General features: G+C 41.7%; 1 protein-coding gene and 1 non-coding gene across 2 annotated transcripts; both read left to right on the forward strand.

Annotated features, from left to right (window-relative positions):
- Nucleotides 1–55,610: 55,610 nt before the first annotated feature.
- On the forward strand, nucleotides 55,611–104,049 carry fbxo41 (F-box protein 41). Its single transcript, XM_060915966.1, has 12 exons — nucleotides 55,611–56,454; nucleotides 73,855–74,062; nucleotides 79,557–79,627; nucleotides 88,785–89,131; nucleotides 93,922–94,157; nucleotides 94,281–94,396; nucleotides 94,599–94,751; nucleotides 94,854–94,949; nucleotides 95,610–95,728; nucleotides 99,720–99,878; nucleotides 101,081–101,196; nucleotides 103,217–104,049. The coding sequence occupies exons 1-12, from the start codon at nucleotides 55,796–55,798 to the stop codon at nucleotides 103,277–103,279; spliced, it is 2,343 nt and encodes a 780-aa protein (XP_060771949.1). The 5' UTR covers nucleotides 55,611–55,795; the 3' UTR covers nucleotides 103,280–104,049.
- LOC132883924 (U1 spliceosomal RNA) lies at nucleotides 70,811–70,974 on the forward strand. The gene has a single exon (XR_009654423.1). It is a non-coding gene; the product is annotated as a U1 spliceosomal RNA (small nuclear RNA).
- Nucleotides 104,050–121,896: the final 17,847 nt, after the last annotated feature.

Below are 121,896 nucleotides of genomic sequence, written 5' to 3' on the forward strand. Positions count from 1 at the left end.
CACCTTCCGACCAGACTTCGGGTGGTATTCGGGCAGCAATCGAACCACACTCGTACGGCATTCGAAGTGCATTCTTAATGTTCTTACTGCATTCTAACAGCATTCTTGGTATTCCTATTGTGTTCCAACTACATTTGAACTGCATTCGAAAGCTAATACACCCGGAATGTGCAAGAATCATTCAAGGCGGGTTTGAAGCACATTCCAAGTATTCGAACGGCATTCTTACAAAGCTGTAAGAATGTTGGTCAGTTTGAAATTCCCGCCCGAATGTGCCATGAATTTTGAAAAGTTTTTCATTCCAGCTGGTTCTGCTTGATTCCTGATAATTCCGAATAAGTGTGACGGGGGCCTAAACTGCTGTGATGTTTGAAAGAGTGTTGGGGAGATCATGGGGCACAACACAAGTTGGGTACTTATTACTGTATATCGAAATCCTGCTGAGAAAATGGCAGGTTCTCCAAGAGAAACAGAGTCATGGCCCAGACTGAACCTGTCCACCACTGAAGCTCCACAGTGTTTGATGAAAAATAGCTAGCTCTTTTTTTCCTCACGTGCTTCACCTCTCAAGGCTCATCTTACAACCCCCCAAATAATGCCCAATATAATTACAGCTCACGTTAATTATTGTTCCGAGACGAGTGGCGCGATTACTTGAGTTCAGCTGTGCCACGGTAATTATCCGGAATGACATAGGTGCTTGGAAGATCAGTGCACGTGTAAATTGAGGAGAGGAAATTGCCAATGGAAATGGAGCAAGGACCCATACTTGATTCCCTTTGTGTAATGAAGAGAGTTGATCCATCTCTGTCTCATGAGGACGAATACAGAACTCTGTTTGTGCCCCACAGGGAAAGCATAAGCAGTCTATTCTTTACACCAATTATCAGTGTTTATTACTGAGAAGAAGTGTATCCATTCGAGACCCACTGGTCCTGTAATGTGGTTTAAAATAGCCACGGTGTGTTTTTACACAATTCTTTTATTACACTACGGCAATAAAAGAACTGTTATGGTTCCAGAATGAACATTCTGCTGTTTTGATTCTATATCCATTTTTGTTGTTGCTACAATAAACTGAATATTGAATTTCACTTAATTTGTGGTGAGAAAATCATTTTTGCTCTCTGTAGAACCAAGAAAAATGGTTCAAGAACTCTCAGTCAAAAGGTCATTTGGGAAAACCAGACTGGTTCTTTTGGAGATCTATTCTACAAAAAAGAACCTCTTCTGGTACCTGCATTTAAGAAGGTATCATTGACACAACCTTTTCACCACATATAAATCTCTTGGTTCACTTTCTTTTCATAATCTGGTCAGTGTGAAGGGTTCTTTCAGGGTTCTTTCAAGAGTTGAGTGTTCTTCAGCATTTTACAGTAATTGGAACCCTCCACAATAGAAGACTGTGGAAGATTCCTCAAGATTTTCTCTTGAGGAAAATCTAAAGAAATCTTATTGTGTTAGATTTATCCCTGTATTAATGATTCCTTATATCAGTGAACATACTTTTAAACAAACATCAACAGGTTCTAAAAGGATATAAGGCTTTTATACAAAACTGAAGTTCCTGCCAGGGTGGCACGGTGATGTAGTGGTTAAAACTGTCGCCTCACAGCAAGAAGGTTCTGAGTTCGAGCCCAGTGACTGACCAGGGCCTTTCTGTGTGGAGTTTGCATGTTCTCCCCGGGTCTGTGTGGGTTTCCTCCGGTTGGTCTGGTTTCCTCCACAGTCCAAAGACATGCAGTTAGGCTAACTGGCTACTCTAAATTGTCCATTGATCAAGCTTGGCTGTGCCAAGTTTAAATGCCCTAGACACACCAAAGATGGACTGTTAAAATGTTTGTGGTGCCTCTACAGCCCTTACCAGCTATGGAATGATGAAGAAGAAGAAGAAGTTCCTGCAGTGATTTGAAAAATATTGGGGTGTATAACAATGTTCTTAGAACTTTGGTAAGCCATCATTCTCAGGAAAAACTAAACTGAAAATTTTAGGTTTTGTTCAAGTATCACAACTTGAATTCTTCTTCTTCTTTTGGCTGCTCCCGATTAGAGGTTGCCACAGTGGATCTTTTGTCTCCATTGCTCCCTGTCTTCCACATCCTTCTCTACCACACCTGCCACTTTCATGTCCTCTCTCACCACATCCATGTATCTCCTCTTTGGTCTTCCTTGTTTTCGTTTGCCTGGCAGCTCCATCCTCAACATTCTCCTTCCAACATGCTCTGCATCTCTTCTCAGGATGTGCCCATACTATCTCAGTCTCCTCTCTCTTAGCTTAATTCCCAAGCTCTCCACATGTGCTGTCCCCCTGATGTGCTCATTCTTTATCCTGTCCAACCTTATCACTCCCATCGCAAACCTTAACATCCTCAACTCCACCGCCTCCAACTTTGCCTCCTGCCTCTTCGTTAAGGGTACGGTCTCCAGTCCATACGTCACAGCTGGTCTCACTACTGTCTTATACATCTTACCTTTCACTTTTGCTGGGACTTTCCTATCACAAATGACTCCCGAAATCCTTCTCCAACTGCTCCACCCTTCCTGCACTCTCTTTCTCACCTCACTATCGCAGCCCCCATTTTCCTGCACAGTTGACCCCAGGTACTTGAATTCACCAACTTTCTTTACGTCTACTCCTTGCATCTTCACTACACTCTCATACCCATTCTCATTGATGCACACATATTCTGTCTTGCTACTGTTCACCTTCATTCCTCTTTGTTCCAATGCATACCTCCATCTCTCCAAACCCAACTCAACCTCCTTGGGTTTGGAGAGATGGAGGTATGCATTGGAATGAAGAGGAATGAAGGTCAGCAGTATCAAGTATCACAACTTGAATATGTGGCAGAAATGTAGAAATATTTACAAATGTTCAAGGAAACAAAGGTCCTGGAACTGTAACGTTCATTAAAAAAAAAGATAAGCAACTAATAATTTCTGGACAAGTAACGTTCTAGGAAATTTTGTTTGTCTGAACTGAATCAATGAGGTTTTCTGTGAACTTGTGATTCTAAATCTCATTGCTATTCTGTTTGTCACTGTGATGCTATCTTATTGCATTTCTGATTCTGAATCGCATCACAATTCTGATTTCTGTTGCAATTTTGATTCTCATTGCAATTCAAGATCTTATTGCAATACTGATTCTGATTCTCGTTGCGATTTTTATTTTGATTCTAGTGCTCCTGGCTATTTTTTTTTCATGATGTCTGATTTTTGTCTGTCTCATCAAAATCAGACCAAAAATCTGACACTAAAGTCAAGTTTTAAAAAATTATCAAAATATTCTACAAAAATCTGTTTCAGATTAACTTTTGTTCATCGAGTTCCACAGCTTTTGCCACTGCAGAAAAGCTAACACACACACACACACACACACACACACACACACACACACACACACACACACACACACTCTTACACTATACATATAAAAAATAAATGCTGGACTATTCCTTTAACTCTTCCTCTGACATTATTTTATTTGTGGGCCCAAAAGCACTTCCATTTGCTATTTCTTTTATTTATTTATTTATTTATCTATTTTGTTTCTGACCTGCACCACATGGTGGCATTTACACCATATTAATAGCCCATCATTCTTATAAATGGCCCAAAGGTCAAACAAGTTTAACAGCGTTTGATGGTATTACCTCTGTCACAAAGATCATGTCTGTAACAGCATTATGTTGTATTACGAATCTCTGCTGTCCATTAACAGAGGAGTGCAGCCGTCACCGGATTTCTGATAATGGCCAACACGAGTGTGGAAGTGCTGCATGTGTCACCTTTACTCACAGCTCTCGTCTTTCCCGTCACACCACATGCCTTCATTATACTTGATGAATACGTCGAGGTCAAGCTGAGCCAAGTTGGGGTCACGAAGTGTAACGAGTTCAAACAGTTTAACAGGAGAGAGACTTAACAATGAACAGAACAGAAACATTAAAAGGCAAGGAGAAAAGGAAATGAACTATTTGCCTTTTTCAGAGCATAAAACTTGGCACAAAGATCTCCACTTGAAGATATTTCTGTTTAAAAATCCAATTTTAATACATCAGCTGCTAACTAGCTGGTATTCTTTTCTTTTTTTTATTTGTCACATGCACACTTCAAGCACAGTGAGAGTCATCCTCTGCATTTAACCATCTGAACCAGTGAACACACGCACCCAGTGGGCAGCCATACTACAGCACCCAGGGAGCAGTCAGGGGTCAGGTACCTTGCTCAAGGGCACTTCAGCCCAAGGACACCCCACATTAACCTAACTACATGTCTTTGGACTGTGGGGGAAACCGGAACACCCAGAGGAAACCCACACAGACACGGGGAGAACATGCAGACTCCACACAGAAAGGCCCCCGCTGGCCTTGAACCCAGAACCTTCTTGCTGTGAGGCGACAGTTTTAACCACTACACCACCATGCCGCCCATTGTTTGTTTTATTAGCAGATAAGTTTGTCAAAAAGACCTTCTCACTTTACTTTAGTAATATCACTTTTGTATCATTGCTATCTATTGTTTGGTTTATTAGCATGGAAATTTGCAATCTAACTAGCTGCTAGTCTTCAATTCATTTGTATGATAACTAACTAATACCCATTTTTGTTTATTAGCCATTTAACTAGCCTCTACTTGTTAATTTATCAGATAGTAAACTAACTTGCTGCTATTATTTGTTTTATTGTTAGCAAGGAAAAGTGCAATCTAACTAGCAGCTATCTATATAAATTTATTGTAATGTAATTTAACTAATTGCTCTTCTTTAGTTTTCTAGCATGGAAAGTCGCACTCTAACGAGCTGCTTCTCTTTAATTCATTTCCACAATCTGACGAGTTTTTATTATTTGGTTTAATCTTTGAGTTGCTAATGAATCAAAGAGGAAGAAGTTGAATCAAACTGGGAATATGGCTTGAAGAACTTACAAAATTATTTCAGCAGAAATAGCTTAATATTGTCATTTAATATCTAAATGTCTCATCTCATCTCATTATCTCTAGCCGCTTTATCCTGTTCTACAGGGTCACAGGCAAGCTGGAGCCTATCCCAGCTGACTATGGGCGAAAGGCGGGGTACACCCTGGACAAGTCGCCAGGTCATCACAGGGCTGACACATAGACACAGACAACCATTCACACTCACATTCACACCTACGGTCAATTTAGAGTCACCAGTTAACCTAACCTGCATGTCTTTGGACTGTGGGGGAAACCGGAGCACCTGGAGGAAACCCACGCAGACACGGGGAGAACATGCAAACTCCGCACAGAAAGGCCCTCACCAGCCACGGGGCTCGAACCCGGACCTTCTTGCTGTGAGGCGACAGCACTAACCACTACACCACCGTGCCGCCATATCTAAATGTATACCCTGAAAATATTTCCAAGCTAACTGGCCAAAGAATTAGATAGAACTAGACAGATTTGCGCCTTATGTTGTTCTTGAATTAAAGAGTAGCAGCTAGTTAGATTAGAACATTCCATGCTAATCAACCAAAGTTAGGAAAGTCAGTCTTTAATTCGTGAGCAACAAAACAATCCTCTAACTAGTAACTATTCATTGGTTTATTCACATGAAAAGTTGTTATCGATCCATCCATCCATTATTCTTTGATTCTTTAGCATGAGCTAACTAATTAAGATTTTTTGGTTTATTTTGCAATCTAACTCAGGGCTGCCAACTTTCAAAATTCCTTGGAGTGAGATTTTTTTTTTGGCGGGGGGGTGTCGATGGCAAAATTTTTCCGCACACCGTGCAGTAAGTGGGAATTTTGTATTCAGTTTGATATTCACTTGTCCCCCTGCATTCTGGTGTTTTGTTTGTGGGCCGTCCAGCTGGAGATGGACAATGGGGGGGGGGGGGGGGGGGGGGGGGGGTTGAGATTTTGGATTTAGTAGATGTTCCTGCATTCTGGTGGATTTTTGGAGTGGCCTGCTGTGCCATACTTACATTCTTACACACCCTGACTTGCCAGGCCTTCAGCTTGTGGCCAACAAAAGCACCAAGTTTTGGCTTAAAAGCCCCCACACTAGAAAACTACAGATGACCGCCAATGTTCCTGTAGCCCTATAGACCTGCTCTTCTGTCTGCCCTGTTTGTTGCTCTTCTGTCTGTTGTTCTGTCTGTCCTGTCTGCCTTTTCTGGCTTGGCTGGACTGTCAAAATAAAATATTCCACTTTTGTCCTGCCAGTGGTCTTACCCTTTGGGACATCTTACCTTTGAAAGAATTCAAATAGTCATGTTGGTTTAATAAATCTACGCAGTCACAACAACATGCCTTTTCCTGGAGGACAAGTTTCTTGTGTTTATTCTGAATCTTACCTGCTCTGAGTGGTAGGCAGGCCTACAGCAAAACGGTCACATTCTTTGATATTACAGGTGACCATGCTTTATTTACTTTAACTGAGCAATTACATACATCATAAATAATTAAAAATAAATACCCTGTAAATAAACAATAGGTATGGTGGCTAATGGCTCTTCTTGCATTTGTAATATTATCTCTTACTTGCTTTATTTTACAACATTTCCAGTATGGCTTCAAATAAAGTCATAAAGTATGATAACATACAGTAAACAAACTAACAATGCGCCTTAATAAATGTGTGCTAAGGAGGTGCTCTCCCGTGCTGTTTGTTGGGGAAGATAGAGGCTGTGGCACGGCAGTAGGCCTATAATGATTTATCATGCCTAGTACACAGCTCTCAATATGGCATTAAATATTCTCACAACACTTATAGGCTAAAACGATTAAGAAACTTTATATAAGTTCATAATTACGCCAGTAACGCCACACATTGGTGTGCATATGTACAAACCTGTCTGAGACACTCGTCTTCAACTTGGATACCTTCTTCTCCCTCCTCTTCCTCTAAATTGATGATAGGCAATTATCCAACTTCCGGCGAGTGCAGCATCATTAGATGCGCCACCTACCATAGGGGAGTGTGTACAGAAGGGAACACCTCTCTGCCTGTTTAGCCATGCGTAAGGCGTAATTGATCGATCGCAAGTGGTTGGCGCGACGCAATGGGTAGCCTAGATCAGATACATAAACTAGATTTTTTTTCTAGCGTGAGAAATCGGAGGTATGGCGTGTGAGCATGTGAAGACAATCAAATGCGTGTGTCTCACGCTCATTGCATGAGAGTTGGCAGCCCAGATCTAACTAGCTGCTACTCTTGAGCTAATTAGCATGCAGAGGTCGTACTTTGACAATTTGACTATATTTATTTGCCTGCTAATACACCAATCAAACAATTTGCTACTATTTAATTCATTAGCAATAAAAAAAAGCAATCTAACTAGTTGCTCTCCTTTTTTCCATCACTATTCTTTGGTGTATTAGCTTAAAAAGTTGCAATCTAACTAGCCACTATACTTTAGCTCATTAGCATAACAGTCCAAGTTTCAATCGTTTGTTTCCCATGGAATTTAGCAATCAAACCAGCCACCACGAGTTAATTAACAAAGAAAATTAAAATGAGTCATCTAACTAATTGCTATCTTTTTTCTTTAGCTATTATTTTGCTGTATTAGCATGGAAAGTTGCAATCAAACTATCCACTACTGTTTATTTCATTTGCATGATCTGAGTGTTTTGTTTTTTTTTGCATGATTAGTGTGGAAATTAGCAGTCAAACTAGTTGCTAGTCTTTTATTTATAAGCGTGACCAGACTAGATACTATTTTTGTAAGTTATTATCATGAACATTCAAATCTAACTAGCAGCTAAGGCCGAATATTAAAACAAAAATTCAGTCCAGTCCTCCTACAAAAGCTCAAATCCGTGAGCTGCACCACAGTCAATTTTCCGACCAGGATTTTTTGACTATTTTCTGCTTCCAGGTGTCGACTGCAGTATCACTGATGCTTGCACACACACACACACACACACACACACGCACACACACACTCCATCCAGAGAACAACAGCGGCCTTTGCCACCTGAACCTGAACCTTCACTATTTTTAGCTTACAAGTATCTCAACACAATTTTCATAAAAGCTTTATATATATATATATATATATATATATATATATATATATATATATATATATATATATATATATATATATATATATAACTTTTAAGTGATATGACAGACAGATTTTTGACGAGACCTCTCAGCTAGTGGCCAAATTAACATACCGCTCCTGTTAAATCTATTAACATGCAAATCAATGCGCTGGCTCAATAGCCTGTTGTCATACCTACTCTGAAAGCCCAAATAAGTTCCAGTGGAAAAAAAAAAAATCATGAGAGCCATACTTGATAAGACATACTCTGTTACTATGGCAACGTCTCTGGCTCATGCTAAGATTGCAGAGGTCTGTATTATTGCCGTGGCTCATACATTCATGCGATGTATCATTAATGGATTTCATAATGCTTCGCTTTATGTGCTTCTATTACAACAAATGTTCAGCACATAGCAAGATGCCTGGTGTTGAATTCCTGCACACTGAGTGTTGGATTTACTCCTGTAGGATCCATTTGTGTCCAGATTACATAAAACACTCTAGGTGTTTATTTAACACTTTGCTGTTTTCACTCCTGTGTGTAAAAATGTCCACACTGCACTATAATATTGTGTGTATAACTGTTGAATATCCCTGGTGAAAAGTTACAATTGTGTTGTGGGAAATTAAAGTGGCCATAAGTAACTTTTAGGGGTCAAAAATTTTAATATGTAGCAATTGATCAATGTTCAAAATGTCCCTATAAATACTAAACCCCATCTTAAAGGAGCATGTAGTGCACTGTATGTGTGTTTGTGTGTGTGTGTGGGGGGGGGGGGGGGGCAGTCTCTGAATACTTCCATTCCGCTTGTATTTCTGTATGTTCTACTAAAGATGTAGCTATGTTCATGGCAATTGAAAATTTTGGATTTTATGGAATCAAATAATTTATCTTTTAGTTTATTAGCATGAAAAACTGCACTCTAGCTACCACAACTCTGTAATTCATTATCAGAGGAAAATAGCAGTCTTGGCTAGTTACAATTAGCATAGAAACTTGCTGCACAACTGTTTGAATCTCAAAAAATTTGACATTTGTAGTCAGGTAGCAATTTTAGCATCTTAGTTTTCAAATGTATTTTTCAGATTAAGTTTTTATATTGAATACAATTTCTGCTGGATCTTTTATGCTAGTTATCCTATTTATACCATCTGGGCAGCACAGTGGTGCAGTGGTTAGCACTGTCATCTCATAGCAAGAAGGTTCTGGGTTCAAGCCAAGTGGCTGACGGGGGCCTTTCTGTGCAGAGTTTGCATGTTCTCCATGTCTGTGTGGGTTTCTCCGGGTGCTCCGATTTTCCCCACAGTCCAAAGACATGCAGTTAGGTTAAGATGGGGCAGCCATGGCCTGAGGTTGGGCTGAAATGTCCTTGAGCAAGGTACCTAACCCCCAACTGCTTCCTGGGTGCTGTAGCCTAGCTGCTCACTGCTCTAAGTATGTGTGTGTGTGTGTGTGTGTGTGTGTGTGTGTGTGTGTGTGTGTGTGTGTGTGTGTGCGCTCATTGCTCACTTGTGTGCGCATATGTGCGTTCACTGCTTCAGATGGGTTAAATGTAGAGGTAAAATTTCACTGTGTGCTGAAGTCTGTGCTTGAGTGTACGTGTGACAAATAAAGGCTGCTTGGCTTCTCTCTCTCTCTCTCTAACTACAATACATAATATATCGTAAATGTGCCAGATATAAATTGATGTTTAGTGTGAGTAGTATATAAAGTGTATGCCATTTTGACAGCCACAAATGCTACTTAAGTTTTGAACCAAAACCAAGTTACTTATGGCCACTTTAATGGGAACAAAATCCAAAAAAATTCAATAAGTATTGTGGTTGATTCGTGCTTCATTTATTTCAAATGTGGATGTATGATTTAGAAATAGTGCTAATTAACTCTTAATCATACTGAAAAGAAAAAAAATGAAAGTAATATTAAAAGTCATCCACAAATTTAATCTTTCAGTTGTTTAACTAGCTGGTGGTATTTAGTGATCTTGATGCAGAGTATGCACACATAAAAACAACTCATATAATAACAAATAAAAACACTCCCGTTTCTTTCTTTGCAGCTTTCTGAGCACCATTATCTTGAAATTAAAAAAGAAAAGAATGAATCCTCATAAATCAAGCTTGTAAGCTACTATTCTCAGATAAATTTCCCTTTTTACCTTCTCAGATTATCTACACTGTCAGTCATGCATATAGCAAAGATATGTCCTGTAAGTAGAGAGGTCTGTAAGTTCCTAAAAGTTACATACTGCTGCTTTAATCAGCATTTCATAAAAATAATGCACATGGATTTTATTATCATGATATCAAAAGTAAATTAAATTCAATATTTTGAATTATAGAAGCGGGTAAACTGCAGTTGAGTTCATATCAGTTCAGCTCCCTCTCTTAGTGTGTGTGTGTGTGTGTGTGTGTGTGTGTGGCTGCTTGTGACTTTTTTCATAGTCTTCACTGAGACATGCTTGAGACAAACAGAACTGCTGGTTGAAGCACAAAGTACTTTTTATTTGCATCTGGTTCGGCTCTTGTGTTCATTTTCTTCGAAAGACCACTTTTTGTTTTAAACTTTATTGAATTATTTCACAATGTAATGTGGATTATATAAAATCTACTGATTAAAATAAAAACATAGGAGTAGAATAAAGGGTTACAAAATTTGTTTCTGCTGGTAAATAAATCACAAGAAAATGACCTTCATGGTTTCACAAGTGGGTGGCACGGTGGTGTGGTGGTTAGTACTGTCACGTCACAGCAAGATGGTTCTGGGTTCAAGTCCAGCAGCTGATGAGGGCCTTTCTGTGCGGAGTTTGCATGTTCTCCCCGTGTCTGTGTGGGTTTCCTCCGGGTGCTCCGGTTTCCCCCACAGTCCAAAGACATGCAGGTTAGGCTAATTGTGGCTCTAAATTTGCCGTAGGTGTGAATGTGAGTGTGAATGGTTGTTTGTCTCTGTGTCAGCCCTGCGATGACCTGGCGACTTGTCCAGGGTGTACCCCACCTCTCACCCATAGTCAGCTGGGATAGGCTCCAGCTTGCCCGTGACCCTGAACAGTATAAGTGGTTACGGATAATGGACGGTTTCACAAGTGACTGATTATCAATGTTATTAATTCATTCATTCATTCTTAGGTTTTTTTGTTTGGTTGTTTTTTGTACATTTTTTTCCAGATGTCATGGTCTCTAATCATGACCTTGTCTTAATACTATGTGATTTAATTGACGTTTGTGAAATTTGTATCTGCAATGAAACAACAAAGCACTACTTGCACAATTTTGAATTTCAATTTTTCACTCAAACAATGGCAGAAACTTGTGTTTTCTTGATACCACTTTATTAGGAATGCCATACTATTACTGGATATCACCATGTGTTGAAAAAAACCCCATTCTGGTCCGTGTTGATGTGATTGCATCACATAATTGCTGCAGATTTGTCAGCTCTCCATTCCTGCTGTGAATCTCCTGTTGTAACGACATCCCAAAGCTGGCTTAGGAAGCCACTGATGTGCACATTGTCATGTTGATGGAACCAGTTTGGGACGACTTTTAGAAATGGCACAAAGTTATGCTAGAAGTAGCTATGAAACTCTGAAGGTAAATTGTGACAATAAATAGGTACACATGGTCAGGAACAAGATTCAGATTCAAACCATGAATTGTTGGTGTTACGGGGTACAGGATGTGACAAGAAAACATTCCCCACACCATTACAGCACCCCCACCAGCTTGATATCGTACAAGGCAGGTTGAGGACATGGATTCATGCTACTGACATCAACACTGACCCTACCATCGGCAGTAATCGAGATTCATCAGACTAGCCGATGTTTTATCCAGTGTTCTTTCCAAACTGTTCACTTTCTGTGCCCAGTGTAGCCTCAGATTCCTGATCTTGACTGACAGGATTTGGAGTGAAAGTTGGATTTTTTTTTTTTTTTTTGCTGTTGGTGTTGTGTGTTCCAAGATGCTTTTCTGCTCACTACAGTTGTAAAGAGTGGCTATTTGAGTTACCATAGCCATCCTGTCAGCTCAAACTGGTACGGCTGATCTCCTCCGAACTTTCTCATCAACATTCTGCCTGCAGGAATGTTTTTGATTGGATTAGTGCATGAATTAACAGGTGTACAATTATCCCAAATAAAGGAGATGATGAGTGTACAGATCGAGTGATGAATAATGAAAGAGTTTTCTAGAAAATTATTGACTATGTTAAGAAAAAGAGTGTTAAATGTAAATCTGTTGTGTACCACAAGTAACTTAACTCGTTCCAAAATTAAATTATTTATCAAATCCTATCAAATCTTAGCTTTTTAAATATATAAAGCCCACTAAAGCTTCTTTTAAATTTAAATGAAAGGGTTGTTTTGATGTAGATAAAATCAAAGATTCAAACAATTTGCATGTACCTCCAAGTAACAGGAATACATAATATGAATATAAACATCTGCTGCCCCCTATTGGTGGAGAAAAGAAGTGCAGGATTGAAATCCACTTGAAATGAGTTCCTAGGACTTTACATTTTGCTGCTTTAATTTTCTGACTTGTGAAAATTTTAAAGCATCACCTCTTTTTCATTTCTGATCCAATCACGTGATCGTTCACAAACTCATTCACAGCGTTTTTGTTTTCTTTCTATTTTGTTTTCTTGCTCATCCTCACTGTGTTCTTTCTCAGAAATCACGGCGTTGTAGAAATGTCACATATTATGATTGCTAAGCAAAAGGGAACTAATAATATCCAGACCAAGCGTTTGTGAATAAAGAGTGAGTGAAAAGCGCAGCACATCTCAAACAGACGCAATCAAAGTACAAAGGGATCTGAGAGGATAGTAATTATGCTATAGTATGGCTGTCAATTTGGCTACATCTGAATTATAAAGAATGTAGAGGGGCGTGTGTGTGTGTGTGTGTGTGTGTGTGTGTGTGTGTGTGTGTGTGTGTTCTAAATAGCTCATTCTGTACTTCTCAGAGAAATATGACTAACATTGTGACTAAAGGACTAGCAGTTGTAGAGCTCATTACCATAAAAGGAAAAATGTTGTAAATGTATAAACTAGTGTGTGCATTTCCCTCAAACATACCAAATGGTCTCAGCTGAAGTATTTTATTCTAATTCCACCACAGCAACTGGCCAAGGACTACAATTTATATTTACTCTGTTGGGTTCACGCTGTGTCAGGTTCTACAGAGAAGTTTCCAGAACTCCTGTATTATCCCAGATGGACAACCGAAGGACCATGAAGGGTTCTAGATCTGAGTTAGTGTGGAGCCATGCCAAGAGTGTAGAGAATGATAGATAGATAGATAGATAGATAGATAGATAGATAGATAGATAGATAGATAGATAGATAGATAGATAGATAGATAACCATTGTGGGTGAAATACTTTTGAATATTTTACTTTTTATTTTCTTCACACGTAGATGGTATAGATCAAGGGTTCTCAACCTTTTCTGCTTCGAGGCCCACCTATTCATACTTGTAATGAGTCGGGGCCCATTAAATAAAGATCTCCAGTTATTTTGGCTCCTCTATTTTATTAGACTCTAATAACTTACTGTAAAGTGTATTAATGGCATGTGACGTCACTCCCTGTTACAGATGGGAGCCCAGGAATTAAATCAATACAATAAAAACAATGTTTGAATTGTAGGTATTGTATTTAAAACTGTGTGGATGTGCCAGAAGCCAACATAAACCCATGCATGCAGGGCATTCTCAGTCAAAAGGGATTAATGATCCAAAAGTGGAGTCTGGTCCATTAACACAAGAACTTATTGCCATGTTTGTATACAGCAAATAAGCAAGTTATTAAAACCAAGAAGTACACTCAAAAGAAGTGGATATTGAAACCACTCAGTGGGATTAGATCCTTACATGCTAACAAAGAAGGATTTTTCCTATGAAAGAAAAATTTATGAGCTAAATTTGACATTAATAGAATAAATTTTGATCCTATTGTAGCCGGAACCAAATACAAAGACAATAGTTATGCATGCTATTAATTAACTTAATGTGAAGACAATTAACAGATAATCAACAGATTTAAATTATTTTTGAAAGATTGTGTTTATTTTTAGTCTTTTGTATTTGTAATTATTTGTATCTGTACATGCACAACCCCACCAGCTCTGCTGATCAACTTATCATGTTTAAATAAAGTTAATCGATTCATTCATTCATTATGAGTTGGGAAATTATCCATCCGTTGAGTGCCCCAATATCTCAAACTGCCTGGTGCTGCAGACATCGTTCTACACGAACACACAGATGGAAACCTGGAAGAGCATGGAGGAGTACAACTTCTTATATGTGGCTGGGTTAAAGATCTGGGGATCAGGACACTACAATATAAATCCTGTATCGTTTTTGACCAGGTGAATAGGAGTTTCTGGGCTTTTTGTCTGCATCTTTGTGATGGTTGCTAGGACACTACAAATTTTAGTATTGGGTGTAAACAAACCACAGCCACTCGATTCTCAACTCTCCCTGCTCTTCGCTTCCAGCAGGCATCACAGAGCCATATAATTTACCCACAAATCTATTTATTTATTCAGGTCACTTCTCTCTCTCTCTCTCTCTCTCTCTGTGCATGTGCATGTGCAGGTTAAATGTAGAGAGGAAAGTGACAAAATAAAGGCTTGTTCGTCTTAATTTACCCACAGATGTATTTATTCCACTTGGAAAGTGTTCGGCAAACCAGCTATCGGATTTGGGACACTATGATATGCTGAACTATTTAATATTTGGCTTCAAACTTGAAAAAAATTCATGGCCCACTAGATGGCACTTCATTAGTGGGCCATGGCCCAGTGGTTGAGAAACACTGGTATAGATGATATACAGTATAAAACCCCATTTCCAAAAAAGTTGAAACGCTGTGTAAAATATAAATAAAAACAGAATGAGATGATTTGCAAATCAATTTTGATAAATATATGCTCAATTTGGGGTGTCACGGTGGTGTAGTGGTTAGCATGATCGCCTCACAGCAAGAAGGTGCTGGGTTCAAGCCCAGCGGCTGACAAGGGCCTTTCTGTGTGGAGTTTGCATGTTCTCCCCGTGTCTGCGTGGGTTTCCTCCGGGTGCTCCGGTTTCCCCCACAGTCCAAAGACATGCAGGTTAGGCTAATTGGTGGCTCTAAATTAACTGTAGGTGTGAATGTGAGTGTGAATGGTTGTTTGTCTTTATGTGTCAGCCCTGCAATGACCTGGTGACTTATCCAGTGTGTACCCTGCCTCTCACCCATAGTCAGATGGGATAGGCTCCAGCTTGCCTGCAACCCTACACAGGATAAGCGGCTACAGATAATGGATGGATGCTCAATATGATGCCAACAAAATGTTTCAAAAAAGTTGAGATGGGGCATATTTACCACTGTGTTGCATCACTTCTTCTTTTAAAGGGCTGATGACACGAACATGACTCTATGCAATTTCTTAAATAAACTATACAACATGGCAAACATGTTAGATTTCTGTTATAATTACGTGAAAAGAAGCTGTTGTTACGCGAATATCCAACTTTTAATTGCACAGCGCAAGTAAACTGGGTCCGTGGCTCGCGGCCATGTTGTGACGTCAGCGGAAGAACACGCTGCGGTTCACTGGCTGTTCTACTCTGGTTCTACTCAATGGAAATGGCGCATGAAAACGCCGGTGAACTCTCTAGTGCTAGCTCTTCCTCTTCTGGGAGTCTAGAATTGTGTTGATCTCTTCCGAATAGAATCTATGATAGCCTACCCTCTTTACCCTTTGCCTCTCGTTGCTAGGTGGCAGTTACATGAAAGCCAGAAGCTTTCACAAGCAAATACATGACTGATATCACGCCGACTTTATGATTACATTTATGATTATCATGTAGAATCTATAGCTCTACGTACCTTTATCTTATGTCATTTTACAACACATGTTCTGACAGGAGGACTGTCTTTGGATCCGGCATAGCTACTAGTAGACCCCCTCCGGAATACTGGCAGTGTTGCCAGATTGGGAGGAATCCCGCCCAGTTGGGCGGTTTCAAGCGCATTTTGGTGGGTTTTGAACATATTTTGGGCTGGAAAACTTCAGCAGTATCTGGCAACAGATACTGCTGACGTTTTCCAGCCCAAAATATGTTCAAAACCCACCAAAATGCGCTTGAAACCGCTCAACTGGGCGGGAAACCTCCCAATCTGGCAACACTGTGTAGGCACTGCTGATGGTAGCAGCACACGTTTGTGCTGAACTGAACACCCAAGAGATTCTTTTAAGCTGGGAAGGGTGTCAAAACAATCCAAATCGAAGTGTTCAGAGCACAGGACGGATGTTGGTGAGGGCGCCCACTTGTCACGAGTGCGCCTGACTTGCTTCACCCACTTCGCATGCAGCTCGGGATCTCTGGGAAACTTGAATAAACTTACCCCATCCTTGTGGGTTTTGGAGCAAAAGCCGGCAACACAACGCGAAGGCATAATTACTTATATATATATATATATATATATATATATATATATATATATATATAAAAGGGGCGGCACGGTGGTGTAGTGGTTAGCGCTGTCGCCTCACAGCAAGAAGGTCCTGGGTTCAAACCTCATGGCCGACTGGGGTCTTTCTGTGTGGAGTTTGCATGTTCTCCCCGTGTCCGCGTGGGTTTCCTCCGGGTGCTCCGGTTTCCCCCACAGTCCAAAGACATGCAGGTTAGGTTAACTGGTGACTCTAAATTGAGCGTAGGTGTGAATGTGAGTGTGAATGGTTGTCTGTGTCTATGTGTCAGCCCTGTGATGACCTGGCGACTTGTCCAGGGTGTACCCCGCCTTTCGCCCGTAGTCAGCTGGGATAGACTCCAGCTTGCCTGCGACCCTGTAGAAGGATAAAGCGGCTAGAGATAATGAGATGAGATATATATATAAGTGCTGTCAAGTGATTAAAATATTTAATCGCGATTAATGTCGCGACTGTCATAGTTAACTCGCGATTAATCACAATTTAATCGCACATTTTTGTCACATGAAAAACCATTGTAATTCTCTTATCAGCATAAAAAAGTGAATGGGCTTACTCACCGTTCGAACTATGGGGGTACTCGGGGGATCCGAGATCCCCTGAAACAGACATGAGATCCCTTGAAAACATGATTTGGGAAATGTTGGGGGGGTCTCTAAAATATTGGCAAAATGATGTTTATTGACATAGCAATCGTGTGTAACGGGAAGCATTTGCATATCCGAAGTGAGCGCGTGATGGAGAGCCGCGCTCTGAGACAAGCGCAAGCACCCCTCAAGGGAAAAAAAAGGGACCCCCCGAAAATATCGGCATAGTTTGAACACTGGTTGTACCAATGTTTTTTTTTTTATTGCAGAGCATAACACATCTTGTCACAGCCACTGCAAAGTGGGGCTGGAGCCGCCGATGGGAAAACGAAACTTAAACCGAGCACCGTGGCTCTTCGGGGGAGGGCAGAGGACTCTGGCTGTGCGGGGCGTGGCATCATGTCACAGAGCGTTAATCTCGTGATAAAAAAATTATCGCCGTTAAAATTGAGTCAAGTTAACGCGTTAATAACGCGACATTTTTGACAGCACTAATATATATATATATATATATATATATATATATATATATATATATATATATATATATATAATGTATAATAATAATACTAATAATGACAAACTGAACACCTGTCGCATCAACAACAAACTGGTAAGTTAGGAGGAAGGTTCTTTCGCTGATGTCATATAGCTCCTCCTCCTCTTTCGTCTCCTGGGTGCTGCAGCCCCGTCAAATTTGCCCAAATAGCCACGTTTTTTATCATAACTTGTAAAATAGGCACCTTCATGAATTAATATATGGATCATCGGGAATTACTTTTTATGTTATAAAACATCGCCAAAGATGTCAAAAACGTGTCATCAGCACTTTAACACCACTCTGTAAAAGTTTGGGAACTGAGGAGACCAGTTGCTGTACTTCTGAAAGTGAAATGTTGTCCCATTCTTGCCTGATATACAATTTCAGCTGCTCAACTGTTTCAGAGTCTCCTTTGCCATATTTTTCATTTCAGCATACACCAAACGTTTTCAGTGGGAGACAGGTCTGGACTACAGGCAAGCCAGTTGAGTACCTGGACTCTTTTACAATTGTAATATGTGTAGTATGTCATCTGGATGTCAGCATGTTGCTCCAAAACTTGTATATATCTTTCAGCATTAATGATGCCTTCCCAGATGTGCAAGCTACCCATGCCATGTGCACTAATGCCCCCCATACCATCACATATATTGGGTTTTGACCTGTGTTCTGATAACAAGCCATGATGTCCCTGTCCTCTTTAGCCCAGAGGATGCAGTGTCCATGATTTCCAAAAAGAATTTCAGATTTTGATTTGTCAGATCACAGGACAGTTTTCCACTTTGCCTCAGTCCATTGTAAAAGAGCTCAGGCCCAGAGTACTCATTTCATGTTTTGTTGGTCAACTTAATTTTATTTATTAATATCCATCCATTCCTGTGTTTCAGGCCTGCGACACATTCCAAAAAAAGTTGGGATGGGGCAATTTAGGACTAGTAATGAGGTAAAAAAATTAAATAATGATGTGATTTGAAACAGGTGATGTCAACAGGTAATTGTAATCATGATTTGGTACAAAATCAGTATCCATGGAAGGCCTAGTCTTTGAGGAGCAAAGATGGGTGGAGGATCTCCAGTTTGTCAACAAATGCATGAGAAAATTATTGAAATGTTTAAAAACAATGTTTCTCAAAGAAAGATACAAAGGGATTTGGATATTTCACCTTCTGTGGTGCATAATATCATTAAACACTTCAAGGAATCTGGAGGAATTTCAGTGTGTAAAGGGCAAGGGCTCAAGCCTAAGCTGAACACCCATGATCTCCGATCCCTCAGACGGCACTGCATCAAATACCGTCATTCATCTATAGCTGATAGAACCACATGGGCTCATGATTACTTTGGAAATCCTTTATCAACCTCAACAATACAGAGTTACTGTACATCCACAAACACCAGTTAAAACTTTACTCTGTAAAAAGGAAGCCTTGTGTTAACTGTGTCCAGAAGCACCCTCAACTACTCTGGGCTCGGAGACATCTGGGATGGGACAAAACAACACCTGAAACACTTCATCACTTGGTGTCTTCAGTCTCTAAATATCTTTTCAGTGTTGTGAGAAGGAATGGAAACATTATAAAGTAGTAAATTCTTCATTGTCCGAACTTTTTTTTTTAATGTTCTGCAAGAATCAAAATGTGTTTATTTAAAAAAAAAATCTTGAAGTGAAACATCAATGTGCTGTTGTATCCACAGTTTAGTCCAGAAATATTTGGACAAAGAATGCCTCAAGGAGCCTGATATCCATCGGCTGCATTATTTATTTTTATTAGGTTGCAGTTTCAAATTCTCACCACAAGGTAGTGCTGTTGTTCATTATATTTGTCCCTGACTGTGTCTCTGCTTGAGGGACCTTGGACTACACATGAATCATTTCTTTTCAGCTGATTCTTGTGCACAGTTGAAATGATGCCAAAGTGCAAGAAAGTAGATTCCATTTCAGTCTGCAGAAGATGTAATTATTATAAAAGATTTTATATTAATTTGGATGATTGTATCTGAAGATCCTCATCCTAAATCCTGAGTGTTTAAGTTCCAGTATCATAACAGCGAGGTAAAGATGAATGCTGTGAGAATAAACACTGCTCATTTAACTCATTTTACTGTTTAATGTTTTAATTTCAGTAATATTCACCACTATATGAGAAACATTTGCTTTGTTCCAATTCTGATTGTTACTTTAACCCACACTCGCACACTCACACTGTCACTGTGTTTACATAAAAAGTTATAATACTCAACTTGCTAATAAATTTTAAGTGATTTATTGCAATTTTATAAATAACTATGATATATTTCCATTTCATTTCCATACACAGATAATAGTTATACTCTCAAGGCCACAATTATTCATTTAAAGAGCAGTTTGTAACCCATGGAGCCTTCTGCCTTATAAAGAAAAAAAAAGAGGTGGGGTTATGTATCTCTGTTTCAGCTGGGGGCGTAGCTTATTTTCTGGGCCAGAAAAAATCTAAACAGAACTAGAAATGAAGAAATTTGCCATAATGGATGGCATTACAAACTTATTTATGTAATTTATTTTGCTTAGTTGACTTTAATGTAACTCCGGTAATTTATCTGTGTTGTGTTACCTGTTTGTCAATAATTATTTGACAAAGTTAATAATTAATAAAGCTAATGAATGATAATAACATGAAATGAGTTAAAATACGGCGGCACGGTGGTGTAGTGGTTAGCGCTGTCGCCTCACAGCAAGAAGGTCCGGGTTCGAGCCCCGTGGCCGGCAAGAGCCTTTCTGTGCGGAGTTTGCATGTTCTCCCCGTGTCTGCGTGGGTTTCCTCCGGGTGCTCCGGTTTCCCCCACAGTCCAAAGACATGCAGGTTAGGTTAACTGGTGACTCTAAATTGACCGTAGGTGTGAATGTGAATGGTTGTCTGTGTCTATGTGTCAGCCCTATGATGACCTGGCGACTTGTCCAGGGTGTACCCTGCCTTTCGCCCATAGTCAGCTGGGATAGGCTCCAGCTTGCCTGCGACCCTGTAGAACAGGATAAAGTGGCTACAGATAATGAGATGAGTTAAAATATCTGCCAGGTTACTTTAGCCAGTAATCTTGAAACAAAAATAATAATAGCCTAGAATTTATAATAAAATGAGTAACATCAACACATATATAACATGACATTAATTACATTACATTAATGGTGAGTGATGTACACCATACCCAGAGCAGCGGGGTTCGGTGCCTTGCTCAGGGGCACTTCAGACATTTCTGCTGGTCCACGGAATCAAACTAGCAACCTTTTGGTCCCAAAGCTGCTTCTTTAACCATGGCTTCCCATACTTGTATTAAATTATTAGAATTATTAAAATGTAATTCTTAAAGTTGTTATTAAGTTATTAAATCAAAATTCCTATAACTTTATTAATAGGTAAATTCATACAAGTTAAATGAAAATGGACTTTTAAAAGTTTAAATAACTAATAAACGTTATAATAAATGCATTGATTGATTGATTGATTGATTGATTGATGCAAATTAAGGGACTTTGTTCGTGCGAATCGATTCCCCCGAGCCATATGAACCGACTCCTTTGTGATTCCTTGCCTCCTCCTCCTGTTCGTGCATCTCGGGGTTTCTCAGTGATGCTCGTGATTTCCGGTTTCTCCTCCTCTCTGCCTGATTGCTATCCCGTTACTCGTGTTGCGCTCATCCCCAAGAGTCGAGTCGAATAATCGAGTTATACGATCAGGATATGATTCTGTGCATCAAGGGTCTTTTTTTTCTGTCTCTCTCGCGAGGTTTTGTTGCAGGGTTGCCAGATTGATACTGTCTATTCACTCATAACCCAGTGACGTAATGAATCAAATCAAATCACAATAATCAGACATTTATAAAAGTGACTGAACCGAAGGAAAAAAAAAAAAAAGGTTGCCTAAAGAGGTGGATCGTGCAATCTGGCAACTCTGATGAGCTCTCGCGCGCCCCGCGCGTCATGCTGCAGAGAGCGCAGCGGCGTGACGTCAGCGCACCGACCGGAGCGCGCGAGCTCGGCTCCGCGGGAGGAAAATACCGGGGGATACACCGAGAGAGGTGAGGTGAGGAGAGATCTTTTCTCAACGTGTCTGACCTTTATTTTTCCCCCTGCTCTTGTTTTCCGACATGGCATGCTTGCTTGGATGGATGAGCTCGAGCGCGGTGGCTGTGCGTCCTTCTGGGCGCGCGCTTTCCGGTATATACCGGGCTATTATAGAGGAGCGCGAGCCGCACCGGAGGGGGGGGGGGAATGGTGCAAACCTGGCTAGCATCACATCACCATCACATCACATCACATCAGCAAGGGGCTGGAGGTTGGATATTATGATCATAATATGATAAACGGGTCCGGTTCCGGTTCCGGTTCCTTCTTGCTTGCAATCAGTGTGGATGTATGAAGCGATGGCTCGCGCTCTTGGACTTGACATAGAAAAAAAATCATGATGTGATTTTCATCTGAGTGGGATGGATGCTTCAGCCTCACACTGTAAGCATTGCAGTATTGATCGATTTGATCGACTTCGATATATTCAATCGATATATCGACTGGATCTGCTAAACGGATTGGGGGGGGATACAACAGGCTAATCAGTGTTCCATCTCATATCTTTCCCATTATAGTCTGTAAAAACAGTGCAGAATATAAGATTCTGACCTAGTAGTAAAGAGAAGCGTTGATCGAGAAATTAATTAAGATCCCATTTACATCTACATCATTTGTGCATCTTGTGCATCAGCAATATTGGGATTTTAAAATCTAATTTAAATGCACTCAAGACGCAGACTGTTTCAATCTCATCAGTTTTACCCTCAGGTCTAAATTCGTCTCTCCAGTTCCTGTGTAACAACCAAATCACGTCCTAATGTGTTGTTATAACATCTTTATCTTAACTGCTGAAGTGTCCGCCTTCAGGATATTAAAAAATCGCCATGTTTTGCACTGGACAACTAAAACAGTTTGTGTGTGTGTGTGTGTGTGTGTGTGTGTGTGTGTGTGTGTGTGTGTATAAAACTACAGGATTCTATAAATATCTTCACTGAATTTTCTAACAGAATGTGCACTCAGGTTATAGGATGAAGATCCGCTGTCGATAGACCTGTGATTAACCCTCTGGGGTATTTTCTGGCATTTTAATGATTTTTGCATGCTATGATTTTGTTGTCAATTTCAACAAATCTAAGCAGTATTTTCAAAGTCATATGGCTTTTTTTTGTATTCAGCACAAGTTCAGCTACAATAATATCTATGTACAGTGTATGTCATGATTGTACTTTAAAAAATAACAGATAAATGAAGATGTTGTAAAAAGCAGTTTTAGACCTGTGTTGGAATGTGTGGAAAAACATGACCTTACCCATTGTGACGAACCGTTTTGGTTACTTGAGGTGATTCTGTTCAGTCTTAGGAATGTATCAAGCATAAAAACTTAAACCTGCTTCACTGATTTGGACAGTTAATTGGCCATCAAAAAAATTAGGTCCTGTTGTTTTGGGATAAAGGGTTGGCAGTGGGAGGGGTATTCAATGAGAGGAGTAAAAATTTCCATTCCATTCAACGAGAAGAGTGAAAATCCCTCCCACTGCCAACTCTTAATCCCATCAGGTCAAGTCAATTTTTTTTCACACATTCCAACACAGTTCTAAAACTGCTTTTTGCAACATCATCTGGTATTTGGCTTTATTTTGGTATTTGACTTTATTCAGTGCGTCTTGAAATTAACTCTTGTACTATTTTACTCAGTTCAAAGCCACAACCAACTCTGTTACTCTGTTACACAATTACTCTGTAATTTTGCTCCCATTCCAACTCCAAATTTTACTCTCTAAACTCAAAATAGAGCAAAATTAACTATTTTTGAAGAAAATACTTTTAACTCTGGAAAAATTGCTCAGTCATTTTTCCTGTGTATGCACTACAGTGCATGCATATCAACCGATCTGCTCATCAGAAATAGAAGAAATATTTACACTTGAGTTGATCTTTGGCTGGATCGAATCAAAGTAAAAAAAAAAAAAAGGGGGCACCATTCATCATCAGTGTCGCGGTTCTCAAGATTGAACCGAATCGCTGTCCTGAATCATGAATTGAATCGCTGTCCTGAATCATCTGAAGTGCATAAAATCCGTGTGCCAACTCGCAACAAGTTTTATCTCCAAATAGCCGAAACTATATCTGACAGATTTTATCCTGTTTATGGTGGGCGTTCCTACCACAAAAGAAAAACCAATCGAAACCAAAAGAGTGAAAGTGATTATCATTCTGTTACCATGTGAATAGTCTTTCATGAATGTGTAAGTGGACGCTCAGCGCTTCGGCTCCGGTGTGACTGAGTAAGGTGACAAGTTTTATGTTTCATCTAATTTAGGTCATTTAAAAACTGTAATATTATTTGGCAGTGGGCACGTAGGAAAGTGTAAAGTATAAAGTTTTTGTCAATATGTTTTTCATGCTTGTATGATACAAACTCGCAAAGATATTTATCTCAATACATGACTTACTCATTCTAAACCTGTCGAGCTTCGCTGGCGAAGCTCTCGACCCCAAAGGGTTAAAGAAAGTTACAGTACTATGTTCTGCTCACATCATCGATCAGCGTAATTATGTCGGAAATGATCTTTCATGAATACAAACATCCTTCAAAGTGAGCTTGATTTATAATAACGATAGCTTTTCTGTTCGTTAGAATGTTATGATGACATTTCTGAGTCACTGTTACCCTATTTGGAGGTGTCGCAGGAGTTTGTCATGGACCCATTGGTTACTTTTAGATGAGTGTTGGAGCAGTGTCGCAGCATGTCACGGTATTGTTGCGTTTGAAGACCAACAATTTCAGAAGTGATGCAGGAAATTATTAAAGTGTGATGAGCTGATTTGCATATCACATGTTGTCCAGGGATCGGAGCTCAATCACAAATTTGGTTAAATAAGTGAATGTGGTTGTCAGCAATCGACCAGGTTTAAATGGGGTCTAATTGATCCCTTTAGTTGTAAAATAAATCCTATCGACTCCCTAAGTATGGCTTTAGTTTATGAATGTTAAAATTGTTAAAAAAAATCTATTCCTGACATTTCTACTGAAAGAGCACATTAGAGCTGAGTTCACATTGGTGTTTTGGTGCTTGGACCCCTAAATGTAATAACTTTGATCATTGGGACACGGTGTTGCAGTGGTTATCACTGTCACCTCACAGCAAGAAGGTTCTGGGTTCAAACCTCACGGCCGACTGGGGTCTTTCTGTGTGGAGTCTGCAGGTTCTCCTTGTGCCCGTGTGGGTTTCCTCAGGGTTCTCCAGTTTCGTCCCACAGTCCAAAGACATGCAGGTCAACTGGCTCCTCTAAATCCCCCACAGGTGTGAATGTGAGTGTGATGGTGGTTCGTCTCTGTGTTAGACTTGTGATAGATAGCGAACGCTCCAGGGTGAACCCCGCCTCTCACCTGAAGTCAGTTGGGATTGGCTCCGGCTTCCCTCATGACCCTGACAGATAAGTGCTATAGATCATGGATGGATAGGTGATAATGTGGGATGTCATATCAGAAAACAAAATCAGTGACCCCTGGCTATGCTGGGGGGCCCAAACCCCACTTTGAGAACCACTGAGGTATAAAGTTTATTTTTGCAACTGGATACAGATATAAATTCCACAGCTTACTATTAAATTGGAAAACTAAGAAACGCCTGGGCGGCATGGTGGTGTAGTGGTTAGCGCTGTCGCCTCACAGCAAGAAGGTCCGGGTTCGAGCCCCGTGGCCGGCGAGGGCCTTTCTGTGTGGAGTTTGCATGTTCTCCCCGTGTCCACGTGGGTTTCCTCCGGGTGCTCCGGTTTCCCCCACAGTCTAAAGACATGCAGGTTAGGTTAACTGGTGACTCTAAATTGACCGTAGGTGTGAATGTGAGTGTGAATGGTTGTCTGTGTCTATGTGTCAGCCCTGTGATGACCTGGCGACTTGTCCAGGGTGTAACCCGCCTTTCGCCCGTAGTCAGCTGGGATAGGCTCCAGCTTGCCTGCGACCCTGTAGAACAGGATAAAGCAGCTAGAGATAATGAGATGAATAAACGCCTCTTTTGTTCAGGAAGCACAGTGCTAAATATTCATCGCACATGACTCTATCTTGCCCATATTATTGTATTATACTGTTTATGATTCTCTCTCTCTCTCTCTCTCTCTCTCTCTCTCTCTCTCTCTCTCGGCTGATGGCTCTTGCCAGTCACTGTATAGTCAGACATCTTTTGTACTGAAACTCAGGATGTGCTGATATCTGATGTATTTGAGCTACCGAATAATGTAATACGTACACCTTATTACAGTAGCTCAGGAACTTCAAAACATACATGATTTCATCTTTATTTTTTTCTTTTCATTTTTAACAACAACAAAAAATGTCTGGCGGCAGAAGAGACAGTGTGTCTCAAGGGGACCTTTCTGGTAAAATAAAGGTCAAATAAATAAAAATAAATATAAAAAAATCACCAAATTTAACATACAGTCAGTAAGATGGACCATCCTGCTACTTTCTGGTCTCAGTGCAAAAAATCCATTCATCCATCCATTATCCATAACCGCTTATCCTGTACAGGGTTGTGGGCAAGCTGGAGCCTATCCCAGCTGACTATGGGTGAGAGGCGGGGTACACCCTGGACAAGTTGCCAGATCATCACAGGGCTGACACATAGAGACAAACAATAATTCACACTCACATTCACACCTACGGTCAATTTAGAGTCACCAGTTAACCTAACCTGCATGTCTTTGGACTGTGGGGAAAACCGGAGTACCCGGAGGAAACCCACGCGGACACGGGGAGAACATGCAAACTCCACACAGAAAAGCTCCCGTCGGCCGCTGGGCTTGAACCCAGAACCTTCTTGCTGTGAGGTGACAGTGCTAACCACTACACCACCGTGGCGCCTCAGCGCAAAATTACCCGCAGAAATTTTTTTTTGTAAAAATGAGATAAAGGACATTATTTTATTCATACTGTATTCAGAAATGTGTTCCATTTTCTTGACTAAACTGAGCAGAATATTTCTGCAGCATCCTCACATCCCTTGTATCTTTGCACTCTTGCTTACTTAATGTGCTTAGAAAACGATCCCATCCACAGACACGGATCAGATCCCGAGGCTTGACGGCGATGGGATAAATGTGTGACCAGATGAAACTGGAGATTTCACATGGATCGCTTTAAGTTGTCCTTTCAGCTATCTGGTTTCTTCTCCATTGCGCTGTAATGAGGGAGTCTGTTGGTTACAGCTCCATATTTGGTCATTTTCTGCGTCAGAATCTTTATTGATTTGAGGTTCAGGGCTTACTACACTGAGTATTTTGCATTTCATCTTCCACATATTCATTCAATATCTCTATCACACACAGCGTATCTCTTATATAACACACACACACACACACACACACACACACACACACACACACACACACACACACACACACACACACACACACAAGTGATCCCACTGACCATTACAGGGCCAATTTGACTAAAATGTTGTCCTAAAATATGTCTTGCTATCTATATTATGTTTACTATTGACCTCTTTTGATGTTGTTTAACCCTTTTCAGTCTGTAGACTCATATTATACAATGTCCATCGTTCTTGTTCACCGGTAAGACCCATGTGCCTATTTGCGTTCACTGAGTTGCCATGGTTTCACTGGTTGTGCCTCGTGAATGCTGTACAATTGCATGAACATAGCTAGCAACAGGAATTTGTAAAATCACCCATGTGACCATGAACCAGATTTCATTTCTCTTTTCTGCATCACTGATGACGGAATGGTTCCGGAGCTCTGAGTATGGCGTATAATTGTCTAGAACTAAAATAAAAACTAACAAACACACACAACCTTGATTTTTCTCAAAATAAAAAGAGAAACTAACCTTCCCACCATCCTTATCCTGCACTTTCATTGGTTGTCTCGATATGGCTTCTCTTCTGATTTGCATGGGCTCCGGTCAGGTTTTATCCCCCGCTGGCCGAAAGGCCCGAAGGGGGATTATGTCGTGGTGATTTCCATCCATCCATCCGTCCCGGGAAGGGTGCTCACCTTCTGAAATCAACTCCTCTCACAATTTTTGGAGGAATTTCACGAAACTTGGTAGGATTCTTTGTTATATGTCGCTACTACGCATATTGTAATTTCATTAAATACGGTCACATTTTACCAGAGTTACAGCCCTTGGTTAACAAAATTATTATACTTTGACAATTTCATGAGAGTGTGTTTTCCTTCTGAAATCAACTCCTCTCACAATTTTTGGACAAATTTCTCAAAGCTTGGCAAAAGGCCTTGTTATATGATGGTAATACACATATTTCGATTTAATTTCATTTGTGAAAATTTTATCAGAGTTTTGACCCTTGATTAAATAACTTTGACAATTTCATGAGGGTGTACGTTCTTCTGAAATCAACTCCTCTCACAATTTGTGGAGGAATTTCACCAAACTGGGCAAAAGGCTTTGCAGTTATACATATGTTGAAATTTCGTTTAATTTGGGCAAATTTTACCAGAGTTATACCCTTGATTATTAACAAACTTGTACTTTGGCAATTTCATCAACATGTGCTTGCTTTATGAAATCAACTTCTCTCACAATTTTTATCCCCCGTTGGCTGAAAGCCCCGAAGGGGGATCATTGTCATGGCGATGTCCGTTCGTCCCAGGAAGGGTACTCACCTTCTGAAATCAACTCCTCTCACAATTTTTGGAAGAATTTCATTCACTTGACAGGATTCTTTGTTATATGTCGGTAATACACATATTGCAATTTTGTTCAATTCATTTGCATTTTACCAGAGTTATGGCGTAGTTGCTAGCGGGGGATATTGTGCTCTCAGAGCATGTTTTTTTTTTTTTGTTGCATTGCTATTGCTCCACCCCATCTACAGAATATACTAGCTTGTTGAAAACGAACGAATTGTTGTGTCTTGTCATTGTTGGTATGAACGCACAGCAAGTTTAAATCCATATAGCAGATCGAATATGAAAGCTAATATGATTCAGAATATTTTTTAAGGATCTATACATTACAGATTTTTTGAAATTGTAAAAATATGGTTTAAGATGTGTTCTATGTAAGCATGTAACGATATATCGTGCAACAATCAATCGCAATACAAATTTATGATGATTCACATAGATGAAATAAAAAATTAATCACAAGTATTCCTTGCTGTAATTGCATTGTAAAACAGCGGAGGGCACAATAATGTACAATAGCGGGAACACGCGTGACTTCACTGTAGGTGGAAGTAACACAGCGCTAACACACACACAAACAGATCGAAAATGTGAAAGCGCTGTTGTGTGATTGTACAAATTGATTTAACAATAAATCCGCGCGCTCTTTTTACAGAATGCTGAAAGATAAAGAAAAGAGAAGCAAATGGAGGAAGTACAGATGTTCATAAAAGTTTATTAAGAAAAGGATTCTTTGTTTTGAACTTTTTAAATTTTAATATCATTAATATTTTTTGTTAACAGACTCGTATATTTTACTCCAACCTTTACAAATGTGGTAAATATTTCTTATTGGTGGTTAAGAAAATGAAACATTTTTTTAACTTAAATTTAACAAAATGAATATTTCAGTTGATAAAGAATAGGAAAGTAAATCTTGCGGGGGTTTTTTTTGGTCATGAAATTTTCATAATTAAATTTTTTTTTTTCAAACATATCATGGGAAAATCGATTTGTGTCCCTAATATCGTGAATCGAATCAAATCGAATCGTGAATCGGGTGAATCATTACATTCCTAGTGTACTGTATAGTGTAACTTGCTTTAATCTTCGTAACTTTGTACTGCAAAAATCTTCACTTTCATGTATTTCTTAAATTAAATACGCAAAATACAAAGAACACTGTCTGGTCCATTAGAGTAATTATTGGCACATATGATGAATTAACAACCGAATATTGCGCCTCATACAGGTTTCTGTTCTATGTTTGTTTCACCAGTTACAATACTGTAATCATGATTAACATCTCTCTCGGCTGTTACAGAGTCTGTGTTGGCACGCAGCTGTGTTCTGTGTTCACTCTGGAGTTTTTACTGGACTGTTAACATGAGCTGTAGATAATGAAAGGTAATTGGTTGAATGGAAAAGCCCTGAGATCAATAAGAGCCGGCATGATCGGGAGATTCGGGCGCCCCGTCCTCGGAGACACTGTTTTTAGCATCAGGCCATTAGAAGAGAGTGGAGAGAGAGGATCATGTTTAGGAGTGAAAAAGGTTCTGACACTTTGATGCTTTTGGGAAATTGGGATTTGACTTCTTGATGCCGATATAATTTGTCATGCACTTAAAAATAAAAAAACACAGAGTCGAAGCCAAGATGTCATTTTGTGCAGTTGAATCCTGTACACTGTATCGAATAATAACCAGTTTAATATGTTTTATTTTTTTAATGCTTTAGGATGATTTCTTTCTTACATCCCGAAATAGCTCGAAATAGCTCATATATTTTACTCCAACCTTTACAAATGTGGTAAATATTTCTTATTGGTGGTTAAGAAAATGAAACATTTTTTTTAACTTAAATTTAACAAAATGAATATTTCAGTTGATAAAGAATAGGAAAGTAAATCTTGCGGGTTTTTTTTTTTTGGTCAAGTGAAGTACAACCCCGATTCCAAAAAAGTTGGGACAAAATACAAATTGTAAATAAAAACGGAATGCAATAATTTAAAAATCTCAAAAACTGCTATTGTATTCACAATAGAACATAGACAACATCTCAAATGTCAAAAGTGAGACATTTTGAAATTTCATGCCAAATATTGGCTCATTTGAAATTTCATGACAGCAACACATCTCAAAAAAGTTGGGACAGGGGCAATAAGAGGCTGGAAAAGTTAAAGGTACAAAAAAGGAACAGCTGGAGGACCAAATTGCAACTCATTAGGTCAATTGGCAGTAGGTCATTAACATGACTGGGTATAAAAAGAGCATCTTGCGCTACGTTCACACTGCAAGGCTTAATGCTCAATTCCGATTTTTTTTTGTGAAATCCGATTTTTTTGTGAGGTCGTTCACATTAACAAATATATGCGACTTGTATGTGATCCTCAGTATGAACGAAAAGCGACCTAAAAGTGTTCCGCATGCGCATTGCAGGATACGACGACGTCACACGCAGTGAGCATGGCCAGTGTTTACGGAAGTAAAACCGCCCGGTTGCGGTATGACCCATCCAATTTAGCTTGAATAGCTGCATCCCCCCAAATGGAAATCAGCTCCCTAACCTCTGCGTCCTTCCATTGAGAAGATTCAGAACCTTCACAGCCCGAAGCGTCCCTCGCATTGATGTCATGCGCAGGGGCGCAGATACGTTTTTTGAACTGGGGGGGACAAAAAACTGGGGGGGACAAAGCTGCCAGCAAACCAACCCCAACCCCGATATGCCTGTCAAACTTGTTGTGGGTTACCATAGCAACCAAGCTCGAGCTCGCAACCTGTGCAGTCTGCGCAGCTCAACCAACCGAATATCAGTCTTTGTTTTGTTTTATGTGAATTGTTGCAACTATGTATACACTGCTGTGCACCTCAATAAACCGAATGGTAATTAGTCTTTTGATTTTTCCGTGAGGTTTGCCTTATGCAAAGAAAGGCAGCATAGACGTTTTTTCCTCCCTATAAGTGGGGGGGACCGAACGAGGTGAATTTAAATCTGGGTGGGACGAGTCCCCCCCCCCCATCTGCGCCCGTGATTATGCGCCATGTTGTTGTAACTGTTTTTCAGAGACCCGCCGCCTACTTCAGCGCAGAATAGTGACGTTTGTGGCTTGTTGATGACGTGTAAGTCGGATGAATGCGACCTGGCGGTTCAGACTGAAGTCGCATATGAAAAGAGCGGCTAGGAATCGGAATTAGGACCACATATCCAAACGGCCTGGGTCGGATTTGAAAAAATCGGATCCGTGTCGTTCATATTGTCAATAAAAGATTGGATACAGGTCACATATGGGCGAAAAGATCGGATTTGAGTCACTTCAGCCTGCAGTGTGAACGTAGCCTTGGAGTATCAGCGGCTCTCAGAAGTAAAGATGGGAAGAGGATCACCAATCCCCCTAATTCTGCGCCGACAAATAGTGGAGCAATATCAGAAAGGAGTTCGACAGTGTAAAATTGCAAAGAGTTTGAACATATCATCATCTACAGTGCATAATATCATCAAAAGATTCAGAGAATCTGGAAGAATCTCTGTGCGTAAGGGTCAAGGCCGGAAAATCATACTGGGTGCCCGTGATCTTCAGGCCCTTAGACGGCACTGCATCACATACAGGCATGCTTCTGTATTGGAAATCACAAAATGGGCTCAGGAATATTTCCAGAGAACATTATCTGTGAACACAATTCACCGTGCCATCCGCCGTTGCCAGCTAAAACTCTATAGTTCAAAGAAGAAGCCGTATCTAAACATGATCCAGAAGCGCAGACGTCTTCTCTGGGCCAAGGCTCATTTAAAATGGACTGTGGCAAAGTGGAAAACTGTTCTGTGGTCAGACGAATCAAAATTTGAAGTTCTTTATGGAAATCAGGGACACCGTGTCATTCAGACTAAAGAGGATAAGGACGACCCAAGTTGTTATCAGCGCTCAGTTCAGAAGCCTGCATCTCTGATGGTATGGGGTTGCATTAGTGCGTGTGGCATGGGCAGCTTACACATCTGGAAAGACACCATCAATGCTGAAAGGTATATCCAGGTTCTAGAGCAACATATGCTCCCATCCAGACGACGTCTCTTTCAGGGAAGACCTTGCATTTTCCAGCATGACAATGCCAAACCACATACTGCATCAATTACAGCATCATGGCTGCGTAGAAGAAGGGTCTGGGTACTGAACTGGCCAGCCAGCAGTCCAGATCTTTCACCCATAGAAAACATTTTGCGCATCATAAAACGGAAGATACGACAAAAAAGACCTAAGACAGTTGAGCAACTAGAATCCTACATTAGACAAGAATGGGTTAACATTCCTATCCCTAAACTTGAGCAACTTGTCTCCTCAGTCCCCAGACGTTTACAGACTGTTGTAAAGAGAAAAGGGGATGTCTCACAGTGGTAAACATGGCCTTGTCCCAACTTTTTTGAGATATGTTGTTGTCATGAAATTTAAAATCACCTAATTTTTCTCTTTAAATGATACATTTTCTCAGTTTAAACATTTGATATGTCATCTATGTTCTATTCTGAATAAAATATGGAATTTTGAAACTTTCACATCATTGCATTCCATTTTTATTTACAATTTGTACTTTGTCCCAACTTTTTTGGAATCGGGGTTGTATAGTTTGTGACATCACAATATAACACAGACAAAATAGTTTTGATTGTTGTTGGAATAGCTAATGTTTCGGAAGGTTAGGTAGTTTCTGGGTACTTTTAGTCATCCTTGAATAATTTGCTTATCGAATCTGATTGGTCCAAAGCAGTGAAGCATAGTTTATGACATCAGAATGTACGATTACTCTGACACTCTTAACTATTATGTTAATCACTACCATTAGGTATGTTAGCTAGCTAGATAGCTCTACGGCTAAAAATGTTCACGTTTCAGCTAGGGATGGCGAAAACTAAAAAAAATCTTGACCGACCACCGAGCCTCATTAGCCGGTTAAAGTCGGTTAACCTATGAGTTTAAAATTCTAGAATTGGAATTATTAGAATCTATTCTAAATCTAACCGCGAGCATCCGCACATTCAGTCCCAGTCGCTGCCCTCCACTCACATTACCTTTTCTACAGCGCGAAACATTTAGTCAAACGCGGCACTGATGTCGAGGGGTTTGTATTGGAGCGGAGGACAAATGGCTCCAGCTTAGAGACAGTTTCAGTTGGCCATGATGGCGTTGAAAATAAAGTCAAGTGCTAGAAGAAGTACAAAACATCCAGTGATGGGAATAACGGCGTTAAAATAAAGGCTGTTATAACGCCGGGTAATCTAATTAATTAGCTACAATCGTTATAACGCCGTTACCAATATCAACATGCCATTACTGCATGGTATTGAAGTTGCTCTGAAGCCGTCACCGACTTGGCTCACAGACATAAAAGCTGCGTTTGTCACTCCCCCTCCAGACACCGCTGTCATTTCATTCTCTCCCCTTCCCTCCAAAAGTCGGCATCTGTGCCTTTAGTTTGTGTGGAGAGATATGATCTGCAATAACATGCATTGTTGGCTACTGACCGAAACATACTTTCAGAATGCACTGGCCAAGGTAGGCTGTGTGTTGATATTGCATACTTCGAAGTGAGACACAGAGACCTCATACTGCAATTGTTTTCCAGCTACTGATATTACGGTTACATGGCTGCTAATTGTGCACAGCTATTGGGAATGGGATAGCTGGAGCTGAGCTGATTAGCCGCTAAGCTAATATACAGTGGTGCTTGAAATTTTGTGAACCCTTTAGAATTTTCTATATTTCTGCATAAATATGACCTAAAACATCATCAGATTTTCACACAAGTCCTCAAAGTAGATAAAGAGAAGCCAGTTAAACAAATGAGACAAAAATCTTATACTTGGTCATTTATTTATTGAGGAAAATGATCCAATATTACATATATGTGAGTGGCAAAAGTATGTGAACCTCGAGGATTAGCAGTTAATTTGAAGGTGAAATTAGAGTCAGGTGTTTTCAATCAGTGGGATGACAATCAGGTGTGAGTGGGCACCCTGTTTTATTTAAAGAACAGGGATCTATCAAAGTCTGATCTTCACAACACATGTTTGTGGAAGTGTATCATGGCACAAACAATGGAGACATCTGAGGACCTCAGAAAAAGCGTTGTTGATGCTCATCAGGCTGGAAAAGGTTACAAAACCATCTCTAAAGAGTTTGGACTCCACCAATCCACAGTCAGACAGATTGTGCACAAATGGAGGAAATCCAAGACCATTGTTACCCTCCCCAGGAGTGGTCGACCAACAAAGATCACTCCAAGAGCAAGGCGTGTAATAGTCGGCGAGGTCACAAAGGACCCCAGGGTAACTTCTAAGCAACTGAAGGCCTCTCTCACATTGGCTAATGTTCATGAGTCCACCATCAGGAGAACACTGAACAACAATGGTGTGCATGGCAAGGTTGCAAGGAGAAAGCCACTGCTCTCCAAAAAGAACATTGCTGCTTGTCTGCAGTTTGCTAAAGATCACATGGACAAGCCAGAAGTCTATTGGAAAAATGTTTTGTGGACGGATGAGACCAAAATAGAACTTTTTGGTTTCAATGAGAAGCTTTATGTTTGGAGAAAGGAAAACACTGCATTCCAGCATAAGAACCTTATCCCATCTGTGAAACATGGTGGTGGTAGTATCATGGTTTGGGCCTGTTTTGCTGCATCTGGGCCAGGATGGCTTGCCATCATTGATGGACCAATGAATTCTAAATTATACCAGCGAATTTGAAAGGAAAATGTCAGGACATCTGTCCATGAACTGAATCTCAAGAGAAGGTGGGTCATGCAGCAAGACAACGACCCTAAACACACAAGTCGTTCTACCAAAGAATGGTGAAAGAAGAATAAAGTTAATGTTTTGGAATGGCCAAGTCAAAGTCCTGACCTTAATCCAATCAAAATATTGTGGAAGGACCTGAAGCGAGCAGTTCATGTGAGGAAACCCACCAACATCCCAGAGTTGAAGCTGTTCTGTACGGAGGAATGGGCTAAAATTCCTCCAAGCCAGTGTGCAGGACTGATCAACAGTTATCGGAAACGTTTAGTTGCAGTTATTGTTGCACAAGGGGGTCACATCAGATACTGAAAGCAAAGGTTCACATACTTTTGCCACTCACAGATATGTAATATTGGATCATTTCCCTCAATAAATAAATGACCAAGTATAATATTTTTGTCTCATTTGTTTAACTGGGTTCTCTTTATCTACTTTTAGGACTTGTGTGAAAATCTGATGTTTTCAGTCATATTTATGCAGAAATATAGAAAATTCTAAAGGGTTCACAAACTTTCAAGCACCACTGTAGCAACTGTCTGATGCTAAGTAACATCAGTGAGTAACCAGGTTTTAGTTCAGATCTTGTGTATTATTATTACGTTGACATTAATATTCACCAGACTAATCAACCATTGACTTCATTCATGCGCCGTGTTCTTGTTTCTTTGATAGTCAAGAATTTCCTTGATGTTACGTACCTGGTTAACATCGTAGTAAAATGTAATCCAACACTGAGACTTTTCTTTCGCCGAGTGGCAGCTGTCTTCAACTGGGGCGGGACATGACTGAATGGGTGTTTCTGATTTGTCAGCTGTCGTCCTTACACCGCATGGCATGCCCCAAGCGTTTACAACACAGAATTCCAGGTTCTCCGCTCCAAAATCGGCAGCTTCAAAACGATTGATTTTTTTTAACCGACAACCAAAAAAAAAATTAACCGGTTGACGTTGATTCGGTCAACCATCGGTCAAATGGTCATCGCTTAACATCCCTAGTTTCAGCTTTTGTCCTTGAAAAAATTGCATATGGTATCATGACTGATTGGTCCAAAGCGATCAAACATATATGTGTGTCTGAGATCAGAATGTATCATTAGCGGAATTGACAAAACTATTTTGCTAAGTTAAAGAGATGGCAGGTTCTTTGGCTGAAAGTTCCCAGATACCGTGTTCATGCTGAATAAATTGCATAATAGTCGCTAACAGTAACATTTATCGAGCGAAGCTTGTCAGTTCCACGGCTGAAAGTTTGAGTTGTCATGCTCGAATTAATTTGCATCTCAAAGCAGTGACGCTTATTTTGTGACATCACAAATTGCACTGTAAGCATTGCTCACTGCATTCATGTGACAGAAAAAGCCACTGTTTATAAACAGAAAGACGCAAATTTAGTGTTAACGTGAGCAGATTTGAATAACGTCGCGGAGTTATAGCATGGATGCGTCTGAGTAATCAGACGATTAGCCTGTAATACCGTTAGCAATAATGTTAAAGTGTTAGCGCTGAAGCTTTCTTACTCAGTAGCTCATCAGGTTTGTGAGGCTCCATGTGAAGTCGACCTTCACGTCCCCTTTGATCTAATTAAACCGCACCCTTGCAGTACGTCCGAGTCCTTCATAACTGTTTACTGTCTGCACTCCATCTTGTCTCTTTATCCTTCTCTCCGTTTTCATGCTCATCTCATAAACCTGTCACCGTGACTCATCCGATTTGCAGATCCTCTCTTGTCTGCGCTACGCAGTCACATCCAGCATCCATAGCAACAGCAGGTGTCTGTCTGTCAGTCAGGTAAAAACAGCGACAGTTTTGCATCGCCGTCCTCGTTTCTGGTCCTAAGAGTCCTGAAGTGAATGTTAATGTGAGTTTTACATGAGACGTTTCTTACTCCACGTCTCTCACGTCCTGATCCATTTTTTGTGGAATTTTCTTCAGGCGTAACAACAACCAGGTGTTTCATGGAATAACTTTTTCGTGTAAAATTATTAGCAAAAGATAAATGAGTAATATTTTCAGAAATGAAGATATAGATTTGAATAGTATGAGAATAAAGTTACTGTAACGCGGCTGTGACAAACCAGACGCTCACGGATTATAAATGAACTCAAGGTTTTAATGAGAGAAGGGTAATCCAAAATCAGAGTACAAAAGCCAGGCCAGGTCAAAACCGGGAAATCCAAAACAGTAACAAGGGCTAGACAAATCGTAGTCAGTAAACAGGCAATAGTCGAAAAACCGGGAATCAAGAGATATGGGCAATCAAAACACAAGGCCGAGGCAAAACGGGAAAAAAACGGAAGGCTAAAAGGGAGAAACAGTCGATACAATAACGCTCAATAGGCTTACGAGAAGTGAAGACAATACTGTGCAAAGGACAAGACAGACAAAGGGGTATACATACAAACAAAAACAAAAGGGTACAGGTGATTGTGATCAGAACTCAGGTGATCCGGATTAGTTGACGGAGTGCACGTGGTAGTAACTGGTGTGTGAGGGTGATTATGGGAAATGGAGTCCTGAGGGTTGAGGCAGATGGAGGGTGAGCCCGGAAGCGTGACAGTTACAACGTTTAGAGAAAAAAAAGGCAATATTTCAAGAATTTTGAGAAATAAAATGGTAGGTGTAAAGGTGGTATGTGGAAGAATTTGTCAGAATTTCAGTTTAAAACCAAAATTATCAACAGAATATGAAGAAATAACAGCTATGAGGTTATATCAAAGATCTCTACAGATGGTGTTATAGAGATATCTCTGGAGGTTAACATGCTAACCAGCTCACCCCAAGACAGGACACACCGTCCATTTTGTAATACCACGTTGTACCTCAAGAGGCGATAGTGAGTCACTGTAACGTTCAGTCTGCCCTCAATCCAACATGAGAGGATGAAGACGTCGCTGTATGCTGAAGTCACCATGCTGTTCGACTCACTGAGGGGCAGAGTTAGCGTTGAGCCGTGAAAACACAAAAAATGCTGCAAAAACATGCAAAAAAACATCGAAAACTGAAAAGAGCTGTTTTGTGATTAACTGTACAAACAGATTCAATAAGAAATCAGAGCAATCTTTTTACAAACTACAGAAAGCTAAAGAAAAGAGAAGAGTTGCTGCTGAAATTCACAGAAACACCTGGGATCCAGGCACCGAAACATGGATTTGCGTTTAGCATTTAATGTCGGATATGTTGGATTTTTTGGAGAAGGAAAAAGAGAACAAAAACGGATCCTATCAGGAGAAACTGAGTCGTGATGCCAAGCAACGCTATTTGGACAAACGAACGGGATCCTACCTTTAGTAACTTTTGTAAATGTCAGTGTTTTCTTTGCTGTGATTTCAAAACCAGATTACTCAACAATGCTTTGCTTCACTGAGATGGTGGTTAGCACTGTTGCCTCACAACAAGAAGGTCCTGGGTTTGAACCCCATGGCTGATGGGGGGTTTTCTGTGTGGAGTTTGCTTGGTTTGTAGGTAAAATACCCAGCCACTGGGGTTGTACAAGCCAGTGCATACTTAGTGCTGGTCCCAAGCCCGAATAGATTCGGGAGGGTTGCATCAGGAAGGGCATCCGGCGTAAAACCTATGCCAAATCAAATTTGTGGAACAGATCCTCTGTGGCGACCCCTAATGGGAGCCGCCAAAAGTAGAAGAAGAAGCTTTGCGACACACAGAAATAACTCCTACCATTGGAAAGAATTAGTTCTGCTGTATGGATTGGAGACCGTACCCTTAATGAAGAGACAGGAGGCAAAGTCGGAGGTGGCGGAGTTGAGGATGTTAAGGTTTGCGATGGGAGTGACAATGTTGGACAGGATAAGGGACGAGCACATCAGGGGGACAGCACATGTGGAGAGCTTTGGAATGAAGCTAAGAGAGATGAGACTGAGACGGTATGGGCACATCCTGAGAAGAGATGCAGAGCATGTTGGAAGGAGAATGTTGAGGATGGAGCTGCCAGGCACACGAAAACGAGGAAGGCCAAAGAGGAGATACATGGATGTGGTGAGAGAGGACATGAAAGTGGCAGGCGTGGTAGAGAAGGATGCGGAAGACAGGGAGCAATGGAGACGAAAGATCCGCTGTGGCGACCCCTAATCGGGAGCAGCCAAAAGAAGAGGAAGAAGTATGTTGTGAAGTGATTAGGCTTATTATGACTGCTTAAACGGAGAAGGGGTGTGAAAATGGGTGAAGAAATTAATAAAGATGCTTTACAGAAATTTGATTTTGAACTTTCCAGAGTTTTTAAAGAAAATTTTGGCTTTAGGCATCTGATGCAATTTTTCCTGTTTATTTATTTATTTCCTTATTCTTTGCTCCAAACAATTGACCTGTTCTTAATCGTGATTCATGTCTTTCTCATCCTTGATTCCTGGGAAGAAGCAGGAAAATCATTGAAAGCCAAGAAAGACTGTAAGCCAATTTAATTCCCAGCATCCGATTGCATTTGCGCTGATGAGGTCTTGGAGGACTTTGAGGGAAGGATGAGGATTCATCATGCTACAGTAAGGTCCAATAAAAGACCAAACAGAAGGCAATTACAAGCAAAAGTCCTGTGCAATCTATGGGTTATGTGAAGACATGCGGTAAATGAGTGTATTAGCTAACGCATGGCTCTGAATCAGCATCTCGTTTATGTATTTGTATGGGAGAGGAAGTGTCTCTATGGTAACCGGACTTTAAGCTGGGTGCTGGCAGTGTCAGATGTGGCCTTGGTTTTTGAAAGAGTGAAAGAGAGTGTTCTCAGAAGTGAATTCTTCTCATGAGAGCTTTCCTCGGTGAGATATCAGCCTTTCGGACGGAGATCATGAAGCCAGGCATTGCGGGAAAGCTGAACATGGATCAGAGGCTCACAGCACGACCGGATTTTCCCCCTGAAGCTTCCATTACAAGCACAAGAAGTGACAGGTGCCATGTTTTGTAGGTGTGTGTTCTCTGTGACGTGAGCTGGGGTCTGTACAGTGTTCCGTTATTGACTATTTAAGCAGCTTGATTGATTTCTGACATACTGTTGGATATGCGTGTGTGTGTGTATGTGTGTGTGTGTGCTCCCAGTCCCATCAAGAAAACTGATTTGCTTCCTTCATTGGTATCGCCTGTATTCTACATTCTGAAGCCGACTTTGGAAGCCTTGAATAACCTTCAACCCTTTTCCGATTTCCTTTTCAGAAAAGGTTCCAAGTAGAACCACTTTATCAAAGTGACCAAAAAAAACCCCTGAAAAACAAAATTATGTAATAAGAATAGCACGTGCTATTCTTTTTTTTAATTGAAAATGATAACTTATCAGCACAATTAATATTTTTGGCATCTGATGAAAAAAATTGCATTGTGGTTCCCGGAGCATCAATCCCCCTATTTTGTCTCCACCTCTATCATTTCACTGGTTACTTCAACATCGTTTAGTTGTTTCATTTAGTTACACTCTAGTTGGTTTGTTTATACCCATCGTGTGTTTGTTCATGCTTTATGTCCATAGTTTTGTTTATTTCTGAGTCTAGATTCTTGTTTTGATCTTGGCATACTTGATTATGCAAATGATTATGCAAATACTTGATTATACTGGGCAATTCTTCAGCAGAGAGGCCAAAATTATGAAATTATTAAGACCACCTTAACTTGTCAGCTCAGTGATATTGCTGAAGTATGGAATCCAAGGTACTGAAAATCATATTTAAAACTCATCACCCCAATTATAGCAACGTCGCTTCAGAGAAATCTTGGTTTGAATTTTAAGAAATGAAAGTTCCTTTTTTTTCTGATATACAGTAATTCCGTTACAGACTTTTCTTTCCTCATAAAAGATTTTGCATTCAGAGTTAAACATAACCAATTTTTCTCTGCCTTTTTAGGGTTAAAAGATACCCCATACAGAGTGAAATTTTTATTTAATACCATTACCTTGAGTACTGCAATGAAAAAAGTTACCACATTTTGCTGTGAATGTAATTCCGTTCCCGAAGAACTACCCTAATTATGAATTATTCTTGTTTCATGACCCATACTATGGACTACATCCGATTTCTGGATTGCCCACAACAAGCACACTTGTGTGTGTGTGTGTGTGTGTCCTGCCTCATCTTACATCATATAAGTTTGTCAAACATTGGGTGTCAATAATTTTGTGATATAAGTTTTTACTGTTATTTTTAAAAATGCAATTCTAAGCATATTTTGATTGAAAAAAGATAAATATTCTGTGTCATGGCGGCACGGTGGTGTAGTCGTTAGCGCTGTCACCTCACGGCAAGAAGGTCCAGGTTCGAGCCCCATGGCCGGCGAGGGCCTTTCTGTGCGGAGTTTGCATGTTCTCCCCGTGTCCGCGTGGGTTTCCTCCGGGTGCTCCGGTTTCCCCCACAGTCCAAAGACATGCAGGTTAGGTTAACTGGTGACTCTAAATTGACCGTAGGTGTGAATGTGAGTGTGAATGGTTGTCTGTGTCTATGTGTCAGCCCTGTGATGACCTGGCGACTTGTCCAGGGTGTACCCCGCCTTTCGCCCGTAGTCAGCTGGGATAGGCTCCAGCTTGCCTGCGACCCTGTAGAACAGGATAAAGCGGCTAGAGATAATGAGATGAGATTCTGTGTCATTGTTTGAGCAGATAATGTTGAATGTTTCCTTATATTTACTTGTTTTTACAGAAGGTATAATAATTCTCAAGTTGACTGATTTGAATCAGCATTAGAATTGAATTCCAACAGTCTTTCCATTCCCAGTTGGCCATTGTGCTCTCAGTGTCAACATTTTGATATTTAATCAGTCACTGATGCTACTCCAGTTCGTCCCCCTGCTTTCCAGAGACTGCCCTTTTCCCTTATGACACCATCATTAGTCTGTGGACTTACACATCATTAATTAGATTTACTGATTACTGAAGGATCCTCCTCCTGTCCTCCTGTCTTACTGTTTTACTGGGTTAATTGAATCTGTAGCAGGGAATGTCATTCAAAGACTAATTGCTGCTCCAAATGCCACTGGATGCATCCCACAAGTCTCCACATTCCCCCTTCACATTCCACAAAATCGAGTCGTATATGAGCTGATAGCCGACGAGGCGCGTAGTGCCGAGTCAACTCTAAGCCATGTATGATGAGATTGAGTGAAATAACTGTTTTATTTATTAGCGCCGGCGAGTGGCCTAGTGGTTAGAGCGTCTGCCTCGAGATCGGGAGTTCTACTCACGGTTGGGTCATACCAAAGACCATCATAAAAAATGGTGTCTACTGCCATCTGGCAAGACACGCTGCAAGACAGATGCGAGTGGGGAGTCAAACTCTCGCAGGTACCAGAGGACTAGCCCCCCACTGTAACCCTAGCTATGTAATATAGGCGAGAGGCCGAGGGCTACGAAACGGAGATCGGCGCCACCAAACATGCCATCTATGGTGCAGGAAGGACTTTGACTTTTTGAACTGTTTTATTCTATCCACATTCACTGGATTTTGAGAAACAGAGCATTTTTATTTTTTGCAAATTCGATAAATAAAAAAGGGCAGCACGGTGGTGTAGTGGTTAGCGCTGTCACCTCACAGCAAGAAGGTCTGGGTTCGAGCCCCGTGGCCGGCGAGGGCCTTTCTGTGCGGAGTTTGCATGTTCTCCCCGTGTCCGCGTGGGTTTCCTCCGGGTGCTCCGGTTTCCCCCACAGTCCAAAGACATGCAGGTTAGGTTAACTGGTGGCTCTAAATTGACCGTAGGTGTGAATGTGAGTGTGAATGGTTGTCTGTGTCTATGTGTCAGCCCTGTGATGACCTGGCGACTTGTCCAGGGTGTACCCCGCCTTTCGCCCGTAGTCAGCTGGGATAGGCTCCAGCTTGCCTGCGACCCTGTAGGACAGGATAAAGCGGCTAGAGATAATGAGATGAGATGAGATAAATAAAAACTGTTTATAAAACGTCCGACAAAATCATTTCCACTTAGAATGTAAACAAACCAGCGAAATGTCAGTAGCAATTTGTGAAAAACGCAATAATAATAATTCTTGAAAAATAAAAATGTTCTTGCCATCAAATACTTCTATCCCATGTTGCATTTTTTTTTTTTTTTGTATTTTTGGGGTTTTGTTTTCAAACCGAGTTTTTATTTCATCCTCGGTTGGTTCTGCGACACGCTCCGCCATTTTGTTTTACTCTACTTGTGGTGTATGAGCTGATAGCCTAGTAGTAGAGGAGCCAATCAGAGCACGCGATTGCTCATATCCAGTGAATATGGATAGAATAAATGGATATGTAGCGTTACGTCATACAGTAATATTCAGGAGGGATATTGATTGGCAATAGGTAACGATTCACCCAAATCACAGTTTGATTCTATTCACAATATTGGATTCATGATTTGATTTTCATAGCTTATTAACTAAAACATTCCTTTTATTACAAATTAAAAAAAAGTTAATAACAAACAGGCCTTTTCTTAATAAAACTTTTTAAACATTTGTACTTCCTCCATTTGTTTCTCTTTTCTTTATCTTTCAGCAGTCTGTAAAAAGAGAGCTCTGATTTCTTTATCTGTTTGTTGTCAGTTGCACAACAGCTTTTTCCCATTTTACATCTGTTTTGTTATCAGCGTAAAATATAATAGCCTGTGTGTGTGTGTGTGTGTGTTTTCGCGACATCAGAGCTCTGTTACTTCTGCCTATGGTGAAGTCACCTGCATTTCAGCTACTGTGCATTACTGTGCCCTCTACTGACTAAACAACGCAATTATAACCAGAAAAAAAAACTAAAATATTACGCAGCCTGGTAATAACTGTATTTCACTTTTTTGTTTGTTTTATTGATTCAAATTGTCATAAATTTGTATTGCGAGTTATGATTGCACAATATATCATGACATGCCTAGATGTTGGGGTAGGCTGGTGCATTTCAGACTTCCATGTCCTTGGTGCTGCACGAGATGTTTTCAAACTGGCGTTATCTGAACTTTGTAGAGCTGAGGCTAACATGTCAACAATTAAAAATTTTGTTTAAAAAAACTGGGCAATTGGGGCTCTTCTATAATCAGTGAAGACAGTCTGCTATCGAGTTGAGGTATCAGCATTTGAACTTGAGCCAAAGAATTTATGAATTTTGACTCCTTGCTATGGCAATACTGGAGACTCGCTTTTCTGCATTTTCAGCGACAGCAAATTTCACAGTCAACAGGAAATGGGATGTGAAGTGGAATAGGAGAAGAATGATGTTTTAGTGTGAAGTTGTCCATCTCCTGAATGCTCTCGAGCATGTCGTATTGAATGGTCTATACCACTGGGGGGCAATTTGGGGCCCGCGGGCCAAATTTGGCCCGCGAAGCTTTTTTTTTGGCCCGTGCCCTTTGTGTCACTGCCAAAGTGGCGCTGTTGAGTTTCTGTTAGAAGAGGTTTGGCATTGGGGGGTGACGATGAAGAGCAGATATGGAGCGAATGGTGAGGGCTAGACAGTGGCATACTGACAAAAGAAAGTTTAAAAGTTCGTGGGAAACTCAGTATTTTTTTTTCGGAAATCAATTCTGAGGCTGTGTGCCTAATTTGTAGGCAGAAGGTATCAGTACTGAAAGAATACAACATTCGCCGACATTATGAAACAAAACACCAAGAGTTCGCTAAATTCCAAGGCGTTGAGAGGACGGGAAAAGCTAACCAGTTACTAGCGCAGCTTAAAACACAACGACGCACTCTGCTACAGCCGTCATCGGCTCAGGAAAATGCTACAAGAGCGAGCTACCTCATCACTGAAGAACTGGTAAAAGAGGGACATTTGTTTTCTTGTGGCGAATTCGTGAAAAGGTGCCTTACTGTGGCTGCACAGTGTGTTTGCCCCAGTCAGACACGGGCATTCTCACAGATAAGCTTGTCAAGAAACACCGTTACCCGGCGACTTGAGGACATGGCGAATGACATCCGTGAGCAAATTACTGCCAAGGCAAGTGGATTCACTGCTTTTTCCATTGCGTGTGATGAGAGTACCGACATATCCGACTCTTGTTCCGTGAAAAGACATAATTAAATGTCTTCAGAAATGTGAAGGGTGTACTCACATCTGTGAGATACTGTATACATACATGTACATTTGCTTTTTCACATCTTGTATACAATATGAGACATTTTAATTAGATTTAAGGTGGTAGTACATGTTACACGTTTGTGTTTGGCCCGCGGCCCACCATGGGGAAGAAATTGGGCACCCCTGGTCTATACCTATATCGTAGAAAAGGTTGTCGTCTTAGGATGAACCTTTTTGACAGATTCCATCAGTATGATGGCCACCAAAGGGACTTTAATCATGTGAATATGAAGAGAGATGGATTCATGGCATACTTAACCTCCCATCGAGCCATTGAGAGTAAACCATCATTTTATGGCTATTTTAATTCTCGAGAAAGTGCCAGGCCTTTATTACTGAAAAATTCCTCGCAGATGTCATTACAAACCAAACCTAACATCTACATAACATCTACAGCATAGTCCCTTAATTACGAACTCAAATTCAAGTCATGTAAAAAGATATCTGTGAGTGCAGACCATACACTCAACCCATAGACATAATGAGCAGTTGTGGTGCTGTACAAAGTAGGGAAAAATCAGAACTTGAGCTGAGGTTCTGAGAGTTCTGGGATATCCCGGACTCCCACGAAAGACTCTTGGGTAGAAACAGTAGGCAGGTGTAGGTGCAATAGGCTTATCAAGTCAGTCTCATGTAAAAAGGGATCAGTCTCATAAATTCATTAATCATTAATTCAAGTGTCTAATAGTTTATAGCTAAGCTGTTAAAATCAGTGGAATAATTTAGTGGTGATGTTGCTATAGTTTATTGAGTATTGTAGCTCTAATGTAATACGTTTACTCTAGAGCTATAACATTCATATAACAACTAAATGGGTGAAGGAAATTAGAATACTTGTTTGGCAGAGGTTGGCATTCAATGGATGTTGTAACAATAGACAGGACACAGTTTATTCCAAAGATACCATTTATTGAAATAGCTGACATGAATTAGCAAACTACAACCCCAATTCCAAAAAAGTTGGGACAAAGTACAAATTGTAAATAAAAACGGAATGCAATAATTTACAAATCTCAACAACTGATATTGTATTCACAATAGAACATAGACAACATATCAAATGTCGAAAGTGAGACATTTTGAAATTTCATGCCAAATATTGGCTCATTTGAAATTTCATGACAGCAACACATCTCAAAAAAGTTGGGACAGGGGCAATAAGAGGCTGGAAAAGTTAAAGGTACAAAAAAGGAACAGCTGGAGGACCAAATTGCAACTCATTAGGTCAATTGGCAATAGGTCATTAACATGACTGGGTATAAAAAGAGCATCTTGGAGTGGCAGCGGCTCTCAGAAGTAAAGATGGGAAGAGGATCACCAATCCCCCTAATTCTGCGCCGACAAATAGTGGAGCAATATCAGAAAGGAGTTTGACAGTGTAAAATTGCAAAGAGTTTGAACATATCATCATCTACAGTGCATAAATATCATCAAAAGATTCAGAGAATCTGGAAGAATCTCTGTGCGTAAGGGTCAAGGCCGGAAAACCATACTGGGTGCCCGTGATCTTCGGGCCCTTAGACGGCACTGCATCACATACAGGCATGTTTCTGTACTGGAAATCACAAAATGGGCTCAGGAATATTTCCAGAGAACATTATTTGTGAACACAATTCACCGTGCCATCTGCCGTTGCCAGCTAAAACTCTATAGTTCAAAGAAGAAGCCGTATCTAAACATGATCCAGAAGCGCAGACGTCTTCTCTGGGCCAAGGCTCATTTAAAATGGACTGTGGCAAAGTGGAAAACTGTTCTGTAGTCAGACGAATCAAAATTTGAAGTTCTTTATGGAAATCAGGGACGCCGTGTCATTTGGACTAAAGAGGAGAAGGACGACCCAAGTTGTTATCGGCGCTCAGTTCGGAAGCCTGCATCTCTGATGGTATGGGGTTGCATTAGTGCGTGTGGCATGGGCAGCTTACACATCTGGAAAGACACCATCAATGCTGAAAGGTATATCCAGGTTCTAGAGCAACATATGCTCCCATCCAGACGACGTCTCTTTCAGGGAAGACCTTGCATTTTCCGACATGACAATGCCAAACCACATACTGCATCAATTACAGCATCATGGCTGCGTAGAAGAAGGGTCCGGGTACTGAACTGGCCAGCCTGCAGTCCAGATCTTTCACCCATAGAAAACATTTGGCGCATCATAAAATGGAAGATACGACAAAAAAGACCTAAGACAGTTGAGCAACTAGAATCCTACATTAGATGAGAATGGGTTAACATTCCTATCCCTAAACTTGAGCAACTTGTCTCCTCAGTCCCCAGACGTTTACAGACTATTGTAAAGAGAAAAGGGGATGTCTCACAGTGGTAAACATGGCCTTGTCCCAACTTTTTTGAGATGTGTTGTTGTCGTGAAATTTAAAATCACCTAATTTTTCTCTTTAAATGATACATTTTCTCAGTTTAAACATTTGATATGTCATCTATGTTCTATTCTGAATAAAATATGGAATTTTGAAACTTCCACATCATTGCATTCCGTTTTTATTTACAATTTGTACTTTGTCCCAACTTTTTTGGAATCGGGGTTGTAATACTGATCAGATATAACAACAATAGCAACTAGGGCTGGGCGATATGGAGAAAAAAAAATCTCGATATATTTTTGCTATATCTCGATATACGATATATATCTCGATATCTATGCAGGAAAAACAACCCCCAAAAAACAGACACACCAAATTCAGCAAGGTGTTTTTTTTATTGAAGTGCAAACAGGTAGGCAGCCAAGTGCCTAGAGGTAGACAGGTACTAGTAACAAAGTGCTTGTGCACCATTTTTAACATGAATTATCAAACCAAGGAAGTAGTATATTGCCTTATTTTAATTACAAACATAAAACCTGAGGGTAGGCAGTTCTTATAAAGTGTGTCTTAAACATTTAAGATAACAAAAAAAAACCCCTCATTTCATAAATAATAATTTGACTTGCGCTCGTTTTTTTCGTATGGTACACCCCAGGGTAAAGCAGTGTGGAGTGTTGTCTGCTGTGGAGTCTTGGTAGAGGTGGTGGGTTTGGGCGCGACGGCTGTGACCCGCAGCCTGGCACACTCCTCGTACAAAAGTTTGTGGCGTACCTGTAAATGGTTGAACAGGTTCATGGTGCTCGACGCTTCGGTTGCCACCAATTCCTTGCATTCCCGGCAGTAGACCTCTTTCTGTTGTTTGTCCGACGGTTTAAAACCAAAATATCTCCATATAATGGAGCCATTTGTCCTTTTTTTTTGGTATGAGTTCTGCCGCCTCCTGGCTTTCTGTGGGCGCCACCATGTTGAATGAGCTAACACGCCGCCTACATGCGAGAGGAGGGGGTACAAATGCAAGAAGGAGGCGGGGCGGGCAGCACCATAGCACAGTGAAGGAAATTAAGCACAGTGGTGAAATCATATTAATTTAGAGCATTATCTCGATATATATGATATGCCAAAATCTTTTTCGTGTTCATAAAACATATCGATATATCGCAAATCTCGATATATCGCCCACCCCTAATAGCAACCAAGGAATACTTCAATATAAATGGTGATACAATGTATACAAATAAAAATCAGTAGTGTATATGATAATTAAAGCACTAATGGTGATCAGAAGTAATAAGCTGTATGCCAGTGTTACAGTGTAGGGGCGAGTGGGTGTTAAACTGATAGGGAAATCATGTGTGTGTGTGTGTGTGTGTGTGTGTGTGTGTGTGTGTGTGTGTGTGTATGGAATGCGCGAGCCTTGTGCCAGGCCCCGCCTAGAGGGAGATGGTCAGCAAGGAGAGCGCACAAAGGAATCTGTAGCTTAAACTAGTCCAGCTACGCCTTAAACCCAACTTCTGCTTTAGCTACTCCTGAAATCCCAATGTTGAGAAGTGTAGTACAACGGAGGGAGTTAAAAAGAGAGAGAGAGAGAGAGAGAGAGAGAGAACATGCACGATCTAACTAAATACAGATAGTAAACAAAGTAAATCAAACAACACGTGGTCTAAGACTGACTTTCATGTGAATCAAAATGCGTACATTTAAACCATGAATGAATTCAAATAAATAACACTCTTCACATTAACTAGCCACATCTAAGACTAACAATTGCCCAGATGCCAGCCTTACGTGAGATCACTCTTGCTTGGCAATTGAAAGTGCGCCTTCTGTTATCTGAAGACAGCGCGGAGCACAGGTCCAAGGAGAAAACAGTTCTGTTCCTTTCACTTTTACAGCTCGTCAGCTGAAGATCTTCGGTATCCCGTCGGTCGTCCGATGATCTGGAAGGAATCTTGTTTGTAGTTCGTCGACGTTGCGAAAGGGAAAAGGGATCCGGTCGCCATTTCTCTTTTGAAATACTGCGTGGGCTGCAGTAACTAACCGGTTCAGTTATTATTACAACTATGCGAAGATCAAATACATTGAACTTTGGCTAAAGGTCCGGTATCAATAGATTGTTCTTTGGTCTCTGTCCTTCTGTAGCACTGATGCATCGGCTTCTCTTTCACGCGTGGAATCCACCGCCAGAGAGAAAGAATTTTGATTTTGCCGCGGGTTTTAACCACAGTCTTGACGTCACTGTATTTGGTATCCCGTATCGTCTCTGTATCCAATACCATTATAGGAAGTCAGAAGAATGGGCGGAGATAGAATATGGTGTCGAGTACAGGGATTGGTGTGTTCATTGCTGTACAGTGAAAGGGAGAAGATTACTATGGCTACGGCGTGGCAGTCCATCCCTACACAGGATAAGGAGGGAAGTGATTGGTAAAGAAACTTCATTGGAAGGTGGAGCTTCAGACATGAAATACTTCAGGCATTTCAAGTTATAACTATAAGAGGTCATTTTTAGAAGCATGTTTTTGTTATATTTTGTGAAATTCTGTTTACATCCCAGGCAGCATGGTGGTGTATTGGTTAGCAGTCACTAATGTGCAAGTCACAAGTAAGTCTCAAGTCCTACCACTCAAGTCCGAGTCAAGTCACAAGTCAAGGCACTTTTGACCAAGTCGAGTCCAAGTCCAAGTCTCATTTTTTTCCAAGTCCCTAACAAGTCACCATTTATTCTACAGGCAATCAACACATTTTTATCACAAATGTATTACCTCTCCACACTGCAGTGTATGTCCTCCTTTGCCAGTCACCTTGGATAAAAATGTCTGCTAAATGTAATGTAATGTCAATGATTCATAAAGTCAGCACAAGTAACTACAGTACACCCATTCTTTTCCGTTTTAAAATGTTTTAGAGCTTGTGCCCCAAGACAATCAAAGAATCTCAGAGGAGACAATGATTAGTTAGTTAACGTTAGTAACGCATCCTAAATTTTCAGTGAGTTTAGTTTGAGTGAGTCAGTGTACATCTGAGGCTAAGGGTGTGAGAATGAGTGAAAGTATGACCATTTCCTTAAATTTTTTATTGGAAAATTAGTGAGAAATTAAAACAAAATTCTAAACAAAACTAGTACTGGTACTGTGTAACAAAAATCATTTTCTTTTCATTTCATTCATGTCATTTTTCACATAAAAATGCTTTTCATGTGCATTTTAAGACATGAAACTCAAAGTCCAAGCTAACAGATGATCTGTGTACTTTTAGAATCAAAGAATGGTTTTCCTTCTGAAGTTAGGCACTGTCCCAACATACAACATGACATGCCTTTAACACAATACAATGTGACTTGAGTACGTTTGTGTGTGTGTGAGAGAGACCAACTAACTGACAAAAAATTCCGGAAATATCTGTTCTCCACTACTGAGAGAGGGATGTTGCATCCAATGACCAAATCTGTTAGTATTGAATTTGTGATGGCTTTTTGTTGTGGGTGGGTAGCATTGTACTGTGTATCTTTTGCAGTAAGGAATCTAGAAATGGACGGCTGCTCTGTCTCACTTGGGATGATCTTGTTCTTCAGATATTCTGCAAATCTAAACAAGAAAAAAAAAATGTAAAATTAGTAGGCCTACTTGTTTTCTGTTTTTAATCATGTAGACATTAACATGTTTTTATCATTTTCAATATCAAAGTCTGAGTTCATTTAATCTGAACATATTTGTTTATACACAGTATAATGTTTAATACAAGCCAGCCAGGATGTTCCCTTAAGCAGTTTAGCTAGACCACAATGCATTCACTAAACACTCGCTAAAATACCGGTAGCCTCAGTAAACACAGAACGTTGTGACGATGTAGCCAGAATCAGAGTCCTCTAGGGCTCTGGCCAGAATGTGAGAATGAAGCCCTGGCAACATTCTAGAGAGCCGTATAATAACGTAGAATAAACAGTTGTTGTGAATTTCAGAATGTTCAGCGGAATCCTCCAGATCCAAGTTGCGTGTTTTTGGCGAATTTGGTTTCTCGCCAGAGACTAATAAATGCACTGGTAAAGCCACGTTATGTAGAGGCATTGTGTGCCCTGTGGGATAATGCTTCGCGTCGGAGTAAGCTACACTCCAATCTGTCGGGATGTACTGCGCTATAAAACGTCAGCTGAGCTTACATTTTACATAGCCCAAATGGCCCATTATTCACATTGCCTACATGACACCAGAGAGAGGAAGAGAATAGAATTGAATGTCTCTGATGACACGTAATCCCAGCACTAATAACACACATCGCACAGCGTCCACGACTTGGTGCAGTACGTAGCAAACAGTTAAACGCCTGGTTTAACTTGCATTGCTAGTCATCTCGTCTCAGTGGTTTAAATGCCTTTCATGACAAGCACTGACTTTCCCATTGCAAAGAGCGAACTTCTGTTTTACATACTTAGTTTGCAGCCTGGGTAACTGTTTATTTGATTCACGTTTTATCCTTTGCTGTCCGGTTCTTATCATAAGTCTGTGTCGTTCTGACCAGAGCCTTTATAACAATCTTGTAAACGTTCTCTGCTCTGACCAAATCACCACCTTCTGGCTATGCCTTCCCAATGTGTGTTAACTGGTAGCCTAGCCCACATAATTTAACACTAGACTGAACACAAAAGCAATCCAATAAAAAAATCTACTTCACTATTTTACATTCAGCAAAGCAAAACAAATCCTTGACAGCGTTAATATATTAACACATTCCACTTCTAGCCACCAACTAGCCTGTACAGATTCTTGCTAGCTGTAGCCTAGCTTTGTTACTTACTTTTCCTTATGCAGCCTCAGGTGACGAACGAAGTTTGATGTGGTTGACTGGCTGTCCGAAATTGTGGCTCCACATGTTCTGCACGTAGCAATGCGTTTGCCATCTGTATTGGAGTATTCTTTAAATCCAAAGGAAATTACACGGGGAATCATGTTTTTATCCGTCCGTTCATCATTCAGCGTCCTCGTTGCCCATCACCGTTTGGTTTTTCATTTGAACCAGTTGAAGTGCTTGAGTGACACCTAGTGCTAGTGGATTGAGCTGCCGTAGCCTAGGACAAGGAGCTACACCGCATTCAAATAATAACGAGTGTACTTGGATTCAAAATCGAGGGGGGGGGGGAAGAATATTTATACCTGATATGCCAAGTCACTGCAAGCTAAAACTGTCAAGTCCAAGTCAAGTCTCGAGTCAACAGCGTGCAAGTCCGAGTCGAGTTGCAAGTCATTCCTCATCTAGGGATTTCAAGTCTCAAGTCATCAAAATGGTGACTCGAGTCTGACTCGAGTCCAAGTCACATGACTCGAGTCCACATGTCTGGTTAGCACTGTTGCCTCACAGCAAGAAGGTCCGGGTTTGAGCCCAGTGGCCGACAGGGGCCTTTCTGTGTGGAGTTTGCATGTTCTCCCCGTGTCTGCATGGGCTTCCTCCAGGTGCTCCGGTTTCCCCCACAGTCCAAAGACATGCAGGTTAGGTTAATTGGTGGCTCTAAATTGACCGTAGGTGTGAATGTGAGTGTGAATGGTTGTTTGTGTCTCTGTGTCAGCCCTGCGATGACCTGGCGACTTGTCCAGGGTGTACCCCGCCTCTCACTCATAGTCAGCTGGGATAGGCTCCAGCTTGCCTGCGACCCTGTAGAACAGGATAAGCAGCTACAGATAATGGATGGATGGATGGATGGATGGATGGATGGATGGATGTTTACATCCTGAAAGCAATGAATAAGAAAAAGCTCTGACAGTACAAAGAAAAAAAATCTGTCATCTGTGGCAGTTGCAGGGCTATAAAAAGCTCATCCAATCATTTCATTTGGTTCAAATGAAATGATTAGAATGAGATGGCCTGCCTGCTTACCTGTACACACTCTGCCTGTGTACTAGTGTTGTCGTACTCGAGACTGGTCTCAAGACCACTTTCTGAAGTTCTCGGTCTCGTCTCAGGTCACCGCATTTTTACTTGGTCTTGTCTCAGTCTCAGATGTAGAGGACTCTGGATTTTCTTTCAAGACCAGTCAAGAGCACAACTGTGGGGATTTCACTAAATTGCCTGTGTATTTTCTGATTTACTTGTGAACGTTGTTACTGTGATTGGATGTAAAATGTCCTGTTTCAGATGTGACCAATAACGTGAATCATTGCTAATTTGCAAATTTTTCTTCCTGTTAACGACTGTCACTCCAACCCCCACTCCCCTCACACACACTTGTCTGGTCCTGGTCTTGACTCAGTCTCACCCTGCCTTGGTCTTGGTCTTGACTTGATCTCAACCCCTCAAAGTCTTGGTCTTGTCTTGATCTCGATACACTCTGGTCTCAGTTTAGGTGGTCTTGACTACAACAGTACTGAAGAAGAAGAAGCCTTTATTTGTCACATGCACAATTGAAGCACAGTGAAATTCATCCTCTGCATTTAACCCATCTGAAGCACTGAACGCACGCACACACACCCAGAGCAGTGGGCAGCCATGCTAACAGCACCCGGGGAGCAGTTGGGAGTTAGGTGCCTCGCTCAAGGGCACCTCAGCCCAAGGCCGTCCCATATTAACCTAACCTGCATGTCTTTGGACTGTGGGGGAAACCGGAGCACCCGGAGGAAACCCACGCGGACACGGGGAGAACATGCAAACTCCGCACAGAAAGGCCCTCGCCGGCCACGGGGCTCGAACCCGGACCTTCTTGCTGTGAGCCGACAGCGCTAACCACTACACCACCGTGCCGCCCATTATGAAAATGTTAAGTGTTTTCTTACATGTAAATAAAACATGAGGTAGTTGGAGATGACAATGTGCTACACTCCTCCCTTCACTGCTCGATCATGGACACGTCCTCCAGCAGTAATCAGGCGGTGCACATTCATGTGTTTTGGAGGAATGGTGTTTGAGGGCAGGCTGAAGGGAGGGGGTGGGACTTTTCAGTTTGCCGCTTGTGAAAACTACCTTACTCTTGCAGGTTTCTCTAAAATTACCTACCCTAGTTCACCTCGCTCACATAGATCATGGTTAGGGATGGGGTTTGTGTTCACACCTTTTCTTTCAATTTAATTTGTATGAAATTGATCAAAATCCAGAAACACACTGCCTTCATTTTTTCAAATCCCCGGGTACCACTGTTTATTAACAGTGTTGAACATGTGAACAGTGATAAATTAATGAAAATGCTGAGAAAATCAGACCTGAGGGAAACTACCCAATAATTACCGCTATTCCGACAAATCCTGCCTATTGCGCTCGGAATATCTCATCTCATCTCATTATCTCTAGCCGCTTTATCCTGTTCTACAGGGTCGCAGGCAAGCTGGAGCCTATCCCAGCTGACTACGGGTGAAAGGCGGGGTACACCCTGGACAAGTCGCCAGGTCATCACAGGCCTGACACATAGACACAGACAACCATTCACGCTCACATTCACACCTATGGTCAATTTAGAGTCACCAGTTAACCTAACCTGCATGTCTTTGGACTGTGGGGGAAACCGGAGCACCTGGAGGAAACCCACGCGGACACGGGGAGAACATGCAAACTCCGCACAGAAAGGCCCTTGCCGGCCACGGGGCTCGAACCCGGACCTTCTTGCTGTGAGCCGACAGCGCTAACCACTACACCACCGTGCCGCCGCTGCGCGAGGAATATCTAGTGCAGAAATTCCTACTCTGTGCCCTGACTGGATAATTGAGTTTCCACATTTGAGAAGGTGTTCACCTTCGCAGCAGTTGTTACTGGGTTAGAGTTTCCTCTTTTAAAATGTGTTAAAATGGCATTGTTATGTAATGGATGTTTTAACTGAAATCTCAGCCCTTGCAAGTTGTAAACTTTCATTTCATTTCATATCTACACAGAGATGATTCATGTTCTAATCCTACTATAGAACAATGTTCTTCCTGATGAAAATGTAACATATGTAATGATGTAACGATGTTTTTCTGTAAAACTGATTGCTCAGTCAGATAGAAATGAAAAAAAAAAGTCTCCGCATGTTTCTGGCATCTTGGAAATGTGTCAGCTGACACTGTTAAACTAAACAAATCTGACTCCTGATCACTTTTGTTGTGTTTTATATTATAATTGATCTGTGCTTATGTTATATGTTTCCCCCCAGGGTTGAATGCAGTGCCCGTAAAGAAAACATGTAAGAAAATACAGTGGAAAGCAACCAAGACACAAACCATAAGGGCGTTTCTTCAGCATTGTGCTGAGTCATAAATCAGAAGGTGGAATGTGTATAGATTTTTCATCATGTGGTTGAACTGCAGTATCCTACATGAACCTGAGATGAGTCGAGGTCTCTGGTGCCCAGCCTGTTCAGGGCGGCGCCCAGTGGCCTGAGCCTGGAATGGCCTCTCTGGACCTGCCGTACCGCTGCCCTCGTTGTGGGGAGCACAAACGTTTCCGGAGCCTGTCATCACTGCGTGCCCACCTGGAGTACAATCACACCTACGAGACGCTGTACGTGCTCTCCAAGTCCAACAGCGTGTGTGACGCCGCCGCACTGCTCCCTCTGGTGGCCGACAGCGCCCTGGCTGCTGAATCCCGCTTCCCCTGCTCGGGCGACGAGCTCGGGCTTGCCACGACCTCATCCGCCGGAGCCCGTTACCTTCCCAATGTGGAGTTCCCACTGGGTGAGATTCTGGTGAAGAAAGCCATGAGCTCAATGGACCCCAGTGCCATGGAAGCTGCTTACGAAGAGGGCTTGGCACGCCTCAGGGCGAGGGCCTTCGAAAGGCTCGAGCTGGATGAGAGACTGGAGAAGCTGTCTGAAGAAGTAGAGCAAAAGATCGCAGCACGTGTGGGGCGCCTGCAGTCTGAGCTGGAGAGGAAGAGCTCGGAACTGGAGAAGGCCAAGCTGGAGAGTGAAAGGCTCAGCCAGGAGAAGCAGGAGCTGGAGGACAAGGCCTCAGAGCTGTCACGCCAGGTGGACGTTTCAGTGGAGATGCTAGCCAGCCTTAAGCAAGACCTGGTCAACAAGGAGCAGGAGCTCACGCACAAACAGCAGTAAGTTACACGTTCTTGAGCTATTCCCTTGTGTTTGTGTAGCTTTTGTTTTTATGAGTGGGACAATTTGGATATTTGGATATATACAGCGATAATGGACCATTTGTTTTAATTAGCATTGTGCCCGTAATACATTATAAATACTCTGATTAAGAGTTGGGTGGCACGGTGGTGTAGTGGTTAGCGCTGTCGCCTCACAGCAAGAAGGTCCGGGTTTGAGCCCCGTGGCCGGCGAGGGCCTTTCTGTGTGGAGTTTGCATGTTCTCCCCGTGTCTGCGTGGGTTTCCTCCGGGTGCTCCGGTTTCCCCCACAGTCCAAAGACATGCAGGTTAGGTTAACTGGTGACTCTAAATTGACCGTAGGTGTGAATGTGAGTGTGAATGGTTGTCTGTGTCTATGTGTCAGGCCTGGGATGACCTGGCGACTTGTCCAGGGTGTACCCCGCCTTTCGCCCGTAGTCAGCTGGGATAGGCTCCAGCTTGCCTGCGACCCTGTAGAACAGGATAAAGCGGCTAGAGATAATGAGATGAGATGAGATGATTAAGAGTTCACAACGGCTCGGGTTTTTTGGTGGTATAATAGGGAACATGTTGGGGTTGCACAACCTTTTCCTGCAAGTTTATAAATGGAGTCTTATCTGTGGCTGGCCAAACCATGCACTGCAAACCAAAGCTGTTCCAAATGCAGACAGTAAATATGCTATAAGCAATCATTTGCGTTTAATAAACGCATCGCAGAACATGATGAAGATGAAAAATCATTTTATTTACACGCACCATGCACTTACTCAGCATGTGAACTTATCAGATAGAGCCCTGGATACACGGACCATGCATTCACACCATTTATCCAATCAGATGAAGCCCCTATGTACTTAGGACTGAGTGGCAAACATAGTTGGTTAAACTGCGAAAATGGGAGTAAAAATAACGATTATCTGCGTAGGTTAAAGGAAGTTGGACTTGACAGTGATCCTTAGAGCTTACCAAAGAACCAGTGGTCCATGGACACTGACATGTTGGAATTGAGTTTCCTGACCTTTATAAGTACCTCTTTCGATTACGTTCATTATGTCTTATATTAAATATAGTTAGTTTTTTTTTTTTTTCTTTTTTATCAGACATCTAATTTATTGGGTTTGTTTACCTGACATGTTTCGACGTACAACTTCCGTCTTCCTCAGAGTGTCACCGGATGTTAATTGGTGACGCATCTTTTATCAGCTGCTGTTTCTGAAGGCGTGGCCTTCCTGTCTGGTTTGACAGGTCGGTCACGCCTTCTACTGCGCTGCCGGGATGAGGAAGTCGTACCGGCCAGCCTGAACATCAAGAACCCGATTCCAACCAGAAACGCGGAAAAGATGATCAGGAAAGTGCGGATGACTCTGGTAAAAGAACGGATACGGTGCACAACGGATAAACTCAACAGCGAACTACACAGAGAGACGGAAACTTTCAAACGCCGGTTTCCCCAAAACAAGGAAATGGCACATTATGGACTGGGGGAATGCCAGAGTCATCCGCACAGAAGATAACAAACATCAGCGCTGGATCAGGGAGGCCATGGAGATCCGTAAGCGAAGCCCGAGGACCATCAACCGGGATGAGGGAGCATACATGCTCTCCCACACCTGGAGTGCCATCTTGCAGGGGACAAACAGACAGTAGAAGGCGTGACCGACCTGTCAAACCAGACAGGAAGGCCACGCCTTCAGAAACAGCAGCTGATAAAAGATGCGTCACCAATTAACATCCGGTGACACTCTGAGGAAGACGGAAGTTGTACGTCGAAACATGTCAGGTAAACAAACCCAATAAATTAGATGTCTGATAAAAAAGAAAAAAAAAAAAACTAACTATTTATAAGTACCTGATTTCAGTGCTGGGGAAATACACAAAGCAAAGCCTGAAGGTTTACAAAAACCATAAGTTTAAGTAAAGATGGATTTCTACAAGGGGTGGCACGGTGGTGTAGTGGTTAGCACTGTTGCCTCACAGCAAGAAGGTCCTGGGTTCGCGCCCAGCAGCTGACGAGGACCTTTCTGTGTGGAGTTTGCATGTTCTCCCCGTGTCCACGTGGGTTTCCTCCAGGTGCTCCGGTTTCCCCCACAGTCCAAAGACATGCAGGTTAGGTTAACTGGTGGCTCGAAGTTGACCGTAGGTGTGAATATTAGTGTGAATGGTTGTTTGTTTCTGTGTCAGCCCTGTGATGACCTGGCGACTTGTACAGGGTGTACCCCGCCTTTCGCCCGTAGTCAGCTGGGATAGGCTCCAGCTTGCCTGCGACCCTGCAGAGGATAAGCGGCTAGAGATAATGGATGGATGGATTTCTACAAGACATTTACTTCACATTTCAGATTCTCTCTCAAGAAATAAACACACAAACAGGACAAAATGTGTACTCTGGAGTGGACAGAGACCCGATTACAAATGAATATTTTTTTATTTTTCTCCCGTTAAAGCCCAAACTCAGTCCTCTTCAAGTGGACCAGTAGAAAAGGACTCACAGTGCATTCACACTGAGATCTTTTGAAAGAGGCACTGAATGGATACACAGGTGTATCTCTGTCCGGATCCTTTCCATGTCGTCAGACTCTTATAGTAATAACGACATGAGGAGTCTGTCATGGCCAAAACAAGCGCTTTTCTTTGATATGGATGATTCCCCTGTTGAGTTATAGTGTGTAGCCGTTTTGCAGTTGCCAGCTATAGCATTTTAACTCAGTACAGAAACCAAAACAATTTGAATAATTTTTGTCGCTAGGATATAAAATTAGGTGCAGGTTAAAAAAAATCCCAGATTTTAATATCACACGTTTACTGTCCACGTCTGAAAAGCTCAAGGTCAGAACAGCACGTAAATACATTTGTTTTCGGGAAACTCCACCCACATGCGTAACTCTCGTGTAACTTCTGAATAGTACTTAAGTCCGAGGTCTACATATATGGAGCACTTGCATGTGACGTCACAGCCAATCCAGATTGTGACAGACGCCACTTGTCGGTCAAACGCCATATTCCGCCTTCTACTTCTACTTCTGGTTCTACTTCTGCTTCTACTTCTACCTTTTCTTCTGGAAAAACCTACTATATACAATTCTACTACAATGGCTGCGGCTACAAGCCCTCCCTACCTGTGCACGTTTTTTATGTTTTTTGTGTGTATTTTTGCGTGTTGTTCGTCTGTACCGGACTTCAATATCCACTACAACCGTATGGACTTACTGGACATTGGTTTCCAGCAGAAAATGACGGTTTGTAGCGATTTCCATCGCATGCACAACATTCCGGACGAGAAAAAAAAAAAACATTCCGGACGAGATAGTGAGACCAGCGGGGTCTCCGTGGATTGTTATTGGAAGCAAAGCGAAGGAGGCGGCGCCGGGAGCAAAAGCGAGGCTGCAGAGCCGGCCTGTTGACTAAGCTCAGAAAACAGCCACTCAAACCTCCACTGCTAAGCCGCTCCCTCTCCAACGCCAGGTAAACAAGACGGACGATTTGAAATTACAGCTGGAATTACCTTATTCTATTCTATAATCGGCTGGTCAGTGCTATACTCAATACTTAAGTGACTTACCCATCCAGTGAGGATCATTTTCTTGTTTACAAGATGCCACATCTGAGTCGCTGACAAATCCTGAATTTCTGTAAAGAAAACTGTCCAGAGATTTATAAGCACGCAGTGCTTCACCACTGAACAGCGAGGGAAAGTTAATGAGGTAATTATACACGTCCGGGTATTCCGCTGGCAGTTCAATATCCACTGACACGGTCGTGAAAACTCCGTCCGGAAAGCCATAAGGGTCAATAATCTGTAGATCGTTTATTTTAGACATATATCTAGTTATCTGTTCATTAGAAAAATGAGCCGTGTAGTCCGTCGGTTGAAATTGATCCATTCTGTACACGAGTGCAGCAGTATTCAGCTGTGTTGTTGACCGACAAGATGGCGGCTGTGTACTTTCCGGTCACGTGACTGCAAGATCTCTATAGGAGGTGCTCAAATTTTTTTTAATAAATCCTTACTGTATGACAGGGGTGGGCAGTTATTTTTTCCATGGGGCCACATGAGAAACAGAAAATTTTGTGGAGGGCCGGACCAAAAGGCTGAACTAAATTCTGCATAATATTAATTGTATTTCTTTATATAAAGCAGTAAATAACATTGTTTTTACAAGCTGCTAAGACTGGTAAGAGTATGGAAAAAACGAGGTTGCCTTACAAAAAATGTCATTTATTCAATCAAATTTCCCAAAACAATAGTTAACAAAATGTGAACGTTTGTACCATTTTTTTTCAGTCACATTCACCCCAAAACACAATAAAGACATCACAATATTGTCTTTCTACTCTAAATATCAAGCAAGATACATCATATTATAATAATGATGCCCACATTTGTAGTTTAATCACCTCATTTGGTGCTTTTCGCCGGAGATCGGCTCCGGCGCCTGCTGGTGACATCACACGATGTGATTGGCTGGACTGTTTGAAGGATGACGTACAAGTTTGTGGTTGGTCTGGACAAATTACGGAAGTAGTTATCGCGGGATTAGGTTTCGTGGGATTTCATGTCATGTTCATGTCGCGCGCATTGCGTTTTTGTTGAACACAACTTCAAAATAAAAGCAATGCACATTCAGTCCATGCATGAGGTAAAATTAGAAAATACGTTTATTTTGTAATTTCTCATTAACCTTACGCGGGCCGGTCAGAATGAACCAAAGGGCCGGATGCGGCCCGCAGGCCGTAAAATGCCCAGGTCTGCTGTATGCAGATGCAATTAACATAATATTGAATACACCCACAGTGATCATATTCTCCAGAACCAAATTAATATAAAAATTAATGAGAAAATCAGCAGCTGTGCAAGAAACAAACAACCAAACATACAACAAAACAAACAAAAAAAACCCTCACAAAGTCAGTCATCTTAGAAGATTATTAGTAGATACTGTGATTAAATTTCAGCAAGATTTCTCGTCTGGGCTGAACTGAATGTGATGACGCAGCAGATTTAGCATGCTAATTCCTCCAGTTCTGCAGCGTCTCTAACGTCCCTGAGAGAAAGAGACAGATTTTTTTTTTTGGCGTCTGAAGTCTGGGTTTTGGTTTGAGGAGCGGGGTTCATTGTTCTGACTGCGAATCACTATGTGGTGACGCAAACAGGCGTCGCTGCTGTTGTGCGAGTCATTCTGGGCAGGGTTGTCCCGATCCGATATTAGGATCGGATCGGCCGCCGATATCAGCAAAAAATGCGCATCGGGATCGGATCGGCAGGCGCGGAAAAATTCCGATCCAGACTCCCGATCCATTTTTAAAAAAAACTCCGCTCCGGGTTTTCCAGCGCACCGATTTAGATAATCCATTCCAGTTTTTTGCTCTGGTTTCCCCAAAATCCGGTCCGCATTTTCCAGCACACCTTCAGCACCAGCATTAGCGTCTTACAATTTACCTCAGTGGCATCTTCTACATTATCACGGCGATGTAAATTTAGCAGTAGTTTCACGGTAAAGATGTCAGCTGTGTGGGATCATTTTACCCTAAAGGACGACAAAGACGAAGAGGTGGAGTGCAACATATGCCACAATAAAGTCAGGCGTGGTGGTAAAGCTGTAAGAAGTTTTAATACAACCAACTTAATAAAGCATTTAGCAAAATACCACCATAAAGAACACGAAGAGTATCTTAAAAAAACTGCAGACAAAAAGAAAGGTCCTACACAACTAACACTAGCAGATTGGGGAGTAGAAGGCATTTTTGTTTTTAAATAGTTTACAGTATTATTTGCACTGATTTTTAAAGCCTTGGTTTACACTTGTTCAAGAGAAGAGTACTGATGCTGAGTTAATAGACTATATTATAGATACAGATAAGGTTGTTTATGTGCTTTGCTTTTTTGATACAGTTTACAGTCTTATTTGCACTTTTTACTGACCACTGATGCCATTTCTGTTTTTTTATTTATAATGCTGTCTATTTTGTGTTTATCCCTGAATAAACAGGTCAGTTTCTTGTTATCAACCATTGTGTATTATTCAAACTCACCTAATTCAGCTGGCTAGCTGTTCTCAAGAGTACTAAAACCCTTTTCAACATGAGTCTGACAACTAGGTAAGGAAGGTAAATAACTTTGAACTTTAATACATGCTCGGATAGGCCGGTATCGTATCGGCCAGTATCGGTATCGGATCGGAAGTGAAAAAAAATATCGGTATCGGATCGGAAGTGCAAAAACCTGGATCGGGACATCTCTAATTCTGGGCCGTGCGCTCGGACATGAAATATCGCTAAACGCTCGCGAGTGGCTGAAAGTAGACTCGCTGATTAAATTTTCTCCTTTCAGCACTGTGAAAGAGAGACAACAATCTCGTGTAATGTCATTAATCACGACATGAGACTCTGACCAACACCTCTCGTCTCTTCTCCTGTCCTTTCTTGCCTTCATTATTTTCTTTATTTTTCCATTTTGTTTTATTTCCTTCTATTTCTTTCCCTTTCTTGAATCATCACCTCTTCTGTTTCTTTTCTTATTTCTTCTTTTTCCTCAACTGTTTTCTTTTCCTTTGTTCAGTTCTATCACACGTTGTATTTTTTAAAATTTCTTCTTTCTGATTTCCTTGCTTTTTAACTCTCGTCTTCATTTCCTCTACACGTGTTAGGAGCAGTATAACAGCAGTATTAAGTGCACATATAAAATGGTTGCCCTGGTTTAATCTTAGACCTGTTATTATTTGGCGACGTAGCGGCTGCCGAGCTGCAAAAATACTTCCAATTCCATGTGGAACAATTTTCCAGCGTGGCTTCACTTGGGATCGTGTCCCGCCTTTCCATTGTTGGTGTTGTTCCAGGGTTTCCCGGTTCATCTTTTATTTTTTTATTTTTTTTTTCCACCATATTCCTACTCTCAGGATGAGATGAAGGGTGATGTGATGATGGCCAGGTATGAAATATTTACAAAGTGAAATTGATTTGTGGCATCTCTTGAGCTTTCTTGCGAGGCCAGTCACTCAGCAGGAAGATGGCCAACTTTCGAATGGAGCTTGATGAATGCATTTTCAGGAGGACAAAAAACCAAAACAAAAAACCCTCAAGAAAACCTTTTCTCTACCTCTCCCTTCATCTATCTCTCAATTTCTCTTCATGGTGGTGTAGTGGTTAGCGCTGTCGCCTCACAGCAAGAAGGTCCGGGTTCGAGCCCCGTGGCCGGCGAGGGCCTTTCTGTGTGGAGTTTGCATGTTCTCCCCGTGTCCACATGGGTTTCCTCTGGGTGCTCCGGTTTCCCCCACAGTCCAAAGACATGCGATTAGGTTAAAATGGGGCGGCCTTGGGCTGAAATGCCCTTGAGCAAGACACCTAACCCCCAACTGCTCCCCGGGCACTGCAGCATGACTGCCCACTGGGTATGTGTGTGCTCATTACTCACTTGTCTGTGTACTGTATGTGTTCACTACTTCAGATGGGTTAAATGCAGAGGACGAATTTCACTGTACTTGAGTGTGCATGTGGCAAATAAAGGCTTTTTCTTCTAATCAGCCAATCCCTTGACAGCAGCACAATGCATCAAATCATGCAGATACAAATCAAGAGCTTCAGTTCATGTTCACTTCAAACATCAGAACGGGAAAAATTGTGATCTCAAAGTGTGACTTTCTTTCACTGTGGCATGGGTGTTGGTTTGAGCCAGATGGACTGGTTTGAGTATTTCAGAAACTGCTGATCTCCTGGGGTTTTCACACACAACAGTCTCTAGAGTTTATACAGAATGGTGCGAAAAACAAAAAACATTGAATGAGTGACAGTTCTGTGGGTGGAAACAAACACCTTGTTGATAAGAGAGCTCAGAGGAAAATGGCCAGATTGGTTCGAGCTGCCAGGAAGGATATAGTAACTCATATAATCACTCTTTATAACCGTGGCGAGCAGAAAAGCATCTCAGCATGCAACAGCAGAAGAACACATTGGGTTCCACTCCTGCAGCCAAGAACAGGGATCTTTGAATCAACAGTAAGTTCCTATTAAAGTGGCCAGTGAGTGTAGATGATCTGATTTAACTAGTGTTCCGTTCAATATCACACCTTTTTACATTTTTATCGGCAACTGTAGCTATCTAATTTTCCACCATAGCACTGACCACAGTGTTGATTAATTGTTCGAATACGTTATTGTTTCCATCGTAACATCTCGTTCACAGGGACTCGTACGACTCCACATTTCTTAATGTCAGGAGATGTTTATTTAGCAATTATGGAAGTCTAAGGAGCCTCCATTTCCAGCTCTAACTTTACGTTTTCCGACATCTTCAGGACGAAGGAGTTTACACTTCTTTGCAGTTTCTCGGTAACATCACAAGCTGAACAAGCTGTATTTATTTATTTATTTATTTTTCTGAATGACAGTTTAGATGCTATAACGGATAAGATAAAATAGCTGTAGCATACAGTGAGAGGAATAACACTTTCGTATGGACAAGGTTTTTTCTGAAAATAATCAACGACAGTAACTCTGCTTCATCGCACCACCCTGTCATTGATTATTTTCCATCAACAGGGTGTTTTTTTGTCCTTAATAACACAGTGATCATTGTTTTTTTATGAAAGTTCCATCCCTCAGAGGCCTCAAAGTAAAGTAACACAACGGATTATAAAAGTCAGAATAACTTCATCACATGTTCTTTCTGTATGAGTCACATCCAAGAGAAGTTTTACGCACAATATTTGTGACGATGCTTGAATGTTTCCCTTTATTCAGGCCTAAAAGTGATTCATTAACATTCGTGCTGCTCTTCTAGCAACTCTGTACATCAACACACACACATACACACACACACAAATACAGCTCATTCATCCTCAGTGTTTTCCTTTTTCTAATCACACCAGCTTCGTTCCTCTCACTACTTTATTTCCTCTGTCTCTCTCCTCTCTAATTAGCCTCCTAACTCTGGGGGGATTGTGTTTTGCTTACAGACTCCTCCACCACTGTTATTACCACGACTGAGACCCTGCTAGCTTTTCTTCGCTTTCATTCTTTCTCTTTCATGCATCTAATTGGAGCACGGCCTGTAAAAGTGCCAATCGAGCGGCCTGATCTGGATGCTGTAGCTCTGAATCACGTGAATTGCCTCACTGATTTATTGATTTATTTTGCAAATCAGGTTCCGTGAAAGTGATGACGAGTGCTGAATCACAGCACGTGCAACAATTCCGTCTTTTTTTCTTTCTCCGTTAAATGAAATCCTCGTACGATCGTGCTGTTTATACAACACAAGCTCTGCTTGAGTTGCAATTTCACTGCAAATTCCAAAAAAAGAGTTCTCGCTTTAAGGCATTCTCTCCATCTCTGACAACAAACTCGGCTCTGGGTCTGGCTGAAAGCTGTGATTGCATTTCAGTGCAGCACAACTGCAGCATAGTGGTGCAAGTGAAATGTGTGCAGTGCAGCGGAGAGTTACATTCACTTCTGACACAAAGTGTCATTCGCATCAACTTTAATTACTAAAAAAACCCACCCAACCCTGATTGTTTTTCAACAATAGACGAGATGTCAGAGCAATTCTCCTTGTCAGGAGAGTTAAAGATTTACAAAGTTCTGACACTGGAGGCTTCTTCAGATAAAATTCAAAATAAACATTCAGCCATCATCTGTAGCCGCTTATCCTGTGCAGGGTCACGGGCAAGCTGGAGCCTATTCCAGCTGACTACGGGCGAAAGGCGGGGTACACCCTGGACAAGTCGCCAGGTCATTGCAGAGACACAGACAACCATTCACACTCACGGTCAATTTAGAGTCACCAGTTAACCTAACCTGCATGTCTTTGGGGGAAACCGGAGCACCCAGAGGAAACCCACACGGACAGAACATGCAAACTCCGCACAGAAAGGCCCTCGCTGGCCACGGGGCTCGAACCCGGACCGTCTTGCTGTGAGGTGACAGCACTAACCACTACACCACCGTGCTGCCCCAAAATAAACATCTTCTGACTGAAAAGTCCACCTTATCAAGTAAAACAGTTATACAGTTCTATATTCAGACATAAAGCTGTGATTAGAAGCGGCACGCAGCATTTCCCCTGGGTTCTGAAAAATATTCTCCACTTTTTTCCTTGAAAAATAAAGTCAAAGAAGTATTCTTCACTTTTTCTTATTTTTTCCCCCCCTTCACTTAGTCTGTATTTTTGGAGTGGACTTAATACAGGTTTATACCAACCAAACTGGAACAATTCAAATATTTGTACAGATACAGCGAGGCCTCTCCATTCCATATCAAATTTGGGCTCCACTCTAGCCTCTAATAACAAAGACTTCACTTTGGGCGCCCTGTGCACCATCAAGCTAAAATAAACCTCTAGTTTGAGCTTACTTCAGGTTATTTTATCATGGGATTATCCAAGAGAGGTATCAGGACTCCCTTTAGCCTTTACTGCAACACAAAACTTGATTTACAACGGAACAGAGTCGAGAAGAATCTGGGAACAAACAACAGTGAAGGAATCCGAATTTCCTGTCAGTTTACAAACCGAACACAGAATGACACTGCGTTTTACATCATACGGTCACCACGGAAACTCAACATGCCACGTTGCCCAAAACATGGCTCCCTTCAGTTGCTTGCCAGCTGACAGCACTTTCACTTTGGCAGTTTTTTTTTTTTTTAAACCGACCCCTGTATTACTGACACTGTCTGATGTGCTCAGGGATGGTCGGGGCTCTGAGTGTGCCTCCCCCATGGCTGTTTCGTCCCCTAAATCATCTTCAGCGCTTGAAGAAGCTCACTCAAAAAAACTTCCTCAGCTTAGACTATGCCATTGTTTGGTCCATGCAGAGATAATTATACCACCACAGCAGGCCGATTAAGACGCACTGCGATTGGTCAAAAGCTTGGCGCTCATTTGGTCATTATATGTAATCGATTTTTACCGGTCACAAGCACATGCTCATTGTTTACACTCCAGCTTCCTGCAGTCTCTTCACTGTGGTTGGATTTCAGCAAACGGAGGGAATTATGGAGGGATTTCTATCAAAGATGACTTACAGTGGTGCTTGAAAGTTTGTGAACCCTTTAGAATTTTCTATATTTCTGCTTAAATATGACCTAAAACATCATCAGATTTTCACACAAGTCCTAAAAGTAGATAAAGAGAACCCAGTTAAACAAATGAGACAAAAATATTATACTTGGTCATTTATTTATTGAGGAAAATAATCCAATATTACATATCTGTGAGTGGCAAAAGTATGTGAACCTCTAGGATTAGCAGTTAATTTGAAGGTGAAATTAGAGTCAGGTGTTTTCAATCAATGGGATGACAATCAGGTGTGAGTGGGCACCCTGTTTTATTTAAAGAACAGGGATCTATCAAAGTCTGATCTTCACAACACACGTTTGTGGAAGTGTATCATGGCACGAACAAAGGTGATTTCTGAGGACCTCAGAAAAAGCGTTGTAGATGCTCATCAGGCTGGAAAAGGTTACAAAACCATCTCTAAAGAGTTTGGACTACGCCAATCCATAGTCAGACAGATTGTGTACAAATGGAGGAAATTCAAGACCCTCCCCAGGAGTGGTCGACCAACAAAGATCACTCCAAGAGCAAGGTGTGTAATAGTCGGTGAGGTCACAAAGGACCCCAGGGTAACTTCTAAGCAACTGAAGGCCTTTCTCACATCGGCTAATGTGAATGTTCATGAGTCCACCATCAGGAGAACATTGAACAACAATGGTGTGCATGGCAGGGTTGCAATGAGAAAGCCACTGCTCTCCAAAAAGAACATTGCTGCTCATCTGCAGTTTGCTAAAGATCACATGGACAAGCCAGAAGGCTATTGGAAAAATGTTTTGTGGATGGATGAGACCAAAATAGAACTTTTTGGTTTAAATGAGAAGCGTTATGTATGGAGAAAGGAAAACACTGCATTCCAGCATAAGAACCTTATCCCATCTGTGAAACATGGTGGTGGTAGTATCATGGTTTGGACCTGTTTTGCTGCATCTGGGCCAGGACGGTTTGCCATTGTTGATGGAACAATGAATTCTGAATTATACCAGCGAATTCTAAAGGAGAATGTCAGGACATCTGTCCATGAACTGAATCTCAAGAGAAGGTGGGTCATGCAGCAAGACAACGACCCTAAGCACACAAGTCGTTCTACCAAAGAATGGTTAAAGGAGAATAAAGTTAATGTTTTGGAATGGCCAAGTCAAAGTCCTGACCTTAATCCAATGGAAATGTTGTGGAAGGACCTGAAGCGAGCAGTTCATGTGAGGAAACCCATCAACATCCCAGAGTTGAAACTGTTCTGTACGGAGGAATGGGCTAAAATTCCTCCAAGCCGGTGTGCAGGACTGATCAACAGTTACCGGAAATGTTTAGTTGCAGTTATTGCTGCACAAGGGGGTCACACCAGATACTGAAAGCAAAGGTTCACATACTTTTGCCACTCACAGATATGTAATATTGGATCATTTTCCTCAATAAATAAATAATCAAGTATAATATTTCTGTCTCATTTGTTTAACTGGGTTCTCTTTATCTACTTTTAGGACTTGTGTGAAAATCTGATGATGCTTTTGGTCATATTTATGCAGAAATATAGAATATTCTAAAGCAGGGTTTTTTCTGGAAAAATTTAGTATGAGGGCGCTCACCATGGCGAGGGAGCGAAGTGGGGGGGGAGATGGTGCCGGTTGTCCGCCCCCCACCGTGCAAAGCCTTTGAAAAATGCTCCAATGGGACATTCTGAGCCTATCCGAGAGGGAAATTGTAACAAATTGTCTGTCAACATTGAAAAAGAAAGAAGTAATCTTCTTCTGCCCCGGACAGTCTTTGGCGTTCTTCCGCTTCGTGCCGCGGGATGACATCTTTAAATGCCCAAGTGTCAACAAAAACAACTCGCGAACTACTTCTGTCAAAAGCTCCCGCGCCGGTGGGTGAAAGGTCATTCAGTCTCGAGAAATCTCGCTCTACAAGTCAGCTGACCTTGTATGTAACCCATGTCAAATCTCGCGAGAGCAGCCACGACAAGTAAACAACTAAACAACATGGCGCCTCAGTCTGGAAAACGCCAATTCGGATTGATTTTGCACCGTCTGGCGGTGTATCTACTATGATTGGAATATTGTTGGAGCAATTATAACATATTTGATGATCAGACACATTGTCACGTAGTGTTGCTGGGATGTTTTCACGGAGTCTGTAAGGGGGCGCACGCCGAGAGTAAGAGGGCGCAGCGCCCCTGTTCCCCCGTTTAGACGAAAGCCTGTAAAGGGTTCACAAACTTTCAAGCACCACTGTATGATAATGATAAAGATGACAAATACGTTCGTCACTGTGACAACTGCTGATAATTTTCTCTTTGTCACTAATGGATTATATTCGTCAATGACGAGCGTGACAAGCGCCAGCGGGAACCCTGTGCTCTACTGTCAGAGCTGCTGTTATAGAAAATTAATCAACACTTTCTGACCAATCAGAATCCAGAATTCACAAGCGCTGTGATATACTACAAGTAATCAATGTGCAATTAATATTCTTTTTTTTTCCCTCAAGTGTGGCCTATGCAAAAATAAAATGTCTAAAATTTTAGACAGAAAGCACTGAAGGGTTTTTTTTTTGTTTTGGTTTTTAAGAATATATTGCTGGTTTAAAATTTAATGTAGACCATATTTTGCTTTATAAAAACACTGGAGCAGAGGGATCGTACTTCTCGGACAAAATCAAATTTCTAGTTTATCATTTTATCAGATGGTGGTGTTGTTAAATCATTTTGTTTGCAGTTCTGAGCTCAGATACCTCTGTGTGTGTGTGTGTGTGTGTGTGTGAGAGACACAAACACATTTGATGTCGTGTCAGGAATCACAGAATGTGACAGATCTGTGTAGACTCTGATCTGTTTAACTGTGACATGGAGGAACATAACAGAAAAAGCTACAGGCATTCACGCATACACACACACACACACACACACAAAACCAGGTAGAAGGCATTTTACCATTCTTGTTTTGCAGTTAGGAATGTGTGGGAGGTTTTTTTTTCCCTCATCCTCTTCACAGCTCTGTCTCAACACTGCAGATCATCAGTGCTCCTAAATAATGCACATTTATTTTATTGTTTTGTTTATTTAAGTCGCTGGAACTTGTTTCAGAGTCCTCATTTACAGGTGTATCAGGATTTTATCCAGTCTGGGATTAGATACATTAAAATCTGAGGCTTACAGGCAGCTAATAAACATTTGGAACAGATTTAAATCCAGTCATCAGGATCTTCAGGAAGTCTGAGATGGACTTTAGCCAAAATCATCATGATAGAATCCCATCCTAATACTTTGGCACAATACATCCCGGTTGATATCTTATATCAGATACTTACCTGGCAGGGGCAACACCATGATCAAGAAGGTGGTTTGCCCAAAGTGAGGCCCAGCCATTGCACTCAGGTTGTGCTGACCTTTGTGAATTCCTCAAATGCAGGAATCTCAACTGCATAATTTCTGGTGGTGGGGGACTGCGTTCGCGCTCTCCCCTTTCACATAATTTTTATGGGGCGGCACGGTGGTGTAGTGGTTAGCGCTGTCGCCTAACAGCAAGAAGGTCCGGGTTCGAACCCAGCGGCTGGCGAGGGCCTTTCTGTGTGGAGTTTGCATGTTCTCCCCGTGTCTGCGTGGGTTTCCTCTGGGTGCTCTGGTTTCCCCCACAATCCAAAGACATGCAGTTAGGTTGACGTGGGGCACCATTGGGCTGAGGTGCCCTTGAGCAAGGTACCGAACCCCTGACTGCTCCCTGGGCGCTCTGGTATGGCTGCCCACTGCTCTGGCTGTGTGTGCGTGTGTTCACTGCTTCAGATGGGTTAAATGCAGAGGATGAATTTCACTGTGCTTGAAGTGTGCATGTGACAAATAAAGGTTTCTTCTTAAAAAGAACTGGAAACCATACCAAAATATGGCCAAAAGTATGTGCACCCCTGACCATCACATCCATAAGTGTTTCTTCCTCAAACCTTTGCTACAAATTGGAAGCAAGCAGCTGTATATATATTGAATGTCTTACAAATTTCCCTTCACTGGAACGAATAGGTTCAACCCTGTTCCATCATCACGATGTTCCTGCGCACAAAGCGAGTTCCATGAAGACATGTTGTGTGAAGGTTGGTATGAAGAACTCGAACTTGAGTGTCCTGACTGAACTCAACCCCACTGAACACCTTTAGGATAAACTGGAACTGGAGCCTCACCATCCTGACATCACTGCCTGAGCTCATTAATACTCTTCTAGCTGAACTGAATGAACACAAATCCCCACAGCCACGCCCCAAAATCTTGTGGAAAGCCTCCCAGAAGAGAAGAGAAGAGAAGAGCTGATTATCACAGCAAACACAGGAATGTGGGATGAGATGTTCAGTAAGAATATGACATAAGGGTAGGATGGATGGGGTGCACAAACTTTTGGCCCAATAGTGTATTATAACAAAAACCCCTTCCCATCCATGACATCATAACTCACATGATTTGTGACTGCCAAAGTTGGAATCTTTAAGGAAATGAACGGAAAGTAAAGGAAATAAATTGTATCAACATTCCAGGCAGGATGAACTCCAGAGCGTTTGGGAGAAGGACATTAAAATGATTATGGAGACAATCTGGATTGAAACGGTACGGACTCGAGAATATCATCTGTAAATAGACCATAATTACTGACTTTTATGTTTATTTAGAACCATCATGCATGGTAATTTTGTTTATAATCATGTGGTAAATTTAATCTCCGAACCCAGTCAGGAAGTTGGACAGGAAAAACGTCATTTTCCAAACACTTGGGAATGTTGAGCGTCCATTTTTTAGTTCAGTGAAATATTTCAGTTCATGAAATTGTGACCGTCATCGTCTGACTTTGTTGGCCAGAAATGCAGATTGTGTGTGTGTGTGTGAGAGAGAGAGAGAGCGAGAGAGAGAGAGAGAGAGAGAGAGAACTGGTTGTATACAGGAGCACAGCAAGCTGATTCGAAGCAGATACACCTCTTCCACAAAGATAACAGAGGCGGTGCGTCTCTGGGGATTTGTAGAATGCCACAGCACACAAACAAGCAAAGAAAGAAGAAAAGAAAAAGCAGGGCAGGGAGAGGAAAAGGAAACGGAGACAATTCTACATCTCTGTACTCATTTAGTCACCGGTGAACAGAACTCGGACACGGCAGGTCTGGGTCTGATGGATCTATCGTTTAGTGAATAAATACAGCTAATATTAATGTGCATCAGGCTCATAAGATCACAGTGATGTGATATTATTGTGACTAACCACCAAACACATGGCTAATAATGTGAAGGAAGTGATTTGCAGAAACTGATAGACAGATAGATAGATAGATAGATAGATAGACAGACAGACAGACAGATAGATGCAGTTGACAGAGAGAGTAGGGTGGTGACAGCTTTTATTTACATTTATTTTAACTGTATTAAGATATTATTGTATTATGTATCATAAGATATTTACTAATATTTCCTACTTAAACTGAATAAAACTACATCTTATTTATTTATTTATTTATTGAAATAACTGCATAAAATTATTTTTGACAATATTATTAGAATTTTTACCTCCTGGAAATCACTATTAGCTTTTATTAAATTATTTCTAAAAATGTTTTTTTAAATAACTTGTGTTTTAATTTTTTATGTTTTATGTGTTGTAAACATTTTTTGATTTTCTATTTTTTATTTAAGTGTTTATTTAATAAACACCTTATTTAATTTTTTTAAATTTACATGTGTAAATTTTTTTTCTTGTTTTATGTCTTAAAAAAAATTATATATATATATATATATATATATATATATATATATATATATATCGTGGCTCAGGTGGATAAGGCGCCATACCATAAATACGGGGACCCGGGTTCGATTCCGACCCGAGGTCATTTCCAGATCCCTCCCCGTCTCTCTCTCTCCCGCTCATTTCCTGTCTCTACACTGTCCTATCCAATAAAGGTGAAAAAAGCCCAAAAAAATATCTTTAAAAAAATTTTTTGAATCTTTTACATTTTGACATTTAAATTTTAAATTTATTCACAAAGACAATGAATTAATGGTAGATGAATATATTGTACACTTTACTGATGGACAAACATTACAATCCTTATACAGAATTCTGCATTTTAATATTTCTAATTAAATATACTGTAACATGTATAACTATAATAATAACAACAGTAACAACACAAACACTTATGACGTGTTTTTCACAAAATTATAATATTACATTTTAAAAGCATCATGTGGTGTCACTCAAACAATTTGACAATCTGGGACAGAGACATAAACAATTTTTTTTTCTCGAGCAGTTGATGTGATGTGGTTGGATGTTACTGTACCGTCACTCACCGCTGTGCTGTGCTGCATCTCTGCAGAGAGGTGGCTCAGATCGATCAGTTCCTGCAGGAGACGGCGGCACGTGAAGCCAGCGCTAAAGTGCGACTGCAGCAGTTCATCGAGGAGCTGCTGGAACGAGCAGACCGAGCAGAGAAACAGCTCCAGATCATCAGCAGCTGTGGAACCACGCCGAACGGGAGCCTGGGCCACTGCAGCCTGCAGGGCTCCAAATCCAGTGGGCGACAGGTAACGAGATGGAAAAACCCTCCACGTCACCAACGATCAGGAATTTGTTCAAGTTTAATTTAATCCCAGTACCCTCTCGTTCAGATTCAGGGTTCATTCTTATCATGATCCAAAACTGTACTCAATTTGTAATTGCTACAGATTACCCATAATGCACCTTAAATATTTATCAGGTGGTATTTTGAACACAATCTGATCATATCATCAGTTTAAAGTGCTTATTAGGGGGACTTCAGGATACATGAGGACACGAGATATGTGTCACAATATCACGATATCTTCTGGCAACTTCTATGGACGCCTCCGTCAACACTACCACCAAGTCCAATTCGTACTGGTACTCATATGTATGTCAGAAATACCCTTAGAAACATATTTTCAGATGATATTTGACCTTGCTGTGACCTTGAGCCTGTTTGGATCAATTCCAAAATCTAGTCACTTCCTCTTCTGGTTACAATGGGAATTCTGTATAAATCCTACAAACATTCAAACACTCACTCTGGAGATATCACGCTAACGAGAATCTCAGATGTTACAGACGACACGAAAAAAAAACACTACAACCGTAACCACTTCGGTTCTGAAGGTGGAGGCATAAAACTAACTATGAGAAACTGAATTAATACTTTTATTTCATGTCTGTAAAAAGGCATTTATATTTTGTATGTTTAAAAAAATGCAAGACAGAAAAAAAGAAAAATACCTAAATGAAAAAGACACTATTTTTGTACAAAGTGGATTAGTGGAGGGCTTTTTTAAACTTGTTTCTCATTTTAGAAACGTGAAATGGATATAAAGGTGTTTATAATGATCCGTGTATGATTATATTTTGTATGATTATCCGTTGATGTCGTGAGTAAATCAGGCATGCGTTAATCACTTGAAGCTCGGAGTGTCAGTGATCTGTAATTTTCTGATTAATTTCTAAATCCAGAGTGTGAATTATATATTCAGGCTGGAGATGAAAACACTGTGACAGAGGAGAGAGTCGAGTCATATGTTTGTGGTTTAACATCACCGATCTTCTCTGTGACTCTCGATACACTTGCTCTGAAGAACATCGTTAAAATGTTCAATATATCAGTAAATTATTTTAAAAAAAGCTTTCTATCGGTTCTGATCAGACAAAAAAAGCATTGGCAGTTAAATATAATTAAATTGTAGTTAAGGATTAAATCTCTTCAAGCTAAACACGATTTAAGTGACAGAACTTTTGCATCACTGCTACAATGCACCACGTTCTAACGTCTGGTTTTCCAAGATGGCCGCCATCATAAATAACGTTCCTGCATTCAGCTCGACAATGAAGTTTACACTGACCATATCGTCTTGTCTGATGTGGCTAATAATCACTACTGCACTACTGTAACTCTGTAATATTTATGTATTTGTTTAAAAAAAAAGAAAGCAGATGTTACTATCCACCTGAGCTCTGTGAGAAGTCAGTCTGATTCACAGCAACATGCTCAAGTGCTCCTAAATGCAAGCCATGACCTACATTCCCCCTTCCCCATGATAAAAAACCAGTATTCGGTGTGTCAGGAGGAGGCCACGCTATATACGGAGCACGCTGTGATTTGGAACAGGGCCGAAGTAGAGCACAGGGAAGAGGGATGAGAAAATGCAGCACTGAAAAAAAGTCAAGACAACTGAGCAATAAATATCTAAAAATATCTAGGACAGTTTTAAAGAAATATTGTCCTTGAACTCTGGACTAATTTATTCTAACTAATTTATGTTTCCTTGCAAAAAAAGGCATTAATGAGAAAAGTCTGGAAGATAATCAACAAACAAATCAAAGCTGGTTCACTATGAGTTAGCATTGTTGCTTTCGCAGCTTTGTGATTCAGCGCTCTTTATAAAGTTATCTTGATTAACACAACTTGGCTGAACGTCTAACTTCCTGACTGTCTGCGTATCGCTGCCTCTCTTTTATCGTGGAATTTATAGTCAATAGAGATGAAAGTCTTCTGGGATTTCCCGGAATTCCAGGTTTTTAGATTTTCCGCCGGATTTTTTCTGCTAATGATCCAGAAATCCGGATATTTGACAAAAGTCTTGAAAACCTCCGGTTTTCCGAATGGAGAAATTTATTTTTCGGATTTTTCGCGTTCCTTGATGCGGCGTAATACTTCGCATCGTCCTTGCCTGGGCACGGTCCTTAAACAGCCCAAACATAGTTCATTGATTTAAAGACAGATGTTCTTTGTTAACGCGTGCCGGAGCTCGTTAGACGCGTGCGACACAATCACGCTAGAAAGCATGTTCAAGCTGCCAGTGTAGCTGCAGTCTTTTTAGTTGCGAAGTACGAGTATTTTCTCTTGTGTTAATAATTCGCCGTGTCAAAACAAGCAAAACTTTCCTCCTTCTTTCGAAATGGAGAGGTAAGCAATTTATTATATATATTTTTCCTGTCAAAGTTGCATTTTGTGGTTTCGAAGTTAAGTTTTAGTGCCATTTCTAGAACACAACATCAAGAAAACGTGGAAGAAACAGCAATAATGGAAGAGCCGGTTTCTAAGCTGCCTAAAACTAGCAATAGTAATTATTTTTTGTTACATAATGCACTCAGGCTGCCAGTAAGTGTGTGACACACACACACACACACACACACACACACACACACCCTACGCCCCTGATTTATATTTGAAATTTGGTATTCATTGGTGTGTTTAAATTTACAGACAATACGAACTAATGTAAACAATTGGCTTCAACTCGCATAAATCTGAATTGGAAATGTTTAGTTCACTTTAGCTTCTGCAAACACACAACTCTACTAAAAGATTGATAAACGAGGCTTGATGTCCCCAACATTGAAACCTGAAAGCTTTAGAAACTCTAACAGACCTTTACTTTTTAACAGTACTGTTTTGGGATTTTGCTGAGTTTACCTTCAACTGTCTGATTTTTTTTTTTCAAAGTAATGAACTGTGTAGCAGGAAAATCACCGTGTTTTCTAAATGCACTCCTGAAAATTACTCATTAACTAGGGGAATTAAATTTGATATTTTTGACATGTGAATCATTAATGTACAGTACATGAAAGAAAAAGGCTTAAAAGTTATAACTTGTTTTAGTGAAAATAAGTACTAAAATGCACTAGAATGCAGGGTTTTGCGTGTTATGTTATTAAAATATTTTCGGGGGACATTGCCCCGCCCCCTCCCAATGCCCCACCCCCCCATTTCAGGGTTTTTTCCCTTTGCTTCACTTTCATCTCTAAGTCAAAATACGATACTATACTATTTTATTTTAACTATATTTCGTATTTTTCTGATTCTCTGTATTTCAGATTTTGGGGTTTTTACACTTTTGCACTGTAATGTTCATGCTGCAGGAGGTTACGTTACTAAATTTAGGAAGCTGCCCTCATAAAATTGATGGTGCTAACTGAGCTAGTGAAAGTAGTAAAGATAAGAAGACTAGGATTCAAAGGGCAACTGAGTTACGTAGGTAATCTAATAAAGGCTGTGGTGCTGTATGAGCTGGCTAAACTAATGAAGGTTATGGGTTTGGCACTGACTGAGTTTGCTAATCAAAGACTATGGTGCTAACTGAACTAGCTCATCAAATAAAGACTGTTGTGCTATGTGACTTAACTAATCAAATAATCTAATAAAGGCTGTGGTGCTAACTGAGCTAGCTAATTCAATTAAAGACTGTTGTGCTAAGTGAGGTAGCTAATTTAATAAAGACTGTTGTGCTAACTGAGGTAGCTAATCTAATAAAGGCTGTGGTGCTAACTGAGCTAGCTCATCAAATAAAGGTTTTGGTGCTATGTGAGCTAGCTAATTTAATAAATCGAATAAAGGCTGTGATGCAATGTGAGCTAGCTAATCAAATAATCTAATAAAGACTGTGGTGCTAACTAAGCTAGCTCATCAAATAAAGACTGTTGTGCTAACTGAGGTAGCTAATCTAATAAAGACTGCTGTGCTAACTGAGGTAGCTAATCTAATAAAGACTGTTGTGCTAAGTGAGGTAGCTAATTTAATAAAGACTGTTGTGCTAACTGAGCTAGCTCATCAAATAAAGAATGTTGTGCTAATTGAGCTAGCTCATCAAATAAAGACTGTGGTGCTGTGTGAGCTAGCTAATCTAATAAAGACTGCTGTGCTAACTGAGGTAGCTAATTTAATAAAGACTGTTGTGCTAACTGAGGTAGCTTATCTAATAAAGACTGTTGTGCTAAGTGAGGTAGCTAATTTAATAAAGACTGTTGTGCTAACTGAGGTAGCTAATCTAATAAAGACTGCTGTGCTAACTGAGGTAGCTAATTTAATAAAGACTGTTGTGCTAACTGAGGTAGCTAATCTAATAAAGACTGCTGTGCTAACTGAGGTAGCTAATTTAATAAAGACTGTTGTGCTAACTGAGGTAGCTAATCTAATAAAGACTGCTGTGCTAACTGAGGTAGCTAATTTAATAAAGACTGTTGTGCTAACTGAGGTGGCTAATCTAATAAAGACTGCTGTGCTAACTGAGGTAGCTAATTTAATAAAGACTGTTGTGCTAACTGAGGTAGCTAATCTAATAAAGACTGCTGTGCTAACTGAGGTAGCTAATTTAATAAAGACTGTTGTGCTAACTGAGGTAGCTAATTTAATAAAGACTGTTGTGCTAACTGAGGTAGCTAATTTAATAAAGACTGTTGTGCTAACTGAGCTAGCTCATCAAATAAAGAATGTTGTGCTAATTGAGCTAGCTCATCAAATAAAGACTGTGGTGCTGTGTGAGTTAGCTAATCTAATAAAGACTGTTGTGGTAACTGAGCGAGCTAATTTAATAAAGGCTGTGGTCCTAAGTGAGCCAGCTAATCTAATAATCTAATGAAGGCTGTTGTGCTAACTGAGCTAGCTCATCAAATAAAGGCTGTGGTGCTCTGTAAGCTCGCTAATCTAATGAAGACTGTTGCGCTAACTGAGCTAGCTAATTTAATAAAGGCTATGGTTTATGATATGAACAGTGAGGTAAATTAATGAAGCCTATATCTGATAACTGATGGGTTGCTAGAAACAGCACTGCTAAGAGACTCATCCACAGCGCTAACCCACGCTAACTAGTGCTGGAAGCAAATGAACAGAATAATATTTACTGAAACAACAATGTATGAAGAGAAATTATTTAAGATTTTCTTTTTTTTTTTATTTTGTAATAATCCTCCACCAAATCACAGACTTCTGCTCTTTTCCAAGTTCCGGTCTTGTGTTAGTGTTTATTTTTCATGATATATCTTTATATTTAGCTCCTGAGGTGTTCGGGTGTCGAATCTGAGTTGCTCCAAGACGCCTGAAAAGTGTTTGGAGATATTTTTGTTCTGCGCCTGCTTCTCTACCAAATGAGATGCTTGAGCGCTCAGCCTCTGACGTCTCCGTACCTCTGCGGGAGTTTTGTTTTGGTCTATTGTAGCTGAGAGGAATTTGTTATTTATTATTTATTAACTATTTGCAAACTGTGGAATTTTCTGTGTCGCTCTCTTCTGACACAGAGGAACTCCAGTCTCTCTGGCTCGAGGGGTGTGTACCAGGTCTCAGATCGACGCTCATCTCCCAGCACCGGGTGAGTCATACGATAGTGAATGAGTATGTGTACTATATATATATATATATATATATATATATATATATATATATATATATATATATATATATATGTTCCATGCCATTTATAAGACATGTTAATGAAGTCCCATGAAAACTTGGACCTTTTATTTAAATTAAAGCTAAAATGCATGCGTTTATTACACACTGTGCATTTATTATTTGCAGTTTTTAAAAATCCACCATAGCGATTTGCCTTTTATTTATTTTTTTAACCACCAAATCTGAAAAATTCACTGACACACCCTGCCCAGAGTTAATTATAAAATTATTAATTTGTATTTTTTTAATTTGTTTTATTAACATCATACTGATGTAGCTCTCAGTCAGTTTACAGTTCGTCACTTGCGAGAGTTTTATTTAACCAATTCATGCACCTTATTCACATTTATGGAGAATCAATTTATGGCTGTTTTTGGGAAAATACACTCACCGGCCACTTTAATAGGAACTTCTAGTTGATTCTAAGATTCCTGTTCTTGGCTGCAAAAATGGAACCCAATGTGTTCTTCTGCTGTTGCATGCTGAGATGCTTTTCTGCTCACCACGGTTGTAAAGAGTGATTATATCCTTCCTGGCAGCTCAAACCAATCTGGCCATTTTCCTCTGACCTCTTTTATCAACAAGGTGTTTGTTTCCACCCACAGAACTGTCACTCACTCAGTGTTTTTTTGTTTTTCGCACCATTCTGTGTAATCTCTAGAGACTGTTGTGTGTGAAAACCCCAGGAGATCAGCAGTTTCTGAAATACTCAAACCAGTCCGTCTGGCTCAAACCAACACCCATACCACAGAGAAAGTCACACTTTGAGATCCCAATTTTTCCTGTTCTGTTTGAAGTGAACATTAACTGAAGCTCTCGATTTGTATCTGCATGATTTGATGCATTGTGCTGTCAAGGGATTGGCTGATTAGAGAACTGCATCAAACAGCACGTGTATGGGTGTTCCTAATAAAGTTGCCAGCGAGTGTATAAGATTTAAATCTTTCTGTAATTTTCTGTAGTCCTGATTTTTTTCCTCTCAAGATTATTTTTCCTGTTTTCATTGCACATCTCAGGAATATATATATATATATTTTTTTTTACAAAATTCTAAAATAAACAAACAAACGGGCGGCACGGTGGTGTAGTGGTTAGCGCTGTCGCCTCACAGCAAGAAGGTCCGGGTTCGAGCCCCGTGGCCAGCGAGGGCCTTTCTGTGTGGAGTTTGCATGTTCTCCCCGTGTCCGCGTGGGTTTCCTCCGGGTGCTCCGGTTCCCCCACAGTCCAAAGACATGCAGGTTAGGTTAACTAGTGACTCTAAATTGACCGTAGGCGTGAATGTGAGTGTGAATGGTTGTCTGTGTCTATGTGTCAGCCCTGTGATGACCTGGCAACTTGTCCAGGGTGTACCCCGCCTTTCACCCGTAGTCAGCTGGGATAGGCTCCAGCTTGCCTGCGACCCTGTAGAACAGGATAAAGCGGCTACAGATAATGAGATGAATGAATGAAAACAAACAAACAAACAAACAAACAAACATCGTAATCAAGTCCATGGAAAGGATATTGCTCTGATTTGTTCTTGATGTTATTTTCTATTATTGTAATAATCTGTATTATGCTGTAGATTTAAGACAGCCATTTTTTATTCACATTCTAGATATGTTTTTAAACACATTAGGGTTTTTTAATTTAGGTGTTTGGGGTTTTTTGCTCATGGTATATCTACACTTGGCAATCAGTTAACTTTACAATATGATATTTAGGAGAAAATAAATCATACTCCTGCAATATTAAGTCATTTTTTTTAAAATCTGGATATGTTTTTAATAGCAGAGCCCTACAGGCAAAGAGTGTGGATACATAAAGAGACCCATCGAGTTTTCTGATGGTTTCGATCCTGTGCGTGCCACCATCCCAGTGTTAGTAATTACCGGTCCTACACACCGCCTAGTGGCCAGTGTTAGTAATTACCGGTCCTACACACCGCCTAGTGGCCAGTGTTAGTAATTCCCGGTCCTACACACCGCCTAGTGGCCAGTGTTAGTAATTACCGGTCCTACACACCGCATAATGGCCAGTGTTAGTAATTACCGGTCCTACACACCGCATAATGGCCAGTGTTAGTAATTACCGGTCCTACACACCGCCTAGTGGCCAGTGTTAGTAATTACCAGTCATACACACCGCCTAGTGGCCAGTGTTAGTAATTACCGGTCCTACACACCGCCTAGTGGCCAGTGTTAGTAATTACCGGTCCTACACCCCGCCTAGTGGCCAGTGTTAGTAATTACCAGTCATACACACCGCCTAGTGGTCAGTGTTAGTAATTACCGGTCCTACACACCGCCTAGTGGCCAGTGTTAGTAATTACCGGTCCTACACACCGCCTAGTGGCCAGTGTTAGTAATTACCGGTCCTACACACTACCTAGTGGCCAGTGTTAGTAATTACCGGTCCTACACACCGCCTAGTGGCCAGTGTTAGTAATTACCGGTCCTACACACCGCCTAGTGGCCAGTGTTAGTAATTACCAGTCATACACACTGCCTAGTGGCCAGTGTTAGTAATTACCAGTCATACACACCGCCTAGTGTTCAGTGTTAGTAATTACCGGTCCTACACACCGCCTAGTGGCCAGTGTTAGTAATTCCCGGTCATACACACCGCCTAGTGGCCAGTGTTAGTAATTACCAGTCCTACACACCGCCTAGTGGCCAGTGCTAGTAATTACCAGTCATACACATTGCCTCGTGGCAAGTGTTAGCCGGTAAAGAAATAACATAAAACAAAAGAGGCTGGCTAGGATAAGAAAATTCTACAACCCAGAAACAGATAGGAGCTCCGCTTTTAGGCAGTGTCTAAATCTGTATATTATAATTTAAACAAGAAGTGGTTTGGTGTTATAATTAGAAGCCAGACTGAATCCATATTATCCAAAGCTCTTTGCATTCAGAGACCCCAGCCTGCTTTCTGTTGATATTTACACATTTTATCCAGAAATATGAGATATGCAGTTCAGTTTTAAACATCTTGCTCATAGACCCTAGCCTGGCAGCTTTGGTGGTGCTGGGATTTGAACCCATGACCTCTGAGATATTGTTGCTTTGTTACCACATCTTCATGTTGACACCCGGCTGCGTCGTGAACATAATCGTTCACGTACTTTCTGATGGACGATGTGTGTTACTGGAGGATTCCACTAGAGGGCACACCAGAGAACTCAAAACTTCCAAATTTGCATCCATCCATTATCTGTCACTGCTTATCCTGTGCAGGGTTGAAGGCAAGCTGGAGCTTATCCCAGCTGACTGTGGGTGAGAGGCGGGGTACACCCTGGACAAGTCACCAGATCATCACAGGGCTGACACATAGAGACAAACAACCATTCACACTCACATTCACACCTACGGTCAATTTAGAGCCACCAATTAGCCTAACCTGCATGTCTTTGGACTGTGGGGGAAACCGGAGCACCCGGAGGAAACCCACACAGACACGGGGAGAACATGCAAACTCCACACAGAAAGGCCCACGTCGGCCACTGGGCTTGAATGCAGAACTTTCTTGCTGTGAGGCAACAGTGCTAACCACTACACCACCGTGCCGCCCCAAATTTGCATGATGTCAGCAATAAACATGACACTTGATGAGGTTAATATTTGGTGATCCTGCTTGTACACTGCCCCAGTGTTCATGCGTGAACAGTATTCACGCATTCATGCGTTCTGTGGATGCGTAGTGTTAATTTTTGAGGACCTCTACAACCGAGGCAATAAACAGACACAGGATATGCAAGGTACAGTGTCTTGCAAAAGTATTCATCCCCCTTGGTGTTTGTCCTGTTTTGTTGCATTACAAGCTGGAATTAAAATTGATTTTTTGGGGTTAGCACCATTTGATTTCCACAGCATGCCTACCACTTTAAAGGTGAAAAATTATTGTTTTATTGTGACACAAACAATAATTAAGACGAAAAAACAGAAATTTGGAGTGTGCATAGATATACCCCCCCCCCAAAAAAAAAAAAACAATACTTTGTAGAGCCACCTTTTGCTGGAATTACAGTTGCAAGTCTCTTAGGTATGTCTGTATTAGCTTAGCACATTTAGCCACTGGGATTTTTGCCCATTCCTCAAGGCAAAACTGCTCCAACTCCTTCAAGTTAGATGGGTTGCGTTGGTGGACAGCAATCTTCAAGTTATGCCGCAGATTCTCAATTGGATTGAGGTCTGGACTTGGACTAGGCCATTCCAAGACATTTAAATGTTTCCCTTTAAACCACTCCAGTGGAGCTTTAGTAATAGGTTTAGGATCATTGTCCTGCTGGACTGTGAACCTTTGTCCCAGTCTCAAACCTCTGGCTGACTCAAACAGGTTTACCTCCAGAGTTGCCCTGTATTTTGTGCCATCCATCTTTCCTTCAGTCCTGACCAGCTTTCCTGTCCCTGCAGATGAAAAATATCCCCACAGCATGATGCTGCCACCACCATGCTTCACTGTAGGAATGGTGTTCTCAGGGTGTTGGGTTTGCACCACACGTGGCATTTCCCATTATGGCCAAAAAGATCAATTTTAGTGGAGAGCGGAGCCCCAAAGGCATAGCATGTGGATACATAAAGAAACCCGTTGAGTTGTTTTCTTATGGTTTTGGTCCTGTGCGTGCCTACCAGCATACCAGTGTTATGTAATTGCCAGTCCTACACCGCCTAGTGACTAGTATTAGTAATTACCAGTCCTACACACCGCCTAGTGGCCAGTGTTAGTAATTACCAGTCCTACACACCGCCTAGTGGCCAGTGTTAGCCAGTAAAGAAATAACATAAAACAAAAGAGGCTGGCTAGGATAAGAAAATTCTACAACCCAGAAACAGATGGGAGCTCTGCTTTTAGGCAGTGTCTAAATCTATATATTAGTCTAATTTGACCAAAGAATCTTCTTCCATGTGTTTGGAGAGTCTGCCACATGCTGTTGGGCAAACTCCAAATGTGTTTTCTTGAGCAGTGGCTTTTTTCTGGCCACTCTTCCATAAAACCCCACTCTGTGGAGTGTACAGCTTAAAGTGGTCCGATAGACAGATACTCCCATCTCTGCTGTGGATCTTTGCAGCTCCTTCAGTGTTATCTTTGGTGTCTTTGTTGCATCTCTGATTAATGCCCTTCTTGCCCGGTCTGTGAGTTTTGGTGGGCGGCCTTCTCTTGTCAGGTTTGTAGTGGTGCCATATTCTTTCCATTTTGCTATAATGGATTTAATGGTGCTCCCTGGGATATTCAAAGTTTGGGATATTTTTTATAACCCAACCCTGATCTATACTTCTCCACAACTTTGTCTCTGACCTGTTTGGAGGCTCCTTGGTTTGCATATTACTTGCTTAGCAGTGTTGCAGAGTCAGGGTCCTTCCAGAACAGGTTGATTTATACAGACATCATGTGACAGATCATGTGACACTTTGATTGCACACAGGTGGATCTTAATCAACTAATTATGTGCCGTATGACGTGAATTGGTTGGACCATCTCTTATGTAGGGGTTTCATATGAAAGGGGGTGAACACTTATGCACACTCCAGATTTCTGTCTTTTCACCTTTAACATGTTGTGCATGTTGTGTAAATCAAATGTTGTTAACCCCCAAAAAATCCATTTTAATTCCAGCTTGTAATGCGGCCAAACAGGACAAACACCAAGGGGGATGAATACTTTTGCAAGACACTGGAGCCATCATGTTCATGCAAATGTGTAGATAAAAGCAACATTATCTCCACTGTAAGGCCTTATTCACTGAACCAGTCACGTAGCCAAAAAAAAAAGGTCAGAGCCACATAAGAGGCCACAAATTCCTGAATCATACCATACTGAGTAAAACAAAAAAGTTTCAAGACGTTTGACAGGAAGTTTTTGGGCTGTAAAAAGTGAGCAGTTGTTTGGTTTAGTGCAAATGTTGAAATTGAGAAGAAATAAAATTGCATTTCTGATTGATGCCTCACGCGACAACTCGGTCATTTGTACTGAGATATAATCGTCTATCCAAGTACCTATTAACTCACTAATACCCTTTATTATCAATCACTGACTTGTCGATAATATGGCTTTAATATAGAAAAGATATTTAATAGCACTGTAACAGCTAACGACCTTTCAGGGAGTTTCCTGAAAGGGATTTATCATGTGACTGGCAACCTCAGGGACTGTGGAGCTTTTGTTCATGGTGAGTGTTTTTATAGTCGTGCAGTGGCCAGTCATGCAGCCCTCTCCAAATCCAAACACTGGGATAAGTGCATAAATCTAACAGTAGCTCAGTGCAAGAGAGAATCATTTGCACGAGCGTGTTGCCATGGCACCCAGAGGATCACTTGTAAAGTGGACATACATCACTATACTGTGTTTCTTTTCTTCCTCATGTGCCAGTCCCTTTAAATCCGAGAGCATGGCTGTGGATAGTAATGTCTGAGCGGTGACTACGTGTCTGGCTGGAATGCCCAGTGGAAATTCTGCTGTAACTCCGGGGGAAAGAACATTCTTTTCCCATAATCCTCGACTATCCTTTAAGTTTCCACACTTATCTGAGAGCTGGGTCAATATGTCTTTAAATGGTCCTGGATGGAAGTGCAAACATCAGCCAAGAGACGGTCCATCTGTCTGGCCGGCTGAAAGAAAACAAAAAAACAGTTACGTTCTTCTGATCTTAAAAATCTTAATGCACTCAGAAATAAAAAAAAAAATGTTCAAGATCAATGTGAAGCATTTTGAAATGAAGCCTTGAACATAATAATAAACAAGTGTCATGTCATTATTATTATTATTATTATTATTATTCCCTGAGATGCTTTTCGAACCTTTTGTAAACCTCATGCCATTTTAGCATGGTATGAAAACCCTCTCGGATAAGACAGGCTGATTTTACGGCTGTGTCTTTAAAAATTAAATATGCAAATAGCTTCTCTCTGATTGGCTAACATCTTTCAACAAGAACACAGTCAGCCGCATCCAGGGAATTACTGGTGTGCAGTTTGAGAACGAGTCATTCTTTTTTATCAACTCTTTTTAGTGAGTCATTTGGACCAGTTTGCCAGTAGAACCAAGTCTTTTTTTTTTTCTAATTTAGCTGCTTCCAGTCAAAAACTTTGATATCATGATGCAGGATGAACAACAATGGGCTTGAACTGTTCGAAAGAATCAGTTCATGAAAATGAATCGAACTTCCCACCATGACACAGAATTGTTTTGCTACGGTTCTCAGGTCTCCAGATGCTCATGTGTGTGTAGTCCATGGTGATCTGAACTGTAGACAGTGATCCATCAGCTTCCAGTTCATGGCAGGACTGTGCCATGGTGGTTCCCAGGTTGTTCCTGACCATCCAAACTAATTTCCTTTCAGCTGAGGGTGACAGTTTGGGTTTTCTTAAAGCAAAGTGGCTTGGCAAAGTGACTACACCTCACAGTAACTTGGATACAATTGTTTGAACTGATCTTGGAATTTGCAGTTGTTTAGAAATGGCTCCAAGAGACATTCCGGAGTTGTGTATATCTGCAATCCTCTTTCTCAGATCTGCACTGAGCTCCTTGGACTTTCCCATTTTACTGTGTGTTGGTCAATCCAATGAGTGCTGTAAACAAAACCTTTTTATGAAGGCACAGAAAAGCTACCAGCTGTAGTCGGTCATGATCACTAATGCCGCTTTTCCACTACAAACGCGGCTGAGTCGGGCTGAGCCGTGCCGTGCTGAGTCGAGCTGAGTGAGGCTATTGGAGTTGCATTTCGACTACAACCGCGCTGAACCATGCTGGCTGGAAGTGGGTGGACACACTGGGTGGAGTTAGCGAAAGTGGGTGGACGTCACGTGATGTCGTTAAGCAGCGCAAACAGTGACATCAGTGAGCTTTTAAGCGGTAGTCTCACAACCCGGAGAGTAAACAATAAACATGGAGGACATGGAGTCGTTAGTGTTGCTGGTCTTGGTGCTGTGGCTTGTTGTCACCGACAACGCCAACAGATACTGGCAAGAGCGTATAGATGAGGCGAGGCGCATAAGGCTTCAGAAATTCTCGTAATTCGTAATTCTTCTTCTTCCGGGTTTACGGTGTTTACAGATCCCAGCGTGCTCGCGGGGCGTATGTGGGCGTGTGAGGACACTCCTCCTCACCAATCAGTGCACAGGGGAGTGTCTGCTCACGCCCCCAGCCTCACTCGGCTCGGTTTGGCTCGCTTCAGCCCCACTCCAAAACGGTGCAAGTTTTAGGGGCTAAGCAGGGCTGAAGCGAGCTGAGTTGTGCTGTTTTTTGGTAGTCGAAACGCGAGCCATGTCGGGCTGAAGTGAGCTGAAGCGAGCTGAAGTGAGCTGAAAAAGGGTAGTGGAAAAGGGCCATAACAGGAAGTTAAGAGACCTCGGCCTTGACAAGATGAGAGACATTTTGGAAGTTTCAGCACCTCTGAATTAATAATCTAAGTGAGCGTATGTAAATTTTTGACCCTGTATGTATAATTTTGACCCTGTGTTTTGTCTCGTCTCGTCTTCTTCCGCTTTATCCGGGACCGGGTCGCGGAGGCAGCAGTCTAAGCATGGAAGCCCAAACTTCCCTTTCCCCAGACACCTTGGCCAGCTCCTCGGGAAGAACACCGAGGCGTTCCCAGGCCAGCCGAGAGACATAGTCCCTCCAGCGTGAAGGAGGCCCCGGGGACCCTGTGTTGATTTCAGAAAACCCAAAGAAAATTAAAACTTGTGCACCAAATTCTAGTGTTTTTTTTTTGTATTAAAGATGTACACTGTACATTCTGCCACAGAAAAAGAACAGTTCAGAGAAATTACTGAAAGCCCAAATATTACCATGACATTCATATCCAAGATGACGTTCATGTCACTGTATGTAAACTTCTGATTACAACTGTCTGTGCACAAGCACTGACAAATTCAGCTTTTCCTGATGTCTCCTTTAAACATTTTCATTATTAAACGTGGGTTTTTTTTTTGTTTGTTTTAAAGAAAGGAATATAGAAATAGTATTACTACTGATTGTACCATGATGATTAACCAAGCTTGAGAGCCAAAGGGCATCATATACATGCCTTGCCTTATCCAAGAATGGATTAAAAAAAAAACAAGGGTTTATTTTAAATCTCGCACATTGTCGGTTTTTAGGGCATCTGGTCGGTCAAAGTCGGTGTCCCAGGCCTCAGTGGCAGGTTACGACAGTGACAGTGTGGAGTTGCAGGGCCTGGAGGGCAGTTTGGAGGCTCAGTACTACCACGGGCAGTGCCGTCCGGGAGAACCTTCACCTTACGAGCGCCGCAACTGGGGCCTCCGCAAACAAGCCATCCAGAACTGGCAGCGGCGGCCATACCGGAACAGCACAGAAGGCGAGGAAGGGGACGTCTCTGATGTGGCCTCACGCACCACCGAGTCTGAGGCAGAAATGTGGGAGCAGGAGAGGAGGGCGGATTGTCAGCAGCACTGCCCTCACCGCAGCGGCTACCGGCTGGGGACAGGTAACAACCGTTCAGTACAGGAAACACTGGGGGATAGCAGATGGTCATTCTGTGCGTCTCAGCAGTGTATGTGAGTCGGGAAAGTAGGTCAGTGTGAGTCCATTAATGTCAGCAGGCCAAAGAACAGCTAGAACTCGAGTCCCAGAGATGAGTAATAAACACAGCAACCCACTCGCTGACTCCAGATCAACCAGAGCGACATGGATGAATTATCTTTCGATTACGTTCATTATGTCTTATATTATATATAGTTAGTTTTTTTTTTTTCTTTTTTATCAGACATCTAATTTTTTTTTTTTTTTTTTAAATTAGATGTCTGAATGGATGAATTATTGTTAAAAGGATGCTTTTTTATTTGATTGTATTTTTTAATTAATTATGGCTCTAATCTGAGCATACACAGAATATAATTATTACATTTACATTTGCAAATCTTTCAATTTCCACTCCAAATGTACAGTGGTGCTTGAAAGTTTGTGAACCCTTTAGAATTTTCTATATTTCTGCATAAATATGACTTAAAATATCATCAGATTTTCACACGAGTCCTAAAAGTAGATAAAGAGAACCCAGTTAAACAAATGAGACAAAAATATTATACTTGGTCCTTTAGTTATTGAGGAAAATGATCCATATTACATATCTGTGAGTGGCAAAAGTATGTGAACCTTTGCTTTCAGTATCTGGTGTGACCCCCTTGTGCAGCAATAACTGCAACTAAACGTTTGCGGTAACTGTTGATCAGTCCTGCACACAGGCTTGGAGGAATTTTAGCCCATTCCTCCGTACAGAACAGCTTCAACTCTGGGATATTGGTGAGTTTCCTCACATGAACTGCTCACTTCAGGTACTTCCACAACATTTCGATTGGATTAAGGTCAGGACTTTGACTTGGCCATTCCAAAACATTCACTTTATTCTTCTTTAACCATTCTTTGGTAGAACGACTTGTGTGCTTAGGGTCGTTGTCTTGCTGCATGACCCACCTTCTCTTGAGATTCAGTTCATGGACAGATGTCCTGACATTTTCCTTTAGAATTCACTGGTATAATTCAGAATTCATTGTTCCATCAATGATGGCAGCCGTCCTGGCCCAGATGCAGCAAAACCGGCCCAAACCATGATACTACCACCACCATGTTTCACACATGGGATAAGGTTCTTATGCTGGAATGCAGTGTTTTACTTTCTCCAAACATAATGCTTCTCATTTAAACCCAAAATTTCTATTTTAGTCTCATCCGTCCACAAAACATTTTTCAAATAGCCTTCTGGCTTGTCCAAGTGATCTTTAGCAAACTGCAGATGAGCAGCAATGTTCTTTTAGGAGAGCAGTGGCTTTCTCCTTGCAACCCTGCAATGCGCACCATTGTTGTTCAGTGTTCTTCTGATGGTGGACTCATGAACATTAACATTAGCCAATGTGAGGGAAGCCTTCAGTTGCTTAGAAGTTACCCTGAGGTCCTTTGTGACCGCGACGACTATTACATGCCTTGCTCTTGGAGTGATCTTTGTTGGTCGACCACTCCTGGGGAGGGTAACAATGGTCTTGAATTTCCAACATTTGTACACAATCTGTCTGACTCTGGATTGGTGAAGTCCAAACTCTTTAGAGATGGTTTTGTAACCTTTTCCAGCCTGATGAGCATCAACAACGCTTTTTCTGAGGTCCTCAGAAATCTCCTTTGTTCATGCCATGATACACTTCCACAAACATGTGTTGTGAAGATCAGACTGTGATAGATCCCTGTTCTTTAAATAAAACAGGGTGCCCACTCACACCTGATTGTCATCCCATTGATTGAAAACACCTGACTCTAATTTCACCTTCAAATTAACTGCTAATCCTAGAGGTTCACATACTTTTGCCACTCACAGATATGTAACATTGGATCATTTTCCTCAATAAATAAATGACCAGGTATAATATTTTTGTCTCATTTATTTAACTGGGTTCTCTTTATCTACTTTTAGGACTTGTGTGAAAATCTGATGATGTTTTAGGTCATATTTATGCAGAAATATAGAAAATTCTAAAAGGTTCACAAACTTTCAAGCACCACTGTAGCTGATCAGCGAAAACTTGTTTGGTTTCTTACTTCCTGTTATCACTTAGCAGCTATTAACAATTGTTCCCTCATTACTATCCTGTCTTTTTTTCTCCTTTGAAGTTAATAATAATTAAAAAATGTAGCTTGTCATGTTATTAAGGAACTATCAAATATAAACTATATCCTAAAGATCTCTGAAAACATGTAGTTACTTGACACGGCTTTACCTCTCACTATTAGAAAGCACATACATTCGCCTCACAGCCAAAAACTCTGGACACTGAATACGTCTTGGCTAATAAACATTTATGGGTGACACCTTAATTAAATGCAAATTTCATTTCAGGTTGAACTGCTCCTTTACTTCCTGCCATGTTATTCTGTTTGGCTGAGTTGTACCAGATGACAGTATTTGGCAAACACACACTGATCTGTAAGCGCTACATTGCTATAGTGTGACTAACAAACCCCAAAAAATAAAGAAAGAAGCCAACCTGACAGGCACCCAGCAGTTCCTCTCCGTCTGTCTTTTCCCTCTCACTCATCTTTGGAAAAATGGTATGAAAAACCTGTGCGCTCTCTCTTGCCTACATGCTGCACTCGTTCTCAGCTTTTCAGTATCAGTATGGATGAGCAAGTCAAGAGATTACTCCCACCTCATTTTCAATTCAGTAGGCAGTGATTGAATGTTTTCCAGCAGCATCTGCGACTCCCTGGTTTCACTGGTTTTGTTTTCCTCAGTGGCAATACATCATAGCTGTGTGTGTGTGTGTGTGTGTGTGTGTGTGTGTGTGTGTGTGTGTGTGTGTGTGAGATGAGAGAAAGTGAGGGGGAAATCTGTATCCAGCATATTTGAAAAACGAGACACAAGGTAGCTCCTCAATAATGATATTGCAGATGCCTGAAAAAAAAACCCCACCATTTTATGTATTATGTCCAACTGATGATCTGAAGCATGCACTTTGTTTGTGTGATGGCCATGGAGGTCCCGCTGACATCATAAATACTATTTTGCCCAACCCAAGGCTTCCTCAACCCAATCTCTGCCTTCTTCTGTCCAAGCAATGCTTCTTCATCCAATGTGATGTTTCTCTCCAATCAAACACCCAACCTGGTGCTTCATCTGTCCAATCCAGTGTTCCTCTGGCCCACCCAAAGGTTTCTTTCAAGCACATGGCTTCTTCCTACCAAGTCTGAGGCTTTTTCTGTACTACTCAAGGCTTCTTCCACCCAGTCTGGGGATTCTGTCCAATACAAGCCTTCTATTACCCAGTCTGAAGATTCTTCTGACCAGCCAAAAGCTTCTTTCACCCAAACTGAGGTTTCTATCCAGTTCAAGGCATGGGGTTCTTCTGCCTTACTTGGGGCTTCCTCTGATCAGCCCAAGCATCTTCCACTCAATTTGTCCAAGCCTGTCTTCTTCTGCCCAAGCCAGTGCTTCTTTCGGTCAGTCTGGGGCATGTTCTCCCTAATCTAGGGTTTCTTCTGTCCATCCTGTTGCTGCTTCCACACAGCCAGAGGATTCCTCCAACCAGTCCAAGGCTTGTTCTACCAAATCTGGAGCTTTTTCTATCCAACACTGTGCTTCCTTTTACCAAACCAAACCTTCATCTACCCAAACATTTGGCTTCTCCTGTCTAACCTAGAGCTTCTTTTGCCCAACATGAGATTTCCTTTGACCAACTCAAAGTTTCTTTAACTCAGATCTAGGGCTTCTTCTCACAAACTTTGGGCTTCCGCCTTTGACCAACACAAGGTCAAGCCAAGGCTTCCTTTACTCCACTCAATTTGATGCTTCTCCTCTCGAACTGGAGGTTTCTTCTGCCTAAAATAAAGTTTAGTGCTGCTTGGTGTGTGGGAGGACAACTACATGTTCCTTATATTCTGATCCAATTTTCGCTGTTTCACATTTCCTTGATAAATTGTGGAATTGGAGTAGTTTAAAAAGGCAATTAATTTGGGTCAAATTATAATTTGATCACAGTGCAAGCAAATCTGTAATGCATTCAATGTCCATATCATGCGGCCCTAATGAGGGCTTCACAAGGCTCAAGACATTTTTCACCCAATTAGGTGCTGAAATACATGAGAAATGTTCAAAGTGGTGTATTTTGAAGAAAAAAAAAATCAGCTTCAAAGAAAATAATGAGCTTGTTTACAACTTAACTGGGCAGAGCTCACAGTCAGGGTTTCTTGTGATCCTTTTGTGAAGATATAAAGGTCTTCACTGTTGGAGTAAGCCTTCCACAGCCCAGAAGGTTCAGAATATCCCAGCTGGTGGCTCGGTAACTGACTGTGTGATATCGAATTGTTCTTCAATCACATGCGCTTGCTGACATAACAGCTATGTAGGACGCAGCAGAGACAAGAACGATGTTTGCATTTTGTTTGTGGTGCTCTGGCACCACCATGTGGACTATAAGAACAAAATGCTTAGATTCCATTGGTATAGTCTGGTATGAAGTAGATTGTAGACTATGATTAACAGCCACCCCATCCCCTTGCCCCATCCATAGACCTCAACTCCCCACCCCCAAAATTTTCCCCACACCTCATGAGATAAAAAACCCAACGTGCTTCTCCTTGTAGGTGAATATGGTAGAACATGCTAATTCTTCAGCAAATTTGCAACCAATTTTTCCATTTCCAAAAATTTGGCATATTCAACTGCATCACTGTTGAATCATGATCATTTCAACGATTGCGCCATTTTCATTCCCCGTCTCTTTTTCTTTTCAGGCCGTTCCGAGGGTTGCTACAAACCCTGCCGTCACGAGAAGAGCCCGTCCAAGACCAGTGAGGTGATCAGCCCTGAGGTGCTCAAGATGCGAGCTGCGCTTTTCTGCATCTTCACCTACCTGGACACTAAAACCCTGCTGAGGACGGCCGAGGTGTGTCGCGACTGGAGGTTTGTGGCACGCCACCCCGCCGTCTGGACAAGAGTGCTGCTGGAGAATGCTCGCATCTCTTCCAAGGTTCTGTTTTTTTTTTCTTAGTTTCTGAACATGTTCTCATCACACAGGCTTGCATGTATTTGATGATTTGGGTTCAATTCAGTTGTGCTGAAATAATTTTTTTATGTATGTGTGCCTGTCCAGTTCTTGTGCACACTTTCTCAGTGGTGTACGCAGACCCACTCTCTGATCCTGCAAAACCTCAAACCAAGGCAGAGAGGAAAGAAGGAGACCAAGGAGGAGTATCTGAAGAGCACACGGTACTTATACAGTACTCTATGGAATACTCTGCTGTCTTAAAGGGTAGAAAGAGGCTTCCATGAATTTAATACCTGCTCATGTGAAAAGCACAGTTCTCCATGAACCAGCTGTTATCAAATTTGCACATGTAATTCAGAGTATAACGTATTTCTCCTTTTGTCAGTCTGCATATGGATGATTTTACGTGTGTGTGTGTATTAGTGGATGTCTGGAGGAAGGTCTGGAGGCCTTGCTGAAAGCAACAGGAGGAAACCTGCTCATTCTGAAGGTGTCTCATTGTCCCAACCTGCTGACCGATCGCTCTTTGTGGCTGGCCAGCTGCTACTGCCGAGCTCTACAGGCTGTAACGTACCGGTCAGTCCACCAGGCGGTGCTGCCTTGTGCTCATTCTCAAGCACCGAACTCAGAACCATGGTTTTTTTTTTCTGAATGACAAAATGATGTGAATTTTTTCAGGAGTGCTACGGATCCAGTGGGTCAGGAAGTGATCTGGGCTTTGGGAGCAGGTTGCAGGGACATCATCTCCCTCCAGGTGGCACCATTACATCCCTGGTAGGACATAATCTCAGTAGTTTAATCAGCATTATACAGGACAGAAACTATTATCACATTTACATTGTGTGGGAGATTTCAGGAGGATGGGAAATCCCTGAAAATAAAACACACTGCCATTTTATTTTTATTTCATTATATTAGTATTAGTAGTAGAATTTTATGAAATTTATTAATATTACACCCCAACATAACAGCATTAACTAAAACTTATAACTTAAAAAATGTAGTGGTGTCTTTCACATTGCTCATATCAGAAGTCCTCCAGGCCACTAGGGGGCATTTCCCAATTTAATTATATTGCTGCCTTAAAATGGGTAATTGCAGATAGCTGAAAGTTTTTTTTGTAACAGTTTGTTAGCCAGAAAATTTTGACACAAAGCGACTAATGGCATGAGATTTATAATCCCTGTTTTAGCTATCTAGCTGACAGCTACGTTATCTACAATAGAGCTCAATAAAGGCAAAAAGGTGCAATATGTAGGTTTTCACAATAATTTAATTGTGGTTATTGTGTGTATATTACTGTACTTTTATAATGCTGTCATGTTTATATTGCACTGTAAACTAAAGCAGTTACAATAATCAGGTCAAACTTGAAATTGACCTGAACTGCTATTGATTTCCATTTTTTTATTTTTTTTATTTTATGTTTCATAGTCAACAACCAGCCCGATTCAGTAACCGATGCTTACAGACAATTGGCCGATGCTGGCCACACCTACGAGCTTTAGGAGTGGGTGGAGCTGGATGTGGTATACAGGGATTGGCCTCGTTGGGTGAGTAACAGGAACTTCAGAAGCTGACAAAGTATTTGAAGATAGACTATGCACTAGTAATGTTTTGAATGTTGGCATATATCTCGGACAAAAGGCAGGATGCTCTCCAACTTTGCTGTCACTGATCAAGTCGTTCCACTCAGGAATGGTGGGTAAGATCCAATACGATGGTGACACCTCCGACCCATTTCCGATCAGTAGAGGTGTGAAACAAGGCTGTGTGCTGCCTCCTACACTTTGCAGTATATATTTCTCTTTTGTCTTCAAATCAGCATATCAGGATCTACAAGATGATGTAGGTGTTACTCTACTCACACATGATGAAGGAAACTTCTTCAGCGTGTCCCGTTTTAAAGCAAGAACCAAAGTTGAGAAACTTGTCTCTGTGAGTTTCTGTATGCAGATGATGCTGACTTCTGTGCTTCCTCCGAAAGTCAGCTACAAGAGCTCCGGAATAGATTTGCCAATGCCTGCGAAGATTATGGCCTTACAATTAGTCTGAAAAAGACTGTGGTGCTATCCCACTCCTCTGATAAACAAGATTTCACTATCAATGAGACAACCCTTGATAAGGTTGATAAGTTCACCTACCTGGGGTCGACCATGACATCCAACCTATCGCTTGACCTGAAACTCTCCACACGTTTTGGCAAAGCAGCCACTGCTCTTGGCAAGCTGACAGAATGTGTATGAACAAATAAACACCTCTCCATCAGGACCAAAAATCTGAGTTTATGAGGCTTGTCTACTCAGCATTCTGATGTATGGATCTGAATGTCGGCCAACCTATCGCCGGCAGGAGGATAAACTCGGTGCATTCCATACCAGATCCCTCAGATCAATTATTGGAGTGACATAGAAGGATAAAATGACCAACGAAACCTTGTTTAACATTACCAATTCCTGACCACTGTCATCCAGGCTCAAATATACTCGTCTCCGGTGGGCAAGTCATGTTGAGAGCATGCCGAAGACTAGGATCCCTCATGGTGTACTACACAGTGTACTGGAGGAGGGTACCCGTCCTATAGGGCACCCACGTCTTCGCTATAAGGATGTGCTGAAGCATGATCTGAAGGACTTCAAGATGGAACCCACCAGCTGGACCAGTACTGCTCATGACAGCCTCCATTAAGGGATCAGACATGACCACCAGAATAACTTGGACAGACTCAAGAGATGACTCTCCCACCTCTCAGCCACAGATGAATGACGGTCTTCACTTGGCATAGTCGGAAACGACTGAAGCTGGTCAGTTAGTCTTGGAGAAGGGGGCGGAGCTTATTTCAGGGCCAAAAAGCTTTTAATACAAGCATGATATCAAGGAACTAGGTGCAGGCAATGTGGTTTTTGGCATGAGAAGTGAAAAAATACAGCATGCTGACAAAGAATTACTTTCATGTCAAGCAGGAAATAGGATATTTTATTAATATTTGGCCTGTAATAATATATGATAAATTTGAATTGATGAAATAAAAAAAGAAAAAGAATGGTAATTGATCAGGCTGTGTAATCTCTTAGTTTTTCCGAACTGTAATTGCATTGTTTAGACAGCAGAGGGTGCAATAATGTGCATAAAGGGAATGCATGTGAGTTCGCTGTAGGTGGAAGTAACACAGCACTAATGCCATGAAAACACACAAACACACACACAAAAAAAACAGACGTAAAATGTCAGAGCCGTTGTGTGATTGTGTACAAATAGATTTAATAAGAAATCAGCGCTCTATTTTTACAGACTGCTGAAAGATAAACAAAAGAGAAGCAAATTGAGGAAGTACAAATGTTCATAAAAGTTTATAAAGAAAAGGCCTTTTACATTTTGCTCCAAAATGTACAAATAATAATAATAATAATAATAATAATAATAATAATAATAATTGTTGGTTATTAAGAAAATGAAACAAAATGTTTTTTGTTTTTTTTTTAATTTAACAAAAGAATAGGAAAATACAGGTTGCAGTTTAGGTGATAAATATTTTTTAATTAATTTTTTTTTCAAAAATATTGTGGGAAAATCGAATCGTAAAGCGTAATGAACTAAATCATGAGTTGGGTGGATCATTTCATACTGAATTAATATATAAAAAAATCAGCCATCACTCATCATGCTTTTATTAAACTTGAAAAACACATCTGGCAGCTTTGACTATATTCACAAGACCATCTTCTAAATCAAAGGTCTTCAAGGTGAAGCATAAAATATCAAGAAGATATAATGGAAATAATGAACGCATCAGACGATGCCGCACAGGACATTACTCTTTACAATAATAATGTTTGAATAAAGAAACCAGGATACGTATGCTGAGCGACTCGAGTGGAAATCAGTGCAGAGACTAAAGGAACATTTCCTGCTTTAGTGCATTTCCATGGTTTAGAAATAACGACTTTGGCCTTTTCAGATCAGAGCTTTTATATTTGACGTCTGAAAGACTTCACTGTGCAGCTGCTCATGTTTTTTTTTACTCGGTGACAGAGGGATTATTCCATCCATGGCGTAAAATAGTACATTCAGAATGAGCAGTATGAAATCTCATCTCATCTCATTATCTGTAGCCGCTTTATCCTGTTCTACAGGGTCGCAGGCAAGCTGGAGCCTATCCCAGCTGACTATGGGCGAAAGGCGGGGTACACCCTGGACAAGTCGCCAGGTCATCACAGGGCCGACACATAGACACACAACCATTCATACTCACATTCACACCTACGGTCAATTTAGAGTCACCAGTTAACCTAACCTGCATGTCTTTGGACTGTGGGGGAAACCGGAGCACCCGGAGGAAACCCACGCGGACACGGGGAGAACATGCAAACTCTGCACAGAAAGGCCCTCACCAGCCACGGGGCTCGAACCTGGACCTTCTTGCTGTGAGGCGACAGCGCTACCCACTACACCACTGTGCCGCCCCAGTATGAAGTACCAGCTTAATTAATACACATGTACTGGTTCACTTTCATTCCCATTTGAAGCTGGATTTGAATATTTTCGTATTTTGTAATAATTGTATTGAATTGCGTCAGGTGAGCTTTTTTTTTTTTTGCTTCCACAAATAGCTAAAGTAATCTAATGAATTAATTAGGTGTTTTCTATAACCTAATAATAATTTTCCAGAGGAGCAGCATGGTTGTAAAGAGTGATTATATGAGTTACTATATCCTACTACAGCCAACCGCGAGTGGCCTAGTGGTTAGTGTGTCCGCTTCTCGATCGGGAGATCGTGAGTTCTACTCGCGGTCGGGTCATACCAAAGACCATCATTAAAATGGTACCTCCTGCTGTCTGGCCAGACACGCTGCAATAAAGATGTAAGTGGGGAGTCAAACTGTGGGGAGTCAAACTCTTGCGGTCACCAGAGGACCCGCCCCCCCACCGTAACCCTAGCTATGTCATAGGCAAGAGGTCAAGGGCTACAGCAACGGAGATCGGCGCTGCACCATGTGGCACATGGAAGGACTTTTGACTTTCAATATCCTTCGTGGCAAAAAAAGCTCGAACCAATCTGGCCATTTTCCTCTGAGCTCTCTTATCAACGAGGCGTTTGTTTCCACCCACAGAACTGTCAGTCACTCAGTGTTTTGTTGTTGTTGTTGTTGTTGTTTTTTTCCTCTGCACCATTCTGTGTAAACTCTAGAGACTGTTGTGTGTGAAAACCCCAGGAGATCAGCAGTTTCTGAAATACTCAAACCAGTCCATCTGGCTCAAACCAACACCCATACCACAGTGAAAGAAAGTCACACTTTGAGATCCCAATTTTTCCTATTTTGATGTTTGAAGTGAACATTAACTGAAGCTCTTGATTTGTATCTGCATGATTTGATGCATCGCGCTGCTGTCAAGGGATTGGCTGATTAGAGAACTGCATCAAACAGCCAGTGGCTGTTTGGGTGTTCCTAATAAAGTGGCTGGTGAGTGGAGCTTTAGATCACAGACTCTACCTTTAATGCTAACGAATGCTGGGTATTGTGTGTGTGTGTGTGTGTGTTACAGCGAGGAACTGTATGAGGCTGCAGGTACTGGAACTGGACCACGTCAGTGAGATTAATCAGGAAGTGGCTGCTGAAGTGTGTCGTGAAGGTCTGAAGGGTTTGGAGATGTTGGTTCTCACCTCGACTCCCGTCACACCCAAAGCTCTCCTTCACTTCAACAGTGAGTCCACACCGTGCTGTATGCCACTTTTTACACACACACACACACACACACACACACACACACACACACACACACACACACACACACATGCACACACTAAAAATATATACAGTACATTCAGATATAAAATGCACAAATTTAGATTTTTCAGCTGAACATTAAGTAAATACTCGAGTTGCAAAATTCTAAGAAACTCACAATTTGATTTCGATTGATGAGGAAATTGATTGATTGATATGATTCTTTTTTATTACGACGGGTGACATTATCACCCCCACTGCTGCTTCGGAAAATATGATTATAATTTTCTCCTGTCATGAAAATGAACACATTTCCATATTGTGGATGATTTCTAATATTTGCATGTAAAAAGGCAAAAAAAAATCTACATTTAAATATTTATGATCTTATGTTTTACTTTTATATGTGATCTCAAGTGAATTAAAAAAGTGAGTTTTTCTTTTTTTTTTTAAATAAAATACATCAGACTTATAGAATGGGTTTTAGAACAAATGCATGTAATTTATGGATAAATAAATATATATTTTAAATTATGTCACAAATTATGAATTAAATGTAGAATATGAAAATCATGTTCGTCATTAATTATTTTTATTAATTTTTTTGTTAGTTCTCCTGAGCATGTAGTGCACCAAGTAGGGCCTATAACCCCCTATGTAGTGAGATGTTTTCGTGTCAGTGCTGAGAATAGCATCACAGTAGAGTCCCAGAATCCATCTCTGCATACAAACATGGCCAACCAGAACTACACATCCCATCACACACACACACACACACACACACACACACACACACACACACACACACACACTTCACATCCACATTCAAGGTCACCTGATTTTTTATTTACACACACCTGGTGGACTCACACACACAAACACTATATATATGAGAAAATTTCTGTGTGGCTACTGTTCACTCAGCATGACACGATACCAAATCATTACGGAATTAAAAATTAAATTAAAAGAATTTAACAGTCAGATACTTAAGAAGTCGAGATTCGGAAGTCTGTTTGCAAAAGAGCATTAAATATCAAAGCATCCATATAAAACAAATACATGCTTTTAAAAGTTTATGTCTGCAGTAAATACAGTAAACCCCACCCTCATTTCCTGCTGAGACACTCACCCCTCCCCCCCCTCTCTTTCTCTCTTTCTTCTCTGTTTCTCTCCGAGGCGTGTGCCGTAACCTGAAGTCCATTGTTGTACAGATCGGCATTGAAGATTACTTTGAAGACCCCAACAGCCCCGAGGCCAGAAAGCTCTTTGATGAGATGGTGAACAAACTGCAGGTGCAGAGAAATCCGCACACACACCCTGGGCTTTAACTCTCACACAGTTCAGTCTCTGGGGATTGGGTTCAGATGTTTCAGATGGAGAACGGGGAAGAAAAAAATAGACATGCTATAAAATGCTATTTGCGAAAAAATATATAAATATATCATATTTTGAGCTCCATTTAATAATAATAATAGAATTAATTAATACATTAAATAAATAAATAAATAAATAAATAAACAGCTAAATGCTCCAAACCAGAGTAAGTAGTATATTTAATTTAAAAAATAATAATACAAGCAGTTTTTTAAGGCATAAATTACTTTTTATGGACTTTTTTTATGGACCGTGTTTATTTCTTAATTAGTTGATTATCTGTTTCTGATTATAATCATTATATGTTTATATTTTTCGACACACTAATGATTATTATATGTTATAATAATAATGAATTTATTATAACTATAATCATGGTGATTAATCTGCATGTTTTTTTTATTAATTAATTAATTAATTATATTTCAATTAAATATGTGGATGAGACAATTGGTCATGATATATTTGCATATCAGAAAAAAATCTGAATTATTATTATTATTATTATTATTGTTGTTGTTGTTGTTGTTATAAAACCTAACGTTTAAGACTTTCTTATTGCAGTTGATCCAAATTATATCCATTCATGGAATTTTTGGAAACATACAGTGTAGGTTTGTTAAATCACATACAAATCATAGTGAAAGCTGAAGCAGCATTTAAAAAAAAAACCCTCTTGGTTATTTGAAGAAAAACGATGGAGAGAACCAGAGCAGATTATTCTCAGCGTAGGCGATCTCTTCTCTCGGCTGTTTTATTTCAAATTAAAACTAATCTTTGTATTTATTCAGGGGGTTCCAAAAGTAGGTATACAGTAAGGATTATTCCAGTATTACCAATATTATAATAGTGGTGCTCGGTTTCATTTAAGACTAACATTTTTTGTGCAAACGTTTTGTTTTTCATTACTGTATACCTACTTTTGCAGCCCCCTGTATATACATGTATACACTATAATGATGGAGGTATTGAATGAATCATTATCTTGCGGGTCCCTACGAGGTTCTGCTCCTGCAGAAATGCCAGTTTGCCACAAAGCTCTGCTCCTCTGATGCCTGAGAGCAGAGACTCTGCACCAGAAAATGAAAGAGGTTTTTAATCGGCCGCCTCGGAGTGAACAGCAGGCATGAAGATGCTCGAGGCAGATCTCCCATCTGTGTAATCCTCCCACCGCCGGGATAAAATTAACCAGCCGAAGCTGTTGTTGAGTCAGAGGCCACGGGCTTTCCTGTCTCCAACTCTGTGAATCAGTGATTCATTAATGATGAATCACTTCAGGGAGTCCTGATGCTGCTGCTGACTCGTGAGTCAAGTGTAAATGTGACAGTGACTCATCTTGAAGATCGCACTATCGTGCACAGTTTAGGCCATCTGTCTTAGTTACAGAAATACAGGCTGCATCATTGATGGATGGAAAAAAGTACAAAAATGAACTTTTAATCCATTTATAGTTGCACTTATTGTTGCAGAACATCCTGTTCTCACTTATGTTATAGCAGCTATAAACGTACTTTCCCTCGCCACCCTTGTCATGTGACCGAGAAACTGCAAAGAAGCGTAAACAACTCTGTCCTGAAGATATCTGAAAAAGTTACAGCTTTACACTGGAGACTCTTTCTATAAATGTTAAATCCATAACATCTCCTTCACCATATCAGTAATGTCATTCCACATTTTTTAATCCATTAATATAGAGCCTTAATTCCTTGTGAATAAGCAAATAAGCTGTTACTATAGCAATAATAACGTGTTACCGTAGAAGAAACAGATTAAAAATAAACGTGTGATTTGTAGGTAGGAAAAAGATAGTAGAAGTAAAGAGTCTGGTTTGTTGATGGAATTGCGATTGGGTAAGTGATTTCCGTTTTTAGTTGTTGTTGTTGTTGCACTCAGGTAAAAAGTATACGTTCTTTAAAAATGACACAATTTCCTCCACAGGCTTTAAAGAAGAGGCCGGGTTTCTCCAAAATCCTCCATGTAAAGGCTGATGGTCTGTGCTAACGTCCTCTACCGCGACATGAACTGTGTACAACCACCAACTTCTCCTTTATGGAAAACACTGAATTTCTAACTTCGGTTTCAGTTACCGTGACGACGACAAAACAGGAAATTTCTCACTACAGTATTATGTTGAAGCTACGATTTATTCTCCTGTAGCTAATCGGCTTTTGGCTTCGACCGATAATCTTACGAAGAATGCCGAGTCTTCAGGACTCGATTCAGGCTCCGACAGCTTCAGATCCACGGTGATGAGATCAGATCATCGAGTTTCACTGGACAAATTTATAGCACAGAGCTTCAATCGGGAATTTTCAGCTGAGGATAAGGATAAGAAAAGGTCAGAGAATACAGAGTACGGAAGACAGACTTGGAACTGAGAGTATTTGGTGCACATTATTAATTGGTAATAAACAAGAATGAAATTTAAAAAAAAAAATCAATCACTGACCCGTGTTAGCATTCCAGTGAGTGTGTTGCTAAGAACACTCCAGCACAATAAGAATACCAGGTTTCTGCTTTACTAAAAGAAACAGATTAGAAATTTGACCTTTTTCGTCATGAAATCCAAGCAAGCAGGACATAGAAGAGATTATGGCAATGAACGTGAATGATTTTCATCCAGTAACATCCTCTGAGCATCATCCAGCTCCAGATGCAACCATATTCATCATTACTGATCTGCATGTGGTTATGTGCTGACCTCTGACGTGCCATTCATACCCCGTGTTAAAGGCTAAACTCGTTAACATGAAACATCTATTCATCCGACTTCCTGCATCCGTGCAATATTGTACCTCATTGAAATGCACCGTTTAGTCGACATTGTGCTTTTAGTTCAAATTTGATTTCCAGTTTGTGAAAAGTCTATTTTTAAAACATTGACCTCATGTAGCTTCCATGCAGCTCAGGTCTCATTAGCGCCATCTGGTTCTAGTTAATACATTTCAAATGAACATCTACAAGGTGCCATATTTGTAGGGGTGGGCAATATATAAATATCATCAAGACAGATTTATGATGTGATGCATCACCGTACTGTAACTGTCTTTGTTAACAGAGTGTAAAAAGCGAGTAGTAATTTCCCCATGATTTTATTTAACATTTACTGAAAAAAAAGTGGAAAAGAAGGAAAATCAGACAAACCAATATTAATGTCCAACTGACAACAATGGCAATAACTGCAGCAACAATGCAGCTGGTCTGACTGAATGTGAATAAAATCATAAAAATATCTCACGAATAGTTCACAAAGGACACAGGATAACAAAATTCGCTTTCATATTGGTTCATTTTGCTTTAAACAAGCGTTATCGATGTGAAATTGAACTCCGCAAATTCACCAACTGTGAAAGAAATTATGGGCGTGGCGGTGGTCTGGGTTTTTTTTTCCTTCTGTGATAAAAATGGAGGCATTGCTGATTATTAAGTAGATCCAAACATTGTATACAGAGCAGTCCAAGTCAGTGTGATCGTTTAGAACAAAAATATATTGCAATACTCAAAGAAAAATGACAACATATTACGGGTGTTGTAGGTTAAACAAAATACAGAGCTGGGGGTGAAGTAATATTCCAAGAAAGAAAAAAAAACTTGGACTCATAAAAGTCATACATTTCATAAAACCCCAAAAAAATCTCTTGTTTCTGGCTTCCTGGCTGCAGTACATTCAGGGAAACGTTGGAGAAAATCTCTTTGTTCTTTTATATTGCATAATCGAGGAGGAAAGCCTGCATTTTCTGTAACTCTTGTCTCAGCCATTTCAAAGTCAGACATTTGTGCAGGTGAGAAGAATCCAGACACTGAAGGTAGCAGAAAGCTGTTCTCGAATAAGAATTACACATTTATAAACAAGATGAAAAAAAGGACATGGATAAATAAAGCTGTGAGGTTAATACTGTACATTCAGCTCCTGTTCGATCCAGGAAGTGCAACAGTAAATCAGTCAATCATGTGCTTCCTGGCTGCAGTGCATTCTGAGAAATGCAGTTAAATCCCTGAGCACTTTATTCTTCTATATCGCATGATTGATTGAGGAGGAAAGGCTGCATTTTCTGGAACTCTTGGCCCAGTCGTGGTGACCGTGGCATGATGACATTGATCCAGTCTTGCGAAGTGAAGCGATCTGGTTCTTTAAAAGAAGATGGGAAAAGGGGGGGAGGGGGGGGACACAACACTACACCACACCACACTATTTTTCCAATATTTTTTCTTGTAAATTTGAGATTTTATTCTTGGAATTTCTGGGTTTCTTTCTCAGAACATTGCCCCTCCCTCGGCTTCTTAATGCACAAAAACACTATTTTTCTGATTTTTTTTTCCTCGTTAATTTGTGACTTTTTATTCTCTGATTTTTTTTCTTGCAAATTTATAACTTTAATCTCTATTTTTTTCTTTTGTTTTTTTCTTTTTTTTCTGGGAATATTACCCCCTCCCACAGCTCTGTATTTTTTTTTACCTCCAGTGGCCCAAATATGCCATTGTAAAAAAATTCTACAATGCACAATAAGTATCACAATATACAGGTTTCCTGACTAGTGTTGCATTTAAGAACGTTTCGTCAGTTTGATTTAATGTCTGCAAATTAATTAATAAATTAAAAACAAAAGGAGAGGAAAAATAATGAATAAATTATTATGATAAATTAAATAAATGCAATTTAAAAAATAAATCTGTATAAAACAACAAAAGTGCTGCAGATTGTTATTTTAAAGCATTATAAAAATATATCACGATGTGTTTGATAGCTTAAAAAAGTGTATCGTGATACAGTTTTTACGCTATTAATTTTACATCCGCCATATCGCTCAGCCCGACTGACAACACTTTCAGAAACTTGTATAGTGATGGAATCTCACATTGCCGTATCGTTCAGGCCTCAGTCTGTGTGGCATCTTTCATATCCTGCCTTTAATTGATGATACGTTCACTTCCATTTTAACACTCGCTTTGGTTTGATGAAACAAAACCATCATCTCATTTTACACTCTGAGAAATAAGGGCAAATCTGGAGTATTTCAGGGTTTTGTGGTTTGTTCTTCTGGGTAAACCTTTAAACAGGGGGTTTTCCTATCAGAGATGGGTTCAAGAACTAAGGAACCCTTGAGGAACCCTGTTGCTAAGAGTGTAATGCTGGAACTGAACTCCTCGCAGTCAATGTTGGAGGACTTTCTTCTGCTCATCTCCTTCAACATCTCATATCTGTGCTAGGGAGACCTTTTATCATTTCTCACAAATCTTTGCATCCATCTTGGTCGTGTTTTTGACATTGACATTTCGACATTTGCTCAGCCACGACTTAACATCTGGAGAGATGTTTCAGTACATCATAGCTCTAACGCTCCTTCAGGGAATGGAATAAGAGTGTGAGGATTTTGGCGACATCCCAGTACTGTACCGGTTATCCATCAGGCTCTGGTGTTCTCCCCTGAGCCAGTTCTAGAGCTCCAACCTTTCCACTCCAAGTGCTTTAGTTCGGGGGGAATTACTTCCTGTTGTGCTGTGCAGTACTTCCTGTATTACAGATTCCCACAGGGCTTGAGTTTCTCTTGAACGTATTCTACTCTGCCATTTATTCGAAGCATTCGCTGGTGACTTTTTCCAAATAGAAGGTAGAAGGAACCACTTTTAGATGTTGACACGGTGAGAATTGGTTGATCCTACAAATTGCAGATTTGTGAACGACGGAACGGTGCACTCCTTCACCAAGGCCACATTATCAGTTCCTGACAATCCGTCTCCTAAAGACTTTAAAAGCTGTACATACATTATTTATGCACAACTGAAGAATTACATCATGTGACTATCCAAAAAAAAAAAAGCTCCAGAAGTCCTGGAGCATCATTGAGCTCCTACAACATTTTATTTCCTTTCCAAAGTTTCTTCTGTGGTGCCTGAGTCAACCACGTGAAATCTCTCTTGTAAAGAGTCGTGTTGAATTTGCAGTATGTTGTGTATCATAGATGCTTTATATATTGAATGTGTAACAGAGTCCTATAGAGATGGAAAATTATTTAAAAAGAGAGCATAGAGTTTATTCAAACTATTTATTTCTATAAAAAATGTCTATAATGATGTTTGGCATGTTTGTGTTCAAGCATAATACATCCTGTTGCCTTCGTAACAGTTTGGCGATAGTTGCTAGAATATTAGACGTAAGAGCTTTACTGCTTGCTGTTTCATTTTTATTTTTTTTTTGTACTTGAACAATCTTTGCACCATGATATCAAACAAAAGAAAAATGGAAAATGCTAGTGTTTAAGTATTAAGGTGTTTTTTGATGTCACTTTGTTTAATGTGGAGCTTTTTGCAGTATTTGACAGATGATGCACTTTTTATCCGAGCTCTTTCCGAGGTCACGACTGCTCGTTCTGGAAGGTTCCATTACTTTGAAGCCAAAATGCTAATTTGTCAGTAAAAGTAGCTTTATCGTTAGCAACAACTCTTATAGTAATAATAATAATAATACATCAATTGAGATTCAGTAGGTGTGTTTCTGGTGCAGGAACCTTTTCTGAAATGTTTCATTTCCACCTCAAAGAATCAGAATTGAGTTCAGTTCTTGGGACCAAGATCAAGATCTTTTAAGCTCCTGTTCCAGGATAAAGACTTGTTATATTTATTGGCCAAACTCAAGCTTTAGGGATTCACCGACTCACCATTTTCAACAACATGCAAATGCAGAAACTTGAGACAACGCAACCTGGAGCATAGAACGTTTCTGTACTTCAGTTCCTCTGAGATCTTCATCTGATCTTATCACCCTGCTGCTCATCTCTCAACATACAGCAGCTGAACAAACAGGAAATATTGACAAACTCCATCCCATTGGTTCCTGGTCTGAAGAAAATAATCTATTCTTGAAAAGGAACTAAATAAGGTTCCTCCTCTAAGTGTTGCCCAGGAAGTACAATCTTATGATGGCATTGGGCTCACATTGCCACGGATTTTTCATTTTGCATCTCAGTTCACGCTACGCTGGTTGTGAGTGGGCGTTCCTGGTTGTAGTTTACTGCCGGTTGCCATGGTTTGACTGAAAATGTCAAGCTAGTGTGATATCCACACAAGTTAGCTCCAGAAAGTGTACACAAGTCCTGATTTTATCACAAAACTTGTGTAAAAACCCATCTGTCCAGAGCATCTTGAGTTCTGAGACTTGTTCTACAGGTTGAAAGTGTTTTCATGTCATGTACTAAAACAGAATGGTAAAAACCATTGTCGCTGTTTTGGCCACACCCACTTCTCCAACAACCTGCTATCACTGAAATCACCATTTCTCACTGACAATGAATGGATTTGAGCCTCGTTCTGTCGATGCTGCTGCGAGTGCAGGGTTAAGTTCCTGAGTTCCTGGAAAAGTTCTGGACTGGTTCTGGAGCAGCGAGCAGGAACAAATATGTGGAACCAAAAACAGAAATACTGTTTGAGTAAGGGCAAAAAATGAAATACTTCACCATCCCTGTCTTCTATTGGTCATCAACAAATCCATTTACTTCTCATTTGCATCGAGTTAAACTTCGTTCAAGTTGCCTTGCTGACCATCATGACGAAAAATCGTGAAAAGCTCTCATTTGAAAACGATCAACTTCCGGGTGGCATCGTGTCACAGCTGGAGTGAGTGCAGGAGAAGGTTCCTGGAAATGTTCCAGAAACATTTCAAAAACTGTGAGGAGGACTGATTACGTGGAACCAAAAAACACAGACAATGTCACACAATGATGAAAACAGCACCAACGTTAAACTTTGCTCAGTTTTGTCATGTCACTTGCCCAGCCCACGATGTGTCTCAAGCAGTTTCTTGGCCCCCTGATGCTGGAAAATCTCCAGCTTTCTTTGAAAATAAATAACTGTTTTATCGCTTCACATCACTCAGTGTGTTTACATGCACATCCAAATCGAGCTACTGTCGGTAATCGAGCTAAGGGTCCCAGCAGGAGTGCCAGAGAAATCCAATCCTACATGCACACAAGGAAATCGAGCTATTGTGTGAGGTACATTGTGCACCCGAGCCACAGGTGGCGCTACATGCCCCATCGTGTTGGTACACTTCCGGTTGTCGTCATGAAGAAGAGCTATTCAAGAGTATAAACAAAGTTATCAGTTCCGTGTTCACAAGAAGAACGACGACGAGGACAGCAAAATCAAGAGATGTTGTTCCTCCTGACTTCTTCTGCTGCTCGCTACTACTACTGTTGTCATGCCGACCGAGGCTGTTGTGTTTCCCGCTTGTGGTCTCGTCACTCGTCACTTCCGGAAGGGGCAGTGCTGAAGGAAGTAGCTCGACTACATAGCTCGATAGGGTTTACATGCACTAAGTAGCTCAGCTACAATCGCATAATCTAGGTCGCGTAGCTCGATTATGAGAAATCCAGTTCGGTTCGATTTCAGCTGAGCTAAGGTGTTTCCATGCCATTTAGAACTTCGATTTCAGTCGAGCTACGGCAGAAATTCGATTTTCTCTATGTGCATGTAAACGCACTGACTGTAGGTTAAAGTTCATGAGTTCCTGAAAAAGTTCCAGAAAATGTTCCGTTTTGGGTGAAACAAAACACTACAAGATCTATGATTAGGAACAAAAATTTGGAACCAAAAAACCCAGGATTTAAAAAAAAAAAAAACACATACAGTACAACATTCCTCGATCTTGCTGATCATCAACAATAGCTTCTCATTTGCATAAAGTTACATGTTGCTGAATTTCCATGTCCTTTGCCCTGCCCACTGGGTTTTGCTCACAGATGCCTGGCCCCCTGATGCTGGAAAATAAACAAATGCTGACTTTATTGCTTCATGTCATTGCTAGGTGAGCAATGAGTTCTTGAAAGAGTTCCAGAAAAGGTTCCTGTGGTGCAAATATGTTTTTTTTTCTTCAACATTTTACCTTGGCTTTAATAAATTATTTGATATAAATCATATTCACGGTAAAGTTAATGCCTAGTATTAATGATGGAGGACCCACAGATCCTGAAACCAAAGAGAAATCTCTGGACAATAAACAATTTAGACAACAAACGAACTGAATATTCCTTCTTCATGCATTCTCAGGACACAGAAACAGCCCTCATGACTTCATTTCCATCTTTTAGTCAGATTTATTCCAGACGGAACCTACAGAACGTGCAGCCTGCACCGGTGCAAGCACATGTGTTTTCTTGACTACGAAGGCCATTGTAGAAATCCGTTCTCATGGTGTTTGCCGTTTTTAAAGTGCCCGGTGTCGTGCCCTTTTTCTCGTGTGGCTGTTCTGTAAAGATCTGTATCCATAATGCGAAGAAAATGATGAGCTCTTTTTAACGCCGTCGAGACGACGTGCGTCTACGACGCCGATATGACGGCAGTTTATTTATCTTCATTGCACATGAGATATGTCCGTGGAATAACAACGCTACATGATGTTTATGACACAGTGTGTAAGAATGAAGCGTGAGAACAACATTGCTCTCATGCTCCTGATTAGAATTGTGGAAACGCACATTCCTGGACTGCTATACTGATATATTTATACTGTACAGATCAATATCAATGTCATGATTTTACTTTCATCATCACTTCTTCTTCTGGATTCAGTGCTGGCTACAGCTGTGAGATGCCTCAGAATTTTTTTTTTTAATTTATAAATCTGTAATCAGATTTGTGCCAAGGAAATGGAAATTCGTTTGGCGAAAAACCTGAATTTTTCTACTTAGAACAAATGGCGTCATTTAGCAAAGAGATGTTTGGTGTCACCATGGAGATGAGGTGGACATTTTGGACGTCTGGATTTACAGGATGGGAAGAACAGTAGTTTGGACCTTCCACCTTACAGCTTGGGGGGGAAAAAAGATTATGTCAACCTCAGATTTTTGGAATCTTGGACAGATTAAACTTCCCTATGTTCCAACAGCTTTCATTTCCATTGCCGTTCCATTTACTTGGAAAAAAATGTCATTTTAAATGGTTGTACTTTTTTTTTCAATTGAATATTAGCTAGCATTAGCATAGAGCTGTGTTCATGTTGATACGTATAAACTACGAAAAAAATCCCAATTTTCCAAAATTCCAATGCTAGTTCCTTGAATCCGTGGCATGTTTGAAGAGTCAAATATAACATCCAGGTTTGATCAGTGAAATTAGGGCTGTCTGGAAAGTCCAAAAATTTCACTTGGAGTTCAGTGTGAATTTTTTTTTTATTTTTTTCCCAGTGGGAACGTGAGAATGATCCCATATCCCCCCCCCAGTATGATGCGAATTCATCATTTCAGAAAGCACAAATTTCTCCAACCAATTCTGAGGACACTGAGTCCATAAAAGGACATACAAGAGCTGTGCATCTGTGGAAACTGGAACTACAACTGAAAATCTGCTTGAGTTGTGTTAAGATTAAGAAAAGATGTGCTCATGTTTAAATTGAACACAGCTTTTTGCTAATGCTAGCTAAAGTTAGCTCAAAACTACCAGGGTAAATTCGAAATGTAGTGCTGTTCTTCCAAAATCATTGACTAAGCTAACATTATGGAGCTTATTACTATTGTTTAAAGTACATATCTGTGTATAATGTCTTACTGAGTTTGTGTATTTATGGAAAGTATTGTTTGAGATCGACTAGTCAGCTACAGTTGCCTCAAAGCTCCAGGACGAACCACTGGACACCGAACACATCTTTGTCACAAGTGGAAAATTGTCAGGTTTTGCACCAAAGCATTTTCTCCCTTTGAGGTTAATGCATTACTTCTGCACATGTTCCTGTTGTGAATGTACTTTACAGCCATCAGTCAGGATTTCAGACTTTCATCACATTTAATCCTCTTGAGAACACGGTGTAAAAACGACAGTCGCTCATTTTTTACAGACTGCACACTGAGCGCCGCCGTGTCCCTCGACACTCCTGTACACACCTTCCTATCGCTGCCTGGCCGGATTTCTCCTGACTGATAACTCCATCGATCGCTTCCGTAGCTTTGCTTGCTCTTAATTAAAATCGCCATCATGTGTGTGATTAGACGATGCAAACGTTTACATTCTGGGTTTCATGCAATTTTATTCCCCAATGCAGCCAATGAAACAAGATTAAAAAACACGTAAAATGGCACGTCTGTGTCTGTGTGGTTTTTGTGTTTGTCATTAAAATTGTTATCCATTTATAGTTAAGGGAGAGCGGGGGCAGTTTGTCTCATTCATCTCATTATCTCTAGCCGCTTTATCCTTCTACAGGGTCGCAGGCAAGCTGGAGCCTATCCCAGCTGACTACGGGCGAAAGGGGCAGTTTGTATTCCTGTAAATTAATTTGAACCAATCAGATTTTAGATTCCATCAGAAGTTAGACATTACCCCTGAGAGTAACCGAATTCCTTTGGAGCTACGAAGCTGGACTCTGCAGTAAGGTTTGAATTGGGGATTTGTTAGGAATTAAAGTAGCCTAGAGTTATCATATATAGCATGATGTATTATATGGGCAGGAGTGTTTTACTGGGAAATACGCCACTCATATTTTTTTCATACGAGCTACATCCAGGACATGGAGAACCAAAACCATGAAAAATATCTATATGTCACTTGTGAGGATACTGATGAATTGTTTTGATAAATTTGAGGACTTTTTGTTTGTGAATGTGTCGGTATAATAAAAAGAAAATCACACATTGGCTTGAAGATATGAAGTTTATCTTCTCGTGTTGAAAAACTCACATTTTTCATACGAAATACATCTGAGTGACATATTTCCTGATATTTCACTCCAGCGATGTCACTCCCACTGTTTTCCCGCTGACTAGCCGCGCATTGTCAAAATGACAAACTGGTTCAAAATTAAAATTCTTTTGATTAATTTTTGTGGATGTGTCCATGTAATTTAAAGAACATTACACAGTGGCGCGAAAATATGAAGTTTATTTTCTCGTGTTGAAAATATATTCACCACTCAAAGTTGAACTTCATGTCTTTGTGCAACCATGTAACAGCCTCAATATGTACTAAACTTAAATTCTGGGGGGGGGGGGGGGGGGGGGATTTAAGGATCCCCCCCCCAAATGGCCATATGGGGAGAGTTGGGACAGTTCATCATGTTACAGGTTTTTTTCTAGTGGTTCACAAATATAAAATTGTTAAAAATGTGGGCATGTCCCTTCTTGTGAGTGGAACTGTTTTGTCGAGTCAGGTTTTGCGTAAACTGACTGTGGCAGCGGGGGCGTGGTCTAGCATCGGTCTGTGACAGGAGGGCGGAGTCAGGGAAGGTAAGTGGCAGAATCACTACACCTGTGGTTAATTAATGTGTTTGTGTGTCTTCCCAGGGACCGCGCCCTATTTAAGGAGAGAGAGCGAGAGCAGAGGGAGCTCTCTCTCCCCAACCAGATGACTTATGTGTGTGTGTATGTGTGTGGCTGAGAGAGTGTGGTTTTGCTACTGAAAAGTGCAAATAAAAAGAGTTTTGGAACTCAGTTCTGTCCTGCCGTCCTGTGGTGCTCCACCCACCTACATGGTCTGCTACACTGACGTTTTTCTATCGCTGTACCGGGATTGTGTTCATACAGTTCATATGGTACAAGTTTTGATAATAAATTAAAACAAGAAGACAGAGTCACCTATATCCCCCGCCCTATATACCAAGTTTCAAGACATTATTTGTCACATTTTTCAAGTTCTGCTGCAGGAAACCAACCAACCCTACCTCTTTACACTGACCTCAGCAGCCCATGGCATAAACCCACCGGACCTCTGGTCCAGGTGAGCTAAAAATAAAAATTTCTCACATTTCTTATTATCAAAAGGCACATATACATTACTTAATCAACACAGATACCAACTTTCAAGCCCATACCACTCATAGTTTTCAAGTTCTGCTCCGGAAACAAAACCTACCCGTAAGACTAACCTGAGAGACTAAGTCTGAAATTGTTTCCATGGAAACATGAAAAATTAAAAATTAAAATTTCTCAAATTTCTTAGTATGAAAAGGCACATCTACATCACCGTGTTAACATGTATACCAAGTTTCAAATCCATATCATGAATAGTTTTGGATATATGCTCTGGAAATGAACATTGCTCTTCGAAAGTAAGTCAAAATCTGTTTTCTATGTAAAAATTTGAAAAAAATATGAGTGGCGTATTTCTCAGTAAAACACTCCTGCCCATATAATACATCATGCTATATATGATAACTCTAGGCTACTTTAATTCCTAAAACTTCAGTAGTTTTAAAGATATGGCCCGGAAATGAAAATGTGATCGGATGGACAGACAGCCGGAACCTATTTCCATATCCCCTGCCAAACTTTGTTTGGGCGGGGGATAATTAACCATGTAGGATTAAGCTCTGTATTTATTTTTTTTGTCCCATGTCTCCCCTCAGTGTGTTGTGTCTTAAATAAATAAATTAATTTAAATTAAATTAAATTAATTAAATTAAATAAATAAATAAATTGTAGCGCGAATAAAGTGTGGGTGGAGCACAGAGGATGGCAGGACAACGTTTAGATGCAGAGGAGGCTATTTATTAATCAACTTTTCAGTCTGATTCAGCGTAAGCCCACATACACACGCACACACACACTCTGCTTCCAGTCCCGGGTCGCGCTCCCTCTGCTCTCTCTCTGCCTCCTTAAATAGGGAGCGGTTACTGGGAAAACACACACAAAATACAGGTTAACTACCGTCAGGTGTAGCGATTCTGCCACTCACCTTCCCTGGCTCCGCCCTCCTGTCACAGACCGGCGCTTGACCACGCCCCCGCTGCCACATACCCCCACCGCCCGACTCAGGCCGGGCGCCCGTCCGGCCTGCAGCCGACTCCCCCCCCCCTTGACGGGAGAGGAAGTCTGCCACGACCATCTGCGCCCCCGGCCTGTGGACCACCTTGAAGTTGAAGGGTTGGAGAGCCAGATACCAACGGGTGATCCGCGCGTTGGCATCCTTCATGCGGTGGAGCCACTGGAGGGGCGCGTGGTCCGAACAGAGGGTGAAAGGGCACCCCAGCAGGTAGTAACGGAGGGCGAGGACCGCCCACTTGATCGCCAGGCACTCCTTCTCAATTGTGCTGTAGCGCCCCTCACGCACTGACAGCTTGCGGCTGATGTATAGGACCGGGCGATCCTCCCCCTCCACCTGCTGGGACAAAACGGCCCCCAGCCCTCTGTCCGACGCATCCGTCTGTAACATAAAAGGGAGAGAGAAGTCAGGGGAGTGTAAAAGTGGCCCCCCACACAGTGCAGCCTTTACCTCAGAGAAAGCCCGCTGGCACTGCTCCGTCCACTGGACCGGATCTGGCGCCCCCTTTTTAGTGAGGTCAGTCAGCAGGCTGGTGACGTCCGAATAGTTAGGTATAAACCTACGATAGTAGCCAGCCAGCCCCAGGAACTGTCTCACCCCCTTTTTGGTCTTGGGCCTCGGGCAGGCCGCAATCGCTGCTGTCTTATTAATTTGGGGACGCACCTGCCCGTTGCCCAAGTGGAAGCCCAGATACCGTACTTCCACCCGCCCAATCGCACACTTCTTCGGGTTGGCAGTGAGTCCCGCCCGCCTCAGCGACCTAAGGACGGCCCTCAGGTGTTGCAGGTGCCGCTGCCAGTCATTACTATAAATGATAATGTCATCTAAATAAGCAGCCGCATAGGTGGCGTGGGGCCGGAGGACCCTGTCCATCAGCCGCTGAAACGTAGCGGGCGCCCCAAACAGCCCAAACGGAAGTGTGACGAACTGGTGTAAGCCGAACGGTGTGGAAAAGGCCGTTTTCTCCCGGGATAATGGAGTCAAGGGGATCTGCCAATATCCCTTCGTCAAATCCAGTGTCGAGTAAAAGCGAGCCGTGCCTAGTCGATCGAGCAGCTCATCAATACGAGGCATTGGGTACGCGTCGAATTTAGACACCGCGTTGACTTTTCTATAGTCCACACAAAACCGGACCGAGCCGTCAGCATTGGGAACCAAGACCACCGGGCTGCTCCAGTCACTGTGGGACTCCTCGACGATGCCCATTTCGAGCATGGCCTGAAGTTCTTCCCGAACCACCTTTTTTTTGTGTTCGGGTAGCCTGTAAGGGTGGCTACGCACTACCACCCCCGAGGGCATCTCTATGTGGTGTTCTATAAGGTTAGTGCGACCGGGCAGGGGCGAGAACACATCCGAAAACTCGGCCTGCAACTGGGCGACCTCCGTGAGTTGGGTCGGGGAGAGGTGGTCTCCACAGGGGACCGGAGAGGTACGTGCTGCCAATGTCCCTTTTTGAACCTCCGGCCCCAGCTCCGCCTTCTCCGGAACTACCGACACCAACACCACGGGGACCTCCTCGTTCCAGAGTTTCAGCAGATTGAGGTGGTAGATCTGTAGTGCCCCCTCCCTGTCCGTTCGCCTAACCTCATAGTCGACGTCCCCGACTCGCCGTGTGACCTCAAAGAGTCCTTGCCACTTGGCGATTAATTTGGAGCTCGACGTGGGCAACAGGACGAGTACCTTATCTCCCGGAGTGAACTCTCTAAGGCGCGTGCCCTTGTTGTACAAGCGGACCTGCCGTTCCTGGGCCTGCCGCAAATTCTCCTGAGTTAGGTGGGTGATCGTGTGGAGTTTTGCGCGCAGGTCCATAACGTACTGAATTTCATTTTTGCTCTGTGAAGGTCCCTCCTCCCAATTTTCCTGCAGTACATCTAAGATGCCGCGCGGCTTACGCCCGTATAATAATTCAAACGGGGAGAACCCCGTGGAGGCTTGGGGGACCTCTCGCACTGCAAATAACAAGGGTTCGAGCCACTTATCCCAGTTATGTGCGTCCTCACTTACGAATTTTTTGATAATATTTTTGAGGGTGCGATTGAACCGTTCAACTAAACCGTCCGTCTGTGGGTGATAAACGCTGGTGCGGATCGGCTTAATCCCCAGTAGCCCATACAGTTCGCTCAGTGTTCGTGACATAAACGAGGTGCCTTGGTCAGTTAGAATCTCTTTCGGGATTCCAACCCGGGAGATGACGTGGAAGAGGGCCTCTGCAATACTGCGTGCTGAGATATTGCGAAGAGGCACCGCTTCCGGGTATCGCGTTGCATAGTCCACCAGAACCAATATAAAGCGGTACCCTCGTGTTGACCGATCTAATGGCCCAACGAGATCCATCCCAATTCTTTCGAACGGGGTCTCGATTAATGGTAGGGGGCGCAAGGGCGCTTTTGGAATGGCCGCTGGGTTTACTAACTGGCATTCGCGGCACGCCGTACACCACTTACGGACGTCACCGCGAATCCCCGGCCAATAGAATCGGGCCATTATCCGGGCTAGTGTCTTATCCTGCCCGAGGTGTCCAGCCATGGGATTAAAGTGAGCCGCCTGGAATACCAATTCCCGGCGGCTCTTTGGAATTAATAACTGGGTGACTCGCTCTTTCGTCTGAGTGTCCTGCGTCACTCGGTATAATCTATCCTTCAAAATGGAAAAATAGGGGAAGGACGGGGTGGCGTTCGGCTGGAGCGTTTGACCATCGATTACTCTCACTTGGTCAAACGCGTGTCGCAGAGTCTTGTCTCGTGATTGTTCCAGTGGGAAATCCACGAGTGATTCCCCAATAGAAAGAGGAGGAGCCGGCGGCTCCTCACTCTGTCGTGGAGATGACGTAGACGGCTCTGCGACCGCAGCTCCAGCCAAAGCGACACCGGGACCCTCCCCTGTCAACCGGCAGGACCCACTCTTTCCTAGGCGTGCCATTAAACCCTGAAATCCCGGCCAATCAGTCCCCAAAATTAAAGAGTGGGTAAGGCGAGGATTAACCGCCGCCTTCACTATGGATTTTGCCCCTCTAAAATATATGTGGACCGACACCAACGGGTATCTGTGAACATCCCCGTGCACACACAACACCTTCACCCTCTGTGCTCCCCCCAATGCCTCGTCTTGCACCAGGCTTTGGCGGATCGAGGTCTGATTGCAACCCGAATCCACAACGCCCGATATGTAGCCCCTTGTACACTTACTGGTATGCGATACGCTCCGGCCCGATCGAGGGCAGCTTCTGGCGCGTCGGGGATCCGCACCACCGCCCCCACCTCCATAGCTGCGCACTGTTGCTGCAGGTGGCCCGGTTCCCCACAGCGCCAGCAAACCGGCCCAGGCCTTCCCTCTGCAACTGTGTTCTGGGGCTCACTCACCTGAGGGGGGGAAGAGACAGACACAGAAGGGAGAAACGGGAGGGCACCACGGGTGCGGCGGGCCGGCTGGGGTGGAGCCGGCCCTCGCCTCCGTGGTGGGGGAATGGGGCGAGGACAGGACACAGAAGGGAGGGGAGAAAGAGAGAGAGAAGAGGGGAGAAGAGGCAGCATCGTCGGCCGTCCTGCCGCCAGAACAGCCGCCAAATGATCCTCCGCCAGTCCTATGGCCTGATCCAGCGACGCCGGGCGGTGGCACTGGACCCACTCCGCGGTTCCGGCTGGTAAGCGGGCAATGAATTGCTCCAGCACCACCTGATCGATGATTCCCTCGGTGTCGCGATCGTCTGCCCTCAGCCACCACCAGCAGGCGTCCCGGAGTTGCTGGCCGAACGCGAATGGCCGGCCTACTTCCTCCATCCGCAGCGCGCGGAAGCGCTGGCGCTGTTGTTTGGGCGTGCGCCCCATGCGCTGGAGGACGGCCCGGCGAAGGTCGGCGTAGGCCAGCCGGCGGTCGGCGGGAAGCTGTAGTGCGGCCAGCTGCGCCTCTCCCGTGAGGAGGGGGAGGAGGCGCGCCGCGCGCTGCTCCATCGGCCACCCCGAGGCTTCGGCGACTTGCTCGAACAAGGTGATAAATGCCTCGGGGTCGTCCTGCGGGCCCATCTTGGTCATGGTGAGGGGAGAAGGGCCCGCGGCCGGGGCGCTGGTGGATCCCGCCGACGCGAGGAGATGCCGGAACGACTCTCGATCTTCCTGCTGGGCCAGCACCAGGGCTTCAAAGCACCGCTCCTGCTCCTTTCGGAGCGTGACGAGTGCCTGGTGCTGGCTCTGCTGGGCCGTGGCGAGGGCGTGGACCAAGTCCGCGAACGGGGAGGATTCCATGGGGCTGCAAAGCTGGTGCTCCACCTTTTCCCGGGTTTCAGCACCACTGTAGCGCGAATAAAGTGTGGGTGGAGCACAGAGGACGGCAGAACAACGTTTAGATGCAGAGGAGGCTATTTATTAATCAACTTTTCAGTCTGATTCAGCGTAAGCCCACATACACACGCGCACACACACACTGCTTCTGGTCCCGGGTCGCGCTCCCTCTGCTCTCTCTCTGCCTCCTTAAATAGGGAGCGGTTACTGGGAAAACACACACAAAACAGATTAACTACTGTCAGGTGTAGCGATTCTGCCACTCACCTTCCCTGGCTCCGCCCTCCTGTCACAGACCGGCGCTTGACCACGCCCCCGCTGCCACATAAATATTCATGACAGTAAAAGTGAAGCCTGAAGGCCAGTATATGTGACAAGCTGAGACACTAATGTTGTGGTAAGGGGGTACAGTAAATACTCTCTAATGCTATATGAAATGTTGCGCTACCCAGAAAGAGTTTCACACAAGCTGCAATGTCGTCCCAAGTCTCCCCGCTCTCCCCTAATAGTGTGGAATGTCTTTGTAACAGCTTCATTCTTGTCCTCACTGATGTCACAGCAGCGATAAACAAACAATCATTCTGTTAAAACATAAAGCTCCAGCTTGACCTGTGACTGTTACAAAGTGCTGACACTGGAGACTCCTTCCAGAAGTGTGACATGAACACATTTCTCCTCCAACATAAACCTGTGATTTGCAGCTGCATGACTATCAGAGAAAATTAACTCACACCTTCTGACCAATCAGAACCCAGAACTCAGCAGTGCTCTGGAATACATTCTGTTTCCCAGAGATACTTCTTATCCATTAGCCACACCCTCCAGGATTTCGCGATGTTGTGATTTGCAACTTCAATGCAAATTCAACCAATCCCCGCGAATTCAGGGCGGTGTTGCAATTATATCCAATCACCGCAACTTTCCCGCAAATTTGACCAATCGTTGGCGTCGTCTTGAGGTGACGTCGACAAACTACCTTCCGTGTATACGTTCAAGAGAAGCAGCATGTGCGAGTCAGTGTTTCTGGGAGAATTGTTTGGGGACGGTTTTGGCATGTGTGTTGGCAAATCTCGGTGGTAGAAAGCAGTAGTAACACCAAATTAAGGCTAAACTACGATTTTTCGTAGTATGCCTTCGTCTTATTCGGGGGACGGTATGGTGTTCTCCGATAGTATGGATAGTGGGGGAGAGGAATATCACCTTGTGGGTAAAAGCCAAGGGAACAAATGTACAAGAGAGAGACATAGTAAATTTAGTACAGGGAGTGATGGGGAGTCACAGCGCTTAAAAGTAAGGAAAGCTGGCGAGTGTTTTGTAATTGTGAAGCTGAAAGGCAATGGGGCTAAAACTTTGAACAAAATGCAACTGGCTGAATGTTTGGCGAGAGAAATAGGGAGTGTCCAACACGCGAAATCACTTGCTAATGGAAGGATTTTAGTGGTCTGTCATTCCAAAACTCAACAAGAACGGGCCCTTGCCGTAACATCCTTAAAAAATTGTGATGTGGAGGTTTATGAACCAGGGACAGGCTCCAGGGCTAAAGGTGTAATTTATGGAGTGCCTACTGAAATCACTGATGAAGAAATTTTGCGCAGAGTGAAAGGGGTAAAGATTTTTGAGGTTAAGCGTTTTCAAATCACTAAAAACAATGAGAAAATGGCCAGTCAAACAGTACTGTTGACATTTGACTCGGAGTCTATTCCAAGACGGATTGGACTTGGGTATTTTTCAAGTGAAGCCTTATATTAGACCCGCTCTGCGGTGCTTTAATTGTCAGAGGTATGGACATGTCGCGGCTGTATGCAGAGGGAAAAGAAAGTGTGGTAAATGCGGGGGGGACCATAGTTACAAGGACTGTGCGTCGGCCTTATGCTGCCCAAATTGTGGGGAAGAACATAGTGCAGCTTATAAGGGGTGCCGGTTTTATGCGAATGCCTTGGAAGTGCAGAAAATTAGAACAAATGAACGTGTGTCATATGCTGAGGCCTTGAAAAGGGTGAATAAGGATGTTGGTAACCATTTATCACAGCAGCCGCTGCCTCCTAGAGTTCAAGTTATTTCCCCTCCAAGTGATAGCTTTATCATCAAGAAGGTTGATTTTCTGGCGTTTATCTCTGATGTAGTCTCTGGGTCGAAGTTTTCTAAGGTTTCCAATAGGTCTGATGTGATCAAACTTGTCTCAATGGCCGCAGGGAAATATTTACAAGTGAACATATCCCCTGAATCTTTGTTTCAATTTCTTAAAGATAGTGAGGGCTGTGCTATGGTGTCTCAGAGTAGCGAGGGGGGAGGGGAAGGGTAGATGTCTTTTAATCTCCTGCAATGGAACGCCCGTAGTCTGATTGGGAATGGTCAGGAATTTAAAAGGTTTGTTACCACCAGTGAAATCGTTTGTCATGTTATTTGTGTCCAGGAGACATGGCTTAAGCCCACTTTAGATTTTGTTTTGCCTGGGTTTGTGTCTGTTCGCAAAGATAGAAGTGACAGGCAAAGGGGGAGGATGCGCAACATTTATTAAGGCCGGCATAGAATATAGAGTTGTGCCAATAGAGTCCACTTTAGAACTAATTGTGACAGAAATTTGGAGCGTTACTGGAAGAATTT

Source organism: Neoarius graeffei, chromosome 3, assembly GCF_027579695.1.
Source record: "Neoarius graeffei isolate fNeoGra1 chromosome 3, fNeoGra1.pri, whole genome shotgun sequence".
NCBI classification, from domain to species: domain Eukaryota; kingdom Metazoa; phylum Chordata; class Actinopteri; order Siluriformes; family Ariidae; genus Neoarius; species Neoarius graeffei.

Coding starts and splice junctions, on each gene's coding strand:
- fbxo41 (XM_060915966.1), top strand. CDS start 55,796: ATGGCCTCTCTGGACCTGCCGTACCGCTGCCCTCGTTGTGGGGAGCAC. Junction 74,063..79,556: donor CCAAATCCAGTGGGCGACAG/GTAACGAGATGG, acceptor CTTCTGACACAG/AGGAACTCCAGTCTCTCTGG. Junction 99,879..101,080: donor AGCTCTCCTTCACTTCAACA/GTGAGTCCACAC, acceptor TTTCTCTCCGAG/GCGTGTGCCGTAACCTGAAG.